The sequence below is a fragment of the Callithrix jacchus genome, chromosome 2 (genome assembly GCF_049354715.1).
Source record: "Callithrix jacchus isolate 240 chromosome 2, calJac240_pri, whole genome shotgun sequence".
Lineage (NCBI taxonomy): Eukaryota > Metazoa > Chordata > Mammalia > Primates > Cebidae > Callithrix > Callithrix jacchus.
Genome location: NC_133503.1, coordinates 139266512 through 139410690, shown reverse-complemented (window position 1 = coordinate 139410690; position 144179 = coordinate 139266512). Strand labels below are relative to the sequence as shown.

Below are 144179 nucleotides of genomic sequence, written 5' to 3'. Positions count from 1 at the left end.
CAGATTTCATGTATGCTTTCTTTGTGTAAAGTATTTTGAGAAAGTAGGTGTATTTCAGGATGTGAATTTGGGTAGAGGACTATCCTCAGGTAATGCTGGGTGCACCGGTGGGAGTGGGGCCAAGCACCAGCTACTGCAGATAAATGTGCCGGCTCTGATCTCTGGTACCTCTGTTGAGTGACAGGCTCCTGCAGAAACAAAGGAAGTGGCGGTATAGCAGGGACAGTCCCTTGTGGGGACTGTAAATGGCTGAGACTGCTGCCATCTGCTCCTCTTGATTCAAATATTTAACAGAAGGTTGAAAACACAGAAGCTCCCATGAAATTACCAGTTTTTCCCCCGAACTTAATTTCTGTCAAGGAGAGGGAGGGGTCCCTTGTGTGAAACGTCTGCTTTTCAGTTTTCGAGACTGCCAGGAGATGGCGCCAGGGCTTGGTTCTTAATGGGAACCTTGGAGTATCAAAGAAAAGAAACGCTAGCGTGGGGGTGGAGGCCTCCGTCTAGGCATTTCGATGAAACTCTTGTTTCTCAGGAAATCTGAACAGAAACCCTGGTCTTGGCATTCCTTGGGTTAAATGGGCTTCTCATTTCATCTGGCCGGGAATTGAGTTTCTGGTCAGGGCGCCCTACATTTTCAGTCATCCATTCGACTCAGAGGATCGTACTACTGATGTCTCTGGACATATGCTGACAGGAAACCAGAGAGAGCTTGGGGAGGCAGTTTGAATGCGTTAGATTAGAACTTCCCAGTGTGCTGCATAAAATAGAAAGTAGAGATCGTGTTATTTGGGAAATAGTAGACGTTTTGGATCATACCTTTTTTCTTTTTCTTTTCAAACCCTTTTCACTGATCTGTTGCTCTCAGCCCAGAAAACAGTACAGCTGATGCCAGAGATTAAAGCACGTTCTGCTGGGAAGTGTTTACACTTCAGGGCTGAACTCCTAGCACTATTAATAAACATCACCACCACAGCATAAGAACTAATGAGCACGTGGTACTTATCAGCTCATTTAACCCTCACAGTAATCTGGGATATGTCCTTTATGATGTACTTTTATTCTGGAAAGAAAACTGAAGCTTAGGTTCAATAATTTGCCTAAAGACATTCAACGTGTGAGCAGAAGAGTAGGGATTGAAACTCACACTATTTGATTCCAGGCCCACAAGGTTGCCCATGGCACCCCACTAGAACAGCAATTTGGGGGGTAATGGGGCACCCTGGAGACAGTGCTCAGTGGTTCCATGTAGCTTGGTGAGCAAAGAGGCACCCAGGTAGAGATGTGGGAGTCGTTTAGTGTTCACTGGGGACTCAGGGCTGTGGCTTCTTCCAACTCAGTGTGCAGAATCCAAACTTCCAGAGACCAGCAAGATCTGAGCTCTGTTCTCCTCTCCTCTCCTGCCTGATCACCCGCCAGGCATCTTTCTCTTTCCGGAACTTGCGAAGCCCATTTCTGCCTCAGGATCTTTGCACCTGCTGACCCTCTGAGTGGAGCTCTCTTCCCTCAACTCCTCACTGGCTGGCTCTGTTTCCTCGGGACTCAGCACAGGCAGCCCTTTCCCACCACATGATGTAAGGAGGCTCCCTCTGCCTCAGGGCCTCCTGACTCCCTCGTTCTGTTTGATTTCCTTTATCATACTTGTAATGATTTCTAATTATCTTTTCAGTTGGTTAGTTGGTTTGTTTCCCTGGCTATTGTCTGTTTTCTCTCATTGGGATATAAACTCCATAAGGAGGGGGTTGGACAGTCTGGTTCATTGTTGTATTCCTGGAACCTAGAACATGGCCGAAATATAAGAGGTGCTTAATAAACATTTATTGAATAAATATGAGAGGGGATGTGATAAAAGCAGCAGGAGTCGTGCTCCCACCTGTTAGGAGGCTCACAGTACAATGGAAGAGGCCAGGCTGGCAAGAAACGACCGAAGATCAATCATGGCAAGGGTGGTGGTGGCCCAGAATAGTGGTTACCGAAAAGGATTCTGGGGCTTACCCACGTTGGGAGGCTGAGGCAGGAAATAGCTTAAGCCCAGGAGTTCGAGAATAACCTGGGCAACAAAGTGAGACCCTGTCTCTACAAAAAATAAAAATTTATTCTGGTGTGGTGGTGTGCCCCTATAGTCCCAGCTACTGGAGAGGCAGAGGTAGAAGGATTGGTTGATCCCAGGAGTCCAACTTGCTGTGAGCTATGACTGTACCACTGCACTTGAGCCTACATGAGAGTGAGATCTTGTCTCTAAAATAAAATAAAATAAAAATAAATAAATCCCGACTCCAGTACTCACTAGCTGTGTGACCTTGGCCAAGTTATTTAGTTCTTTCATGCCTCAGTTTCCTCCTCAGTAAGTTGAAAATAATAATAATATTAGTAATATTAATACCCACTCATGGAATTGTTTAAGGATTAAATAAGGTATATATAAGTGCTTGGAATGCTGCCTGGTGCATAGTGCTCTATAAGTATTTTTAAAAAATAAATACAGATATAATGAAGCAGAAACTTGTGGCTTTAGAAATTCAAAAAATGAAAATGCCAGTGTCGGGGAAAGCACTGTTTCTTGGAGGTGGTTGGATTTAGATCGAAGGAGATGGGGAGTCTGAGGGGATATTTGCACTTGCTCTGGTCCCTCACTTCTATGTAGGTATCTATTCAGGAAAGATTTGTTATTGATTTATTTTTCACTCAACAAATATTTATTGAGCATTTATTATGTGTCAGTGCCTAGGATGTAGCAATAAAATGGTAAACAGTACAAAATAAATTTCACTGATTCTTTTTTTTTAATTACATTTTACGTTTTGCGGTACATGTGAAGAACATGTAAGATTGTTGCATAGGTACACACGTGGCAGTGTGGTTTGCTGCCTTCCTCCCCATCACCTATATCTGGCATTTCTCCCCATGTTATCCCTCCCCAACTCCCCACCCCCTGCTGTCCCTCCCCTGTTTCCCCCCACAGACCCCAGTGTGTGATGCTCCCCTCCCTGTGTCCATGCATTCTCATTGTTCAACACCTGCCTATGAGTGAGAACATGTGGTATTTGATTTTCTGTTCTTGTGTCAGTTTGCTGAGGATGATGGTTTCCAGGTTCATCCTTGTCCCTACAAAGGACACAAACTCATCGTTTTTATGGCTGCATAATATTCCATGGTGTATATGTGCCACATTTTCCCAATCCAGTCTATCATCAATGGGCATTTGGATTGGTTCCAAGTCTTTGCTATTGTAAACAGTGCTGCAATGAACATTCGTGTGCATGTGTCCTTATAGTAGAACAATTTATAGTCCTTTGTGATATATATCCAGTAATGGGATTGCTGGGTCAAATGGAATTTCTATTTCTAAGGCCTTGAGGAATCGCCACACTGTCTTCCACAATGGTTGAACTAATTTACACTCCCACCAACAGTGTAAAAGTGTTCCTATTTCTCCACATCCTCTCCAGCATCTGTTGTCTCCAGATTTTTTAATGATCGCCATTCTAACTGGTGTGAGAAGGTATCTCAATGTAGTTTTGATCTGCATTTCTCTAACAAACAGTGATGATGAGCATTTTTTCAGTTGTTCGTTGGCCTCATATATGTCTTCTTTTGTAAAGTGTCTGTTCATATCCTTTGCCCACTTCTGAATGAGCTTGTTTGTTTTTTTTCTTGTAAATCTGTTTTAGTTCTTTGTAGATTCTGGATATCAGCCCTTTGTCAGATGGGTAGATTGCAAAAATTTTTTCCCATTCTGTTGGTTGCAGATTCACTCTAATGACTGTTTCTTTTGCTGTGCAGAAGCTGTGGAATTTGATTAGGTCCCGTTTGTCTATTTTGGTTTTTGTTGTCAATGCTTTTGGTGTTTTAGTCATGAAGTCCTTGCCTATGCCTGTGTCCTGAATGGTTTTGACTAGGTTTTCTTCTAGGGTTTTTATGGTGTTAGGTCTTATGTTTAAGTCTTTAATCCATCTGGAGTTAATTTTAGTGTAAGGTGTCAGGCAGGGGTCCAGTTTCTGCTTTCTACACATGGCTAGCCAGTTTTTCCAACACCATTTATTAAACAGGGAATCCTTTCCCCACTGCTTGTTTTTGTCAGATTTGTCAAAGATCAGATGGTTGTAGATGTGTGGTGTTGCCTCTGAGGCCTCTGTTCTGTTCCATTGGTCTATATCTCTGTTTTGGTACCAGTACCATGTTGTTTTGATTACTGTAGCCTTGTAGTATAGTTTGAAATCCGGTAGTGTGATGCCTCCAGCTTTGTTCTTTTGCTTAGAATTGACTTGGCTATACAGGCTCTCTTTTGGTTCCATATGAAGTTTAAGGTGGTTTTTTCCAGTTCTGTGAAAGAGGTCATTGGTAGCTTGATGGGGATGGTGTTGAATCTGTAAATTACTTTGGGCAGTATGGCCATTGTCATGATATTGAATTCTTCCTAACCATGAGCATGAGATGTTTCTCCATCTGTTTGTGTCCTCTCTTATTTCGTTGAGCAGTGGTTAGTAGAATTTTTTTTTTTAAGAAAGATGCTCTTTCTCATTTCTTGAATTGGATTCTTGACTCATTTACTTCCAGGAACTATTTATTAAGTATGAGCAAAAGATGGTTAGTAAATCATCCCGCCCAGCCTCACCCTCAAAGTATGCTCTAAGAATTTATTATATATAATGGAAATTTTTTGAAAACATTGATATTGTTTGGACTTAACATACAGAATGATGCTCTAAAAACAATAACCTCTCTTCTTCCTTCAGCCACCGTCTTTCCTGTCTCAGTTAGGGTACAGGTTTTGAGAATCTCAACTGGCTCTAGGGTAACTCTGCTTGAAAGAAGTTCAAATTCCTCACTCTCTCCTCTTAGTTCAATTCAACTAATAGGCATTGAGAGCTAACTTTATGCAAGGCAGACATGGGGTGTAGAGAGGGTAATAAAAATGACATCCTTGATAACACAAGCATCTAAAAGAAGTTTAAAATGAATAGTGGCCCAGGGCCTGCAGTGCAGCATATGGAGCAGAGGGGAACCATGATGGGAGTCAGAGAGGAGCAGACAGAAGGTGCAGGCCCAAGACAGGACTTCATGCCATAGAGTGAAACTGGCTCTCAGTCCTCAGGTGGAGGTGGCTCTGAGAGATGACAGTGCCTAAAAACAGCAACAACATTGAAAACACAATGAAATGCTCATTTTGATGTCAAGGGAGGGTGAGTTTTAGAGAAGGGCTTTGTGCATTTTCAACAAGATGGGAGATAAATGGAAAGAAGCCTTCTCTTGCCTGTAAAGACAACATCAAAGCTTCTCTATTGATCCAAGGGAAATAATTACAGTGATATCCTGAGAAGAGTCAATAGACTCCCAACATAGAATTCTATGTCTGATTTATGCAGTCTCACCCATTCCCAACACATGGCCTTAGGACACAGCAGCAAATAATAACATTTAATTAAAACACATAAAACAGAAGCATCAATGACAGCCGCGTCAAAATCAATATAATGCTAATTTCTAAAGATTGTGCTTGCATGAGGTCCAGGGGGTCAGCAGCAAGGGATTTCTCGACAAAGAGCCTTTGTGAAAGGGAGCAAACTTCCATTTCCTGTGGCTGGAGTTACAGACCTCAGATATCCTGTAGCTAAAATCCCTCACTGTACAGAAGATAAACGGAGGTCCAGAGAACTGAGAATTTCATAATAGAGTCCGTAGTAGCATAATAAGCTGACTTTAAGGCTTGTGTTCTTTGTTCCTGTGTCACTGTCCCTTTGAGTCTCAGGGTTGTTAGTAGGAATGCCCTCTGTCACTTCAGATAGAGTGCCCAAGTCAGTGGAAGAAAGCCACCTATCAGTGGCACAGGTGTCTCTAAATCTCGCAACACATGACATCCTCCATGCCTGACTGCACAGGTGTCTCTAAATCTCGCAACACATGACATCCTCCATGCCTGACTGCATCTCAACAAATGTTTTTAATCGGCAGCCCACAGTGTGACATTTCTAAGTAGAATTGCTTCTTTGTGCCTGCAGGTCCCCTTCCTGTCACTTGGATTTGGGCAGTATGCTCACAACCTCAGCTGTACAATCTGCTTTCTCAGAGGACAAGGAGGCCCTCATGGCCTAGATGAAAAGACAAATGAAACAAATTCTCCTTGAATTCATTTAGAATATAATATAATTCTGCAACAAATAGAATGTTCTTTTCATCCAAATGAGGTCACTTGGGTGATAAATGTTAGAAACTGAGTAAGTTGCGTGGGGTTAAGATGCCATGGGGTGTTCATCAGTTCCCAGCTCTTGGTCTGAAATTTGGGCACAGAGTTCTGGAAACTCTGACTTTTTAAAGAAGTTGCTTGGCATTGTTCTTTTTGACTGAAATGGAGAATGGGAGATGCTTCAAGTCTTAATTGCATATGCAGTCTTTGATTGGTAGCTCTTACCAAATTGCAATTGTGAATGTCTGGGATTGAGGTGGTGGAAGTGTAGACTTCAGGATGGCTGATTTCTACTTGATAGCAGACCCTATCTAAAAACGCTAACTTTCCCCTTGCTCACAGACTGGAGAGCAGGCAACATGGCCTTTGCTCTTTCGGTTGCTTGGTTCTCTACTGACTGCCCCTTGTGTGAGGGTGTTGGGTAGATGGTATCGCTGTGCTGGCGGTCTCACAGCAGGAGCAAATAGATGTCTTCTTTTAAGAGCCATTGGATTGGTGACAGTAGACAACTGGAAGCACTTGGTAAATCTTGTATAATCAGGGATTCTCCCAAACTTTCTAAATGAAGGGGCTGAGGGTACAAATCTGGTTCAAAGGCGGGCAGCTAGGGAACTTATTCTGAAGCAGAGTTTGCATAATAATTTCAACTACCATTTATTGAAAACATTTTTCAGTGAGCATGCTTCATTTAATCCTCAAAACAACCCTATGATGGATGTTTTATGACTAACCTTACTGTGCTGATTTCCAGTTGAGGCATTGTGAGTAGCTTGCCCAAAGTCAAACATGGGTGGTGAAGAAAGGACTCAAGCCAATGAAGTCTCACTCCAGAATCTGTACACTTGACAACCCTGCCTTCTAGTTGTGAGTGTGCTACCTATTCCTGCGATGTGATGCTTATTTGGGGTGGCTGATGGAGATGATGGGGGTGGTAAACTTCCTCCACCCAAGCCACTTGTCTGAAGGTTTTTAGCTGCATGTATTTACTCTGGAGAGCTTACTTTGTAACTGAAAACAGGATGAATCCAAGCAGGTCTCCTGGGGAATCAAGAACCTGTTGGAGCTATCAGTGATGAAATTAGGGAGAAGAGCTAGGTGCCAATATCCTATTGTCAGAGTTTAGCTAATAGCACTGGCGCTGTCTACCAAAGAGGTAAAAGCTAGCCAGCAGAGTGGTAGAGAGAGTTCCTGGCATGTAAATAATTATTTTTCTCTGCCTTTGTCACAGAGTAAGACATACAAAGTATTTCAAGGGAACCTTGTTCAAGAACCTTAGAAGAGCCAGTTGAGGCTGTTCCTCTCCTTGTTTTAATAGTTGAAGCAGACTGAAGAGAACATTTGTGGCTTGTGCTGCAGAGAAATCACCAATGGCTGAAAAAAAATCAGCTGAACAGCTTTTGGTATCAGGGTAGCTGTTGGACCTGGAGCTGTGGATAAACTTTAAGGGTGATAATGTCAAATTAGGAGATTCATAGATTTAATTCTATTGAAGGAGAGAACCCTTACAGGATTAACCAGTCTTTGAAAAAAGGTGACAAAAATACCTAATTGTAGACTTGCAAAAATATTTTATTTATTAAAATGATACATGCTAGTGAGATATTGATAATATTTACAAAGAAGAAATTCCTTAATTTACTCTACAAATAATTAAAAAGTATCTACTATGTGCCAGACATGGTTTAGGCACTTGGGACTCTGCAGCGAACAAAACAAACAGAGGTAGCTGCCCTTGGGGAGCTGATCCCCTAGCATAGGAGCAGATAGAAAAGGTAATAATTAGGTAAAGTACAGAACTAGTATATGGGAATATGATAAGTGCCATTACAAAAAAAAAAAAAAAAAAAAAGAAACAGTAAGGGGGAAAGGGAATTGAGGCAGAGAAAGGGGCAAATTTCTAATTTGAAAGGATGGCTGAGATAGGCCTCTTTGAAAAGGTGTCCACTGAGCGGAGACTTGAATGAGGTGAGAGTGAGGCTTGGGATATTGATGGGTAGGATGTTATGGTTAGAGGCAATGGCAAGTGCACCAGCCCTAAAGTAAGAAAAGTCCCCTGTGCCTGAGGAGATTGTGTCAGGGAAAGAGTAGGCAGTGGTGAGGTCAGAGGCAATGAAGACCAGGGCATGAGTGAAATGGGGGCCCCTGAGAGGGTTTCCCATTTTATCTCAGAGGTGTGAGATAACCTGACTTTGTATTTTAAAAGCTTTATTCTAGCAGCCGTGGTGGGGGAGCAGGGTACAAGCAGGGAGACCAGTCAGGAGGCTCTCATCCATATAGTCATCCAAAGGAGAGAAGAGGGTGGCTGGGACCAGGGTGGTAGCAATGGAGATAATAAAATAGGCCAGAATTCTGGATAATCTTGAAGTTACAGCCCATGTAATTTCTGAGGGACTAGATGTGGCAGATATAAGAAAGGGAAGAGTGAAAAAATGACACCATCCGGGTGTGGTGGCTCTTGCCTGGTATCCCAACACTTTGGGAGGCTAAGGTGCATGGATCACTTGAGGCCAGGAGTTCCAGACCAGCATGGCCAACATGGCAAAACCCTGTCTCTAATAAAAATACAAAAATTAGCAAGGTATACTGGTTCATGCCTATAATCCCAGCTACATGAGAGGCTGAGGCATGAGAATTGCTTGAACCCAGGAGGCAGAGGTTGCAGTGAGCTGAGATTGTGCCACTGCTTGAAGGGGGGGAAAAAAGAAAGATTACTCTGGATTCCCGAGCAAGATAGTTGAATAGAAACAGCTCTGGTCTGCAGCTCCCAGTGAGACCAACTCAGAAGGTAGGTGAATTCTGCATTTCCAACTGAGGTACCCAGTTTATCTCACTGGGAATGATTAGACAGTGGGTGCAGCCCATGGAGGGTGTGCAGAAGCAGGATGTGGTGTCCCTCACCTGGGAAGTGCAAGGGGTTGGGGGACTCCCTCCCTTGGCCAAGGGAAGCCTTGAGGGATAGTGCTATCCAGCCCAGATACTATGCTTTTCCCACTGTCTTTGCAACCTGGAGACCAGGAGATTCCCTCAGGCGCCTACACCACCGGGGCCCTCGGTTTCAAGCACAAAACTAGGTGGCCATTTGGGCAGACACCAAGCTAGATGAAGGAGGGTTTTTTTGTACTCCAGTGGCACACGGAATGCCAGTGAGACAGAACCATAGAGTGGGGACAATATTCAACATTCTTAAAGAAAATAATTTTCAACCCAGAATTTCATATCCAGCCAAACTAAGCTTCATAAGTGAAGGAGAAATAAAATCCTTTACAGACAAGCAAATGCTGAGAGATTTTGTCACTACCAGGCCTGACTTACAAGAGGTCCTGAAGGAAGCACTAAATATGGAAAGGAGAAACTGGTAACAGACACTGCAAAAACATACCAAATTGTAAAGACCATTGACACTATAAAGAAACTGCATCAACTAACAGGCAAAATAACCAGCTAGCATCATAATGACAAGATCAAATTCACACATAACAATATTAACCTTAAATGTAACCAGGCTAAGGGCCCCAATTAAAAGACACAGACTAGCAAATTGGATAAAGAGTCAAGACCCATCAGTGTGCTGTATTCAGGAGACCCATCTCAAGTGAAAAGACACACATAGGCTCAAAATAAAGGGATGGAGGAATATTTACCAAGCAAATGCAGAGAGAGAGAAAAAAAAGCAGGGTTGCAATCCTAGTCTCTGATAAAACAGACTTTAAACCAAAAAATATAAAAAAAGACAAAGAAGGGCATTACATAATAGTAAAGGGATCAATGCAACCAGAAGAGCTAACTATCCTAAAAATGTATGTACTCAATATAGGAGCACCCAGATTCATAAAGCAAGTTCTTAGAGACCTACAAAGAAACTCAGACTCCCATACAATAATACTGGGAGACTTTAGCACTCCACTATCAATATTAGACAGATCAACAAGACAGAAAATTAACAAGGATATTCAGGACTTAAACTCAGCTCTGGACCAAGGAGACCTAATAGACATCTACAGAACTCTCCACCCCAAATCAACAGAATATACATTCTTCTCAGTGCCACATGGCACTTATTTTAGAATTGACCACATGATTGGAAGTAAACACTCTGCAGCACAGGCAAAAGAATGGAAATCATAAAAAACAGTCTCTCAGATCACAGTGCAATTATACTTGAACTCAGATTTAAGAAACTCAGTCAAAATTGCCCAACTACATGGAAACTGAACAATCTGCTCCTGAATGACTATTGGGTAAATAACGAAATAAGGGCAGAAATAAATAAATTCTTTGAAACCAATGAGAACAAAGATGCAACATACCAGAATCTCTGGGACACAGCTAAAGCAGTGTTTAGAGGGAAATTTTATTTTTCTTTGAGACTGAGTTTCGCTCTTGTTACCCAGGCTGGAATGCAGTGGCACAATCTTGGCTCACTGCAATCTCCGTAGAGGGAAATTTATAGCACTAAATGCCCACATGAGAAAGCGGGAGAGATCTACAATTGACACCCTAACATCACAATTAAAAGAAGTAGAGAAGCAAGAGCAAACAAATTCAAAAGCAAGCAGAAGACAGGAAATAACCAATATCAGAACAGAACCGAAGGAGGTAGAGACACAAAAAACCCTTCAAAAAATTAAGGAATGCAGGAGCCGGTTTTTTGAAAACATTAACAAAATAGACTGCTAGCCAGAATAATAAAGAAAAAAAAAGAGAGAAGAATCAAATAGACACAATAAAAATGATAAAGGGGATATCACCACTAATCCCACAGAAATACAAACTACCATCAGAGAATACTGTAAATACCTCTACACAAATAAACTAGAAAATCTAGAAGAAATGAATAAATTCCTGGACACATACACCCTCCCAAGTCTAAAGCAGGAAGAAGTTGAATCCCTGAATAGACCAATAACAAGGTCTGAAATTTAGGCAGTAATAAATAGCCTACCAATCAAAAAGGGCCCAGGACCAGACAGATTCACAGATGAATTCTACCAGAGGTACAAAAAGGAACTGATACCCTTCCTTCTGAAACTTTTCCAAACGTTGGAAAAAGAGGGACTCCTCCCTAACTCATTTTATGAGGCCAGCATCATCCTGGTACCAAAACCTGGTAGAGACAACAAAAAAAGAAAATGTTAGGCCAATATCACTGATGAACATCAATAAGAAAATTCTCAATAAAATACTGGCAAACCGAATCCAGCAGCACATCAAAAAGCTTATCCACCACAGACAAGTCGGCTTCATCCCTGGGATGCAAGGCTGGTTCAACATATGCAAATCAATAAACATAATCCATCACATAAACAGAACCAATGACAAAAATCACATGATTATCTCAATAGATGTAGAAAAGACCTTCAATAAAATTCAACATCTCTTCATGCTAAAAACACTCAACAAACTAGGTATTGATGGAAAAACAATAAAAGCTATTTATGACAAACCCACAGCCAATATCATACTGAATGGGCAAAAGCTGGAAGCATTTCTTTTGAAAACAGGTACAAGACAAGGATGCCCTCTCTCACCACTCCTATTCGACATAGTATTGCAAGTTCTGGCCAGGGCAATCAGGCAAGAGAAAGAAATAAATGGTATTTAAATAGGAAGAGAGGAAGTCAAATTATCTTTGTTTGCAGATGACATGATTATATATTTAGAAAACCTGGTCAGGTGTGGTGGCTCATGCCTGTAATCCCAGCACTTTGAAAGGCTGAGGCAGGCAGATCAACTGAGATGAGGAATTTGAGATCAGCCTGACCAATGTGATGAAACCTGTCTCTGATAAAAATAAAAAGTTAGCCAGGTGTGGTAGCATGCACCTGTAATTTCAGCTACTCAGGAGGCTGAGACAGGAGAATTGCTTAAGCCTGGGAGCTAGGAGTTGCAGTGAGCCAAGATTGTGCCATTTCACTTCAGCCTGGGCAACAAGAGCAAAACTCTGTCTCAAAAAAAAAGAAAAAGAAAAAAAGAAAAAGCCATCATTTCAAACCCAGAACTCCTTAAGTTGATAAGCAACATCAGCAAAGTCTCAGGATACAAACTCAATGTGAAAAAATCACAAGCATTTCTATATTATGAAAATTGCCTACTGCACAAAGTAATTGATAGACTTAATGCTATTCCCATCAAGCTACCATGAACTTTCTTGACAGAATTAGAAAAACCACTTTAAATTTCATATGGAATTAAAGAAGAGCTTGTATAGCCAAGAGAATCCTAAGCAAAAAGAACAAAGCTGGAGGCATCATGCCACCTAACTTCAAACTATACTACAAGGCTACAGTGACCAAACAGCATGATAGTGGTACCAAAACAGATATATAGACCAATGGAACAGAACAGAGGCCTCAGAAATAACACCATACAGCTACAACCATGTGATCTTTGACAAACAGGGCAAAAACAAGTAATAGAGAAAGGTTTCCCTATTTAATAAATGGTGTTGGGAAAACTGGCTAGCCATATGCAGAAAGCTGAAACTGGACCCCTTGCTTACACCTATTGAAAAATTAATCCAAGATGGATTACAAACTTAAATGTAAGACCTAAAATAATATAAAATCCCTAGAAGAAAACCTAGGCAGTATCATTCAGGACATAGGCATGGGCAAAGACTTCATGACTAAAACACCAAAAGCAATGGCAACAAAAGCTAAAATAGACAAATCAGATCTAATTAAACTAAAGAGCTTCTGCACAGTGAAAGAAACTATCATCAGAGTGAACAGGCAACCTACAGAATGGGAGAAAATTTTTGCAATCTGTCCATCTGACAAAGGGCTAATATCCAGAATCCATAAAGAACTTAAACAAATTTACAAGAAAAAAACCAACCTCATCAAAAAGTGGGTGAAGGATATGAACAGACACTTCTCAGAAGACATTTATGCAGCCAACAAACATATGAAAAAAAGCCCATAATCACTAGTCATTAGAGAAATGCAAATCAAAACCACAATGAGATTATCTACGCCAATTAGAATGACAATCATTAAAAAGTCAGGAAATGACAGATGCTGGAGAGGATGTGGAGAAATAGGAATGCTTTTACAGTGTTGGTGGGAGTGTAAATTAGTTTAACCATTGTGGAAGACAGTGTGGCAATTCTTCAAGGATCTAGAACTAGAATTATGATTTGACCCAGCAATCCCATTACTGGGTATATACCCAAAGAATTATAAGTCACTCTGCTACAAAGACACATGCACATGTATGTTTATTGCAGCACTATTCACAATAGCAAAGACTTGGAACCAACCCAAATGCCCATCAATGATAGACTAGATAGAGAAAATGTGGCACATATACACCATGGAATACTGTGCAGCCATAAAAAGGATGAGTTCATGTCCTTTGCAGGGACGTGGATGAAGCTGGAAACCATTATTCTCAGCAAACTGACACAGAAACAGAAAACCAAACACCACGTGTTCTCACTCATAAGTGGGAGTTGAACAATGAGAACACATGGACACAGGGAGGGGAACAGCACACATTGGGGCCTGTCAGGGGTGGGGTGCTAGGGGAGGAATAGCATTAGGAGAAATATCTAATGTAGACAATGTGTTGATGAGTGCAGCAAACCACCATGGCACTTGTGTGACTATTTAACAAACCTGCACATTATGCACATGTATCCCAGAACTTAAAGTATAATAGAAAAAAAGAAAGGAAAAAAGATTACTCCACGTTTTTTGGCTTGAACAATTGAATGGTTTTACCTTCAACTGTGATGGAGAAGACTGTGAGCAGAGCAGATTTTTGAGGGGAATATTAGTAGTTCAGTTTTGGACATATTAAGATTGAGACATTCACATGATACTGAGTAGGCAATTGGATGGATGAATCTGGGGTTCAGAAATGAGGCTGTGCTGAGTTATTAGCTTTTAGATAAAGTAACGAGCTAGGCATGGTGGAGCATGCCTAGAATTCCAGCTACTTGGGAGTCTGAGGCAGAAGGATTATTTGAGTTTAGGAGTTTGAGCAGCATAGCAGGATGACTCTCAATATGTATATTTTAGGCAAGGTGTGATGGCACATGCCTGTAATCCTAGCACTTTGGGAGGCCAAGGTGAGGGGATCCCTTGAGTCCAGGAGTTCGAGACCAGCCTGGGCAACATGGCAAAACCCTCTCTTTACAAAAAATACAAAAAATTAGCCAGGGCTGGTGGTGTGGGCTGCCTGTAGTCCCAGCTACCCAGTAGGCTGATGTGGGAGGATCACCTGAGCCCAGGGATGTCGAGGCTGCTATGAGCTGTCATTGTAGCCCTGCACTCCAGCCTGGGTGACAGCAAGGCCCCAAGGGGGAAAATTATATATATATATAATAAGACTAGATGAGATTAGTAAAAGAGTAATGATCAGTACTAAATCCTGTCATCTAGAAATAGGCAAGGTTAATATGACAGCAATTTCTTCTCCAGATTTCTCTCTGTAGTATGTAATTAAATAATACAATGTATGCTTTTGTTACAGTCAAAATAATGCTTCATAATGTACCAACTAACATTCAGTGGGTTACAACACAGATTTATTTTTATTTCTCATGGTCTATCATTTGACTTGAGTGCCTTTTTTTAGACTGTGGGTTAATTTGGCTTGATTCAGGATTTGGGTTGGTTTCATTCTGTTTCACTTGTTTTTACATTCCTCTTAAATCAGCAGTTTCCCAGGACATATTTTTCTTGCAGCAATAGCAGATATAAAAGTATGTGAGCAGAACCATGTAATGCCTCTTAAGGGCTTGGCTTAGAACTGACACATTGTCACTTTTGCCTACATTCCCTTGGCCAAAACAAATCAAATGGTCAAGCCAAAGATTAATGGTGATGGGAAATGCAGTCTTTCCACTCCAGTGCACCGCAAGGTCACATGGCAAAGGAGAAGTGAAGGATTGAAATAACAATCAAACCCAACACAATATATAATACAGAATTTCATATCATATGTTGTTTTACATGAATGAGATGACAACATATACACCAGTTTGTACACCTTTTCAGTACACAGACACCCCCTGGGATAATGTGAGTTTATTGCAATAAAATGACTATTGTAATACAGCAAGTCACATGAAGTTTTTGGTTTCCCAGTGCACATAAAAATGATGTTTATACCATACTGTACTCTAGTGTGCAATAGCATTATGTCTAAAAACAATGTACGTACCTTAATTAAAAATACTTTATTGCTAAAAATGCTAATGATCATCTGAGCCATCAGTGACTTGGCACCTTTGCTGGCGGATGGTCTTGCCTCAGGTTGATGTTTGCTGATTGATCAGGGTGGTGGTTGCTGAAGGCTGAAGTGGCTGTGGCAATTTTTAAAAAGAAGACAACAATAAAGTTTGCTGCATCGATGGACTCTTTCTTTCACGAAAGATTTCTCTGTACCATGTGATGATGTTTGATTGCATTTTACCCACAGTAGAACTTTCAAAATTGGAGTCAATCCTCTCAAACCCTGATGCTTCTTCATCAACTAAGTTTATGAAATATTCCAAGTCCTTAGCTGTCATTTCAACAATGTTTATAGCATCTTCTCCAGGAGTAGATTCCATCTCAAGAAATCACTTTCTTTTCTCATCCATAAGAATCTTTGTTGGTGAGTTTGACCATGAGATGTCAGCAATTTGGTCACATCTTCAGGATCCACTTTGAATGCTCATCATCATCTTGCTATTCTATGACATCTGCAGTCACCTCCTCCACTGAGGTCTTGAACCTCACAGTCATCCACGAGGGCAGGAATCAACTTCTTCCAAACTCCTGTTAATTTTTCTTTTAGAGACAGAATCTTACAGTGTTGCCCAGGCTGGAGTATAGTGGCTCTTCACAGGCATCATCATAGCCCACAACAGTCTTGTGGGCAATCCTACCTCAGCCTCCATGTAGCTGGGATTACAGGTATAGACCACTGTAATTGGCTTATTAATGTTGATTTTTGACCTTCCTCCACAAATCACAAGTGTTATTAGTGACATCTAGATAATGCTTTACAGATGGTTTTAAATTTACTTTGCCCAGGTCCATCAGGGGAATCACTATCTATGGGAGCTATAGGCTTATGAAATGTATTTCTTCAATAATAAGACTTCAAAGCCAAAATCACTCCTTGAGCCAAAGAATGGATATTTTGTTAGCAGGTAAGAAAACCACATTAATCTACTTGTACATCTCTGCCAGAGCTCTTAGGTGACCAGGTGCTTTGTCAGTCAGCAGTACTATTTTGAAAGAAATCTTTTTTCTCAGTAGATTTCAAAATTGGGCTTAAAACCTTCAGTAAACCATACTATAAACAGATGCGCTGTCATCCAGGCTTTGTTATTCCATGTATAGAGCACAGGCAGTGTAGATTTAGCGGAATTCTTAAGTGACCTAGGATTTTCAGAATAGTAAAGGAGCATTGGCTTCAACTTAAAGTCACGGGCTGTGTTAGCTTCTGACCAGAGTGTCAGCCTGTCCTTTGAAACTTTGAAGCCAGGTGTTGACATCTCTCTAGCTATGAAAGTCCTGGATTTCACCTTCTTCCACCATAAGGCTGTTTCATCTGCATTGAAAATCTGTTGTTCAGCATAGCCACCTTCATCAGTGTTCGTAGCCAGATCTTCTGGATAACTTGCTGCGGCTTCTACATCAGCACTTGCTGCTTTACCTTGCATTTTTATGTTATGGAGATGGCCTCTTTCTTTAAACCTCATGAACCAACCTCTGCTAGCTTCCAATTTTTCTTCTGCAGCTTCTTCACTTTAGGTTTTGGCTTAAGGGAATGCCGTGGCTGGTCCGATCTTTTATCCAGACCACTTAAACTTTCTCCGCATCAGCAATCAGGCTCTTTGCTTTCCTATAATTTGTGTGTTCACTGGAGTGACACTTTTAATTTCCTTCAAGAACTTTTTCTTTGCATTCACAATGTGACTAACTGCCACAAGAAACCTGACTTTCAGCCTGTCTTGGCTTTCAACATACCTTCCTCACAAAGCTTAATCATTTGTAGCTTTCAATCTGAAGTGAGAGACACATGACTCTTCCTTTCACTTGAACACTTAGAGGCTATTGTAAGGTTATTAATTGGCCTAATTTCAGTATTGGTGTGTCTTTGAGAATAGGAAGCCCAAGGAGAAGGAGAGTAGGGGAATGGCTGGTTGATGGAGCTGTCAGAACACACCCATTTATTAATTAGTTTTGCTGTCTTATATGAGCGTGGTTCTTGGCATCCTAAAACAACTACAATAGTAACATCAAAGATCACTGGTCACAGATAACCATACCAGATATAAGAGTAATGAAGAAGTTTGAAAGATTGTGAGAATTATGAAAGTGTGACATGAAGTGAGCACATGCTATGAGCTAAATGGCACCAGTAGATTTGCTTGATCCAGGGTTGTCTGGGTCCAGGAGTTCGAGACCAGCCTGGGCAACATAGCAAAACTTCAGTTTGTAAAAATTGCAATTCTGCCAAGTACAATAAAGCAAAGCCCAATAAAAAGGAGATATACCTGCATTTGTTTTCATGTCAATGATATTTTTAGTGCCAGTATGTATTCTATTATACAGATGTACAATAACTTACTTAGTGAATCTCCTATTTATAAACATTTAGGTGGTTCATAATTTTTCACTACTACAAATAATATTAAACAAATAATTCTATATGTATTTCTTTACACAATTTTTGGAATTGCAACTTTGGGTAAATTCATAAAAGTAGAATATGTAAATTAAGGTGTAAACCTGATGATAATTTGGAACCATTTGGAAAAATTATCATTCAGAGATGTTATATGAATTTATACTCCCATCCATAGTATAGTATGCAAAACTGCCCATTTTCCAACATGTTTCTCAAGATAAAGTATTATCAAGCTTTTTCTTTTTTTGTTAATCTGAAAAGTGAAAAAATTTGTTCTTTATATGTTTGATTATTAAGAAACTTGAATTTTTTTACCTGTATGTTGGCCGATTGTTATTTTTTCTTTTGTATATTGCCTGTTAGTTTCTCCTGTATTTCTATTAATATCAAAGTGTTTTTCTAATTGATTTTTAAAAACTATTTACATATTAGGGCTATAACGTATTGTCATTTTGTTAAAATATTCGTTGTTATTTTTGAAATACAGAATGTGTTAGTTTCCTATTGTTACTATAATGAAGTATCACATGCTTGTGGCTTTAAGTAATATGATTTTATTCTCTTAACTTTCTGGAGGCCAAAAGTCCAGTTTTACTGGGCTAAAGTCAAGGTGTTGTCAGGGCTGGTCCCCCTGGAGACTCTGGAAGAGTGTTTTCCTGTCTTTTCTAGCTTCTAAAGGTTGCCCGGTGTTTTTGTCCTGTACCCTTCTTTGCCACACTTCATGCTTCTGTCTTCACATATCCTACTGAGTCCTTTGACCTTCTTGCCTCCCTCTTATAAAGACCCTTGTGATTACATTTAGGGCCCACCTGGGCAATTCAGGTACTCTCCCCACCTGAAGATTCTTAACTTAAAGGACATAGAAAATCCTTTTTCTGTATAAGGTAATATTCATATTCATGGATATCTTTGGGAGGCAGTTATTCAGGCTACCACACAATATTTAATTTGTAGGTTGTGCAGTCAATCATATAATAAAATATAATCAAGATTGTTTTGTTTTACTTTGGTTTTTTTGAGCTAGGGTTTTACTCTTGTTGCCCAGCCTGGAGTGCAATGGCACGATCTTGGCTCACTGCAACCTCCACCTTCTGAGTTCAAGCAATTCTCTTGCCTCAACCTCCAGAGTAGCTGGGATTACAGGCATGCACCACTATGCATGGCTAATTTTATATTTTTAATAGAGATGGGGTTTCTCCAAGTTGGTCAGGCTGATCTTGAACTCCCGACCTCAGGTGATCCACCCACCTCGGCCTCCCAAAGAAGATTTTTTTTATAGTCTTCTGCTTTTGTGCCTTTCTTATAAAAACTTCCTTCATTCCAATTTATATATATATATGTGTGTGTGTGTGTGTGTGTGTATAGCAGCTAACTTTTATTTGAGGATTGCTATGATTTTATAGTTTTAATTTTTTGTAAATAGTTTTATTTTTTTCATCTAAGTCTGTGATTCATCTAGAATTTATTTTGACATAAGAAGGAGTTAGGGACTCATGCATATTTTTCAAATTTCTAGTCTGTCTCCAACACATTATTGAATAGTCTATATTTTTCTTACTGATTTGTAAATACCATCTTTATCATGTGATAATTCAATTTTTGAGTCAATTTCTGGAATCTTTATACTTTTATGTTCCATTTTTCTTTCTCTCTTCCTGTATCATTATCACAATATTTTAAAGGTATATATCACATCTAGTAAGTCAAGTTGCTTCTCATTATTTTTCTTTTTAGCATTTTTGACTACATTTATATTCTTAAAAGTTATGAATATACATACACACATATTATGTAGTATATAGATGGCATAAATGATATTAATAAAGCTAACACCCATGTTTCCACCACCCAACTTAAAAAAATAAAACATTACCAGTGCCTTTGAAGCTCCTGGCTTGCTCACCACACTTCCCATCAAGAGGACACCACTGCTGTGAAGGTTGAATTCAGCATTCCTTTACTTTTCGTTGTAGTTCTAACACATGTGAACTCACTTAAAATTATCCTTCTTTTTTAAATCACTCTCCTATCTGGCTCCTGCCAAGTCTCTTGACTATCCAAAGGAACCATTAAGCACTTGCTGTGATTCAGTGTAGATTTTTGCCTAAGGTCATCTCTATTTCTGAGAAATGTAAACAGGAGATGCAATATTTAAAGTTTGGTATGCAGGCCATTTTGAAGAGTTTTAAAAAATTATTATACTTTAAGTTCTGGGGTAAATGGGCAGGTCAAGCAGGATTGTTACATAGGTATACACATTCCATGGTGGTTTGCTGAATCCATCCCCCCGTCACCTATATTATGTATTTCTCCTAATGTTAGCCTCCCCAATCCCCCTACCCCTGCTATCCCTCCCCTAGCCCCCCACCCCACAACAAGCCCGAGTATGTGATGTTCCCCTCCCTGTGTCCATGTGTTCTCGTTGTTCAACCCCCACTTATGAGCGAGAACGTGCAGTGTTCAGTTTTCTGTTCTTGTGTCAGTTTGCTGAGAATGATGGTTTACAGCTTTTTGAGATGGAGCCTCACACTGTCGCCCAGGCTGTAGTGCAGTGGTGCGATCTCGGCTCACTGCAATCTCCACCTCCTGGTTTCAAGCAATTCTGCCTCAGCCTCCCGAGTAGCTGGGACTACAGGCATGCACCATTTTTAAGGGTTTTAATTCTGGGCGACCAAAACCCAATAAATGTCTACAACCTTTAAGAAGGGTTGGTAGCAGTTGAAAGTTAACCAACATTTTTTCCAACACTGACCAATGCTGTTAAAATGGGTTTCCTTTCTGGCATCAACATTGATATGGTTGTTTTGATGCAATGATCTTGACACAGGAATGTTTTGATGCCCACTAAAAGCAAATCGTTAAGACTGTAGCTTAAAAAAGGACAGAGCAATTCCACTTCTGTGAATTTCATCCTTCAGATATACTTGCATAGGTATAGAATGTATTTATATGTCCTTATTCATTGTAGCATCATTTGAAATAATAAAAGATCGGAAGCAACACAAAAGCTTATAATAGAGACTGACTAATCATAGTATATTTACACAACAAAATATTTTTACCACCATGAAAAAGAATGTGCAGGACAGTATACATGATATGCTGCTTTTTATTTAAAAAGGTGGTGGAGGGATAATGCATATTCTTGACATATGTATAAAGAAACTAAGAATTTATAGGAAAATAAGAATAGTAGTTACCTGAATAGAAAAGCAATTGGATAGAAGCAGAAGTGAGAAGACTTTTCACTGGAGACATTTTTGGTTTTTGAAAAATATGTTTGAATCATCAGAATCATTGCCTATTTCATGCCTAACCGTGCTCCAGCCCACATACCTTCTCTGACCTGCCCCGTGTCCTGGAGGGATATTTGTTTTGCATACTATTTTGGTAATTAAAACATGATGCAGTTGTTATGAACATCTAATTCAAAATCTCACCCCGTTTGCTGGGACCAGTTCAACAGAGATGTGAAAAATGAAACAAAATTTCTCCCCACATGAATAAAGCTCCGAGTGTTTGGTGTAAGATTTTATCCATGCATATTTTCACTTAATCAATGAGTAGACATTTACTCAGACATTCTAATGTGCTGGTCCCTTTGCTGGGTGTTTGGCTTTGTGTTTAGATGGATTGTGCTAGTCATTACTGAGCACTGATGGGGGAGTTCTTAGATTGGTGGCAGGGTACCAGCTAGGAGGTTGCTGCAGATGTGGGTCCAGACTGGGAGCTGACAGTGAGGAGGAGGTAGGGTGAGGGGCTCTCTTGAAGCCCCTTTCACTGAGACATTTAAGACTAACTGTCCAGCCACCTGGCTGGGATAGATTACGTCTTTGGGATACATTACGTCTCAAAACTGATGCCTGATATTGTCTAATTTTATGTGAACCCTGTTCTCTGTTGTCTGAAATGGACTTCACCTTCAAAGATGTCAGAAGTAGATTAAGAACCACACCAAGGCAAAGTAACAGCCACGACTTCTGATTTTTCAAAGAGCAAAATGTTGATTGCTAATTCTAGTTGGATACTGAATTATTGGCTAAAGTTGCTTTGCTGTGTTGTATCTTTTCAGCTCAGAGGTATATTAAGATGGTAAAAATACAAAGCCCCACTTTGCTGTTGAATAGATTGAGCTGATTAATACTGGCATTAATGGAGAGAGTTGCTGAGGACACAGGCATGATTTTTGTTGCTATTTTGGTAGGTCTTCTCAGGTATCTACAGCTGTAAAAAGAGTCTTGGGAATTGCAGAAACAAAACAATGAGGTAATCCCAGCCACTTGGGTTATTTGTTATGCCAGAAAGAATTTTCTCTGGGATAAATGGATGAAATTGTCTTATGTGTAGGAAGATTAGGTCACAGTTTGCTCTAATTTTGGGATACATTATGTCTCAAAACTGATGCCTGATATTTCACCATTAGCAAAATCACTCTTTGGGGGTGATATAGCTTCTAATTAAAATACACACGGACATTGATGTAGAGAGCAAGGCTTTGTTAGTGGCTGGTGGCGCGGGACTCAGTGGGAGGGTGAATGGAGTGGGCAGGGGATTTGGAACCATGTGGGTAGGGGGTTGAGCACTGAGTTGGGCGAGGAACAGAATATACAGAGAATCTGCAAAGGTAAGGGGGTGGGAACAGTTGCTGAAAGAGGTAAGAGAGGACCTAAGACAATTTCATTTGCTTTCCAATATTGAATTTGGCATCGGAAAGTCTGCATCAAAGAAAGGGTGAGGCAGAAGCTTAATACTGCTTTCCCCATGGCTCCTGTATTGCAAATTCTTCATAGGAATGTTCTTCAGAGACCTTGTTTACTTGCCTGTCGTGTATTGTTATTAGAGATCTTTGGATGTTGAAGTAATTGAAAACTGCAATGTGAGGGCACACTCAATATTTTTGAGGCACAATGCAATCTTGGAGATGCTTTCTTATTTGAAAAGCCACCTAGGGGATTCTGGCACATCTTGGTTTAGCTCAGATGCTCTGTGAGTAAAGATTATGAGTGTAGATATCACTGAAGAGCTGGAAACTTAGCCAATTAATTTTTATGGCTTGATATCAACAGTGCTATTAGATGTGTATAAACATCATGTGCAAATGTTGGGAGAAAGAGTGATCTTTTCCCATTAACAAAGGATTCTTTCACGGCGGTGGTGACAAGGTGGCAAGCAGTAAGCAGGCGTGGATGAGAGAGGCAACACTGGCTTTTATCTTTGAAATCATTATTTTCACTTCTGCATCAAGGTCAGAAAACCGTGCATAACTTTTTGGTTAGTACTACAATAGCCTTTAAATATGTAGGTCTGCCATGCAAAATTGTATGCTGTGCAGAAAACAAATCCATTCACTCATTCAACGCATACTCAGTGTAAGCCTATTATGAACCAGGTGCTGTGCTGGACATTTGAGATGCAGTGATGGAAAAGAACTGATCCAGTCCCAGCCCTGGTAGAGTTTATAGTCAGTCGGGGAGATGGATGTTCATTGAATAAACAAAAATAAACATATTGTTTCAAATTATGGTAAGTGCTATAAAAAATAGGTACACAGCTATATGAAGCATATAATAAGGAAAGGGTTGTTTACATTGAGAACTGAAGAATGAATGAGTTAACCAGGTAAAAAGGTGCTTGGGGATAGGAGGTGGGGAGGGAGGGTGCAAAGAACATTCCAGACATAGAGGAGTTTGAGAAACTAAGAGACTAGTGTTTCCAGAGAGCAATTCTTTGTAGGTAACTTTGGCCATGTCTTTGAACTTGATTGTGTTTTCGGTTTCTTATTTGAAAAACGAAGGTTTTGATACTGGCTCCCTATCATGATAAATAGCAACAGTCCCATAATTAATGAAAAGTTGAGTCACCTTGTTGAATTCTAAAATGAAAGGTGCTGTAATGGCATGAGCCCTGCCAAAAGCTACATCCAAAGACAAAACACTGAGCTCAACTCTATGCATGCAAATAGATAATAAGAGTTCTTTAATTAGATTTTGCTTTGTGATGAAATCACAATTGAACTGTTCTGTAAATCAGAACTTGATTCCTATAAAGTAAAATTGTGAGCTTCATTCTCTGGTCTTCTATCTGCCTGGCCTGGATGAGTGAATCATCAGGCCCACACTGGTTAAGTCCATTATATTCTAGCATACAGATAAAAATTTTGCTCTTTAAAAGATAATTACTCAGAAAACCAAAATAATTCACCCCATTAGCTTGTTCAAAAAGAAATAGCTTTATTTTTAGACCGTGATGTATCCGCATAGATGTTTCTAGCCTTATGTATTGCATATGCTGAGCTAATTTGATTTTGCTGAGACTCCCTTTGTGAATTTCCTGTGAACTGCTGATTATTACACACAGCTTAGGGCCTGGTTCATTTTAAACAAGGTGAGTATGTGGCAAAAATGAGCCCCTGTACAAATGTTCATTTTAGTGTAGAAGCAGGTTCTCACTTCACCAAGATAATGGCCTCCACAGTGAAAAAGAGGCTGAATTCAGTCCTCAAACCCCCTGCCTTACTGTTTGTCACAGAGGCACACCTCGGTGGCCAAGGGTGCCGTTGATCTCCCTGCTGCTGCCATGTGAGTGATTGGGCAGTGTGGCAGCTCCCTCCCTCCACCGGACACTGCCATTCCCCACCTGGCCTTTATGACCTTTGTGGAAAAAAAGCCCTGAGCTGGACCTACCTGCCCACTGGAGGCACTGATCCTAAGACTGTGTGCTTGCCCCAGCAGAAGAGCTGTCGGCGACAGCTGCTTCAGTCTCTGGCATCTCAGCCTCCCAGCCAATTAACTCTGGGAGCTGCTGGCCAAGTAAATCAAAGGGCAGGAAACAGCTAAAATTAGATGTGGAAGGGAGATGAAACCATAGCTCTTTTGAACTCAGAAGCATCCTTTAAGCCAACAGCATAAGGTATATATTTTTTGTTTCTTTTTTCTAACAATACTTTGCTTCACAGTTTGTGTCAGGTAATAGTTCAGTTGATTATAAAGATTTGGGACTTTAAAAATAGTTTTCCTTGACTGCTAGGTTGGGAAATGAGAAGCCACGCTCCTGTGGGTTACTGTGGCTCAGGCTGATTTGTGAGCGATCTGGGTGCTGGATTACATTTATGTTAAAAAATAAGCCCAGAGGATACATCAGTAATTGCTCCTCTGTGGGCTCCCAGTCACATATTTGTGGGCATCTCTTCGTGACTTATGGAGCTGGAAGAACTGACTTCAGCCTTGTACTTGGAGAAAGCTGTGTAAGAATATCTTAAGGAAGAAATCCTTCCTTTCATCCACTCATGGCAGAGTGGCAGGGAGTATGAGCTCCAGAGTTAGACTGGAGTGGGGCCAAATCTTAGCTTCACCCCCACTGATTGTATGATTTCAGATACGTTTCTTCTTTCACTCCCAGTTTCCTTATCTGTAAAGTGGGGATCATAGCACTCATCTTGTTTTGAGAAATAATATAATAAATATATTTTTATGGGGCCTGGCATTTAATAGGCACTCAATGAAGGCTGCATTGTTATCATTTAATCAATATATGTTAAATGCTTGTCATGTATTATGCATTATAAAAGATACCAAGAACTATTAACTATAGAGAGTTGGAGAGAGGAAATATTGGAATATGAAAAACAAATATGAATAGAAGCTATGAATACCAATTAGGTCATAAGTAAAGTGGAACTAAGTGAACAGGACAGGTGTCAATTAGGAGTTCAAAGTTCACTGAACTCTAGATTAGTTGGAGAAGGCTTCAACTAATGGGTGGGATTTAGGGTTGGGATTCTATTCTTGCCACCACTCCCAGACTCATGAATATACAGTTGGCACAGTGGATAAGAGACACACCTCTTATCCACTGCGTGAGGTAGGGTCACAAGAAGGTGCCATTCCCACGTTGTTTTAACTATAGGCCCCACTGTCAGCTACACGGACGGCAATTCTGTGAGAAAATATTCCATGTGCCTGCAGATGACACAGCCTTCATTCTGTAGCAATCTACTTTGCAGAGAGAGAAATAATTCCCTTTCCTTGGTCTTACGTTTATTCAGATTATGTTCACTGATGACCTAATATACATCCATATGCTAAGTGCTAGCTAGAGGCAGAGATGGAAAGACCTGAAAACCAGTCTCTTCTGCTTCCCTTGGACACCCCAGTGTTCAGCCCTTGGTTGCTGATGGAGTCAGTGCCAGAGGCCTCCAGATGATCAGCCTCCCACTACCCAGGCTGCTGCCATGATGGCAAAGGTGAGTGATGTCACATGGCCGTGGCAATGAGTACTGGAGCCCTGTTGAGGTTTGAATAGAAGAAACTTGTCATAATCAAGGGAATCACAAGCTGACATTTAAAAAAATCACCCTCTTTCGTTAGAAGGAAAATCTTCCATTCTCTCTTCGTCCTTCCCGGTTGCTTGCATATTGACCTTAGCCCATAGAGGAATGGACTTTTGTCTCCTCTCTTTCCTCAAGGGAGTGTTGGAGAGAATGCTTCTGAGATCAGTCTTTCTTTCTCCTTTTCTTTCTCTCTCTTTCTCCCTTCTCTCCTTCCTTCCTTCCTTCCTTTGGTTCGTTCCCTCCCTTCCTTTGGTTCTTTCTCTCTTTCTCCCTCTCTCTCTCCCTCCTTCCCTCCCTCCCTTCCTTCCTTCTTTCCTTCCTTGACAGGGTCTCACTCTGTCACTCAGACCTGATCATAGCTCACTGCAACCTTAATCTACTGAGCTCAAGTGATTCTCCTGCCTCAGCCTCCCAAGCACCTGGGACTACAGGTGGTGCCACCATATCTGGCTAATTTTTTAATTTGCAGAGACAGGGTCTCACTGTGTTGGGCAGGCTGGTCTCAAACTCCTGACCTCAAGTAATCTTTCCACATCCGCCTCTCAAAGTGCTGGGATTACAAGTGTGAGCCACTACACCCAGCCCAGTCTTCCTTTAGATGAGCCTCCTTAGCTGTCAATCTGATCGGTCAGTCACCAGGCCGTATTTATCTTAAGGCGTGGTTCAGACCCCACACTGTTTCCTCTGTGCTGAGGTGCAGAAAGCTCTACTCCACTCCCACTCATGTGGACTTAACCCTCTCCCCTTCTTGGAGAGCCTGGCTATTCTCCCAGTTCTTTCTGTTGGGACTTTATTCAGGGGGCGAGACAGGTCTTCTCTCATTGTCCACACTGCTAGTTGGGTTGGGTCACTCTATCTCTCCCAAGATTGATGTTCAGGAAGGAAAGGTCAGGAAGAATGCATTTGTATTGTTTTTGTGCTCTCCTGCTCACACCTGGGGCTTGGTCCCTCTCAGGTAGTTCATTCCAGGGAGTGGGGCCCTTGGTTTCCTCCTCTAATCCCAGCCTGTAGGCTGCCTCAGGCTCTGCAGCTCCGGCAGCTCTGCACAGGCTAGGGAGCAGTTCCCTCTGTTGACATGTTACTCTCAGTGTTTACTTTTGTAAATTTGCTTTTGTAAATTCTCAAACTTCCTTTTCATGGGTTAGTTCTCAGCTATTTGCAGGTGCCTCTATCATGTACTCAGAACTCCTTATGAAGTAAGCAATATTGGCCCCATCTTGAAGGAGAAGGAGAAGGGAGGCCACGGCACAGAAAACTTAAATGTATGATTCAATGTGGCGCAGCAGGCAACAGCAGATCCAGGCATGGAACTCGGGGCTATCCCAGTTCAGTCGTCATCCCCACCGTCTACTTGTTTTTCTCTCCAAAATTCACTCTGTAGGTTGTAATTTTGGTACATTTTCCGCCTCCAATTACATCTTCACTTGTAAAGCTAAGTGAGACCTGAGACATGTAGACACCCAGGAAGCTAGTGGAATCTGACGCTTTCAGCTTAGACTTCTGACATGTGTGTTCATTCCAGATCTGCCATAATTCACGTAATATTCTGCTCTTTCTTCTTTTTCCCAATTCAATTCAAATATATCCGAGTCAAATTCCAGTGTAACTCCAACCTCCTGCTATAAAGCCTTCTCCAGACACTGCAACCTGCATGGATCTCTTTCTTCTTAACATCGGGAGCCAATTCAGCATTTCAGTGTTCTTTCCGGATTTCATGGGGATGATGTAATCTTTTCTACTTTCTTGAGGACAGGAACAGTATCTTCCTCTGCTTTTGACTTTCCGGTAATAACTAGAACAGTGCTAGGCAAATTAGGTGCTCAATGAGTTAGTTGGCCTTTTTAGTCCTTGGGATAATTTTTACATTGAAAGCAGTTTGGATATAAAAGGGCCAGTTGAAAAATGTGATCAAAGCTTCAACAGCCATAGGCATATGGGCTGGATTAACCTGTCTCATTCATCTCAGATGCTCCATTTGCATTTCTGTGACCTTTATATAATGTTATATTAAATCATGATGAAGCTTTAGGTCTTATCACAGTTCTCAGTTTCAACTTTTAGACATTGGAACTTTTCAAAATTGTTATGTTTCTTTATCATTCACCAAATAAGACTATATATAAATCAGTGCATTCTATAGTAGGGATACCAGACATAAACACGAGTCCATTATTCTGAGTCTAAAGTGCCTTCCACTTCACCACTCCGAATATCCAACTGCCTGGAAAAATTCTACAGTCAAAATCTGGCTTGTGTGGGAAGAGGATGTGTATGTGGTGGGGAGATGAAGAGAAGTTGGTTCAGAGGTACAAACGTACAGATAGATAGATAGAGAGATAGAAGGAACACGTTCAAATGTTCAATAGCAGAGTAGGGTGACCATAGTTAACAACAATGCATTATATATTTCAAAATAGCTAGAAAAGAAGACTCAAAATGTTCCCAACACATATAAATAACTAATAGTGTGGTAATGGATACCTTAAATACCCTGACTTGATCATTGCAATTCTATGCATGTAACAAAATTTCACATGTATCCCATAAACATGCATAAGTCTTATGTATCAATTTAAAAAATCTGGCTTTTATATATATATATGTATATATAAACTTTTATTCTAAGTTCAGGGGTACAAGCACAGGTTTGTTACATAGGTAAACGTGTCATGGAGGTCTGTTGTACCGATTATTTCATCACCCAGTTATTAAGCCTAGTGCCCATTAGTTACTTTTCCTGATCCTCTCACTGAAACTTTTAAAGCCAGAATTCAGGATAAACTTGGTCCATATTTATTTAAAATGCAGATTCTTAGGTCTGACCCCGACCATCAGAACAAGAATCTCAGGCTGGGCTTGAGATTCCCTCTCTATCTAATCTTAATGCTCACTAAAGTCAAATAAACACTGTTTTATGGGATTTTTGTTACTGAATAAGAAGATGTGATTTCAAGTGTATCCCTAGAGAGTATTAAATGGAGGATTCAGGGAAATCAGGTATCTGGGTGACTAAAATATTTTATATTAAAATGTGTAATGCATCTTATTTGCTAGCCATGGCTCATACGGTCTCATGATCCTCACTTCCTAGCACGTTTTAGGTACAGCACGCTGACTATGTGCCTGAATCTTTAAACCAACATCATCAGCCCCAGAGTAAGTATTGGGAGTCACAGTGGGAGACTTTGGAAGTGTTAAAATAAGATTTCAATTTGAGTGAGAAGCTCCTTGGATTTTCAAAAGTGCACTTTTTTCCCCTTCCAGTTTAGATTAACTTTCTCTCAATTTTTATAATAGAAAGATCACAAAGAACTGACTGTTGCCTACAGCTGTTAAAGATAGCTCATTAGGATAGGTGTGAACTGGGAGCTCATTAGCCCCTTCCGGTTTCCCAGCTGCAAAGGTCAGGGCAGACTAGCTACTATCACAGGGTCGGAGTGTGAATGGCAGCTGGTCAGGAAAGATAAATAAGACAAGATGGGGAGCAAAGCAAGGTTACTATTACAAGAGGTGTCATCCGGGTAATAATGGAACTTAACCAATGAAAAATCACTCAAATCATGACCAAGCCCAAAAGGAAAATAACCCCTGTGCTTCCAGAATTTATTGCAGCATTGTAATTGTTTGGCCATTAAAATGTCACTTGCAGAATGAAATAGTTGGGAATGCTGACTATAAAATGAAATTGTTTCTTAATTCTTCTCAAAGTATTCCAAGCATTATTGAATGACCAGTTTATTAGGTCTCTAGGGAAATAATTATGACTTGCATCCTCTTTGAAATGTAGCCCTACCATTCTCTTTTTCTTCTCTCTCTCTCTGTGTGCTCATTCTATTTTTATCTCTTTTTCTATGTCTCTCCAAGCTCATGAATTGTTTTCTTAGGAATCATTGAGGAACCATGCTAATGAGGACTTGAATTTTCAGTGCTTTACACAATGTAGCTTATTCTTGTTGACAGTACATCTCTACTGTGGCTCTATTTGGAAATAATGCCTTATTCTAGGAGGAAGGTCTTCATGAACCTTTGGAACTCCATCTTTCATCTTATCATTTCACCACTTCATGAGATAGAATACTGCAGTGTTCAGATTAAAATATCATATGACCAGCATCCTCCACCATGCAATCTCATTCATTAAATATCTTTCATTAAAATAGCTACAATAGCACAGAAAATGAAGACAGAGAAAATATGGAAATGATGCCTTTAAAAGAATAAAAATGGATGACACATGCCAGATTTTTGGAGGAATCTCTGTTCATCATATGAGACAAATGGAGTAGATTTAAGAAATGCAGCCAGGTTTTAGGTCACATGAGAGTGACACGTGAAAAATGTAGAGTTTAGACCTTCTCTGTTCTCCCTTAGGCAGAGACTCAAGGCTTTTGTCCATCAGAATATAGCATAGCTGCCTTATCTTGCAGGTGTTGACCCATTAAGTGGCCAAAGTACTCACTTCCCATAACTTCTGCAGCCCATTACTTTACTTTTCTGCATGTATAAGAGGGAGTGATCCCAGACAACAGTGGGGAGGAATTAGGAGTGTGTTGTTGATTAGAGATTTTTTATATTTTGGGCCTGGCTCGGAGGCTTACACCTGTAATCCCAGCACTTTGGGAGGCCAAGGTTGATGGATCCCTTGAGCCCAGGAGTTTGAGACCAGCCTGGGCAAGGTTAAGGTCTCCCAGCATGGGAGACCCCATCTCTACTAAAATACAAAAAATTAGCTGGGTGTGGTGGTGCATGCCTGTAGTCCCAGCTACTTGGGGGCTGAGGTGGGAGAATCACCTAAGCCTGGGTTGCAGTGAGCTGAGATCACATCACTGGACTCCAGTCTGGATGATGGGAGTGAGACTTGGGAGAGAGAAAGAGAGAGAGACTGTCTGTATTTTTATAGGAGTAGTGTCTTACCTTGGTTTGGGTTTTCCCAGCAGCAGACATTGAGGCAGTAAAGCCAATCCCTATTTTTGGGGGGTGGAAAATGGAGGAAGGATCCCAAAAGGTGTGGTAGGGAAGAAACGACCAGCGGGAGAGGGTAGCAAATAAAGGTTCTTACGAAAAGAGTTACTACTACGGTAACAGAGTTTAATTTCTCTGAGGAACATTGAGTGGTCGTCTAAAACATGGGCCTTGGAGTTATCTCACCTAAGAATTGAGGGACCTGGGATATTTATATGCTAGTTCCCATCAGTTATTAATCAAAGGCTGCTCCTGAGGCCATGGTATAATTTCCCAGCCACATCTGGCCTGCTGTGCACAGGATCAGAGTTGCTCTGTAGGTCAGAGGAAACCCCCAGGCAAATGAACCTAGGTGCTGACAAGTAGAAGGTTGCTGTGCTCTGAAGTGTTAAGGGTGAGGGAATCTGGGCAGGGCACCGACAGTGTCAACAGCAGTTAAGACCTTGTGCCACTCAGATCCACCTGTGCCCTGTGTTAGGTTTACTCTATCCCATCACTGCTTTTTCAAGGTCACAAATACAACTTTTTTTTGGCATTAGTGGGCCAGGATCTCACTGTCTACTGCCACAGTCTTTCCCATGATGTTCATTGATCAGCTCTCTCTTCTATTCTACCTTTTGTAGACCCTCCTCTCCCTTGGCCAGCATTTCCGCTGGTTTAGATTGCTCACCTTATGGAATAACTCAGACCTTTGTCTCTGAGAGGTCTAAGTGCCAGATTAGGATGAATATTTCTTTTTCTGTGCAATCCGATGTCCTGGCGGGTCTGATATTATCCATGTCATAAAAGGCAGTGCTGTTTGTACAGTCAGTTGATGTCCCATGCTCAGGTACTCAGTTACTTCATGGCCACAGCGGCACCTGGGAGCTGCTTTCTGAATGAAGAGCTGTCTCTGTGGGTGGCATGGACTTGATCTAGACCTCTGGGGCTCTGCATTGTGGTTCTCCCGTTGAGGCTTGTCAAAGGTCCTAGAGAGCCTAGCAGCATGGAATCTTCTGGGTTGCAGAGCCTAAACACTAGAGTTGCTTGTGCCACAACCTGGACCAGTTCCAGCGCCCTCACTTGCTCCGCGGCTACTGTATTAGTTTTCTTTGGCTGCCGTAACAAAATACAACACATTGGGTGGCTTGAACAACAAAATCTTGTACAGTTCTGAAGGCTAGAAGTCTGAGATCCAGGTGTCGGCAGGTCTGGTCTCTTTGGAGGCTTCTCCCTGGCTTGCAGATGGCTGGGCCTTTTCTCTTGCAGGGCCTTTTCTCTGTCTCTGAGAGGTCTAAGTCTCAGATTAGGATGGATTTTTTTTTTTTCTGTGCAATTGTATGTGAGCTTCTTGGCACTTCCTTATGTGTCCACATTTCCTCTTCTTGTGAGAACATTAGTCAGATTGGATTGAACCCATTCTAACTTCCTTATTTTAACTAATTAATCTCTTAAAGGGCCTATCTCCAAATATAGTCACATTCTGAGGTACCGGAAGTTAGGGTTTTGACAGCTACATTTTGGAGGGATGCATTTGGCCCATAACACCCACTCAAACAAAACTAGAAGCCTTTGACTGACTACCAGAAGAGTTGGAGCAGTATTCACAAGTGCGGTGGGTGTGGTCTCCAAAATTTGAAGAGGTCCCCTGGGCATCATACCACTTTCTTAGTGGTAGGAGGTACAAAGTGCACCGATTTGTTTTCCTCTTGGAGCACTGACCTGGCTTTTCCCAAACGACGGGGCCCCTGAAAGCTTTACTGACCACAGCAAAGCCCTTGCGTGTGTGTAAACTTCCTCTTCCACTCTCTGATCCCGATGTATATGACCAGAATACTTACCACTTCCTGTCCCCCAGGCCCGATTAAATGATGTTGCCAGCACAGTGAAACCTTGAGATTGCCTGCAGAATATCCTGATGATCTTGATCCTGTTAACCTTTGTTGTAACCTAGCCATGAGGGCATGGCAGTGAATGTATGTATTTGTCTATTCTAAGTGACAGCAAATTGCTTTTGATGCTCCTTTCTAGTAGGGGTTGAAGAGCATGCATTTTCCAATTCAGTAGTCTTATACCAAGTACAAGAGACCGTGTTGATCTGTTGTAGTAAAAATACTGAATCTGGAACGGCAGTTGTGGTTGGGGTTAATACTTGGTCATGATAGTCCACCGTAAAATGCATGACCCAACTGGCTTTTTCTAGAACACACACTGGTGCGCTAAATGGGGATACGATGGGACCACCATCCTACCCTCCTTTACGTCTTTGAGGATAGCCCCAATCTCTGCCATTCTTCCTGTGTTGAAGCATTGCTTCTCATTTTCTTGTTAGGGCAGAGGGGGGCAATTTCGAGGTTTTCACCAGGCTTTACCTATAATATCTCAGTCAAGAGATATCACACATGCTATTTTAACAGACAAACTTAATGTAAAGAATTATTAAGTAGTTATTAAAAAACTGGAGAGAACACTAAGATATCTCAGCCACAGCTCAGGGAACAAGGGGAGAAGTTGAAATTACTGATATGTAAAGCTTGCAGTAGGAGCTGAATCTCAGACCTCTGGCGGGGCCACTACTCAGCTTATGTTGACGACCCTGAGCTCAAAGGCGGCATTCCCTGGGGCTGTGACCCAGAACTCTGAGGAAGAGGTCCTGGTCTGTTGTGCCCGTGTTTCAGAGGACCACGGTGAGATTTGTCCTGCCGGTGCTGGAAATCCTGCAAACTGAATGCACACTGTGACTGCAGCACACTGCGAATGCCGAGGGGAGCAATGAGCCTGAGGTGCCGCGACAGGAACACGAAGCACACGCCTTCTTATTCCTCAAGTTTCCCATATTGGAAGAGCTGAATGGAGAGCCAGCTGGCAAAGCAGAAATGTGGCTTGCAGAGCCCCAGCCCTGGCATCACAAAGCAGAACATAAAAGTGTGTGTGTGGGAGGTGGAAGAGGTAGGGGTGGGTTGAAGCTGAGAGACAATAGCTTAAAAACTATCACAGGGCTCTTATTCCAGAGATCAGGCAACCAATACAAGATTCCACCTGCCCATATTGCTCCAGATTATGCACTCAAGAACTAGAGAAATGATCGCAGGTGTGTCTGCAAATACATCGAGTCTATAATAAGACAGACGTGCGCCTAGACTCCATTTATCACCTGACCTTCAATGTTCCCTCTGTAATAGGTATGCCCTGATGGTGTTTTGGGTCCCCAAGTCAGTGTCAACTTAGATCCTGTATCAAAGAGCCATTGAAAAATCATGCGGATATTCTTCTTTTTCCAGTGTGTCATTACTCAGGTAAATGGCTCTGTTGTTTTGGGAAGGACTGGTAGAATCATGACTGAGAGCACTTGCTGTGACATTGCAGAGTTCTCCACAAGGGGACTCAGCCACTCCTTCAATTGGTTGGTTCTAGGTCTGAGAATTGGCTCAGGTCTGGAAACTGGGTGAACCATCATAACTTCCCACTGGGGAGTGCATGTCAACTTTCTGCTCATCCACTTTTAACCTCTTGTGATCCTATGTCTTAAGCAGTACACCTGTTGGTTGACCATCTATTTTGTCTCTGGGAACACTATGGCTGCCCCAGCTTTCATTGTGACCTTGCTGCCCATTACGGTAGTTATGCCCCACCCTTGTCCCTGGCAGTTAAGTGTTGTTACCTGGCTTGAGCTCTTTTGGAATCTCATCATCTCACTGACACTGGGGAGCCTGATGGTGGCTGTTCTCTGCAGGCTGGCATTAGCAGTATAAGGCTACATGTACGGCTAAGGATTCAATCCATGGCTGGAGAGAGTTATCAGGCCATCATCACCAACCTATTCATCAGAATGCCTTGACTGAAATCTTGACTCTGTCAGTTACTTACAGGATGACCTTGGGCAAGTTAGTCAGCATCTGTGTGTCTCAGTTTCTCTTTCTGTAAAATGGGAATATTAATAGTACCTACCCCAGAGAGCTGTTGGGTGGATTCAATAGGTGAATCGCTAAGTTGCTCAGACCACTGCCTCACATATCGTAAACCCTATTATCAGGCCAGGGGCAGTGGCTTATGCCCGTAATCCCAGCACTTTGGGAGGCCAAGGCAGGAGGATCACTTGAGGTCAGGAGTTTGAGACCAGCCTGGCCAACACAGTGAAACCCCATCTCACCTTAAAAAAAATAGCTATTATTATTCCTATGAAAATTAAAAAAACTAGCAAGAAAGCTAACCATTATTCTTCAATGTCATTCTGGAAATTATAAAAAACAATTAGACATGAAAAAAATACGTGAGGTCAAATACTGGAAAAAGACACAAAATTATCATTATTTATGGATTATGTAGTTGGCCATCTAGAAAAATTCCAAAAATATCAATGAAAAACCATATACAATTAAAGAGAATCAGTAATATGGCCAAATCAAGAGTTTCCTTACCCATTGCAATAGCCTCTAGAATGTAAAATAAATAGGGGGAGAAAACCTTACAAGAGCCAAAGTATTTTTATAAAGGAAACTGCAGACATTTAAGAGAAGCTAAGACAAATGGGGTACTGTTTCTGGATGGTGATTATCACTATTGGAGAGATAGCAATTCTCCCACAATTAATTAAAAAATTTATTACACAGTTCCAATCAAAATTCAAACATTATTTTTGTAACTTAAAAATGATCCCCCAGTTTATCTTGGAAAACAAACAATGAGAACAGTAATAACAAATATTAAAATAAGAATCATGGGGTATATATTACCACCAGATGTCAGAACACATTTATAACGTCAACATGGTTTAAATATTTTTACTGGTGGATAGATAAAAAGAGAAAAAGTAGGAAAACCTTAAAAGTCTATAAATAGATCTTACATATATACTTAAAAGTATGTAACAAAATTTCCATTTCCAATTAGAGAGGAAAAGGTAGATAGACTTTTCAGTGACTGACTAATTGCCAGGGAAACAATTAAGTTTGTTTTCCTACCCCATGACTTACTCCAAAATAAATTCTTAACTGCTTAAGAATTAAGCGTATAAATATGAAACGATAAGAAAAGGTAAAATTATATAAATATCATACAATCTTAGGGTGAGGAAGAGAAAAGACTATGTAATGTAGAAAACAAAGAACAAAAACAGTAGATTTAAACATAAAAATTAGAAATGTATGGTGTCATAAAACATGAACAAAACAGAAATTGGGAAACATATTTATAAAATAAATGACAGACAAAACACTCATATTTGTTTAGAAGATTTTTTATTTTTTAATTGACATGTAATAGCCGTTCACATTTATGGAGTACCTAGTGATATTTCAATACATATAATGTATAGTTATCAGATTAGGGTAATTAGCATATCCACAGTCACAAACATTTATCATTTCTTTGTGTTGGGAACATTCCTCCTTCTAGCTATTTGAAAGTATATAATATATTATGATTAATTACGTCATTCTGCAGTGGTGTAGAACTTTAGAATTTATTCCGCTGTCTAGATGTAAATTTTGTATCTTTTAGAAAAAACTCACCCTATCCCTTCTCCCCTTCCCCTTCCCAGCCTCTGATAGCCTCTGTTCTACTTTTTACTTCTATGAGATCAACGTTTTTAGCTTTCACATGAGTGAGGACATGTGAATGTTTAACTTACTGTTCCTAGCTTATTTCACTTAATGTCCTCCAGCTCTATCCATGTTGCTGTAAATGACAGGATTTCACTCTTTTTTGTGGTGGAATAGTATTCCATATGTATATATATATACCACATTTTCTGTATCATCTGCTGTTGGCACCTAGGTTGATTACATAGTTGGCTACTGTGAATAGTGCTGCAGTAAACATAGGGGCGCAGACCTCTCCTCGATATCCTGATTTCCCTTCCTTTGGCTAAATGCCCAATAGTGGGATTGTTAGATTATGTGGTAGTTCTATTTGTAGTTGTTTTTTTTTTTTTTTAAATTTAAAGGGCCGTCTATACTCTCCTCTCTATGGCTGTACTAATTTACATTCCCACCAACAGAGTATAAAAGTTCTCCTTTCCTTGTATCCTTACCAGCACTTGTTATTTTTTGTCTTTTTGATTATAGCCATCTTAACTGGGGTGAGATCATACCTCATTGTGGTTTTCATTTGACGTTGAGCATTTATATATATATCTTTGTTGGCCACCTGTATGTCTTCTTTTGAGAAATGTCTACTCCGATCATTTGACCATTTTAAAATCCGATTTTTGTTGCTGTTGTTGAGTTGTTTGAGCTCCTTGATATTCTGGATATTAATCATCCATTGGATGAATAGTTTGCAAATGATTTCTCTCATTCTTTAGGTTGTCTTTTCATTCTGTTGATTGTTCCTGCTGTTCTACAGAAGCTTTTTAGTTTGGTATAATCCCATTTGTTTATTTTTGCTTTTATTGACTATGCTTTTGACGTCTTATTCATAAAATCTCTTCCCAGGCCAATGTCCTGAAGTGTTTTCTCCAAGTAGTTTTATAGTTTTGGGATGCACATTTACATCTTTGATTCATTTCTAAAAAATTTTAATTTTGTGGGTACATAGTAGGTGTATATATTTATGGGGCATATGAGATATTTTGATACAGGCATGCAATGTGAAATAAACACATCATGGAGAATGGGGTATCCATCCTCTTAAGCATTTATCCTTTGAGTTACAAACAGTACAATTACTCTTTAAGTTATTTTAAAATGTAAAATTAAGTTATTCTTGACTTTAATCACCCTGTTATGCTATCAAATAGTAGGTCTCATTCTTTCTAACTAAATTTTGGTACCAATTAATCATCTGCAACTATCCCCCAGCCTCCACTACCCTTCTCAGCCTCTGGTAACCATCCTTCTACTCTGTATCTCCATGAGTTCAATTGTTTTAATTTATAAATCCCACAAATAAGTGAGAACATGTGATGTTTGTCTTTCTGTGCCTGGCTTATTTCACTTAACGCAATGATCTCCATCCATGTTGTTGCAAATGACTGGATCTCATCCTTTTTATGGCTGAATAATACTCCATTGTGTAGATATACTACATTTTCTTTATCCATTCATCTGTTGATGGACACTTAGGTTGCTTCCAAATCTTAGCTATTGTAAACAATGCCGCAACAAATGTAGGAGTGCAGATATCACTTTGATATACTGATTTTCTTTCTTTGGGATATATACCCAGCCCTGGGATTGCTGGATCATATGATAGATCAATTTTCAGTCTTTTGAGGAACCCCCAAACTGTTCTCCATGGTGTTTGTACTAATTTACATTCCCATCTACAGTGTACAAGAGTTCCCTTTTCTCTGCATCCTCACCAGCATTTGTTACTGCCTGTCTATTGGATAAAAGTCATTTTAACCGGGGAGAGATAATATCTCATTATTGTTTCGATTTGCATTTCTCTGATGATCAATGAAGTTGAGCACCTTTTTATATACCTTTTACCACTTGTATGTCTTTTTTTGAGAAATGTCTATTCAGATATTTTGACCATTTTTAATTGGGTTATTAGATTTTTTTGCCGTAGAATTGTTTGAGCTCTTTTTATATTCTGAATATTAATCCTTTGTCAGATGGCTAGTTTGCACATATTCTCTCCCATTCTGTGGGTTGTCTGTTTACTTTGTTGATTGTATCCTTGGCTCTGCAGGTTTTTAACTTGATATGATCCCATTTGTCCATGTTTGCTTTGGCTGCCTGTGCTTGTGGAATAGTACTCAACAAATTTTTGCCCAGATTAATGTCCTAGAGATTTTCCCCAATGTTTTCCTGCAGTAGTTTCAAAGTTTTAGGTCTTAGATTTAAGTCTCCAATCCATTTTGATTTTATTTTTGTATATGGCAAGAGGTAGGGATCCAGTTTCTATTCTTTTGCATATGAATATCTAGTTTTCTCAGCACTATTTATTGAAGAGACTGTCTTTTGTTCTGTGTGTTCTTGGCACCTTTGTCAAAAATGAGTTTACTGTAGGTGTGTGGATTATTTTTGAGTTCTCCATCCTATTCCATTGGTCTATGTGTCTGTTTTTACGCCAGTACTATGCTGTCTTGGTTACTCTAACTCTGTAGTATAATTTGAAGTCAGGTAAATATGATTCTTCCAGTTTTATTCTTTTAGCTTAGGATAGCTTTGGGTATTCTGGGTCTTTTGTGATTCCATATAAATTTTAGGATTGTTTTTTCTATTTCTGTGAAGAGTGTCATTGTTATGATAGGGATTGCATTGAATCTGTAGATTGCTTTGGGTAGTATAGACATTTTAACAATATTGATTCCTCTCATCCATGAACATGGAATATTTTTCCATTTTTTGGTATACTCTTTAATTTCTTTCATCAGCGTTTTAGAGTTTTCATTACAGAAATCTTTTACTTCTTTGGTTAAGTTGATTCATACGTATTTTATTTTATTTGTAGCTATTATAAATGGGATTACTTTTTCAGATTGTTAGCTGCTGGCATATAGAAATGTTACTGATTTTTGTATGTTTCTTTTGTACCCTGCAACTTTACTGAGTTTGTCTATGAATTCTAAGAGTTTTTTGGTAGAGGCTTTAGGTTTAAGATCTTGTCATCTGCAAACAGGGACAGTTTAACTTTCCCTTTTCCAATCTGGATGCCCTATATTTCTTTCTGTTGCCTGTTTGCTCTGGCTAAGACTTCCAGTACTATGTTGAATAAGAGTAGAGAGAGTAGGCATCTTTGTCTTGTTCTAGTTGTAAGAGGAAAAGCTTTCAGCTTTTCCCCATTCAGTGTGATGTTGTCTGTGGGTTTGTCATCTATCACCTTTGTTATATTGAGGTACTTTCCTTCTATACCTAATTTATTGAGAGTTTTTTTTATCATGAAGCACTATTAAATTTTATCAAATGCTTTTCCTGTATTTATTTTGCTGATCTTTAAAATTTTTTTTAATTCTCAATTTTATTTAGTTCCGCTTTAATTATTATTGTTTCCTTCTAATTTTGAGTTTGGTTTGTTCTTGCTTTTCTAGTCCTTAGATGCATTGTTAAGTTGTTGTTTGAAATCTTTCAGTTTTTTCTTTTCATTTTTTTCTTTGAGACAGGTTCTCACTCTGTTTCCTGGGCTATAGTGCTGGAATGGCATGATCTTGGCTCTCTGCAGCCTCAACCTCCTGGGCTCAAGTGATCCTCCCACCTCAGCTTCCCAAGTAGCTGGGACTACATGCACAGATGAACACAACCAGCTAATTTGTGTATTTTTTTTTTTTTTTTTTTTTTTTTTTTTGTAGAGACAAGGTCTTACTATGTTACCCAGCCTGGATTAAACTCCCAAGCTCAAATAATCTGATTGCCTTGGCCTCCCAAAATTCTGTTATTACTGAGACCAGGTTGTGGGACATGGGGGAGGCTCAGCTCCTCGATAGGATGTGTTCTTCCAGGCCCTTGGTCCCTCACTCACTCAAGAATGGGGGAAAAGATCCCAATAGGCATAACGACTGCATTTAAATAAATATCAGACCCCAAAGAGTTTTTCAGAGAGAGAGAAATGGGAGAAAGAGAGAGAGAGAGAGAGAGAGAGAGAGAGAGAGCGAGAGAGCGAGAGAGAGCGCAAGCTCCGATGCTGTTGTGAGAGGGGAATCCAGAAATGGAGTTGTGGGAGATGAGGGAGAAGAGGACTTTTAACCTGGGAATTCTTCCTGCCCTATTCAGAATAGTTTTCTGTCCAATGAAAGAGTTCTTCTAAACTTCCACTGGAGTGATTGATCTTTGATTTCTGACATCTGATTTGTTGTTTGGCCCACAGTCCTCCCATAGTTTCTCATGGGCTTTTCTAAACAAAGGAAGCTCACCTGGGCAGTCTGTGTCCCACATGTGCAAAAGTTAAACAAAGACCTCTAAGCTCCTGGATGGAGATGTGAAAGAAGGCAGGTCAGGCATGTCGCTGGGAAGTTCTTGCCTTTGAAACCACGCCCCCTTGTGGACCTGAGAAGAGAATGCATTCCCTCATTACAATCATGTGCCACCATGCCTGCCCCTTTCTAGTTTTTTGATGTAGACTATACGTAAAAATGATTATTATTATAATCTTGCCTTTTAATACTGCCTTTGCTTTATCCCACAGGTTTTGGTATGTTGTGTTTCTATTTTCATTGGTTTTAGGAATTTTAAAATTTTATTCTTAATTTTTTTCTTCTCCCATTCGTTATTCAGGAGCATGTTGTTTAATTTCCATATGTTTGTGTCGTTTTAAATGTTCTTAATATTATTGATTTCTACTTTGATTGCACTGTGGTAAGATAAGGTACGTGATATGATTTGCATTAACAATTTTTTTTAAGACTTGTTTTGTGTCCTAACATATGATCAATCCTGGAGAATATTCCATGTGCTCATGAAAAGAATGTGTATTTTGCAGCTGTTGGGTGAAATGTTCTGTGAATGTCTGGTAGGTCCATTTGCTCTATGGTGTAGTTTAAATCCCGCATTTCTTTGTTTATTTTGCTTGATTTTCTAGGTCATCTGTTCAATGTTAACAGAGGCATGTTGAGGTCCCCAGCTATTATTGTATTAAGAACAATCTCTCCCTTTAGATCTAATATTTGCTTTATATATCTAGGGACTTCAGTGTATAATGGTTATATTCTTTTGCCAAATTGATCTCTTTATTATTATATAATCTCATTCTTTGTCTCTTTCCAGCTTTTGACTTGAAATATGTTTTGTCTTATATAAGCATAACTATTTCAGCTCACTTTTGGTTTCTGTTTGCATAGGATATCCCTTACCATCCTGTCACTTTCAGTCTATGTGTGTCTTTATGGGTAAGGTAAGCTTCTTATAGACAGAACATAATTGCATCTTTTAAAAAAATCTATTTAGCTGCTCTACATCTTTTAAATGGGAAATTTAGTCTCTTCTAATTCAAGATTATTATTTGATAGGTGAGGGTATACTCCTTTCATTTTATTGAATGTTTTCTGTTTGTTTTGTATATTGTTTATTCCTTACTTCCTCTTCTATTGGATTTCTTTGTGTCTGCAGTTTTCCATAATGATAAGGATTGGTTCCTTCCATTTCTTCCTTTGCGTGTCAGCTCTACCAGTGAGTTTTATAGTTCTGTTTTTTTAATGATGGTGGTTATTATCTTTTCATGTCCAGATGTGAAAATGCCTTGAGCATTTCTTGTAAGGTCAGTCTAATGGTGATACATTCCCCTACTTTTTGCTTGTCTGTGAAGAATTTTCTCTTTCGTTTTTGAAGAATGGTTTTGCTGGGTATAATATTCTTGACTATCAGGTTTTTTTTCTTTTTTTTTTTTCTGTCAGTACTTTGAATATATCTCATTCTCTCTTGACCTATAAAGTTTCTGCTGAGAAATCCACTGTTAGTCTAATGGAGATTCCCTTATATGTGGCTTGATGTTTTTCTCTGGCTGTTTTTAGGATTCTTTTTGTCTTTAACTTTTGGAAATTTGACTATAATGTTCCTTGAAAAGGATCTGCTTGGGTTAAATCCATTTGGGGTTCGTTGAGCTTCCGGCATCTAGATATCCATACTCCTCTCAAGACTTGGAAAGTTTATAGCTATTATTTAATTAAATATGTTTTCTATATCTATTCCCTTCTCTTTTCCCTCTGGAATACTGATAATGTGAGTATTTGTTTACTTAGTCAAGCCCCATATATCCCATAGGCTTCCTTTATTATTTTTTATTCATTATTCTTTTTTGTGTCATTTCAAAAGATCTGTCTTCAAGTGCAGAAATTCTTTCTTCTGCTTGGTCTAGTCTGTGATTTAAGCTCTCATTTGTACTTTATAATTTCATTGATTGAATTCTGCAGCTTTAGGATTTCTGTTTGTTTGTTTTTTTTTAAATATATCTATCTGTTTGTTGCATTTCTCAGTCAAATAATAAATTGTTTTTCTGATTTCATTGAATTGTGTGTATTCTCTTGTATCTCACATAATTCCTCAAGATTATTATTTTGAATTCCTTTTCTGGCATTTTGTATATTTTCTTATGATTGGGTCTGCTACAGAAGAATTATTGTGTTCCTTTGGAAGCCTAATATTTCTTTGCTTTTTCATGTTTGATGTGTTTTTAGTTGATTTCTATACATCTGATAGAATTGTCGCCTCTTCCAGTTTTATAAAGTAGGTTTCATAGGAAAAGACTAATTCATATATATGGGTCCTGGGTATTGTTTGGAGTGCATTGGCTTTGGTTCTAGGTGGACACAGTAGTATAGCCTCTGTGTAGTTTCTTCAGCTGCAAGCCACACTAGCAATGTTTGTGAGTGTCTCAGTAGCCTAGGCTGAGAGAGTTGTGATGGAGGTGATGCAGCTTTGTTAGGGGTGGGTTCACCGGGTCACTGAACTGTTGCTTAGGTTAGGGGCACATGTGTGCACACACTGGGTCAGTCAACTTGGAGTCTGGCTTGCTGGGGTTGAGACCATGGGGCTATTACACTGGCTGGGGGCATGGGCATATGGTTGCTAGGTCAGCCTAAGAGTGTATATGCCAGAGTAAGCCTGTAGAACTGTTTCCCAGGCCCAGGACATGGCTGCATAGCTTCTTAGCTAGCTTGGGTGCATGTCTGGTGAGGCTGACCCATAGGGTGTTTCTCAGGCCTAGGATAAGAGTGCACAGCTTCTCAGTCAGCCTTGGGATATGCCTGTGAGGCACAGCCCATGGGGCTGTTTCTCTGTCCTGGGCCACAAGTGCACAGCTGCTCAGCTGGCCTGGAAACATGTCTTCTGGGCATGTCCTGTGTGGATGTTTCTCAGGCCTGAGACATGGGCATGAGGCCTTTGGGCAGGCCAGGGATGTCGAAGGGGGGCAAGTGGATGCCACTGGGCTGTTTTTCAGGCCCCGGGCACAAGCATGAAGCTACACCACTGGCTTTGGGGGCATATCAGCTTCTTGACAACTCAGGGACTTCTCCTGCTCAGGGGAGGACACACAGTGGTTTGGCTAGCTCAAGGGTGAGTTTGCCCTGGGTGGGACTGGCAGACTATTCCTCTAGCTGAAAGTGTATGTGTATGGGTTTGTTTCCTGCTGTGTAGAACCAGAGTCTCAGCTGGCGATCAGCTCAGGCTGGGGCTGTGGCATTCAGTCACCTATGTGGGCTTGGTGTAATGAAGATGGAGCCCCAGCATTGGACAGGTACAGTAGCTACTGGCCCCCAGGGAGAGACACTCCAGAGGTGGCTCTGGTCTCAACATGGCACCATATTGCTATAGCTTGGCTCACAGGGGCTGGATGGGGTGCAAAGAGAGCATACCTTGTGCTCCTAATACAGAACAAAGTAGCTGTGTGAATTCCTGGCAGCTCTCCAAACTGGGTTCAGGGCTTGTGAGGACTGTGGGGTTCTCCTGTTGTAAGAACTGTAAGTGTCTGCAGTGGCAGTGGGGGCTGGTGGAGTTCTTCTTACCCTTTCCCTGCAAGGAGAGCTACCTCCTATCTCTGGGCAAACTTGATCTGGGTGAAATAGATGGGACTGCATGGAGGTGCCTCCACACCCACTGCACTCCAGTGCTGTCCCTTCTACACTCCAGTCATATCTTAGCTGTTTATTCATTGCCTTGGTCCTTTTCCTTGGCAGAGCTGAGTGCCAGCTGTCTCTATTCAGCCATCTTGCTCATGTCATTCTGATTTTTTAAATGAAGAGCTCCTGCAAATCTGTGAAAAATATATAAACAGATCAGTATAAAAATGGCATATGGCACAAATGAACAAGTCACAAAAGAAAAAATATTAATAAATTGTATGTACAATAAAGTCTGTTTAAGAAACAAAATGTGAAAATGAAAGCAATGAGATATTATTTCCATTTTTTTCTTTTTGGTATCAAACTGACAAGTTATCATTCAAAAATTACAATATCCAGCCATGATGGGGGTGTTGGACAAACAAGCACTTTAATACACAGTTGAGGGAGTGTTAGTGCTACATCATTTCCGGATGATACTATGACTAAAGCTTTAAAAGTATGCCTTATGGAATTCATCTTAAAGAAATTTGTGGAGTTATGGCCAAATATATATGCAAAAGGATATTCAGCATAAAGTTTTTATAATAGTGACACCACCTAACATATAGATATAGTGGCTTTGTTAAGTAAGTTATGGTCTACCCATGTGATAGACTACTGTATAGCCATGAAAAATCAAATGTACCACCTTAAAAAAAGTTTATAAAATAATTTACTAGGTGACAAAGTTATATCTAAAAAAATATCGAGTATGTCATCAGTTTTGTAAAAAAATGAACATATATGTATAAAGGTATATCTGCATATATAGGCAAAGAAAAGAGCCTAGAAGGACATACAATGTTAATGTATTAGTCTGTTCTCACATTACTATAAGGAAATACCTGGGACTGGTAATTTATAAAGAAAAGAGGTTTAATTGGCTTGTGGTTCTACAGGCTGTACAGGAAGTGTAGTGGCTTCTGCTTCTGGGGAGGCCTCAGCAAGCTTCCAAACATGGCAGAAGGCAAAAGGGGAATAAAGCACTTCATATGGCTGGAGAAGGAGGAAGAGAGACTGGGGGAGGTGTAACGGACTTTTAAACAACCAGATCTCACAAGAACTCACTATCACAAGAATAGCACCAAGGGGATGGTGCTAAACCATTCGTGAGAAAACCACTCCATGATCAAATCACCTCCCACCAGGCTCACTTCCAGCAATAAAGATTACATTTCAACATGAGATTTGGGTGGGGACATAATCCAAATCGTATCAGTTAATAATAGTTACCTCTGAGTGTGGATTATAGTGTTTTCCAAATTTTCTGCATGACATATATCAGTTCTGTAATTTGAAAAGAAAAACAAATATGGAAAGAAAAAAATATGAGAAATATATGAAGGAAATCTTAGGGCTCCATGACTTGGTTGACTTCTACTGTCAGATTTCAAGTTTACATATAAATTTAGAAAAACAGAATAGCCAGTATGTAGTGTGGCCTGATATTGTGGCAATACCTTATACTATAGCAAGTAAGTGTTTAAAGCCTGTGAGGTTCTAGGCCACTCTTTTGAAAAATTGTTTTTCAGTATGATACATTCTTACTCCCAAGGAATTCATTTTGGTGTTACTTGGGTCACCCACCAAAACTGATATTACTGTAGATTTTTATGTCACGTAGCCAGAAGGAAAACACTGAGAATAAATGTTACTCTTTCCCTACTCAATTCATCCTTGTGCAAGATAAGCCCCCCCAAAAGAGGATTTAAGGGTCTCTTATCCTTAGTTCCATGAGGTTTCTATCTCCATTACCTTCTTCACTTTGGTGACAATTTAAGGCTAGCCTAGGAAGCCCACACTTTCTCACCAAATAAAGACACACTCCTTATCAGGGGGTGGGTCTGGCAGCTGGAGCTGTTTTTATCAATAGTCTATTTGAGTGTCTGAAAAAACAATTTAAGCTGGCTGCAATATTTCATCAAAACTGTTCAATATCAGTGACTGGGGGCCTCAGCGGATGGTATATCCATAATTCATAACGCCATCTAAATTGGGGAGAGGAGACACTGTAATCTCAGAATTCTTATTAAGGGAGAGGAGAAATCTTAGAACATTTTTAAAACAAGCACAGTTGAAGCCATTGTTACAGATGGATTTTTATCTTTCCAGGAGATGGAAAAGGCTAAGTCAGTGACAACGAAGCTAAATATTTCTCTCATAATACAAAGGAGAACAATGCATGTTTACTACTGACTAATTTATTTTACTCAGTGGAATAAACCAGAATGACTAACATTGTTTTAATCTATGCATTCAGTGAGACCTAGAATATTGATATGTAAAAGCACTTAAACACACACTGTTATGAGCCAGGGCTGTCAAGAGCTGTTTTGAATCAGAAAGAGCTGGAAATATCCATGCAGAAAGAGAGCGACCCAACAGCCCAGCTCTATAAATAGCCCTGAGTGAGCCTGGCTTGTGGCTCGGGTTGGCTTGAGCCCTAAACTCCTCCCTGGGGTCTAAACCCATAAAGAATGAGACAGAAACGAAACCTGGGCATTTGTCTTGATGCTTTCCTGGTCACTATCGATTTCTCAAGAAAAGCCTATTTGCTGTCTGTAAATATTTCCTCTCCCCTCCACTTCTCAGCCTTCCTAAAAACAAAGCAAAACAAAACACATGAATAAAATTCCAAAACACAAACATAAATAAAACAAAGCTTTCCCAGTTTTGTCATTAGTTACTAAGGACTGGAAATTTACAGCCTATTTATTGGTAATCTTTAAATTCATGTTGCAGGAATCCCTGAAAAATGATTTGTGTGAAAGAATGCAGTAGATCCTATGTTTCTTAGTTTTCTTTCAGCTGGTGCTATTTTATTTAACCCTCACAGTGCTCTGTAGAAGGTATTATTAGTTTGGTTGTGGTTTTTGACATGAAAAGTAACGGCAAAAACCGCAATTACTTTTGCATGAACCTAATAGGATGCCTATGTGATATATGAGGGAAGTAAGGCTCAGAGAAGTGCAATGCCTATCGAAGATGCACCATTCGGTCATCCCACTCTGTCAAGTGGTCCTCCCACTATACCAGTGATGGGTCAGTTTTAGGCAGCCGCAGACCTCCCTTAACTCCTACTACCCATAGCCTCTGCTCATGCAATGTACATACCAGAAAGTTAACTGAAAAGTTGTGCCAAGTTCCTCTGTATCACTGTAGTTTTCAAACCTTTTTCCTTCATTATGACCTGCTTCACATACTGGTGAACAGATGACCCAGTGGGTCAGTGTGAGGTGCTTATGAGGTTTAGGTCATTGGTTTCACCATCAACACACATTAGTTAGTCTTTATGTTGAAGGAGATCAGGATATACCACCTCAAAATATGCCTCTTTAGCTTAAAGATTATTTTGAGCTGAAGTCAGTCAAAGATCAACATATACAGGAAGTGGTCTCTGCTCTCCCTTTATCTGCCTAAAAGCAGGACATGAATTTCCCTTGGTGAAGGTGGTGTAAGTTTCCCTTTCCTGAACCAGGATGAGGAACATGATCATTATCACTGGAGATGGAAAGCCGGCATGGAGTTTGCATAAACAAACCTTACTAAAATAACCCTTATTTTCCATCAGTTCTCTCATATATTTCCTAGTTATTTTCACTGAATTTATTGTCCTTGAAACCCAATTCTTCTTTCCTTTGTTAAGAAGGATATATAAACTCCCTAGTCCAACCACTTCTTTCAGTGTCACTTCTTTTCTGTGAACTCCCAGAAATGTAAAATTTAAAGAAATTGATACATTTGTATTTCTTTTCTGCTATTAATCTGTCTTGTGTCAGTTAAATTCACAAGCCCCTACTAACTAAACCCAAGAGAGTAGAGGAAAAGTTTCTCCTCTTCAACATGTAGTTTTATATACTTACAACTTAATCTCAACAGCTGGGTCACAATGAGGAGAGAGAACAATACAGTCGTGCTTTGCATAACAAAATTTTGGTCAACCTTAGACCACATATAGAATGGTGGTCCCATAAGACTATAATACCACATGTTTATTGTTCTTTTTTTATGTTTAGATCTGTATAGATACACAAATACTCACCATTGTCTTACAATTGCCTAGTATAGTGCAATAATGTGCTGTACAGGTTTGCAGCCTAGGAGCAGAAGGCTGTGCCACATAGCCTAGGTGTGTAGTAGATTATACCTCCTAGGTTTGTGTAAGCTCACTCTATGATGTTTGCACAATGACAAAATCACCAAATAATGCATTTCTCAGGAGATATCCCCATTGTTAAGAGGCTCATGACTGCACTAGGATTCAGCACTGTGTTAAGCACTTAAAGCTCTTTTAATACTTTTAACATCCCTAGGATGTAGCTACTATAGTATTAGGTTGGTGCAAAAGTGACTGTGGTTTGGCCATTACTTTTAATACCTCTGTTTTAGAAATGAGAAAATTGGGGCCTAGAGAGGTTACATAACTTTCCCAATGTCCCACAGCTTATAAGAGGCAGAGGCAGGATTCCCAGCCAGGCAGTCTGACGCCAGAGGGTATGCTCTCCACTATTGCACTACAGTGCCTCCATCCACGTGGATGGACTCATTCCCTACCGTTGCCTGCTCCTAGGTTGAGCTGTTGCTAAACAGAGTAGTGACCTGGGCCAGTGTTGGCTTTCTGCCCTTCACTTTCAGCTCCCTTTTTCTCTCACCTGCCCACCCCCTCCGCTCTTGTTTTTCTGGTTCTTCCCTGTTCCTTGCAACAACATTGCTCATCTCTGTGCCTGCCTTGGCCTAGGCTTCAATTCTGTTTAGGGACGGTACAGTCTAGAGCACCATTGACCCAATGGTTCCCAGGCATGGTTGATCATCACATTTTTAGAGGAACTTCAAAAACATGCAAACTCCTAGTGCATTGTCAGCTGTCTAGATAATGGCGTTCACTTAGTTTGGGAACAAATACCATAATACACAATGGTCAGAGTTCTGACTGTGACGGTAGTGAAAAAGCCTTTAAGAACCTGGCTGAACACAATATAGTTTATCTGGTTGCCTAAAGATAAAATTCTCCTATAGCCCCGGTCTCTTGTCTATAGAGAATAGCTGTGTTTCTGCTTCCATGTGTTTCGAAGGGCCAGCATTAGTGCTTTGACACCTGAAAAACATCCTACTGTCTTATATTTGAGTGGCTGAAATGTGAAACACTCTTGGGCAGTGAAGTCTTCTGTGATATGTTAGTCCTTTGGAGGAGAATTGGAACTGGTAATGGTACTTAGTGGAGAGCTACTGCTAATGATGTAGAGCTGTTAGATATTGTAAACATTTAATTAGCTAGTCCTCCAGAGTCCTCTCTAGAAATAGGTAATTAAATAAGCAATTTAAATGAATTTTAAAGATAGAGTCATTTCAGGTTGAATACATTCTGAAAATCTATTGTACAGCATGGTGATTATAGTTTATATAACATTATTTAAAAATTGCTAAATTTTAATAATAATGCATTATATATTTGAATTCTTTTTGCACCACAAAAAGTAAGTATGTGACATGATTGCTATGTTAATGAGCTCAATTTAATAATTTCACAATATATGCATATATAAAAAATCACATTGTTCACTGTAAATATATATGATTTTTATATGTCAGTTTAAAGAATCAGATGATTTAAAGGCAATGTTTTCCTCTTTCAAATGTCTTTAAGGAAGTAGATAAATGCATCTTGTGTTTTGAAATAATGCATCTGCCATCAAAACCAGATTAGCTGCTACTTCTGATAAAGTTAATTCTGCTGATTTCTGGAAGACTTTTTTAGAGACAAATGATTTCTTTGAGGTTTCTTTAAGTTCTCGTTACTCAAAGCTTGGATGTTACATTAAATTTTTCCACCTCAATTCATCTGGGCCATGGATTGCAGATCGCAAGGAACAGAAACTGTTTATTCATAAGACAAGTGTGTCCTTGGTGCTTTATGAATCTCAAAAGAGGATTAGCCGGGGTGATGGCGGTAGTATAAATGTCGTGTGTAAGACCTCCATTTTAACTGTGGCACTCAACAACACAAACGAAACAATCCCAATATGTAAAGAAGCTGGAGATTTTCTGCCAAGGGCAGGTCTCTTTCAAATTACTGATGGAAAAATCATCTTCCTCTTTGTGATTAGGAATACTGCACACACACACACACATGCACACACATGCACACACACACACACATGCATGTGCACACATGGTCAGCAATCCTCAATCATATAAAAAAATTGGAAGCATTTGTTATGATTTCCCTTATGACAAAATAAGGGAAATTGGGCTTGCATTGCAATGGAGGCATTAAAATTAAACTTGAAGAAAAACTTCTTCATAAGAAGGGTTAGGAAACACCAAGGATTCTACAAAGATAGTTTATAGAATCAACTGATTTAAAGAATGATGAAAAGAATGTGCAGCTTTTAGACACTCAAAATACTTGCTAAATTGTATTGAAATAAAGATGGCGTGGATTCACGTGAAAAGAACAAACACAACAAAAATAAGAACACACTTCTGTTACTTACAAGGACCCTCTGGGATAGCAGTGATACCTGTATTTGAACCTTGCCGCTGCCACTGCTTTGGATGAGTTTTTGGAACTTCTCTTAACCACTTCTATGAATTGGGAATAATAGCAATACCTCATAGAGTAGTTATTATGTAAGTAAAGTACTTAATGCAGTATGAGGCACATTTCTGTTAGTTTTATATAGTATTCATATTTACACGTTTATGTATATATATGTAATCTCTGAAGTCATGCATATGGATTAGATGTGACTGCTATCCCAAATGGCTTCCATGCTCTTCTGTCTAGAATTGGGGAGAATGAATTGACTAATATCTAGGCATCCCTCTGAGCCCCATGATTCTGCAGTTCTGTGAAGATGCTTTCATGATTATTCAATTTTTTGCAAGATAAAGCCAGGTTGTCTCCTAGATTGTCCAGAAGGGGGCTGAGATAGGAGACATTGCATACAACTACCTAATCATATTAGATTCCTTGACATTTTTGGATGAGCAATAAGTTGATAAATGAGAAGGGCTGGTCACTGTCACGGTTATTAATGAAGAAACCTACCATCTTGATGGTGATGAATCTTGATGAGGGAAAAGAAATCACCCCGGGCAAAACCTACAAACTTGCAGTTACTGCCTGATTACCGCCTCTGCATTTTCCTAAGCTGGTGTTAAAGAGGAAACTTGGAGATTTAAACCTGGATAAATGTCATGCAAACATGAGTCCTGAAGCCATCGTATCTGAGAGTTTGGCTTAAGGCAGAACAAGGCAGTGCCATAGAGCTCATTGTTGGGCTGCCTTTTTCTCCCAGCTCTCCAGAGACAGGTCAGAATGGAAAAAACCAAGCATATGTTTAGCCTTGCAAGGTTTTAGTAGGAAATTCTGCAACTAAAAGCCCCATCCCTGACAGTGTTTTGACATGAAGTTTCATGTAATTGGAAAAGGCATTGCAATTTTCTTCCCATGAAATACTTCTGAATATAACTAGCCATGTGACTTAGGAGGTGGTCTTAGCAAGTGTGCAAGCTTCTCTGTTGCCAAAGACAAAGAAGAAACCCCTGGTATTACTCAGTGCACATCACAGGTGGAAAGGAATCCTGGGGGTCAGTAGGTTGAGTCTCCCGTCTCAAAGTCAAGTCTGCTTTTCAGACTAGGCCAAAGACACAATGTTCAATTCTATTTTTTGGTCACTTTCCCTAATAGCTAATAAAATGGGTGCTCAGTCCAGACTACTCAAGACTAGAATGGTGGTTGCTCCTTATCTGTATTTTGTAATTCCTAAGTTTCCCTCTATTGGAGAAATACTGCCCAGGGAGATGCAGAGAATAGTTTCTTTGACACCAGACCGTGAAAATGTGTTTTTTTAGAGTTAGGGATGAAAACCTCACAGTATTTGTAGACTTGGGGCATCATTTTATTTGTTACCTCTACCCACACGTCACAGCCAAACAGCCCTCTCTTCCTTTTGCCAACTTGCCCACTCCCCAGCCTTTTCTGTTTAATTATGGGAAACCTGGCAAAGAAAAGGATGACCCTTGAAGCAAATGATAGGCTGAAATGTTCTGGGTAGGAGCTATCTGAGGAGTGGGCCGGAAGAACTCATGGATCTATGGCTAGAGGGAAAGATGGGAAAATAGAGGCAGGTTCCTGTCTTCTCTCCAACCCATTTTGATCCAAGAACATTATGAACTTGGTAACTAGTTCACTTTCAGAAGACAGCCCTTCTATTTTAGAAATGGATTTTCTAGTTGCTTTAAAATCAGCACAGCTGTACACCAAGTAAATCAATGAAAAGTACTTTGTGTGTCAATTTGTGCTGGAGATATATAGCTCGTTCGGCAACTACCAAGGCTAAGGAGATCACCTGCTTTCCACATCTGATGAAACCAAGATTACCTTTCAGGTATGCATGTGGGCTGTGGCCTGAGAGGAGGCTTCTTATCCTATACTTCCATGTTGATACAATGGCGCCTTTCTTCTAAGTATTGGGGAAGCCCACTCAATACAGTAGTCCATCTCCCAATCTTTCCCTCCCCCACCTGTCTTCCTAAATAGGTTTCTTTTTTTTTTTTTTGAGACGGAGTTTCGCTCTTGTTACTCAGGCTGGAGTGCAATGGCGTGATCTCGGCTCACCACAACCTCCGCTTCCTGGGTTCAGGCAATTCTCCTGCCTCAGCCTCCTGAGCAGCTGGGATTACAGGCACGCGCCACCATGCCCAGCTAATTTTTTGTATTTTTAGTAGAGACGGGGTTTCACCATGTTGACCAGGATGGTCTCGATCTCTTGACCTTGTGATCCACCCGCCTCGGCCTCCCAAAGTGCTGGGATTACAGGCGTGAGCCTCCGCGCCCGGCCCCAAACATGTTTCTATGTATAATAGTGGCTCACTAGGGAAGTAGAGTCTATATTTTGTGTATGTGTGTGTTGGCATATTAGTTTCCTAGGACTACTGTAAAAAATCAATATACCCTGGTAGCTTAAAAGAATACACATTCATTGTCTCACAGTTCTGGAAGCTAGAAGTCTGAAATCAAGGTCAGGGCCATGCTCCCTCTGAAGGCTCTAGGGGAGGATCCCTCCTTGCCTTTTCTAGCTCCTGGTGCTTGCTGGCAATATTTGGTATTCCTTGGCTTGTAGATGCATCATTTCAATCTCTGTGTCTGTGTCTGCACTTGAAATTCTCCTGTGTCTGTGTCTAAATTTCCATTTTCTTATGACACCAATGATTGGATCAGGGCCCACCCTAATTCAGTATGACTTCACTTTAACCTGATTACATCTTCAAAAACCTTACTTTCAAATGAGGTCACATTTACAGATACTAGGGGTTAGGATTTGAACATATCATTTGAAGGGACATAATTCAACCCACAGCTATCAGCAGCAGCTATCCTCCAGGACAAGGAATGACCTGCGTGTCCCCTCCCTGGCACATGAGATAGGCATTTGGGAGATAAAACTGCTCTGGAGGCAGGCTCTGACTCTGCCCGTCTCCTCCATCTCCTCCATGCCTCCTGTTTTCTCTGCTACTGCCACTCTAGCTGTCTTTGGAAACCTGCTATGTGTTTTCCCATAGAGTTCTAGACAGACAGCAGTACCCAAAGCCCCTTTCCAAAAGCCATCCCAGACCACCACCCCAACCTCATGGGTTTTGTTTCCAGAGGTGTTCATGTGTCTAATCCTTGCCTTTGCCTTCCTCTTTTCCTTTCCCCACTCCTCAGAGGCGGCAGGTGGAGTGGACTTTTCTTTCCTTCGATCCTGGCAGAGACCTCCCTTATGCTACATTCTCCTAACTTCCTGCACCGGTATTCACCTTCACCTTCCTGGGGTCATAATGTCCGATTCGACACATGGAGAGAAACAACAAAGGGAAGAGCTCAAACTCTTATCCCTACCACACAGGCATGAGTGTAGTGCGTGGTCTAGGCATAGAGAGCTGAGGGTGACAACTGCAGCTTTTCTTCTATCAACCTTATATGCTGTGGCTTTTTCTTCCCCCCACCCCACATCCCCTCCTCTTGTAGACAACCCTCTGGTTTTCTTTTATTACTTATTTATAAAAGAGCAGAACGCTAAATGTAAAAGGATGAAAGTAAGGCTGCTCTAGTTGTAATGGAGGTGGAAGCCAGAACCCCACCCCTATCTCACAGCTTTGGAGTATTTCCCCCACACTCTCCTCTTCTTAGAACACAGCTCGAAAATCACAGCAATAAGATGCACTGCTTCTCATCTCCCATACCTTGAACTTGTTACTATAAATAAAACAGGGATGTTACCATGACAACCTGGCTGTCTGTTTAAATTGCTCCTTATAGAACAAATTAGCCAGGATTAATAGTGCTTCCTGAATGCAGAATTACTTTCCTTTTGCAACAAAAGTTTGAACAAATTATAGAATAAGCCACTTGGGGAAACAAGGCCTCAGTCAATGCAATGAAATTGCTCTTTGCAGCTCTTCTTCAGCACCCATCCCAGGGTGTTCCTTAGTGCGGCATGGTCTCCAGGCTTGTGCTCTGCTGTTAGTCAGTGCTCACTTCCATGGCCTCTTCCCTGGCAGGCTCTTCCTGCTGCTCTGCATGTGTCATTAGAAAGGACACTTCTGTCTGTAACATCCTGCTCCCCCAGGCTCAGCTGTCATGTGACAAGATGCTGTCCTTGGAGATGGACAGATTTTAAATGACATTTCCTAAGCAGGCTTGCAAAAGCAGACCTCAGAGCAGATGCAGACCCAGGCCTCACCCCAGCGAGGAGCTTGTTTTGGGGCATGAGTTGACCCTGAAGCCAGTGATGGTCAGCCCATTGTCTCCCAGGACACAAGAACCAAGGATTCCTTCCCTGAGCAAAACCTGAGGAGAAGTTCAAGGAGGATGGCAATGCTGAGCTTGGTTGCATTTTTGCGTAGGAAGAGTGGAATATGGCCTCCTCCCATGATCTGAGAGTCTAGACAGAGTCCTATATTATTTTCTAATTGACCTCGTGCCTGCAATTCTGTGTCTTTTATTTAAAATGCAGATACTACTGGGAAGGGCAGCAATTTAAACTGATTCCCACTATGGTGTCAGGCTGGAGTCTTGCTGGGCAGTATGGGGAGAAGGGGGACACCTAAAATGTCCTATGCATTTTACCAACATCTTTATTTAGTCCTCACAACAGTTTTATGAGGTCTAATCTGTGGCTTTGGGATCTTCTCATTACATCCTCTTTATTATAACCCGATAGTTCATACCTCTGCCTTGCTCTAGAGGTGACCCAATGTTTTGGGTTTGGGCAAAGACAAGCTGGGGTTCCAATTCCAGTTCTGTTACCATCTATGAGTTATGAGACTTTGGACAAGTTCTTTGCTCTTTTTGATTCTGTTATTTGACATTTGTCATTTGATCAAATCAGTCATTTGATGACCTTTATAGACATCTCATTAGAAAAATTTATAATATGTATTATTTTGCATAAGATTTCAAGGGTTCAGGAAGCCACTCTAGTTAGAAACTCCTGGTATGTGGCAGATCTTGGGATCAGAGTGAAGGAATAAATGAGTGTGGGTCGGGGAGAAGCAGAGCAGACGGCATCAAAGAATTAAGTGGTGTTCATATCTGGTGTGAGTATCTTTATAAAATAGCCAAAATTAGTCTTTAAGTTATATTTCCTAGTTGGTAAGAGTAACGACAGATTCATTTCAAGTACTATTTAATATTTAAAAAATAATTTTTAAAGTTCTAATTGTGGTTAACAAATGTAACGCAAAACTAACCACCGTCACCATTTTTAAGTGTACAAGTCAGTAGTGATAGGTATAGTCACATTGTTGTGCCCCAGATCTCCAGACTTTCTTCGTCTGTATCTATGAAACAACAACTTTGCATTCCCCCTCCCCCCAGCTCCTGGCAACCATCATTCTACCTTCTGTTTCCACGAATTTGACTACTTTAGATATGTCATACAAGTGAAGTCCAATAGTATCTGTCTTTTTCCACTGTCTTATTTCATTTAGCATAACCTCCTCAAGGCTCATTTATGTTGTAGCATGTGTCAGATTTTCCTTTCTTTTTAAGGTTGAATAATGTTCTATCATCTGTATGTACTATATGTCGTTTATCTGTTCATCTGTCAGTGAATATTTGGGTTGCTTCCTCCTGTTGGCTATTGTTGGCAAAGGAACAGCAAAGACTGCCAGCAACCAACCAGAAGCTACGTGAGAGGCATGGGGCAGACTCTTCTTCACAGCCCTTAGAAGGAACCAACCCTGCTGACACTTTGATCTTGGACTTCCAGCCTACAAAACTATGAGCCAATACACTTCTGTGGTTTAGGCCACCCAGTTTGTGGTACTTTGTTATGACAATGCTAGCAAATTAATACAAAAGACAATGCAAGGAACTGATAATCTTCTTAGCCCCTGACAAGAGGTTTGTGGTCCCCACCTCGGACGGAGCTCCAGAACAAACAAAGCTTGGGTCTTTTCTCTTCCTCTGCTTCTCCAGGTATATCATTTTGTCTCTCTATGTGTCGTTTCCACCCATATTTCCAGTTTGAATTCCTCAGAAAGAGAAGCCGATGGGCAGATGTTGGCTGTCTTTAGGGCAAGTGTCTGTCCTTGATTGGGTCCAGGGTGACCAGGCTCTTGTGATAGCAGGATGGGGATATATGCACAGAAGGAAACACCTTTAAAAGAATTTTAGCATGAAAAGCATTCGGAGGCTTGGCCTGCCCGTTACAATACAATGGTATTGCATCATGGGCTTTGCTTGATTTGTATAACCTCATCCTACTTGCTGCCAATGCTTTAGGAAAAATTAAATAGCCAGTTTAATGCTAGGTTATATTGTGGTAACATATTAAGTCTGAAATATCAGTAATTAACACAGCAAATGTTTATTTCTCACTCACAGTACACATGCACTGAGGGTCATGGAGGTTTCTGCCCTACACAGTTGCTTGGCAGATCAGGCTAACAGAGGCTTTACTCACTTGTACTTGCATTGCTGGTAACATAGGGCCTCCTTGGCTATCCATAAGAGAGGAGAGAGACTGGAGAATCTGATTTCATTTCCACAGGCCGGAGGTGACATACATCTCGTCCACCCTCATTTCATTGGTAAGGCCTAGTCATGTGACCCACTTAATTACAAGGAGGCTGAATAATGTTTTCTTCCTACGTGCCAGGGACTAGGAAGAGGAGAACTAGATATTAGTGATCACTAGCAATGTTTGCTTCTACTGTGTAGTTCTGTTGTGTAGTTCCTATGTGTGCATGTGTGTGTGTGTGTGTGTGTGTGTGTGTGTGTGTGTTTCATGGAAAGAAGTTTATAGTGATTTGATTAATAGTACATTCATACTGGAGTGCTTTCTGGGCTGTGATAGACCTAAGATTGACTAAAGATTATGTGAAATTTTTCTAAGCATCAGTTATAACTCTTTTTCTCTCATTCAAGAGAGGATGTTACAATCTAAGGGGGTACAATTACAGGGATAACTCACTAAATTGACTTAGCAGCATTCTTGTTTTTCTTTCCTTTCCTTCTTTTTCCTCAGTGTTCTGTATCTCTTATCTTTGACATCCACTCATTTACATTGAGATGACCAGAGGCTAGATAAATAAGCTAAATAAAAAAACAAGCTAATATTCCCCCAAAAAGTATAAGAAGCATTCACACTTAAAATGATGACTACAGACTTTTTCCCCCTCTCACCATTGCGTATCAGCAAATTGCAGCTATCCTTCAAATCTTCCTGGAGTGGTCTACAGCACTCAGCTTATGGAGAGGGTGTGGCACCGCGTTATGTCATGCTCGATGTTCAAGTGCTTATCTTCCCTCCTTAGTTATAATCACAACAGCTGGAATCTTTTCTTTCAGCTGTCAGTGTGTAATCACAGAGCTTGGATAGTGTTTGGCACGTGGCTAGCCACACTGCAAATGATCATTATTGAATATGACTCAGAAAATAGCAATTTTCCATCCAAAGGATTGAATCTATGTGCCTGTTTTGGGATTCATGGCTGCCTCATCAACTAATTTGAGGTACCAAGAAAGCACAAAACAAAGGCACTTGCTGATCCTGGTACAATTTATGAATTTTAAGAAACTCAAAATGAAAGTTAGCTTACATTGTCAAAGTGCTGCCCAAAGACCCAAAGTCCTTAAAATCTTTTTTTAAGGTAAAAACTAAAAATTATTTTTTAAGGGTAGTTCAGATAGTTTTAACTTCTCCCAAAGAAAAGATCTGCTTCATTTTAAATTAAATTTAGTTAGACAAAGACTCCAGAATTTTCCTTTCAGTGACTTGGGCCCCCCTTTGGAGAGGTTAACCCAAAGAATCCTTTTTGCAAACATAAATACTGCATTGGGGTATGGTAGAGGGGTTCTCAATCAGGAGTGAAGCTATTTATGTATGTATCTAAACTCTGCCCCCATGAGTTCAGTACCTGTCCAAGTTGTTGAAGGTCCCCAGCCTTCAAGTTCCACAGCCATAATATGAAAGAAATTGACTTGATTTGACAAGTTACCTTCTAGCTATAATATGAGAGAACAGTTTAAAATTTGAGTTTTTGGGTTGCTATTTTCCAGATAGCACCTTAATTTCTAGGTTCTCAGGTTTTGGTGTTTTCTTACTTTTCAGTCTGTCGAGATGTTGAAGTATCATAATTATAGACATTTCTCTTCAGTGTCTCATGATATGAAGTAGATGTAAGTGGATGTTATTTTAAGAATATGATTTGCATTACACAGACAGATAGATGATAAAGCTATCATAATAGGGAACAAATAGCAATGAGGATGTAGTACCCACAGAGAAAGGAAACAAGCCATGGAGGAAACAGTTGCTTTGTTGGAATGGCTTCTTGCTTCGCTTAACATGACAATAGATGAAAAAGCTGATAAGAGCATGAAAGAGTCTCTTACTACTGATAATACTGGTGGCAATAGAAAGGAAAGGCCATTACTCTTGAGCAAAAAGTAGATTTATTCAGACACTGGATTTGCTAGGGATATTAGGTGTTGTAGCCATATATTTATAGCAGACATCCTCCCTCTATCAGTGAAAATTTTACAGGAAAATGTATTTGGTGAGTCTGAAGTTCTCTAGTTTACAGCCACTTATTTCCAATGAAGAAACTATTTTTATAGTACTTTTTGTTATTATGTGTGATTTCTTAAGAATAATAATTATTGCAGTTATTGCATTGTGGCAGAATAGACTTCATCTCTCAAGGCCAGCTACATAATTTGTGGGGTCTAGTGGGAAAAAATGGCAGGGCCTTTTGTCTGTTCTTAAAAAATAGAAAATAAGTGGTGTTAAAAGTATACACTAAAATGTAAAGCTTTTTCCTTTCTTCCATGGCCTCTCCCTTGACTTGGCATGGTGGTATTTTTTAAAAATCGCTATTTAATGTCAGTCTAAGTAAAGAAAGATTAAAATTTTAAATTGTTAGCATGAATTTTACAGTTCATCTTTATATGGTGCAATGCTAGTTTTAAATGCAAATATATGAGCATTTAACTGTCACGCAGAGTCCCCAAAATTACACAAATTGTATTTCATAGCTCATACATGAATATGTATGTTTTTCTTACCAGAACAATGGAAATGCTACACAAAACTGAATGAACTGTTTTTATTTCACTTATTGATATGCACACATTCTACCAACACTCTCTACCTTTGGCTTAGTGGTAAGAAAGGTCCGAAAGAAAAGGAAACTATGTATTGCCCTATCTTTCTTTTCTTTATATGAAATCGTTTTCAGAGTAAGTGGTTGACTAATACAGGCAAGTAACCTGGGTCAGGAAAAATAGGATTGGGTTCCTTGGTGATTTGTGTTCCTTAGAATGCCATTGCCTTCTTTCAGCATCTGAAGCAAGATCTGATTTGACATGAAAGCATGGTCTCTTGGGGCTGTTGGCACCTTCACTCATTCAGTCTTAGATGTAACACATTCATCTTATATTCCCTTTGAGTCTCACTGAACCCTCACACATTGTAGGTCTACCAGAGGTCTGTGCTGAAAGGGCATCAACAATATATGTGAAAGTGATGGTGAGGAATGGTAGCAGACATGCATATTGCAAGTGTGTCCTCTGCTCATGAGACTCCTCCATCATCCCTTTGGATTTTACTTATGAAATACAATTTTAAAGAGAAAATTATTATTATTAACAAAATGGTAACAGAAAAGCATAAGATGAAAGAGTGGGCCCTTGCTTTCTTTAATTTTTTTTTATTTCCATAGGTTTTTGGATAACAGGTGGTATTTGGTGATATGAATAAGTTATTTGTGAGATTTTGGTGCACCCATCACTTGAGCAATATACACTGAACCCAATTTGTAGTCTTTTATTACACACCCCCTCCCACCCTGAGTCCCCAAAGTTCACTGTGTTATTCTTATACCTTTGCACCCTCATTGCTTAGCTCTCACTTATGAGTGAGAAAATACAGTGTTTGGTTTTCCATTCCTGAGTCACTTCACTTAGAGTAATAGTCTTCAATCCCATCCAGGTTGTGTGAATGCCATTAATTCATTCCTTTTTATGGTTGATTAGTATTCAGCCATAAATAAATAAATAAATATATATATATATATATACACGCACACACACTGTGGTTTTATATATAAACATATATAAACTGTGATATAATATATACATATTTATAAAATAAATATATAATATATATTATATATTTATTTTATAATATATATTATATATATTATATATGGTACATATAATATATTCATATGTATATGATACTACATATATATATCACAGTTTTGTTATATATTTAATATACTCATTATATTTATATATAATTTATAAATATAATATACTCACATTTATATTTATATTATATATTTGGTATATACATTATACTCATGTATATATGATACTACATATATATACCACAGTGTGCAATATATATAATATACTCATATATGATGCTACATAGATATGTGTGCATGTGTATATATATATATATATATATATATATGCATATACACACACACACACACACACACACACATATATATATACCACAGTTTATCCACTTGTTTGATGGGTGTTTGGGTTGGTTTCACAATTCACAATTGGGTTGGTTTGCAATTGTGAATTGTGCTGCTGTAAACATGAGTGTGCCAAGTGTCTTTTTCGTATAATGACTTCTTTTCCTCTAGATAGATACTTAGTAGTGAGATTGCTGAATCGAATGGTAGTTCTACTTTTAGTTCTTTAAGGAATCTCCATACTGTTCCATAGTGGTTGTACTAGTTTATATTCCCACCAGCAGTGTAGAAGTGTTCCCTTTTCACTGCATCCCTGACAATATCTATTTATTTTTATTTTTATTTTTTGATTATGGCCATTCTTACAGGAGTAAGGTGATACTGCATTGTGGTTTTTATTTGCATTTCCCTGATCATTAGTCATGCTGAGCACGTTTCCATGTGTTCGTTGACCATTTGTGTATCTTCTTTTGAGAATTGTCTATTCATGTCCTCAGCCCACTTTTTGATGGGACTTTTTTTTCTTGCTAATTTGTTTGAGTTTGTTGTAGATTCTGGATATTAGTCCTTTATCATATGTATAAATTGTGAAGATTTTCTCCCACTCTCTGGGTTGTCTGGTTACTCTGTGGACTGTTCCTTTCACCATACAAAAGCTCTTTAGTTTAATTAAGTCCCAACTATTTACCTTTGTTTTTATTGCATTTGCTTTTGGGTTCTTGATCATGAAATCCTTGCCTAAGCTAATGTTTAGAAGGGTTTTTCTGATGTTATCTTCTAGAATTTTTATAGTTTCAGGTCTTAGATTTAAGTCCTTGATCTATCTCGAGTTGATTTTTGCATAAGGTAAAAGATGAGGATACAATTTCTTTCTTCTACATGTGGCTTACCAATTATCCCAGAACCATTGTTGAAAAGGGTATCCCTTCCCCACTTTATTTTTTTGTTTGCTTTGTCAAAAATTGGGCTGGCTGTAAGTATTTGAGTTTATTTTTGGATTCTTTAACCAGTTTCATTGGTCTATGTGCCTATATTTGTACTAATACCATGCTGTTTTGCTGACTATGGTCTTACAGCAGAGTTTGAAATTAGGTAGTGTGATGCCTCCAGATTTGTTCTTTTTGCTTAGTCTTGTTTTGGCTATGCAGGCTTATTTTTGGTTCCATATGAATTTTAGGATTGGTTTTTCTAGTTTTGTGAATGATGATAGTATTTTGATGGAGATTGCACTGAATGTGTAGCTTGCTTTTGGCAGTATGATCATTTTCACAATGTTAATTCTACCTATCCATGAGCATAGGATGTGTTTCCACTTGTTTGTGTCACCAATGATTTTTTTCAGCAGTGTTTTGTGGTTTTCCTTGCAGAGATCTTTCACCTTCTTGGTTAGGGATATTCCTAAGTATTTTACTTTTTTGCAGCTATTTGTAAAAGAGATCGAGTTCTTGATTTGATTCTCGTTTGGTTGCTGTTGGTGTAAAGCAGAGCTACTGATTTGTGTGCATTAATCTTGTATCTGAAAACTTTGCTGAATTTATGCATCAGTTCTAGGAACTTTTTGGAGGAGTCTTTAGGGTTTTCTAGGTATACAATTATATCATCAGCAAACAGTGACAGTATGACTTCCTCTTTACAGATTTGGATGCTCTTTATTTCTTTCTCTTGTCTGATTGCTCTGGCTAGGACTTTCAGTACTACGTTGAATAGAAGTGGTGAGAGTAGACATCCTTATCTTGTGTCAGTTCTCAGAGAGAATGCTTTCAACTTTTCCCTATTTAGTATTAGGTTGGCTGTGGGTTTGTCATAAATGGCTTTTATTACATTGAGGTATGTCAGGACTAGGTCCTTTCTGATCGACTGTACAACTCATGTGCCCATAAAGCTTGTCCTGACTTCTCTTAAATTGCAATTATAATAGTGCTAATACTAAATGTAATGACAACATTTATTGAAGAGTTGTAAATACTAGGTTCTGTGCCAAACATTTTTACATATTTACCTCTTTTGATGTATACACTGTCTGTTTTACATAGGGAATGAGGCAACTTTTCCAGAACAAGAAAATGATACATCCAGGATTTGAAACTGGCTACTCTGAATACACTACAGTCTGAAGCTTGCTGGTCAAAGAAGGGAGCTGAGAAATGAAAAGAAAGAAAGAGAGAGAGAGAGAGAAAGAAAGTAAGAAAGAGAGAGAAAGAAAGAGAAAGAGAAAGAAAGAATTCTAATTTGAGTGGTACAATTGGAATATTAATGGGGGTCCTAGAGGAAAGTTATATCAGCCTTATTTTTCTGAAATTTTTCAGTTGTTCATTCTCTTGCTTACTCTTTAAAAAAATTGTTCAGAGACAGGGCCTTGCTTTGTTGCACAGCCTGAAGAGCAGTAGCACAATTCCAGCTCACTCCTGGGCTTAAGTGATTTTCCCACTTCAGCCTCCTGAGTAGCTGGGGCTAAAGGTGTGTACCACTGCACCTACTTAATGTGTATATATATATATATGTGTGTGTGTATATGTGTGTGTATATATATATATATGAAATACATGTACAAACATTATATATACGTATATATGTGTAGATACACGCATGCACACAAACATACACACACACATTTGGTGGGTGCAGAGAATTTGGAGAAGAAAAAGCCACAGAAGTTTTAGTATATATGTGGTCTCACTTTGTGGCTCAGGCTGGTCTTGAACTCCTGGCTTCAAGTAATTCTCCCCTTTGCCTCCCAAAGTCTTGGAATTACAGGTGTGAACCAACATGCTTGGCACTTCTTATTATTTTTTGAGTGCATGCTATAAACCCAAGCAGTATAAATTGTTGGCATACTGTTATCTGACATCTATTATTATCTCAGGATCCATTGCAAAGATCACTCCAGAACTTAGTGGTTCAAAGCAATAACCTTATACATCTACAATTTGAGCAAGGATTGGTGGGAATAGCCTATTTGTGCTCTATTTGATATGAGCTGAGGCAAATAAAAAGTAAGAAATTGGTCTTTCTCTCTCACATGTACAACAGATCACACTGGCTGTTGGCTGGGGCCTCAGGTGGGACTGCTTAGAACATCTACATTTAGTCTTTGAGAAAGAGTCACTTTTCTTCTCCAACTTGACTCAGCCCTAACAAGAAGTTCCCCTCTCGTTCTGGGTTTTAAATGACCCCTTAATATGGTAACATTGATCAAAAATTACTTCAAAAGTATTTGAGCATTAGACTCTACATGGAACTGTCTGCTCCAGATAATTTTGAGGATGATATAGTCATTCCAGTTTTCTTTTGATTTTGAGCATAGTATATCTATTACATCCCTTTACTTATAATTTATTTGTTTTCCTAGTTAATGTGGGTGTATTAGTGTGTTCTCCCACTACTAATAAAGACACACCCAAGACTGAGTAATCTGTAAAGGAAAGAGATTCAATTAACTCACAGTTCTGTAGTGCTGGGGAGGCCTCAGGAAACTTATAATCATGGTGGAAGGGGAAGCAAATATATCATTGTTCACATGGCAGGAGGAAGGAGAAGAATGAGAGAAATGCAGAGCAAAGGAGGGAAAAACTTACCAAAAAACCATCAGATCTCATGAGAACTCACTCACAATCATGAGAACAGCATGGGGAAACTGTCCCATGATTCAGTCACCTCCCATGAGGTCCTTCCCCCAACATGAATTACAATTCAGGTTATAATTCAAGATGAGATTTGGGTGGGGGCACAGAGCCAGACCATATAATTCTGCCCCTCCCCCTCCCAAATCTCATATCCTCACATTTCAAAACACAATCATGCCTTTCCAGTAGTCCCACAAAGTCTTAACTTATTCCAGTATTAACCCAAAATTTTAAGTTGAAAGTCTCATCTGAGACAAGGCAAGTCCCTTCCACCTATGAGCCTGTAAAATAAAAAGCAAGTTAGTCACTTCCTAGATACAATGGGGGTGCAGGCATTGGGTAAATATACCCATTCCAAGTGGGAGAAATTGGCCAAAACAAAGGGCTGCATGTCCCATGCAAGTCTAAAATCCACTGGGGCAGTTGTTAAACCTTAAGGTTCCTAAATGATCTCCTTTGACTTCATGTCTCACATCCAGGTTACACTGATGCAAGAGGTGGGCTACCATGGCCTTGGATAGCTCCAACCTTGTGGTTTTGCAGTGTACAGCTCCCATACCCCAGCTACTTTCACGGATGGCATTGAGTGTCTATGGCTTTTCCAGGCACATGGTGCAAGCTGTCAGTGAATCTAGCATTCTGGGATCTGGAGAGTGGTAGCCCTCTTCTCACAGCTCCACCAGGCAGTGCCCTGAGGGAACTCTGTGTGGGGGGCTCCAATCCCACATTTCCCTTCCACACTGCCCCAGTAGAGGTTTGCCATGAGGACTCCACATCTGCAGCAGACTTCTGTCTGGATGCAGGTCTTTCCATACATCCTCTGAAATCTAGGCAGAGGTTCCCAAACCTTAATTTTTGTTTTCTGTGTACCCACAGGACAAACATCATGTAGAAGCTGGGGGCTGGCACCCTCTGAAGCAACATTGTGAGCTATACCCTGGCCCTTTTTAGCCATGACTGGAGTGACTGAAATGCAGTCCTGAGGCTGCATACAGCAAAGGGGCATTGGACCTGGCCTGGAAAACAATTTGTTTCTCCTAGGCCTCCAAGCCTGTGATGGGAGGGACTGCTATGGAGATCCCTGACATGCCCTGGAGATATTTCCCCAATTTTCTTAGTGATCAACAGCTGGTTCCTTGTTACTTATGCAAATTTCTATAGCCAGCTTGAATTTCTCCACAGAAAATGGGGTTTTCTTCTCTGTCACATCATCAGGCTGCAAATTTTCTAAACTTTTATTCTCTGCTTTCCTTTGAAACATAAGTTTCAATTTCAAACCATATCTTTGTAAATACATAAAACTGAATGCTTTTAATAGCACCCAAGGCACTTCTTGAACACACTGCTGCTTAGAAATTTCTTTCACCAGATACCCTAAATCATCCTTCTCAAATTCAAAGTTTTAGGACAGAGTCAAAATGCTGCTATTCTCTTTGCCAAAACACAGCAAGAGTCACGTTTGTTCTAGTGACTGGTTTCCAAAAATTTCCCCATCTCCATCTGAGACCACCTAACCCTAGACTTCATTGTCCATAACACTATTAGCATTTTGATCAAAGTCAATCAACAAGTCTTTAGGAAGTTCCAAACTTTCCCGCATTTTCCTGTCTTCTTCTGAATCCTCCAAACTGTTCCACCCTCTGCCTGTTATCCAGTTCTGAAGTCACTTCTATGTTTTCAGATGTCTTTATAGCAGCACTCCACTTTATACAGTACCAATTTACTGTATTAGTCTGTTCTCATGCTGCTAATAATGACATACATGAGACTGGGTTATTTACAAAGGAAAGAGGTTTAATTGACTTACAGTTCAGCATGGCTTAGGAGGCCTCAGGAAACTTGCAATCATGGTCGAAAAAGGAAGCAAATGTGTTCTTCTTACAGGGTGGCAGGAAGGAGAAGAATGAGAGAAGCACAGACCTAAGTGAGGAAAGCTCCTCACAAAACCATCAGATCTCATGTGAACTCACTCACTGTCATAAAAAATAGCCTGTAGGAATTGCCCACATGATTCAGTCACCACCCATGACATCCCTTCCCCAACATGTGGGGATTGCAATTTGGATTACAATTCAAGATGAGATTTGGGTGAGGAAACAGAGCCAGACCATATCAGTGAGTTTTTATATTTAGTTGGGTCTTGATTGTTTTTTTTTTTTTTTGGGTCCAGTTTGGCAATCTCTGCCTTTAATTAGGGTGTTTAGATTATGCATATTTAATGGAATTATTGATATAGTTGGGTTTAAATCTACCATCTTACTTTTTGTACTTTGTCTCCTCTGCTCTTTGTCTTTATTTTTCTGCCTTATTTCGATTTAATTTTAAAAAATAATTTCATTCTTTCTCCTTTGTTGGCTTATTAGTGAAAACTATTGTGTGTGTGTGTGTGTGTGTGTGTGTTTTAGTATTTATAGTATACTTTTTAATAAGTCAGAGAGTTATCTTCAAATAATATCATGCCACTTCATGTATAAGACCTTCATGCTATTGTGACACATTTATAAATACCATAGTGCCTTGCTTTTATTTTTATCATTAGTCAATTATCTTTTTAAATGATTTATAAAATAAGTAAAATATCTTATATTCATCCACAAAGTTGCCATTTCTGGTGCTCTTTATTCCATTACATAGATCCAGATTTCCATTTTGCCTGAAGAATTTCCTTTAACAATTCTTATAGTGCAGGTCTGCTGGTGATATTTTTTTCAGCTTTTGTATGCTTGAAAAGTCTTTATTTAAAATAATTGTTTTAAAATAAAGACTTTTCAAGCCTATAAAAGCTGAAAAAATTATTTTTAAAATAAATTTTTAAAAAAATTTAATTTTTTTATTTAAATAAAATAAATTTTATTTAAAAAATTCTATTTTTAACACTTATAATTAGGTATAATTCATATACCATATAATTCACCTATTTAAAGTGTACAATTCAGTACTTTTAAGATATTTACAGAGTTGCATAACCATTACCACAGTCAGCTTTGGAACATTTTTATTACCTCCAGAAGAAAGCCTATACCCATTATCAGTCACTACCTTATTCCCTGCAGACTTTCCCAGCTCTAGGAAATGACTAATCTATATTCTGCCTCTATAGGTCTGCTTATTCTGGAAATTTCATATAAATGGAATCATAAATAAAGCCAGTCTTTTGTAACTGGCTTTCACTTAGCATTCTGTTTTAAAGATTCATCCATGTTTTAGCATGCATCAGTATTTCATTTCTTTTTATGGCATATGGCTATGTCACATTTTGCTCATTCGTTATTTAGTTGATGGGCAGTTGGGGTGTTTTTATTTTTTATTTGTTGTGAATAATACTGCAATAAACATTTGCATAGAAATTTTTGAATAAATGTATATTTTTTATGTCTCTTGGGTATATATCTAAAAGTAGAATTGCTAGATCATATCATAACTGTTTTTTCATCTTTATTTTGAAAGGTATTTTTGCTGGACATACAATTCTAGGTTGACAGTTTTCTTTTTCTTTTGGTACTTTAAATATGTTGCTTCACTGTCTCCTTGCTTGAATTTTCTTTTTCCTGACTTAAAAACTGCCATTATTCTTATCTTTGTTCCCCTGCCTTCTTTTTTCTCTGGACACTTTAAAAAATTTTTTCTTTTCAATGGTTTTAAGTAATTTAATTTCAGGTTTCTTAAGGTATCATTCTACATGTTTCTTGAATATATGGCCTTTTTAAAATCATAATTTGAAAATTTTTGGTTATAATATTTTCAAGTTTTTTTCTTCCCTTCCCTCTCTCCTTTGGGGGATTCCAATTACTCATATTTTAGATTAATTGAAGTTTTTCCACAGCTTACTGAGTCTAATTTTACTTTTAGCCTTGTTCTATTACTTTGTCTTCAAGTTTACCAATCTTTTCTTCTGTAATGTCTAATTTACTGTTAATCTAGTATATTTTACACAGATTGTAGTTTTTATCTATAAAAGTCCAATTATTTATTCTTTGTATCTTTCTGGCCAATTTTTTCTCTAGTTTCTTGAATATATTGAATACAGTTATAATTGTTTTAATGTCTTTGTGTACTAATTCTCTGTGTTGGTTATGGGTTAGTTTCTATTGATTGATTTTTTGTCCTCTTGTGAGCTGCATTTTTTGTTTCTTCTTGTGTCTAGTAATCCGGCAATTTTTTGTTTAAATGTGAAATATTGTGTGCTAGTTTTTGCTTTGTTCTTTTAAGATACAATGTCTTATTATGTCACCCAGGTAGCATGATTATAGAGCTTACTGTAGTCTTGAACTCCTGGCTCAAGTGATCCTCCTGCCTCAGACTCCCAAGTATTTAGGATTATAGGACTATTTTTTTTTTTTTTAAGATGGAGGTCTCATTTTGTTGCCCAGGCTGGTTTCAAATTCCTGACTTCAAGTAATCCTCCTGTATTAGTCTCCCAAAGTGTTGAGATTACAGGTATGAGCCACCTTGCCTGTCATTTGTGTGTGTGTGTGTGTGTGTGTGTGTGTGTGTGTGTGTGTGTGTTTCTACAAAGATTCTTGAGCCTTGTTCTGAGGTGTGGTTTAGTTATTTGGAAATAGTTTGATTATTTCAGATCCTGGTTTCAAGCTTTGTCAGGTAGGACCAGAACAATGTTTAGCTAGGGTTAATTTTGCCCCACTACAGAAACAAATCCCTTTTGAGTACTCTACTTGATATTGTTTGAATTATAAGATTGTTATAGTGTTATAGCTCTGGTTTTTGGGAACAAGAATTATTTCCAGTCCTCTTTGAGCCCTCTTTTCTTCTAGGAGGCTTTTATTATGTTTCAATTATTTTCCCCACACACATGCACTGATCAAGATTCAGCTAGGCCAAGCATAGTGGCTCATGCCTGTAATCCCAGCACTTTGGAAGGCTGAGGTGGGCAGAGCACTTGAGGTCAGGACTTCAAGACCAGCCTGGACAACATCACAAAACCCATCTCAACCAAAAAATACAAAACTTATGCAGGTGTGGTGGCACATGCCTGTAAGCTCAGCTACTCTGGAGGCTGAGGTGGGAGACTTGTTCGAACCCAGGAGGTGGAGGTTGCAGTGAAGTGAGATTGTGTCACTGCACTGTAGCCCGGGTGACAGAGCGAGACTCCATCTCAAAAAAAAAAAAATAAGACTTAGCTAAAAATTCAAGGAGAGCTCTTCATAGTTTTCTCCCTCTCTGTGTCTCCCTTTCCTTCTTTTCTTGAGCTCTGTCTTCTCTAGTACTTGTACCTGAAAACTCCAACCATCTTGGCTTCTTTAGATTCCCAAGTTCATCTCTTGAACTTGGGAGACCCCTCAGCTTTGCCTAATTTCCCTGTCCCTGCTCCACATCCTAGAAAATTTCTTCACACAATAAGCTGGTGAAACCACAGGCTGTCTTATTTACTTCTCAACTCTCAAAGATTAGTGTGCTTCATTGCCTCATACCCAGTGTCTTGTTTCACATGTTGTGTCTGGTTCTTCTGTTGTCCAAAGCAGTAGGGTAAGGCCAGTCCCTATTATTCCATCTTCCCAGAAATGGAAGTGTCATGCAATTTAAAGATAATAATTCCTATTGCATCTAATCCATAGACAACTTGTGGATATTTACATAAGAAACAATTAATAGTGAGTTATTCTTGAAAATGGCAATGGTGACTGGGAAAAGGGCCTTTACTTTTCACTTAATAGCTTATTGTTTTTTTTCTTTCTTAAAATCCATGATATGTGTTGCTATTACTGTATTAAATAAAACTTGTTCATGAAATGAATTTGTCTTGAAAGGATCTACTGAACCATGCAGTGCTGTTGGTACACTATTGATTCACTTTGCCCTCAGTGTCTTGGCTGATGGACAACTAGTTGCACTCATCTTTCATCCTCTTGCTTGGGTCAGAGGTGATACAAAGTAATAACATTTGCTTTTTGATCCAATTATCCTGGAAGCATGGTGTTTCTGGACTCTTGCTTATTATCTAAGTTTGTTGAGGGTCTGCATAAGTCTATTAGGGCAACACTTAAAATCAGTTCACTGGCTATATCTGTTGGTGGGATCTAAATCCACACAGCTTTCCAGGAGTCATTTTGGCAATAGGTATAAAGAAACTAAAAATGGCCAGGTGCAGTTGTTCATGCCTATAATCCCAATAGTTTGGGAGGCTGAGGCGGGCGGATTGCCTGAGCTCAAGAGTTTGAGACCAGCCTCGGCAACATGGTGAAATACTGTCCCTACTAAAATACAAAAAATTAGCCAGTTGTGGTGGTGTGCACCTGTAGTCCCAGCTACTTGGGAGGCTGAGGCAGAAGACTTGCTTGAACCCAGGAAGTGGAGGTTGCCATGAGCCACTGCACTGAAGCCTGGGCGACAGAGCGAGACTCTGTCTCAAAAAACCAAACCAAAACAAAAGAAAACAAAACTAAACTAAAAATGTGTTTACTCTTTGGCCTCCAAATTCTACTTCTATGAAATTATCTTAAAGAAATGATAAGGATAAGTGTGCAAAGATATACAGTCAAAAATCCTATTGTACCATTTTTTGTAACTGAAAAGTTGGAAGGTAAAAATATGTAATAATGAATTTTAAAATTAAGTTTAGCACATAATGAGAATGGAATATGCTGTGATCACTAAAAATTGAAAATGACATATATTTATTTACATACTTTACTAGATTAAAAGAGCTTGTTTACATAAAAGGATGTATACTGTAATTCCAATTTTAATTCCCTTTCTACCTCACAGCTACACTGCCACTTTGCAAAAAGTGTAGCTCTGATTTTGTAAAACCACAGTTAGGATCTTGAGTCTCTGAGACATACCCACACCCCTATTTCATCCTAATGGACTTTATGTGTTACTGACTTTTCTTCAACCCTCTTCTGGTTTTGAGATGTGATCACTGAGAAAGTACGCTGGGGAGAAAATCCAATACAAAGGCCATACAAGTAGTGAGGTAGATTGATTGGATATTATTCCCAATTCTTTGCTCCCTTCAGGTTACGGAGCTGCATAACTATGCCCTTTGCTTTGTGCCTCCGTGGTCTCTGTGAGGACTATATTTCCTGCTCCACTGACGCTGGACCTGGTCACATGACTTTAGTGAAAGAAAGGTTAGTAGAGGGGATCTGAGAAGTTTTGCCTGTGCTTTCATTGTTTGGCATAACTCCGTGGGCTTCTGGCATCTGCCATGTGAACACATTATAGAAGCTTCTCAAGTGGAAGCCAGTACAGTTGCATTCAGAGACATGTGGAGCAGACCAAGTACAACCTCCAGCTTGGAGTTAAGTCTAGCTGACCCACAGACCCAGAAGGGAAGAACACAAAAGTTGATTGTGAGATTTTGAAGTTGTTAGGTGCATTTATGCTATTAGTTATATAGCAGTCAGTTATGGATTTAAAAGTAATACAGGTAGCAATAATGGCACTCCTTTAATTGATGAGGTCACAGCAATATGGGTTTCAATGAGATGAAAGCTCTTCAATTAGATATAAGTTTGTCATCAGCACCCTCACATCTCTTTTAACTCTTTTGCCCTCCTATATGTGGCATTTAGTAGAATGCTGAAATATAAACAATGATTAAAATGGTAAAAAAAAAAAAGGTAAAATGGCCATCATCCTTTCCCCTCTTTATGTTGTCCCAAATGTTATTCAAAGCCAAACCTTCATTTCTCTTATCTGCATACATATGCTGCTGGAACATGGTGCGGTCAGGGTGGTCATTTGTACATACCGTAGCAGAGCTGAGGAGGGAAGAGGATGTAGGACGAAGGAGAGACACAGCATGCCTACCTCCCAGAAGCAGATCATGTGGGTGTCCCTGCTCCTCAGCCACATAACAAAGAGGGGCTCTCAAGGGTGGGAGGTCAACCTGTCTTCTCTCTGCCCTCCAGATTTTTTTGAGACAGGTTCTTGCTATGTTGCCCATGCAGGAGTACAGTGGCACAATCATCGCTCACTCTAGCCTTGAAATCCTGCTCAAGCAGTCCTCCCACCTCATCCTCCTGAGTAGCTGCAACTATAGGCACCTGCCACAATGCCAGGTTAATTTTTAAAATTTTTATTTCTGTGGAGATTGCCCAGGCTGGTCTCAAACTCCTGGCTTCAAGTGATCTGCCCTCCTCTGCTTCCCAAAACAGAGGATTATAGACATGAGCCACTGTGCCCTGCTCTGTCCTCTACCTTTATTTCCCAAAGTGTACTCAAAAATATTCTATTTCCTCTGGGCTAGTCTGTTCCCTAGAGCATAAGGTAATGAAGTAAGAAGAGGCTTGTGTCTGTGCCCACACAGCCTTGATAACTCTGATCCGGGAATGCAATAACGGAAGGAATGTGTGTATAAGAGTGTGTTTGTGTGTGTGTGCACATAGGTGTATGTGAAAGTGTATTGCAGAGGACACACATTTCTTTTCTCTTATGAACAATGTGCTATTGGTATGCATTATTTCCTCATTGCCTTTGAAGGCGTTGAGCCATTTCTTGGGTAAATCACCAGGAGGCTTGAAAGCACAGTGGTTGAGGCTTAAGACAATGCACTCTGGAGCCATGCTCTGTGGATATGAATCCCAGATTTGCCACTTAGTAACCCTATGACCTTGGGTAAGTCAGTTAACTTCCCCAAAAGAGTTCAAAGAGATATGAGGGTGCTGATGACATACTTATGTCTAATTGAAGAGCTTGTGTTGCATTGAAACCCATATTGCTGTGACATCAGTGTCCTAAACTGTGAGATGGGGATAATAATAGAATCCACCCCATAGTTTTTTTGTGAGGAGTAATTGAATTAATTCATGTAAACTACTTGGCACATGATCATGGCTCTGTTCATTTCTATTGTTTTCACAGAGCAGTGACTCAAATACTAAAAATCTCTTTTTGAAGATTTATTCTTACATATCGTGAGGTTTGGAAGAAAGAGAGAAAAAGAAATTAATACCACCACAGCTTGTGTTTCAGCAGAGTAATAGTATTCAACAGATGGCATTGGAGAAAGAAAAAAAAATGATCAAATCAGGGGTAAATGCTCTCCCAAATGGTAGGACAGATTTCGCCCTGAGTCTCATGAGTAAAGTCACATTACGGTAGACAGCTGGGCTTCTGGGTTCAGTGGGGCTGGGCAGCAGCAGCTCTGTGGGTGGGGGAGGGCTTGATTGATCTTGAAGGTACACTAAGGCTGAGAGGTTTCCTTCCTGGAGATGGGGCTGGCTGGCAGGACCCACTTTGATCTCCTGATTTCTTCTCTTTCTCATAGCTCTGTTTCCACCCTGGTACCAGTGTCTTTTGCAAGTTGACTTGTATGAGAATGATTCTCCTTCAGACTGGGATATATCTTAAGTGGCATTCCGAAAGATACTGGAATTGGTGCTGAGATAAGGTTTGGGCTTGGAGGAGTAATGCAAGAGGCTCATGCATGTGTATGTGCACATATGCATGTGTGTGTGTGTGTGTGTGCGCATATGTGTGTGCGTGCACATACAATGTGCATATGGGGCTTTGGGGTGATTGGATAGACAAATGGATGAAGTGGTATTTATCCAGATAGGGAAGCATCTAGGGAAATGAACCTCCTTTAGCTTCCCAATCCTTATTACATTACTCCTTCCTGTATGTGAAGTTCATGAACATCTACTGAAATTTCTGAAAACACAGGCCTAGGTCATGGATTATTATTCCCAATCTTTGCATTGTAACCTTTAAAATGGAGTACAGGTCCTGCTCAGTGCTTGGGCTGTTTGGAGAATGAGATCAGTTTTTATAATTATTTTACCAGATGGGAAGAACTCTTGGACTTTCTCTCATACCATGTCTTTCCCCATGGTGGATTATCTGGCGTCACCCCTGTTCTGCTTCCCCAGCTGTCTGCTTCCCTGGAGCCTGGGCTGGCAAGAGGTGCTTACTGGAAGAGGGTCAGAGGTGTGGGATGAGCGTGAGTGACGTTGCATGACTCTGTGTAGGCAGGGAGAACTTTCCAGAGCTAGAGGAAGATGACTTTTGGATGTACTCTTAAATTTTGTTTTCTTTTCTCTTCCTGTCTATGAAAAATAAAATTTAATGGTATAATCTCATTGCGTAAAGTTGAGAGCTAGAACGAGCAAGGTTAATTTTCAGTTTTGACCTTGGAACTTCAAAGGGAAGAAAGAGATGAGGGAGAGAGAGAGCGTGAGGGGAAAGTGAGAGAGAGAGAGAGAGAGAGAGAGAGAGAGAGAGAGAGAGAAACAGACCATCCCCTTTATCTATCCTTTACACATCCTTTACCCATCCTGGGTTTAGAACCCTTGGGCACAACTTGAGTGTTCTGCTAGTTTGGCTCTACGGGATGGAGAGTGAAGAATGGAGCTCAGCGCTGACTCCTGTGCCAGTGGAGCCTCCCAGGTGACACTTGGCAGCCAGTCTGAGTCATTTGCATTTTCACAGCCAAAGGTCTGCTCCCAAGATGTTCTGTGCAGATATTTAAGTTGCTGAATTCCAAAGAATCCTCAGGGCATTCCTGGCCCCTCCTCTTCCATATGGCCATGGAGCCAACTTTACATTTCCTCATTTATGAAGATGGCATTGTTGGGGGTTAGATGCCTTTGGGAGTTATAGTAATAACAACATCAGGGCCAGTTCTTTTCCTTCCTTCCTTCCTTCCTTCCTTCCTTCCTTCCTTCCTTCCTTCCTTCCTTCCTTCCTTCCTTCTTCCCTTCCTTCCTCCTTCCCTCCCTCCCTCCTTCCCTCCCTCCCTTTTTCCCTCCCTTCTGTTCCTTTCTCTCCTGGTTCCTTTCCTCCTTCCATCCTTCCTTCTTTTCTTCCCTCTCTCCCTCCTTTACTCCCTCCCTTCTTCCTTTCTTCCTTCTTCCTCCTTCCTTCCCCCCTCTCTCTCCCCTTTCCTCCTTCCCTCTGTTGTTTCTCCTTCTGTCAAGCTTTTGAAATATGTCAATTTCTGGGAGCAAGACAGAGCTCAGTGGCCAGGAATAGCACAGCTCCTGGGCCAGCCTTTGCTGTTCCACTATCAGATGCAGAAGGAGGTGTTCTGGAATGACAAACTTTTCATGTTAAAGTAATGCAATTGTCAGGAACATCAGTAGGTTAGTTTTCTATTGTGGCTATAATAAATCACCACAAATTTAGTGGCTTAAAACAACACCCATTTATTGTCACATAGTTGTGTAGGTCAGAAGCTAGGGTACAGCAGGGCTCAACTGGGTCCTCTGCCTAGAGTCTCCCTGGTGTTGTCAGGGCTGAGTTTCTTCCTGGAAGCTCTGGCAATGACTCTGTTTCCAAGCTCATTCAGGTTGTTGGCTGAGTTCAGTTCCTTGTGGTTGTAGGACTGAGGTCCCCATTTCCTTGGTGGCTGTTGGCTGGGGGCTGGTCATTCTATGGAAGCTCATGCTTTCCACGTGACCTCCTCCAGCAATGGGGAGCCAAGTCTGTCTCATACTTTGACTCTCTCAGGCTTTTCCTTTTTGTCTTCATTTCCTTTCCATCTTCAATGAGAAACTTCATTGCTTGTAGGGGCTCATGGTTATATTGGCCTAACATGGGTAATCCAGGATCACCTCCCTATTTTCAGGACACTGGTTAACAACCTTAATTCCACCTTCAAAGTCCCTTTTGTGATTAAGGTGACATATTTATAGGTTCCAGGAATTAGGATGTGGGCATTTTTAGGGGGAGTATAATTTGGCCGACCATACTCTATAAATAATGTATTGATTATTGGCCACCTGAGGGTAAGTAACTGCTGTGACTTTTGTCAGGGGATCTGCCTAACATTTCCACTAGATTTTGGACAGGGCCAAAGAGAGAAAGTGAGGAAACCTGAAGCTAGAGGCAGGGGTTGGGCATAAGTGACTTTCATCCTCCAGAGGGAAGCACGGGCCTCTTCTGAAGCTCAGAACTTCTAATCTGGACTAGGTTTGTGGGGATCAGAATCCATCTCCTCACTCAGGATGGGGCCATGAAAGCCTGGAGGGGTGATGGGATTTGGCCAAGGTCAATGACCACACCAGAGCTGAAGACTACTGGGGAAGTTTCAGAGCTGAAAGCAGCCACTCTAAAGCCTTTCAGGGTTTTTCAGAACATGGACACATCTCTCAAATCTTTGGCCTTTTTAGCACTTAACCTCTGTGTTAGTTCATTCTCACACCAATAATAAAGACATATCTGAGCCTGGGTAATTAGGAAACAGATTTAATCGACTCACAATTCCACATGGTTGGGAGGCCTCACAGTCATGGCGGAAGGCAGATAAGGAGCAAAGTCACGTCTTACATGCGGCAGGCAAGACAGAGTGTGCAGGAGAACTCCCCTTTATAAAGCCGTCAGGTCCCAGGAGACTTATTCACTAACATGAGAACAGCACAGGAAAAACCCACCCCACGATTCAGTTACCTCTCACTGGATCCCTCCCATGACATATGGAAATTATGGGAGCTACAATTCAAGATGAGATTTGGGTGAGGACACAGCCAAACCATATCAACCTCCAAAGCCAGGTGGATCAACCAGACTGCACAGCCTTGAAAAAATAAATGACTATGGCTTTCTTGGCTTTAGGAAATACAAATTAGCTAACATTATAAGTTGGGACACATATGAACATGACGATGTCTTTCTGTAGCCTGAGGAAAGTTGGTCTTGATGGCCAGCAAGACATATCCTTCTAATACAGTTCTTACAATTTCTTCTTAGGAGTTCCTGGTGTCCTGGTGGCCAGATCTTCTAGTGTCTCCTTGGCATAGCCACGGGCCTCCACGTTGATGGACAGACATGGAGCACATGGGATCAACTGTTCTGACACCTCTGGGAGAGGAAACTTGGAGAAGAATCCCTCCCTTGTGCTCACTCCTCTCTGAGAAAAGGCAGGTGTCCTCCGGGCTAGTGGCTCTATTTTAAATCTGCAGGCAGCAAGCATGTTCCATAGGAGATTGGCTCCTTGTTCAGGGGTTTCATTCTCTTGCCAACTCTGCTCATTCTGGTCTCCTCTTTGTCATAGCCTAGAGGCATCCATCTCCTGGTTGTTTACATAAGACAGAGCAAAGTGCTCTCCAGGCTAAGAATATATCCACCCCCTTCCTTGGGCAATGTGCCTGGGAGGTGAAGAAATTGACTCACTGCATCTCTGACTCTATGAAAAGACAAATATATGAAAAAAAAAACCTACTAGATTAATGAGAGGGGGAGAAAAACCTGAGTATTTTTAGCACATGAGGGCAGAGTTAGCTGCTATGAAGTCCTAGAGGATGGAAGTTTTAATTTAAAATAAGAGCTCTTTATCTTGAATGTTTTAATTAGCAGTAGGGGGCTTTCAAGTGGCAAGTGTGGCACAGAGAGGGTGGGGGACTCTGAAATAAGAAAATGTCCAGTGATAATCTGATCAGTAGCAGTGCAGACTGGTTGGGGGATCTGTCTGTGAAATCCAGGCATGGCTGGTTTTCTTACAAACCAAAAACTTCATGTGATTCCCAGGGTGTGCCTCTGCCAATGCATGTGAAATGCTGGGTCAATAGTCCTGCACTACTTCTGCCTGGATAGACAAAAGCACTGAAACTTGGGCTGCAATTGAACTATGGATATGTGGTAGCCTATGAGAGCTCCTGAATCTTCCATGGGGATCCGAGGCTCCTGCTGCCATTTTTCCCCTGGGAGGAAGCACATCTGCTCCCTGGAGTTCATCACAATGTCCCCTGTTAGGCATGGTGACTACGGATTTGGAGATTTCTGTAGGTGGAGCTGCTGCTGCTGTTGCTTTTAGAAAGATCCCAGCCATTGCCCAAGGTGTTTTCCTGGCTGATAACTAGAGACACAGGTCTAGAGAGAATATGGGGAGATGTTCATGAATGGCCAGTATCACACACTGATGGGGTGGTATGTGCCAGTCAAGGGCTGTAATTTGGGCAATCTGTTTCTGGGAAAAATATTGCTGGTTGCATATCCAATAGCCACTTTTCTTCCCTCTTCCTTGCTGATAGAATCAACCTTTTGCTATAGATATTCAAAATTTGTTTTCAGGTAATATACGTAATAGGGATCACAGGGATCACTGATTTTTGAGCCAGTATTGCCAAAGCGTGAGTCTCAGCTCCATCACTTTAAAACTAAGTGACCTTCGGCAAGTTATTTAACGTCTTAGTGCCTCAGTTTCTTTGTCTGTAAAATGAATGTAATAAAACTACTTCTCTAACTGGTAGCTTTGAAATGAAAACAAGTTAATGCATATACAGTGCTTATGTAGTATCTGGAGCATATAAAGTGCTCAATAAATATTAGTGACTATTCTTTTTTTTTTTTTTTTTTTGAGACAGAGTCTTGCCTGCTGCCTAGGCGAGAGGCAGTGGCGTGATCTCGGCTCACCGCAACCTCTGCCTCCTGAGTTCAAGCAACTCTCCTGCCTCAGCCTCCTGAGTAGCTGAGATTACAAGCATGTGCTAATTTTTGTATTTTTAGTAGAGACAGGGTTTTGCCACGTTGGCCAGGCTGTTCTCGAACTCCTGACCCTAGGTGATCTGCCCGCCTCGGCCTCCCAAAGTGCTAGGATTATAGACATGAGCCACTGCACCCAGCTTAGTGATTATTCTTATTGCTACTACACCCCAGTCTCTGTTGCAGCTTGGGTATGAACACGTTACACATTACTGGCCAACTGGACCTGAGAGGAAGGCTATTGGGAAACTTCTGGGCCACATACAAGAGGACATGGACAGTACTTATTTTGGCTGTTCATGGTCAGGTCTCTATGTGATGCTTGAAACTGCAGAAGCAATTCCAGCCCTGGGATAGTTGACTTTGATATTTTGTTAATTGAGATAATACATTGTCCTCCTACCATTTACAGTCAAAACCATCCTAACTGATGTACCTAGTAATGGCACAGAGGCCTTGCTAGTTATGTTGCATTCCAGCCATGTGTGGCAGTAAATTTATTTGATGGCATTGTTAGGATGGTTCTTTGCGTTAAAATATTTTGAAATGTTTTGGAAGTGTAATATGTTTACATAGTAAAACATCAAAAGAATAAAAAGTCTTACAGTGAAAAATCTCCTTTTCACATTGGACATTCATGTTGCCTTTTTCCAGGCCCCAATAGCCAGTTAACCACTGCTTTTAGTCTTTTACTTACCCTTTGAGAAATTTGGAAAATAAATACGGCTGGGTGTGGGGACTCATGCCTGATATTTCAGAACCTTGGGAGGCCAAGGTGGGCAGATTGCTTAAGCCCAGGAGTTTGAGACCAGCCTGGGCAATGTGGGGAAAACCTCATCTCTACAAAAAATACAGAAATTAGTTGGATGTGGTGCTGTGCACCTGTAGTCCCAGTCACTGGGGAGGCTGAGCTGGGAGGATCACTTGAGCCTGGGAGGTCAAGGCTGCAGTAAGCTGTGATTGTACCACTGCACTCAGCCTGGGTGACAGCGTGAGATCTTATCTTAAAAAAAAATCTATCTATCTATATTTATAATACATATAATACATATTTATAATACAAATATTTATTTTTCCCTCTTTTCTAATGTAAATATTAGCATGCTCTACGCATGATTCTATACCTTACTTTTTTCACTTAACATATCTTAGAGAGCTTTCCATATCAATATGTAAAGTGCTTTCTTAGTTATTTTTACTGTTACACAATACTCCACTGAATTTATTTAACCAGTCCTTTCCTGACAAGTATCCAGGTTCCTTCTGATCTTTCGCTGTTGACTGCAATGCTGCAATCAATAGATGGTATACATGCCGTTTTGTAGATATGTAAATATATCTGTAGGGTAAATTCCCCCAAAGTGTAGTTGCTGAATCCAAGAGCACATACATTTGTAATTTTGATAGCTCTTGCTAAGTGCAACCCTCTGTATGGGTTGTATAAATTTATGCTCCCACCAGCAAGGTATGAAAGTCCCTATGTCGCACAGACTTGACAACAGAACATGCTATCGAATTTTGGATTTTTGCCAAATTTACAGTGAAATATAATACCTTAGGTAGTTTTAATTTTCATGCTTCTTATTATGGGTAAAGTACCATTAAATATATTTAAGAATAATTTGCGTATTCTTTGAATTGTCTTGTTTACAATATTTGTCCATTTTTCTGGTGGGTTATTGGTCTTTTTCTATCCATTTCTAGACCTTTCTATATATTAGAAAAATTATTCTGTCTATGATTAGTTATAATTGTGTTTCCCAGTTTGACTTTATTATTATTATTATTATTATTATTATTGTGAAGTTTACTTTTGTCATGCAAAGGTTTAAACAAATTTTTTATGTAGTTGAATTTATCTTTTTTGTAGTTTTGGATTTGGGGTTAGATAAAAAGTCCTCCACATTCTGAGATTATGAAAAATTATCCCATCTATTTATTTACTACATTTGTTGATTTTTTTAATATTAAAGATTTGGTTCATTTGGTATACATCATGGAACACAGAGTGATAAATGAGTCCAACATTAATATTTCCCAGGTAGCTACCTTGTTGCCCCACCACTATTAAATAGTTGTTTGCACTACTCATTTGCCATTTCTTTTTTTTTTTTTTTTTAATTTTTTATTGCATTTTAGGTTTTGGGGTACATCTGCAGAACATGCAAGACAGTTGCATAGGTACACACATGGCAGTGTGTTTTGCTTCCTTTCTCCCCTTCACCCACATTTGGCATTTCTCCCCAGGCTATCGCTCCCCAGCTCCCCCCCCGCTGGCCCTCCCCTTTTCTCCCCAATAGACCCCAGTGTTTAGTACTCCCCTCCCTGTGTCCATGTGTTCTCATTTTTCATCACCCGCCTATGAGTGAGAATATGCGGTATTTCATTTTCTGTTCTTGGGTCAGTTTGCTGAGAATGATGTTCTCCAGATTCATCCATGTCCCTACAAACAACACGAACTCATCATTTCTGATTGCTGCATAATATTCCATGGTGTATATGTGCCACATTTTCCCAATCCAGTCTATCATCAATGGGCATTTGGGTTGGTTCCAGGTCTTTGCTATTGTAAACAGTGCTGCAATGAACATTCGTGTGCATGTGTCCTTATAGTAGAACGATTTATAGTCCTTTGGATATATACCCAGTAATGGGATTGCTGGGTCAAATGGAATTTCTATTTCTAAGGCCTTGAGGAATTGCCACACTGTCTTCCACAATGGTTGGATTAATTTACACTCCCACCAACAGTGTAAAAGTGTTCCTTTTTCTCCACATCCTCTGCAGCATCTGTTGTCTCCAGATTTTTTTAATGATCGCCATTCTAACTGGCATGAGATGGTATCTCAATGTGGTTTTGATTTGCATCTCTCTGATGACCAGTGACGATGAGCATTTTTTCATATGATTGTTGGTCTCATATATGTCTTCTTTCATAAAGTGTCTGTTCATATCCTTTGCCCATTTTTGAATGGGCTTGTTTGTTTTTTTCTTGTAAATCTATTTGAGTTCTTTGTAAATTCTGGATATCAGCCCTTTGTCAGATGGGGAAACTGCAAAATTTTTTTCCCATTCTGTTGGTTGCCTATTCACTCTAGTGACTGTTTCTTTTGCTGTGCAGAAGCTGTGGAGTTTCATTAGGTCCCATTTGTCTATTTTGGCTTTTGTTGCCAATGCTTTTGGTGTTTTGTTCATGAAGTCCTTGCCTACTCCTATGTCCTGGATGGTTTTGCCTAGATTTTCTTCTAGGGTTTTTATGGTGCCAGGTCTTATGTTTAAGTCTTTAATCCATCTGGAGTTAATTTTAGTGTAAGGTGTCAGGAAGGGGTCCAGTTTCTGCTTTCTGCACATGGGTAGCCAGTTTTCCCAACACCATTTGTTAAACAGGGAATCCTTTCCCTATTGCTTGTTTTTGTCAGGTTTATCAAAGATTGTATGGTTGTAGATATGTTGTGTTGCCTCCAATGCCTCTGTTTTGTTCCATTGGTCTATATCTCTGTTTTTGTACCAGTACCATGCTGTTTTGATTACTGTAGCCTTGTAGTATAGTTTGAAATCCGGTAGTGTGATGCCCCCCACTGTGTTCTTTTTGCTTAGAATTGACTTGGCTATGCGGACTCTCTTTTGGTTCCATATGAAGTTCATGGTGGTTTTTTCCAGTTCTGTGAAGAAAGTCAATGGTAGCTTGATGGGGATAGTGTTGATTCTGTAAATTACTTTGGGCAGTATAGCCATTTTTATGATATTAATTTTTTCTAACCATGAACATGGAATGTTTCTCCATCTGTTTGTGTCTTCTCTTATTTCGTTGAGCAGCGGTTTGTAGTTTTCCTTGAAGAGGTCCCTTACGTTCCTTGTGAGTTGTATTCCTAGGTATTTTATTCTTTTTGTAGCAATTGTGAATGGCAGTTCATTCTTGATTTGGCTTTCTTTAAGTCTGTTATTTGTGTAGAGGAATGCTTGTGATTTTTGCACATTGATTTTATATCCTGAGACTTTGCTGAAGTTGCTTATCAGTTTCAGGAGTTTTTGGGCCGAGGCGATGGGGTCTTCTAGGTATACTATCATGTCGTCTGCAAATAGAGACAATTTGGCTTCTGCATTTCCTATTTGAATACTCTTTATTTCTTTTTCTTGCCTGATTGCTCTGGCTAGAACTTCCAGTACTATTTTAAATAGGAGTGGTGAAAGAGGGCATCCTTGTCTAGTGCCGGATTTCAAAGGGAATGCTTCCAGTTTTTGCCCATTCAGTATGATATTGGCTGTTGGTTTGTTGTAAATAGCTTTTATTACTTTGAGATACGTTCCATCGATACCGAGTTTATTGAGGGTTTTTAGCATAAAGGGCTGTTGAATTTTGTCGAATGTCTTCTCTGCATCAATTGAGATAATCATGTGGTTTTTGTTTTTGGTTCTGTTTATGTGGTGAATCATGTTTATAGACTTATGTATGTTGAACCAGCCTTGCATCCCTTGGATGAATCCTACTTGATCATGGTGGATAAGTTTTTTGATTTGCTGTTGCAATCAGCTTGCCAATATTTTATTGAAGATTTTTGCATCTATGTTCATCATGGATATTGGCCTGAAGTTTTCTTTTCTTGTTGGGTCTCTGCCGAGTTTTGGTATCAGAATGATATTGGTCTCATAAAATGATTTGGGAAGGATTCCCTCTTTTTGGATTATTTGGAATAGTTTCAGAAGGAATGGTACCAGCTCCTCTTTGTGTGTCTGGTAGAATTCGGCTGTGAACCCATCTGGACCTGGGCTTTTTTTGTGTGGTAGGCTCTTAATTGCTGCCTCAACTTCTGACCTTGTTATTGGTCTATTCATAGTTTCAGCTTCCTCCTGGTTTAGGCTTGGGAGGACACAGGAGTCCAGGATTTATCCATTTCTTCCAGGTTTACTAGTTTTTGTGCATAGAGTTGTTCGTAATATTCTCTGATGATGGTTTGAATTTCTGTGGAATCTGTGGTGATTTCCCCTTATCATTTTTTATTGCATCTATTTGGTTGTTCTCTCTTTTCTTTTTAATCAATCTGGCTAGTGGTCTGTCTATTTTGTTGATCTTTTCAAAAAACCAGCTCTTGGATTTATTGATTTTTGAAGGGTTTTTCGTGTCTCTATCTCCTTCAGTTCAGCTCTGATCTTAGTAATTTCTTGTCTTCTGCTGGGTTTTGAGTTTTTTTGATCTTGCTCCTCTAGCTCTTTCAATTTTGACGATAGGGTGTCAATTTCGGATCTCTCCATTCTCCTCATATGGGCATTTATTGCTATATATTTTCCTCTAGAGACTGCTTTGAATGTGTCCCAGAGATTCTGGCATGTTGTGTCTTCGTTATCATTGGTTTCAAAGAACTTCTTTATTTCTGCCTTCATTTCATTGTTTATCCAGTCAACATTCAAGAGCCAGTTGTTCAGTTTCCACGAAGCTGTGCGGTTCTGGGTTGGTTTCTGAATTCTGAGTTCTAACTTGATTGCACCATGGTCTGAGAGACTATTTGTTATGATTTCAGTTGTTTTGCATTTGCTGAGGAGTGCTTTACTTCCAATTATGTGGTCAATTTTAGAGTAGGTGTGACCTGGTGCTGAGAAGAATGTATATTCTGTGGATTTGGGGTGGAGAGTTCTGTAAATGTCTATCAGGTTTGCTTGCTCCAGGTCTGAGTTCAAGCCCTGGATATCCTTGTTGATTTTCTGTCTGGTTGATCTGTCTAGTATTGACAGTGGAGTGTTGAAGTCTCCCACTATTATTGTGTGGGAGTCTAAGTTTCTTTGTAAGTCCTTAAGAACTTGCCTAATGTATCTGGGTGCTCCTGTATTGGGTCCATATATGTTTAGGATCGTTAGCTCTTCTTGTTGTATCGATCCTTTTACCATTATGTAATGGCCTTCTTTGTCTCTTTTGATCTTTGTTGCTTTAAAGTCTATTTTATCAGAGATGAGAATTGTAACTCCTGCTTTTTTTTTGCTCTCCATTTGCTTGGTAAATCTTCCTCCATCCCTTTATTTTGAGCCTTTGTGTATCCTTGCATGTGAGATGAGTTTCCTGGATACAGCACACCGATGGGTTTTGGATTTTTATCCAATTTGTCAGTCTGTGTGTTTTGATTGGTGCATTTAGTCCACTTACATTTAGGGTTAATATTGTTATGTGTGAATTTGATACTGCCATTTTGATGCTAGCTGGCTATTTTGCCCGTTAGTTGTTGTAGATTCTTCATTATGTTGATGCTCTTTAGCATTTAGTGTGATTTTAGAATGGCTGGTACTGGTTATTCCTTTCTATGTGCAGTGCCTCTTTCAGGAACTCTTGTAAAGCAGGCCTGGTGGCGACAAACTCTCTGAGTACTTGCTTGTTCGCAAAGGATTTTATTCTTCCTTCACTTCTGAAGCTCAGTTTGGCTGGATATGAAATTCTGGGTTGAAAGTTTTTTTCTTTAAGGATGTTGAATATTGGCCCCCACTCTCTTCTGGCTTGTAGTGTTTCTGCCGAGAGATCTGCTGTGAGTCTGATGGGCTTCCCTTTGTGGGTGACCTGACCTTTCTCTCTGGCTGCCCTTAGTATTTTCTCCTTTATTTCAACCTTATTGAATCTGACGATCATGTGCCTTGGGGTTGCTCTTCTTGCGGAATATCTTTGTGGTGTTCTCTGTATTTCCTGCATTTGAGTGTTGGGCTGTCTTGCTTGGTGGGGGAAATTTTCCTGGATAATGTCCTGAAGAGTATTTTCCAGCTTGGATTCATTCTCTTCGTCCCCTTCTGGTACACCTATCAAACGTAGGTTAGGTCTCTTCACATAGTCCCACATTTCTTGGAGACTTTGTTCATTCCTTTTTGTGCTTTTTTCTCTGATCTTGGTTTCTCGTTTTATTTCATTGAGTTGATCTTTGACTTCTGATATTCTTTCTTCTGCTTGGTCAATTCGGCTGTTGAAACTTGTGCAAGCTTCGCAAAGCTCTCGTATTGTGTTTTTCAGCTCCTTTAATTCATTCATATTCCTCTCTAACTTATCCATTCTTGTTATCATTTCCTCGAATCTTTTTTCAAGGTTCTTAGTTTCTTTGCATTGATTTAAAACATGTTCTTTTAGCTCACAAAAGTTTCTCATTATCCACCTTCTGAAGTCTAATTCCATCATTTCGTCACAGTCATTCTCCGTCCAGCTTTGTTTCCTTGCTGGTGAGGAGTTTTGGTCCTTTGTAGGAGGTGAGGTGTTCTGGTTTTGGGTGTTTTCCTCCTTTTTGCGCTGGTTTCTTCCCATCTTTGTGGATTTATCTGCCTGTCATCTGTGTAGTTGCTGACTTTTCGATTGGGTCTCTGAGTGGACGCCCACATTGTTGATGATGAAGTATTTCTGTTACTTGGTTTTCTTTCTACCAGTCTAGCCCCTCCACTGTACGACTGCTGAGGTCCACTCTAGGCCCTTCTTGTCTGGGGTGCACCTAAAGCAGCTGCAGAACAGTGAGGGATGCTACCAGTTTCTTTTTCTGCTATCTTTGTCCCAGAAGGATGCCTGCCAAATGTTAGTCTTTTGGATATAGAGGGGTCAGGGAGCTGCTTGAGGAGATAGTCTGTACTTTATAGGAGCTCAAGTGCTGAGCTGTGAGCTCTGTTGTTCATTCAGGGCTGTTAGGCTGCTACGTTTAATTCTGCTGCAGCAGAACTCATAAAAAAACCCTTTTTTTCTCAGATGCTCTGTCTTGGGGGGGGTTGGGGCTTTCTTTGTGAGCGTCTGTTGTGCTGTCCTGCCCAGCTAGGAGGCAGTCTAGTCACTATTTGCCTGCTGAGGCTCCGCCCTGCTGGTGTGAGGTTGGCCCTTTTGCTGCAGGCTCTGCCCTGCTGCTGTGGTCTCCGCCCTGCTGCCACGGGCTACTCCCTGCGGCAGAGTGTCTCTGTTGTAGCGGGTTGCCTCGGCAACAGCAGGCTGTGTCAGCAATGGGCATGTACCTCAGTAGGGGCGGATTGCCTCGGTAATGGCGGATGCCCCTCCCCCACGGAGCTGCACCATCCTGGGTTCAGCCGTGCCCTCAAGGAGCCTCTCCACCCGGAGCATTTGGAATCGCCGTTTTGTTTGTCCCACTGCGCTACCCCAAACGCTGTTTCCCTGGAATCTCCTGGCCTGGCTCACTGTCCAAGTCCTGTTCAGTCTCAAGTTCAGCCCTCTCAAGTCTCAGATTGCCAGTTCAACAGGGCACCCGGACCAGTGCGCTTTGTGCGGAGCACAGTGTAGTGCCGCTGTGCTACAGCGCCTGCCGCTGGCTGCACCAGCTGCCAGCTGCACCAGCCAAAACCTCTGCCTGGCGTCCCATGTCTCTTTTATACCTGGGAATTTCCCCGTTCTGTGGGCAACAAAGATCCGTCTGGAAATGCGGCCCGGACTCACCCTCTTTGCGCATTCACTGAGAGCTTCAATCCTGGGTTGTTCTCACTGCGTCATCTTGAGTCCCCGTCCTCTCATTTGCCATTTCAATCCTTTTTCTGTACTTTCTTATTCCATTGCTTCATCTATTCATGAACTGCTACTACCTTGTTTTAATTACTGAGTCCTTGTAGAATATTTTTATGTCTGATAATCCCCTTTCATTGATTTTTTAAAAAAATTAAAGCTTCCTTTGAAAATTTTCTTTGCTTATTTTCAATATGAACCTTGGGATTTTTTTTCTACCTTAAAAAAAGAGAACTATTTATTAGGTTTATTTTAAGGTAGAAACCTTAAAAAAACCTACCATAATTTTTTAAGGTAGAAATTATGATAAATTTAAAAATCAAATTAGGAAGATCAGCAACTCTTGATACAAGAATGCAAACAGCATTGAGTCATCTTGTCAAAATACATGGTATGCTTTCCCAGTAGTTTATGTCTTCTGTTGTGTGTCCTGGAATATTTGAAATAGTTTTTTTAGGTCCATGTCTTACTCATTTATTGTTAAAATTATTCCTAAGAAATAATATCTTTTTTTGTTTGTTGTAGTTTTGGCTAATGTAAATGGACTCTTTTTCTCCATTATAGTGTTTTTGCTTATAACTATTGACTTCTTTATATATTTTCTACCCCACAACATTACTGCATTTTCTTATTGTTTTCAGTAGTCTTTTTAAAAAAGTTGATTTCCTTGGGTTTTCTAGGTAAACAATAATAGCATCAGCAAATAGGGATAGTTTTATCTCTGCCTCCCCATTTTTATACCTTAAAGTTCTTCTCTCATGTGCATTTTATTGGCTAGAGCACCAGTAAAAATTGACAAAAAAAATAGGAAGACTGAATAAATCTACAACCATAGTGAGCAATTTTAACACATATTTCTCAGTAATAGAACAGAGCAAGCAAACAAAAAATTAGCAAGTAACATGATTAGCAAAGTGGATCTAATTGAATTGTATAGAACCCAGCACTCACAACTCCAGAGTGCACATTATTTTCGAGTGCACATAAAACATGCACCAAAAGTGATTATATGTTGGGCAATAAGTCAAGTCTCAATAAACTTCAAAGGACTGAAGTAATAGAGTATGTTCGCTGACACAATGATACTTAGGTAAAAATCAATAACAAAGGTAACTAGAAAGTTCCTAATTATTTGAAGTTTAAACAATGTACTTCTGAATAGCCCATGGGTCAAGGAAGAAATTAGCAATGGAAATAAAAAGCTTTTTTTACCTGGAATGGTAATTAAAATATGACATATTGAAACATGTAATGCAGCTAAAATTGTGCATAGGAAGATATTTGTAGCACTAAATGTGTATATTTGGAAAGAAGAAAGGCTGATAATCAGTCATTTCCATTCCTCTTAATAAGTAGAAAAATAATAGCAAATTAAGCCCAGGGAATGCAGAAGGAAGAATATACAAAAGTTAAGAGCAGAAACGAATGATATAGGAAAACATTGTATGAGAGAAAATCAAGAAAGCCAAAAGGTAGTTCCTTAAAAAGGCTGATAAAATTGATAAACTCTTGGTGAGACCAATCAATCACAAAGAAGGCACAATATAGCAATATCAGGAATGAAACAAAGGACAAAAAAATAAAATAAAATAAATAAAGATCTAAAAAAAAAAGAAACAAAGGACAAAGCAAATATCACAGACATTCAGAAACAATAAACAGATATAATGAACTACTTTATGCCGATACATTTGACAACTTGCTTGAAATTGATAAATTCCTAGAAAAAAATGTTAGAATTTCTATATTTTGGTAACGAGCTCTTTGTTTTGGAGATGTTTGCAGTACATACAGCAAAGAGCTCATTACCAAAATATAGAAAGATGCCTCATATCAATAAGGAAAAGACAGATAATTCAATAAAGACAGTGGAACCAGGACATGAAAAAGAACTTCACAAATGAGAATATTTGATGTCTACTAAACATGAAGAGCTAATCAAGTCATTTTAGCGGTCAGAGATATTTAATTAGAACCACAATGAAATATCCCTGCACATCTGCCCGAAAGACTAACATTAAAAAGACTGACAATACCAAGTGCAGTTGGGTATGTGAAACCACTGGAACTCTCATATGCTCCTAGTGGGAATGCAAATTGACACCATTACTTTGGAATAGTTTGGCAATTTCTAATGAAGTTAAATACACACATGCCTTGGGATCTAGCAACTCACTCCTGGATATATATCTTATAGAAATGCACATATAATACATCAAAAGACATACAAGAAAATGCTCATGGCTGTGTTGTTTGTAAAAGCTCAAAGCTGGAAACAACCCAAATGCCTTTCAACAGAAGAAAAGGCATATGTGTGTATCATGACATATGCATGCAATTGAATACAGGGGTAAAGAATAAACTACAACTATGTGCTTTAACATAAATAATTTCACAAACAAACATACTTTACAATTCCATTTAAATAAAATTCAAAAACAGGCACATCTAAATGATGATGTTAGAATAAGCATGTATTGTCTCTCTTGTGTGATGTGCCATGGAATAAACTATGTTTTTAGAAATCAGAATAGTGTTTACCTTTGGGGAGAAAAAAGGGGCTTTAGGAAGGTTTGTGGGTTGCTGACAGCGTTCTATTCCTTCATCTGAACTGTGGCTACTGGCATATCTTTACTTGAGATAATTTATGGAGCTTATTAATTGTGTACTTTTCTGCACATAACTGAAGCAGCAAACACTTGTTAAGCACCTAACATGTATATGTAAGAGCGTGTGGGCACCGTGGTCCCTCTTCTTTTCACACCCTTGTTAACATCACTGGTGCTGGAGGGAGCTCATTATTACTAATTGGCCCAGGCGACAGCACAGTAAATGAGTGCAGCAAGGCTCTGCGAGTCTATGCTGAGAATGGAAGTCGGGCCCAGTTGGGCTAAGGCCAGATGTTTTTTTACTTTGATTGGCAGAGTCCAGTTTAGTACTTCCCAGTTCCTGACAGCTTTTCTCTGCCACATTTAAATTTCTAAAGATAATTGTGCTGCTAATGGCCAGGAGGCCCCTGCTCCAAAGCTTGAGTGACTCTCCTTGATTCAGGTATCTGACTGCCATCTGGACATGGCAGTTGGTAGAGAGCTAGAGGAAGAGCTTGCTGAGATCCCAGCTTGCTCGAGGGGGTAGGAGGTAGGGTCAAGTCTGAACTCGTGCAGAATTGTGCTCTGGCTGCACAGTAACTAAAGTACTTATTTTCCTAACTATAAATCTTGAAAATGACCACACACCTGTGTGTATTTGAGTAGGAATTACTTGCATAATTAAATTGTTCGTGACCATCATGTGTGTGTGACAGTCTTGCCTATATCCAGATGGAAGTGTCTGTTATAAAGTAAGAGAAATAAAAACATGTTGATTTGTAGAGGTGGTGAAATTGTGAGCAAATTTTTCTTTTAATATTGTTCCAATATTTTTGTGTATGTAACCAGTAATAACAACACAAACAAAAGAATGATTTTCATTGCCTGGATACTCAGACGTTAGGAAAAACACTCTACTCAACCAGTATTTTACACAAATTATTATACATATAGACACTTCTTAACTAATTTGGAAATTTAACCAGGGAACGTGGTCAAATTTGAACGTGCCATTTGTGTATTTTCAGTGTCAGTAACAGAAAAATAACCTTCCATTTATAAATATGAAACTGAATTTAGATCAGGTTTCAGAACTCATCATTCTGACAGCCTTAGATGTGTCTTAGATGTGTGACAGTCTGAGGTCTGTCTCTTAGCCTTACTGGCATTCACTGCTGAAAATATTTCTTCAAGTTTATTTAACATATGGCCTCCAGCTATTGAGAAGATCTTGTTGTTGCTATATCAAAGGTGGCTTCTGAGTTGATGAATGAATGTTTTAATCACAGTCTGGTCTCAGCTTGGCCATTACACATACCAGAATGAATTTGGTTAGCTTCTTTGTGAAGGAATATAATTACATAGAAGAACTTCAATGCATATATTTCTTTCTAAGAAAATAATGTTTAATGAGATTTAGTATGGGCACTGCATGCTGGAGTCTATAGGAGATTGCTGGCTAAGCAAATAGTGGCTTGGAATTAGGAACTTATTTTCTTACAAAAGTAATGCTATACACAGTGGTACATTCTTAGAACAATCCAGAATAGGAAACAACTCAGTATGTGGAGCTGTACTGCTTCGAATCCTAAGCTGATTCCTTGTATCTGGGAGCAGAAAGCCCTTAGTGGAGGCCAGTAGGGTAAGTAGAGGCAGAGAAGAGAAAGAAAAGGAGCAGATTAAAAAGAGGAGAAAAGACAAAGGAGAAGACAGAGGAGGCAGAGGAGAGGGAAAAAAGGAAAGTTGAAGAGGAAAAAGAAAAATAACAGGGAAGTAAAGGAGGAAAAAGTGTTCCTATCTTTCTTTTCTACTATAGGTCTGTGCTCAGTGGCATTTTCCTACTTCTGCCTTCTCCACTTTCTGATGTCCCTGTTACATCTTCCCAGGCCTCCAAGAGCTCCTGGGCTACTCTAAGCTCCCCATGGAGGTGCCACATTCAGATTTGTTCACCTTCTGAAGATGTCTCACGCCCCTGTGTTATTATCTTCCTTTTTTATTGGTGAAAGATTTTGAGGTCACTGTTGATCTAAATTAAGTGTTAAAAGCAAAGCTATGTGATCAAACAATCTCTAAGATGTGATTGATGGGTAATCTTTTATCTTTGAATGTTTGAATTTTTAAATGAAAAACAGAGATTCTCTAATTGGTAGAACTATGAGTACCAGTAAAAAAAAAATCTTGAAGTGGGACATTCTGACCTTTTGAAATTGGAGGTTAAGATTTTTGGTCCAGGTACAACCTGCCAGTGTCACTGGCTTGTGACACTGCCTAGAATCTGCTAGTGCACCTCCTCTAACTTGTTTCTGCTCTTCAAGTTCTCCTCTATTTTCATTTTGGAACCCATAGATTCTCTAAAAGCTTTGTGGCAGAAGTTGGCACCTGCATACATTTGTCTTCATAAGTTGGCTGTTGGTGAGTTAGTAGGAACCTGTATACGTGCTCTACATTCTTGGCTCTAATTTACAGATGAGGAAATGAGGCATGCTGTGGCCTGAAAGTATGTGTTTTATATTCATATGTTAACAGTTAACCCTCATTGTGTAGAAGTAGGGCTTTTGGGAGGAGGGCTCTGTCCTTATAAATGGAATTAATATCCTCAGATAAGAGGCATGAAGGAGCTTGTTTGCTCCTTCTGAAGACACAGCTACAAGGTGCCATTTATGAAGAGTGGGCCCTTGTCATATGTCAAATCTCCTGGCACCTTGATCTTGGACTTCCCAGCCTCCAGAACTGTGAGCAATAATTTTTTATTGTTTATAGATTACCCAGTCTAAGGTATTTTTGTTATAGCAGCCCAAATGGACTAAGACAAGGCAGTTAGCAACTAAAGCCATATCCTTTTTAGCACAAGGAATACATACATGTGATTTTTTTTTTGAGACGCAGTCTGGTTCTGTTGCTCAGGCTGGAGCGCAGTGGCTTGATCTCTAGGCTATTGGCATGTGCTTAAACTTAACCAATCGGATATTCCCATCTGGGACTTTGAATCTGGAGTGAGTGGTGCAGACATTTATTTTACTAGGGAGGGAAGTATTTAGAGTTCAATGGTGGTGGAGTGGTGGTGATCTTGGAAGTGGTATGCACACCCCAGCAATAGCACCAGCTCCACGGTCACCAGGCTCTTCCTGTGGTATCATCTTGACTCTATTCTTGTTTCTTTGCCTCCTTTTGTTTCTGTCTGGTTTTTGAGCATTTTTTTCTACAGCTCTAACTCTTCAATCCATAGATTTTTTTTTTTCAACCAAAAACCTCTTATCTCTGGATGCATTTATGATTTCAGTTTGTCCTTCATGTTCTAAAATGTCACAAAGAAGTGATTAAACAGAGGGCACTTAAAAATGGATGGTTTTGAACCATAAGGGAGACCTTCCAACCCAAGCACTTGTATCCTTCTTCAGCTCTGGAAATCGTCTTGTTATTTCACTCGTTATCTCCCTGCTTTCAAGTCCTCTATCCATCTTTCTGGGAATCCCATTAGTTGAATTGCTCCCATGGACGTCTTCTCTTTTCTCTTATTTTTTTTTCTGTCTTAATGTTCTGTATTCTGACATATTTTCAAGAATGTAATCTTTCAACTCTTATTAACTTTTAATAAATATTAGCAGTCATGGCTGGGAGTGGTGGCTCATGCCTGTAATTCCAGTGCTTTGGGAGGCTGAGGAAGGTAGATTGCTTGAGGTCAGTAGTTTGACACCAGTTTGGGCAACATGACAAAAACCTGTATCTGCTAAAAATACAAAAAATTAGCCAGGTGTGATGGTGCATGCTTCTAATTCCAGCTATTCGGGAGACCGAGGCATGAGAATTGCTTGAACCAGGGAGGTAGAGGTTGCAGTGAGTCGAGATTGTGCCACTGCACTCCAGTCAGGCAGCCTGGGTGACAGAGTGAGACTCTATCTCAAAAAAACAATAAGCAAAAACAAAACTAAAAACAAACCCAAAACAACAACAACAAAAGCCCCCCAAAATTTTAGCTGTCATAATCTTACTTTCCAAATTCTTTTCTTTTTGCCGTATGGCCTGTTTTCTCCACTTAGATTTTGTGGATACAGCATCTTTTCGTAACTCTCTGGAAGTCTAATTAGAGTTTTTTCACTTACTTCTTTTCTGTTTTTTATTTTTTCTTTCAAGGCCATTTATTTTATTTTTTTCTCTTGGTGTTTTCATTTCATGTTGGACTTAACAGTTTGGCGATCTTGGATATTTAAGAATGAGATGATAGGGTGGCAAGGAGCCCTGTGTTGGGGGCGGGGGAGGACCGGTTAAAGTGAGGGAAGGCAGACACTCATTATTTTGGAGGGTCTTTAAATGTCAGATTGAGAAGGATTTACTGCGTCAAACAGTAACCCCATGCTATAGGCCCTAGTTCTTCTCAGAAAGTCCATTTATGTTTCTTGTAGTGACAGAATTTCAGCTTTATTTTAGGCTTTTTCCTGCCCTGGACTGGGATCTAAATACCTGGCTACCAACGGTTTTATAAGCAGGGATGTTAGAGACATCAAGGGGATTGTTCTGTACACAGACTTTCAATTACTGACCCTGTCTCCACTCTCATATCCCACGCCCACCCTCCATTGCCTTTACCTTCTCAGCAGGCTCTTCTGCTCAGGTCCTGGTTAATACTCCTCCATCTGCTTTGTGTCTTACAGAAGGATTATGAAATCTTAAGTCTCCTGATGGGGTTCTCTTGGATTATTTGCAGAGACAGGAGAAGCCCAAGGACTGAGCCTGTTGCTTTGAACTAGAAGCCCTAGGGCCTCTGGGTTTTACATGGCTCTTTAATATGCTCAAAGTTTAGAGTCAGTGTGATAACCCATGACAATGATACCTAGACTGGTGCAATGTCCTGTGATTTATAGTGATGTTTTCAGTTGGTCCTTACAACCCTGGAGTTGCAGGGGAGTTTGGAATGAATGAAGCTGGAGAAGATATCTGACAGTCTTCACTGCATAGGAAACACTTGATCACAAGGGCAACAAGAGCCTCTACTATTTGTCAGAAAGCTAATGGAGAGGTAGTCCAGGCTGGGATAAGGCTCAGGTTAGGGCTTGGAGGAGGAAACAGGTGAGAGGCTACAGGAACAGCAATGTCTGCTAAGCTGTTGATCACAGCCAGAGTTGGTAGTAGGGGGAGATGAGAAATGAGCTATGTGGGCAGCCAGTGATGAGTTTGAAGAGTCTATAAGGTGATGTAAGCTATCAGTTCCGGAAGAAATTTGTGGTAAAGTCCTGCTGATGAGGATAAGTTTGAAGCCAGAAAATAACATTGTCAGCAGTGTCACCGGCACATACAAAGGACAGTGATAGATTGCACAGCTCCGCTCTCACATTTCTGGGCTAATGGAAGCCACAGCTTGCCCGTTAGTTTTAACTTCCTTCCCCAAAGACTTTCCACTAGAACTTGCAAAATGTACATTTCACCTCTTTGCCCTTCCCTCTCCAGCCTGCTAGCAGAGATGAATAGGGCTGAAGAGGCAAGTCCCTGGAGAGAAAGGAAGAGATGAGAGAGACCCCCAAGTTGTGTAATCGGCTTCATCCCACTGGAAACTGGGCCGTTTCACAAGGTGCCTCTCTTTTTTTTTCCAAGAGAAATCATTTATTGATTACACATGATAATGGATGATATACAAGTTTCATTCCCATCTGTAATTTTATCTGGTACCATTATTCAATTTAGATATATTGCATAGGATGTGCCAACAATCATTTTTATAACCTATAATTCCATGATTTTGCTTGGGTAATCCCTTTTAATGGTGAACTTCAGGTCACAACAGTTTGTAACTATTAGTTCAACTACACCAAGGTTTCTGAAGACAATGGCTTCTCCACCCAAGCAGGTTATATATAAATTCCAAATACAACCTGGCATCACCCTGAAGGAATTCTAACTTTACACTGTTGGGGAAATTTACCAAGATGGCTTCAGAGCTGCTACAAAGAAGATATATTTTAGACAAGTACTCGTGTATGGGCAAAAAACTCAAGGACTGTATTTGTGACTAATTGTATAACAAGTTATTTTAGTTTCTGTTCTGTGGAAAGTGTAAAGCATTCCAACAAAGGATTTTATTGTAGGATTTTTTTTGCACCCATGCTATTGAAGGTGCCACTGTTAATCTAGTTTTTAGATGGAGCATAGGTCAGGGGCAGGCATTAGGTTCACTGTTTGAGGGGTTTCCTTAAGACAGTGGCGTCTGTGCTTTCTCCATTGCCTCCCCTCCGGCACAGGGAAATCACACAGCAAAAGTATACCAGGCTCTGGGGAAGGGCCCCAGATCTCACTGGTCTACAGCCATGCTGAGCAGGTCTTTCCCATGGGCCTCTAAGGTGCACCTTGTGAAGGCAGAAGTAGGTTTTGCTCTGCTGAGCAGAGGTATTCTATTTGCTCCATGAGGTTTACACTGGTGTTTTTTTCTTTCTCTCTTCTGCTCCTCCCTGGAGAATTAGCTAGAACAAGTGCCTTTTTCTCCTTGCTGATTCCTTGCAGCAACCAACACCATTCAAAATCTCTCAGAATTTGCTAAGCGTATTTGTAATACCCTTAACTGTGGCTGAACTTTCAGCTTTACCTGTGCCTGGTCTCTGTCTCTGAGTCTCAGTTTGTCCCTGTCTGTGTCTGTCGCTCCGTTTCTGTCACTGTCCCTCTTTCTCCGTCTCTGCTTTTCTGTTTCTTCCTCTTTCTCTCTCTCTGTCTCTGCCTCTGTCTCCCTCTCTATCTCTGTCTCTGTTTCTGTCTCCTTCCTGCTCTCTCTTTCCCATACATCTGATCAGCGGCACCAGGGCTCTTGCCAGCCTCTGCCTTTAGGAAAGGAGCCTGAGTCCTATCATCCTGTGCTCAGCCACTGGACATGATGCTTACTCCCCCATGAAGCACAAAAAGCTTCCAAATCCACCTGGTCCCCTCAATAAAAATACCCCATGCATGCTTTCCTCTGGCCAGAGGGAGCCACGTCAGTGCAGAGGCCCCTTCCATCTTCCGGGCAAGCCCCTGAACAGGTGAACCATCACTCATTTATGAAAATGAAAGATTCATGAGGAACTCCTCTGGGTTGCCAGCAGAGTTTATGCAGGTTTTGATCTGACTTTAATTTAATTAAGCTGTGTTTATTTAATCAGCCTAGAGATATGTATCCTCAGGCAGGAATTTGATGACTGCTTCTGAATCGTGTTTTTGTCTGTGGGAGGAGGGCTCTGACCTACTTGGTATTTTTAAAGGATTGTGGACCCAAGAGGCAGGCTAGCATCAAGGCTCAGACTGGGCCCTGCAGGGACACTGCATTCAGCAGCTGTACATGTGATTGTGAGTGCCTGTGTGAGTGTGTGTGGGTATGTGTGATTGTGTGTACCTGTGTGAGTGTATGTGTGTGCCTGTGTGAGTGTGTGTGCCTGTTAGTGTATGTGTGTGCCTGTGTTAGTGTGTGTGTGTACATGTATGAATGTGTGTGCCTGTATGAGTGTGTGTGTACATGTATGAATGTGTATGCCTGTGTTAGTGTGTGTGTGTACATGTTTGAATGTGTGTGCCTGTGTGAATGTGGACACATAAATGTGCAGGTGCAAGTATGTGTGTGTGCATGTGTCCAGGTACCCAGGGGTGAGCGTGTATGGGCAGAGCTCCTTTTGCTCAGTGCCCCAGGACCTTGGGGCAGTACTACTGTCAGAGAAGCCAGACCTGCCAGTAGTCTGTGTTCTCAGCCACCACAGGAGAAAAGCATTAGAGAAACAAGGTCATACTGAGGCTTGAGGACAGTGTTGTTCAAATTGTGCTCCATAAATCTCCATGGGTGCTGGTTAAGCATGCTGATGCCCAGGTCCCACACCAAAGCTTGCTGAATCACACTGTAAATAACCTCAGGAGTGTTTGCATTTTAAGGGTGGAGATGGGGCAGGCAGAGGACAGTAACTGAGACCAATTTAGTGGGAATCATGATGCTGGTAGTGGCCATTGGTGTCTAAGCCCCACACCCATGTCTGGGCGGTGCTCAGCAGAGTCACTTATGGGTGGGGCTGAGCCAGGGTCCAGGCAAGAAAGTGGTGCATTATCAGCTTAATATTTTTCAGAGGGGCAGTGTAAGAGGGAAGGGGTTCCTTGTGGTCTGAGGAGCAAGGCCAATGATCTGCTGGGAAGAAAGCCGGCTAGGATCCTACAGGAGAAGCCCTGAAGAACAACCTCAGGCTGTTCCGAGAGTGGCCAGAGATGGCAGAATAGACCGACTGGCCAAGTAGCGCAATTCTGGAGCTAATTCACAGAGCACAGCTGGTCTGCTGTTACAGCCTGTATGTGACACAGGAGGGACTGTGATCCTCAGGGTCTAACCCAGGCTAGACTGTGGCAAGCAGAGGGAGAGAACAGATGTTAGAGATCCTTCAAAGGAAGAATGACAGGGTTTGGTGACTTTATAAAGAAAATAGGAAAGGAAAAAGAGGGAACTTCCAAGTTCAGGAAAATATAGTTATATTTGGTTCTAGCACTGTGGGAATCAGTTTTGGAAAGCTGGTGACATTTGGAAATACCTGGCCACCCCCTTTCTGAGCTCTCTGACTCCTCTGCTTTTTCAGCTTTGCTCCTGTCTCCTTAAGAGAGCACATCCATTAATACAGTTAGAAAAACAGAGACTATCCTGTTTATGCTGTTGATTTCAGTTCTTATCTTTCAGTAGGAGAGCAGTTCTATATGTCTCTAAATGTCTCTGGGTTAACTTCACCTTGATAGTTCTTCATAATCTCAAACCTAACATGATGCAAACCACATCACATCAAGTTTCTTGTAGCTTGGGAAAGCTCTGTGGTCAGGTCTTCTTCAGTATCTGAGGTCCATGAGCTGATGGGGTTCATGAAGGGCTGGGAATGAACAGGAACCCAAGGGACAACTGCAGCTAATTTTTAGGGTCCAGGGGAGGAACCTTGAAAAGATTCGACAGATCTAGGCCTCTTCTTATCACATAGATTATGTTCGATGTAAGTGATGATACAAATAAGCAATAATACTGTGATGTGTGTTAGAAACAAATAAGAAACTCTTTTCCAGAATTAATCATACTGAAAAAATAAATGAGCCCCCATTTTCAACGAGCATCAGTTGACAATTGTGGCAGACAGCTTCCAAGACGATCTGCAGAATCCTGGCCTCCTGGTACTGATACTCCTGTGGAGTTCCCTCCCACATTAAACGGGGCTGAAGATATTGCAGAAATGGTGGTATGTGACTTCTGAGCCTGGGTCGTAAAAGACACTGTGGCTTCTGCCTTGCTCTTTTAGATCACTCACTCTAGGAGAGATCTTGGGAGGAGAAGTCATAAGGACAGTCAATCAGGTCTTTGAAGAGGTCCACATGGTGGGAAACTGAGGCCTCGTGCCAACAACCATGTGAGTGAATCATCTTGGAGGTAGATCCTCCAGCCCCTGCAAAACCTTCAGATGGCCACAGGTCTGGCTGACATTTTGACTTCAGTGTTATGAAAAATCTTGAGGCAGAAGCACCCAGCTAAGCCAATCCTATATTCCTACAGAAACTATGAGGTACTAATACATGCTTCCTGTTTTAAGCTGCTAAGTTTTAGAGTAATTCATTATGCAAAAGTGGTTAACAAATAAAACAATATTAACGATAACCTGTTATACACCAATGAAATATGCTATCCAGAAAAAAGTCAGAAAGTGTTCATGTATGCACTGCATTGTTATGTTTCTTTATAGAACAAAACGAATCCTGTGTTTTTTGGATCCTTTTCTCAAGTCAGTGCCAGTGATGCAGGGCTGGTGAGTCCTAAAACTGGGGCTCAGCCTGGGAGGGTTCTTGGCTTCACCCAGGAAAGTATTCAAGGGTGGGCCAGTGGTGCCAGATAGCAACTTTTATTGAAAAGGCCACATACAGCAGCAGCAGAGGCCCTATTCCTTGTGGAGCAGGGATACCCCCTTGGCAGTGTGCCCAGAGTAGCAGTTCAGAGGCAGTTCTTCAGTCATATTTATACCTACTTTTAATTACATGCAAATTAAGGCATGAGTTATTCAGAAATTTCTAGAAAAAGGGTGGTAACTTCCAGGTCATTGCCATGAAAAGGGGCGGCAACTTCTGAGTATTGCCATGGCAATGGTAAACTGACATGGCACTGGTAAGCATGAATTATGGAGAGGTGCTTTTGCCTCTTTGCTATTTCAGTTAGTTTTCAATCTGGTCTGAGTTCAAGCCCTGCCTCTGGAGTCATGCCCCACCTTGTACCTCACCAGCACCTTCCCTCTCCTCCTGACTAGTGTGAGGACAGCTCATTTCAGAGTCAACACTGCTGGGAGGGCAGAGAAAATGTGCCAGATTTACTATTTATTGTTTTTTTAATACAAGGTAGCTAAATGCTTTCATTCTACCATGTCCCCCAGCCAAACTCCTCCTTAGATCTGAGAAGGAGTCAATTAGGATTCATCTATGGACCAAGAAGTTTAGTCCATTTTTTTTTTTTTTTGGCCTTCTTTTGCAGAATAACTCTGACATTAATGATTAATGGGGAGGAATAGCAGAAAGTGTGCTAGAACCTGTTAACACACTTTCTGCTAGCATATCTGTCATTTTAAATAAAAAACACATTGTTTTATACTTAACATTTTTACTTATATTAGTTCTATAATTCCTCCCCAAGACATTATGAAGCAGGTATAATTAATTCTATTTTTTTTTTTTTTGGATGAGGAAACTGAAGGTCATAGTGTCATGGGGATTAGCCTAGGACAGAACTTGAACACAGTTTAATTTAATATTTTTTCCTCTAAAACTACGCTGTGCAAAATGAGAGTCACTAGGCACATGTAGCTAGTAAGCATATGAACTTACAGCACACTTAAGCACTTGAACTTACATGTAGCTCATAAGCACTTGAATTTATATGTGGCTAGTAAGCACTGGAAATGTACTGAACTGAGATGTGCTATAAGTATAAAATCCACATGGGATTTCAAAGAGAGTATGAGAAAAATAATGTAAAATATTTTGTTAAGTTTTACACTGATTACACATTGAAATGATATTTCGAATGTATTTATAGTCTTAAAATTGATTTTATCAGTTTCTTTTTACTTAAATTTTTAAAAATTGTAAATTATTATGAATACACGACAGTTCTTTTTACTTTTTTTTTTTGAAATGGAGTCTTTCTCTGTCACCCAGGCTCGAGTGTAATGGCATGGTCTTGGCTCACTGCAAACTCCACCCCTGGGTTTCAATCGATTCTCTTGCCTCAGCCTCCCGAGTAGCTGTGATTACAGGCACCTGCCACCATGCCTGGCTAATGTGTTTTTGTATTTTTAGTTTCACCATGTTGGCCAAGCTGGCCTCAAACTCCTGTCCTCGTGATCTGCCTGCCTTGGTCTCCCAAAGTGCTGGGATTACAGGTGTGAGTCACTGTAGCTGGCTGGTTCTTTTTACTTTTAAATGTGATATGGTTACTATAAAATGTGAAGTCATATGTATGGCTTGCATTTGTGGCCCAGGTTATATTTCTACTGGACAGAATTGCTCTAACCAAGGCTGATATTTTCAGACTCACAGCCTCAAGTTACCCCCAAGACAGCCCTCATATCACTTCAGGGACCCTAGAAGGGAAGATAAAAATAAATTGCATAATTGATAACTCCCTGTTTTGGTATTTCAACATGACAGGGAAGAAATTGAGCACCCTGGTGGTGCTGGGGCCGAAGGATCAGATGCTCTCCAATATCCTGGTGATATTGGATCCTTTGAAGTATAATCTTGTGTCAAAAGGCCTTCCCAAACTTATTCAGGTGTACAAAGCACTAAAGAAAAGTTCAGATCCCTGAGCCAGAAAACTTCATTTTCCACATTAAGATCAAGGGAGTATGTGGGAAAGATGTGGCACCCCCAGTACTGGGCAGTCTGTTATAACAGGGTCAGAGAAAGGGCCAGAAAGGGGTGGGAAAAGCAAAAGACTGCCCAGAGAGTCAGTCAGTGAAAACAAGTGACTCGTGTATACTTTCTTTTTTTTTTTTTGAGACGGAATTTCGCTCTTGTTACCCAGGCTGGAGTGCAATGGCGTGATCTCGGCTCACCGCAACCTCTGCCTCCTGAGTGCAGGCAATTCTCCTGCCTCAGCCTCCTGAGTAGCTGGGATTACAGGCACGCACCACCATGCCCAGCTAATTTTTTGTATTTTTAGTAGAGACGGGGTTTCACCATGTTGACCAGAATGGTCTCGATCTCTTGACCTCGTGATCCACCCGCCTCGGCCTCCCAAAGTGCTGGGATTACAGGCTTGAGCCACCGTGCCCTGCTACTTTCATGTATTCATTCATCTAGCCACTTATTGTCTGTTACTTATTGCCTAATGTGTCCTTATTAACTAGAGGCACTCCTCCAAATTCTAGGGATACAGTGGTGATCAAGGAACAGGGTTTCTGCCCTCTTAGAATTTGTTTTTTAGAGGCCATAGAGAATAATATACAATGAATATAATGACACAGCAAGTAAATATGATAAGTTCAGATTCTACTAGTTAGATAATAGGTTGGCTGCTATAGCACAGAGACCCAAATAGCAATGGCTTAAGCAAGTGAGAACTTCATTTCTTTCTCATGTATAGTAACAGTCTGCGAGTGAGCAGTCTAGGGTGGGATTAGCACTTTTTGGTGTCAGAGACCCAGGTTCCTTCTATCTTGATGTACTTCCTTCCTTCTATCTTACAGTACTGGATCTGTGGTCACCTACAAGTTTTCAGATGGATCAACATCTCCTCAGGCAAGCAGGAAGGGAAAGAGAATGTGAAGGCCACTCCTCTTCTTTTAAAGGATATGACCTTGAAGTTATATTAAAGGATATAACCTTGAAGTTGACCTTGAATTGGTTATTTTGCCCATTAGTTGATACAGTTTCTTCATAGTGTTGATGGTCTTCACAATTTGTTATGTTTTTGCAATGGCTGGTACATCACAATGATGGGATCACATTCACACATAACAGTATTAACCTTAAATTTAGATGGGCTAAATGACCCAGTTAAAAGACACAGACTGGCAAATTGGATAAAGAGTCAGGACCTGTTGGTGTGCTATATTCAGGAGTCCCACATAGGCTCAAAATAAAGAGATGGAGGAATATTTACAAAGCCAAAAAAAAAAGCTGGGGTTGCGTTTCTAGTCTCTGATAAAACAGACTTTAAACCAACAAAGATCAAAAAAGACAAAGAAAGGCATTACATAATGGTAAAGGGATCAGTGCAATAAGAAGAGCTAACTATCCTAAACATATATGCACCCAATACAGGAGCATCCAGATTCATAACGCAAGTTCTTGGGGACCCACAAAGAGACTTAGACTCTCACAGAATAATAGTGGGAGACTTCAACACCCCACCGTTAATATTAGATCAATGAGACAGAAAATTAACAAGGTTGTTTAGTACTTGAACTCAGCTCTGGACCAAGTGGACCCAATAGACATCTACAGAACTCTCCACCCCAAGTCAAAAGAATACACCTTTTTTTCAGCACCACATTGCACTTATTCTAAAATTGACCACATAATTGGAAGTAAAACACTCCTCAGCAAATGCAAAAAGTGGAAATCATCACAGTCTCTCAGACCACAGGGCAATCAAATTCGAATTTAGGATTAAGAAACTCACTCAAATCCCTACAGCTACATGGAGACTGAATTTAGGATAAAAAAACTCACTCAAAACTCACACAGCTACATGGAAACTGAACAACCTGCTCCTGAATGACTACTGGGTAAATAAAAAAAATTAAGGCAGAAATAAATAAGTTATTTGAAATCAATGAGAAGAAATACACAATGTACCAGAATCTCTAAGACACAGCTAAAGCAGTGTTTACAGGAAAATTTATAGCACTAAATTCTCACAGGAGAAAGCAGGAAGATCTAAAATTGACAACAAAAGAACTAGAGAAGCAAGAGCAAACAAATTCAACAACTAGCAGAAGACAAGAAATAACTAAGAGCAGAAGTGAAAGAGACAGAGACATGAAAAACCCTTCAAAAAATCAATAAATCCAGGAGCTGGCTTTTTAAAAAGATCAACAAAATAGATAGACTGCAAGCCAGACTAATAAAGAAGAAAAGAGAAGAATCAAATAGACACAATAAAAAATGATAAAGGGGATATCACCAATAATCCCACAGAAATACAAACTACCATCAGAGAATACTATAAATACCTCTACACAAATAAACTAGAAAATCTAGAAGAAGTGGATAAATTCCTGGACACATACACCCTCCCAAGGCTAAAGCAGGAAGAAGTCAAATCCCTGAATAGAACAATAACAAGTTCTGAAGTTAAGGCAGTAATTAATAGCCTACCAAAAAAAAGCCCAGGACCAGATTGATTCACAGCCTAATCCTACCGGAGGTACAAAGAGGAGATGGTACCCTTCCTTCTGAAACTATTCCTAACAATAGAAAAAGAGGAACTCTTCCCTAACTCATTTTATGAGGCCAGCATCATCCTGATACCAAATCTGTCAGAGACACAATATGAAAAAGAAAATTTCAGGCCAATATCCCTGATGAACATCAATGCAAACATCCTCAATAAAATACTGGCAAGCGGAATCCAGCAGCACACATAAAAGCTTATCTACCACAATCAAGTCAGCTTCATCCCTGGGATGCAAGGCTGGTTCAACATACACAAATCTATAAAAGTAATCCATCACATAAACAGAACCAACGACAAAAACCGCATGATTATCTCGATAGATGCAGAAATGGCCTTTGATAAAATTCAACATCCCTTCATGCTAAAAACACGTAATAAACTAGGAATTAATGGAATGTATCTCAAAATAATAAAAGCTAATTATGACAAACCCACAGCCAATGTCATACCGAATGGGCAAAAGTTGGAAGCATTCCCTTTGAAAACCAGCACAAGACAAGGATGCCCTCTCTTACCACTCCTATTCAACATAGTATTTGAAGTTCTGGCCAGGGCAATCAGGCAAGAGAAAGGGAAAAAAAACATATTTAAATAGGAATAGAGAAAGTAAAATTATCTCTGTTTGCAGATGACATAATTGTGTATTTAGAAAACCCCATCGTCTTAGCCCAAAATCTCTTTAAGCTGATAATCAACTTCAGAGAAGTCTCAGGATACAAAATCAATGTGCAAAAATCACAAGCATTCTATACACCAATAACAGACAAACAGAGAGCCAAGTCATGAGTGAACTCCCATTCACAATTGCTACAAAGAGAATAAAATACCTAGGAATACAACTTACAAGGGATGTGAAGGACCTCTTCAAGGAGAACTATAAACCACTGCTCAAGGAAATAAGAGAGGACACAAACAGATGGAAAAACATTCCATGCTCATGTTTAGGAAGAATCAATATTGTGAAAATGGCCATGCTGCCCAAAGCAATTGATAGATTCAGTGCTATTTCCATCAAGCTACCATTGACTTTCTTTACAAAATTAGAAAAAACTATTTTAAATCTCATATGGAACCAAATAAGAGCCTGTATAGCCAAGACAATCCTATGCAAAAAGAACAAGGCTGGAGGCATCACACTCTGACTTCAAACTATACTACAAGGCTACAGCAACAAAAACAACATGGTATTGGTACCAAAACAGATAGAGACCAGAACAGAACAGGAGCCCCAGAAAGAATACCACACATCTACAACCATCTGATCTTTGACAAACCTGGCAAAAACAAGCAATGGGGAAAGGATTACCTATTTAATACACAGTGTTGGGAAAACTGGCTAGCCAAAACTGAAACTGGACCCCTTTCTTACACTTTGTACAAAAATGAACTCAAGATGGATTAAAGACTTAAATGTAAAACCTAAAACCATAAAAACTCTAGAAGAAAACCTAGGCAATACCATTCAGGACATAGGCATGGGCAAAGATTTCATGACTAAAACACCAAAAGCATTGGCAACAAAAGCCAAAATAGACAAGTGGGATCTAATTAAACTAAAGAGCTCTGCACAGCAGCAACAGCAACAATAACAGCAGCAACAACAACAAAACTATCATCAGAGTGAACAGGCAACCTATAAAATGGGAGAAAATGTTTGCAATCTATCTGCCTGACAAAGGGCTAATATCCAGAACCTACAAAGAAACTAAACATATTTACAAGAAAAAAAACACACAATTCCATCAAAAAGTGGTTGAAGGATATGAAAAGACACTTCCCAAAAGAAGACATTTATGCAGCCAACAGACATATGAAAAGAAGCTCATCATCACTGCTCATTAGATAAATGCTAATCAAAACCATACCATCTCATGCCAGTTAGGATGGTGGTCATTAAAAAGGAAAGAACAGATGCTGGAGAGGATGTGGAGAAATAGAACACTTTTACACCATTGGTGGGGTGTAAATTAGTTCAACCATTGTGGAAGACAGTGTGGTGATTCCCCAAGGATCTAGAACCAGAAATACCATTTGATCCAGCAATCCTATTACTGGGTATATACCCAAAGGATTATAAACCATTCTATAAAGACACATGCACACATATGTTTATTGCAGCACTGTTCACAATAGCAAAGGCTTGGAACCAACCCAAATGCCCATCAATGATAGACTGGATAAGGAAAATGTGGCACATATACACCATGGAATACTGTGCAGCCATAAAACAAGATGAGTGGATGAGTTCATGTTCTTTGCAGGGACATGGATGAAGCCATCATTCGCAGCAAACTAACAGTAAGAGAAAAACAAACACCACATGTTCTCACTCATAAGTGGGAGTTGAACAATGAGAAACCATGGAGACAGAGGGGGGAACTTCACACATTGGGGCCTGTCAGGGGGTGTCGGGATAGGGGAGGGATAGCATTAGGAGAAATATCTAATGTGGATGATGGGTTGATGGGTGTGACAAACCACCATGGCACATGTATGCCTATGTAACAAATGTACACATTCTGCACATGTATTCCAGAACTTAAGTATAATTAAAAAAAAAATTAAATTAGACCATCCTGGAAGCAAGGTAGTCTGGGAAATGTAGTCTTCATACTGAATGACATGTACTTAGCTTAAAAAATGTTTTCCTTTAAATGAAGGAAGAATAGAACAGATATTGAGGAACAACTAATAGTATCAGCACAGTGGTGAGTTGCACAACTGCTACATTCACAATGTCAATAGTAGGACTGCATTACTGGAAAGACCAGGCTCTTACAATCCTTAGATAAATCAAACAGGATTGACTTATGTAAGGACATCAGCACTGTCAGGACTCATGGCAGAGAGATCAGCATCTTTTTTTTTGTTGTTGAGATGGAGTCCTGCTCTGTTGCCAGGCTGGAGTGCAGTGGTGTGATCTCAGCTCACTGCAACCTCTGCCTCTTGGGTTCCAGTGATTCTCCTGCCTCAGCCGCTCAAGTAGCTGGGACTACAGCCAAGCCCTACCAAACCCAGCTAGTTTTTGTATTTTTGGTAGAGATGAGGTTTCACCATGTTGGCCAGGATGGTTTCAATCTCTTAACCTCATGATCTGCCTGCCTTGGCCTCCTAAAGTGCTGGGATGACAGATGTGAGCCACGATGCCCAGCCATCATCATTTTTTAGGACATAAAATGGTGAACACAAAATCCTTTCCAAGAGAAAATGCAGTTGCAGGTGAAAATATGTGAAAGCATAGAGGTCACATTAAATTTTCAGGAAGCCTAACTCATTCCCTCTGGACCCAGGGCATATCCTGTAGAGACAAAATAGGGTGATGGAATGAAAGAGAGTTGGGAGAGTTGGAGTGGGGGGTGTCAGGTAACTTATTAACAAGTATGTACAAGGATGGTGTCTAGGGAACTAACGTTTGAACAGAGACCTGAAGGGTTAGACAGAGTTCCTTAGAGAAAGCTTTACAGGAATAAATAACAGCAGTTGAAAAGACCTTGAAACTAAGATTGACCTTCGCAGGTACTAGAAACCAAGTATTCCAGAGTATCTGGAGTGTCGTAAGTGGGGCGGAAAGTGGAAATGAGAGCAGGGAGAAAACAGAGAGGATGAGGAAAGGAAGGCAGCTCTCAAGTTTAGCACTGGAGGGACATCTTTATCAGAGAAGATGGCAGAATCCACCTCCTTCGGCTATTCCCTAACGTTTGCCTTTGGCAACTTTCCATACAAATTTCCCCAAACCAGTGCTGAGAAAAGAACTTGGCGTCAGTTTTCCCTGAGCTCAAAGTCCTGTTCTTTCTTTTCACTCATTTTCCTTGTCTGTTTACCCAGGATGCGAATCCCTGCCCCTCCCTGCCCTTCTCCCAAGGTTGTCATGCGATCAGATGAAAAAGGAGGTGTGAGGGTGGCTGTCATGTGAAGCACTGAGTTCTAGGACAGGGAGGCACAGCCCCTGTCACCCAGTAGGACTCAGTAGTATTATTTCTATTATGATGGTGGCAGTCGGTTGGTTTCCTCAATTTCTAGGCTTTCAGTACAGATCTCAATTATGATTTTAAAATGCCTTTCTTTTTCCAACATACTAATTAACGATGGTTTGTTGCTTCTTGTCAAAGCAGGTGCTTGGATATTTTTAGAACATTCCCCTTTGTCAAACATCCCGTGGTTTGGTGTGGAGTGTTGTGAGTTGTGCCCAGTGGGACATTTAGGTCATTGGTTGCGTGAGGACTCTGCAGCTCTCTGGATCCTTGTGGAATATGCATGTGGATATGACTTTAAATAAAAGTCAGGATTTTCTGAATTTCTTTTTGTGCCAACCAGGACATGCCCCTTTTTAAAATTGTGGCTGGTTATTAAACTCTATTTGTTTTGTTTTTCCATCTGTGCTATGTGCTTTCCCCAGATAGCCTGCAGAACTTTGCTTACACAGGGCTTTGGAACCATTGTGCATGGTTCCACTTTCATTCCTGGAAGATGGGGAGTTGAGGGGGGAATTTGGGCAGAAGACATATTTAACTCCAATTTCATCTTGGTTTCAATTATCTACATACTCATTCATATCCACCCATCCATCTGTGCCTTCCCACTCCTCCTTCTACTGACCATCTTCTATATACCAAGTTTCACAGCAGTACGAGGGTTTGCAAGCACAGAGATGAAAAAGATAGCCTATGCCCATGAGAACCTAGAAGTCCTACAATTTGGTCTTATAGAGCAGCGTGTTAGATGCTATGAGAAAGGAATGCATGAGAAGAATGAGAGCCCAGAGGACAGTCCCTGTTCTAGGAGTGAAGGTTCATGGAACTCTTCCTATAGGAGGTGACATTGAACTGAATCCTGAAGGATAAAGGGGGTTAGGGAAGGCTTTCCAAGTAGAGTAAACAGCAAGTACAGAGATATATTGGGGTGAAGAGTTTGGCATGGTATGGGAACTGCAGTCTGTTTTCATACAGTCAGAGCATAGCATGCAGGATGGGGGTGGGGTGGGAAAAGGGTGAACGAAAATGATGCCAGAAAGGTGGGCAGGGGTGGGATTGTCAATAGTCCCAGGTGCTGCGGTAATGAGTTTGAGCCAAGGGGACATCCTCTAAGAAAATTTACAGCAGAAGAAAATTCTTCCAGCTTGAGGGTGGAGGCTGGACTGAAGGAGGTCAGACCCACTGAGGCAAATAGGATCTGTTGGTGGCTGTAGCAGTGATGGCGGGACACAATGGTGAGGCCCCAGCATCAGGTAGTGGTTGTGAAAGAGAGGAGGCAGTTCAAGACATGCCTTAGTGGAATGGATGGGGCTTGCTGCTAGACGGAATGTGGAGGTGAGGGAGAAGGAGGAGGCTTCAGTGTCTGAGTGATAAGGGTGTCGCTAATTTTTGCATGTAACATAGGAAAGAGGACAGCCTTGTGGGAGGGAGCCTTGAGTTCAGGCTCACCGTCTAAATGTTAAGTGATATAGAGATTTGAGAGAGTTGAGTGTGAGAGTGCTTGCCCAGGGAGAGAGTAAAGAGTTGAGGAGAGGAGAAAGCCTACACAGAAACCCCAGGAAACCCGTGTTTACTGAGAAGCAATGGAAGAGTAATTAACAAGGAACTAAGGAACAGCCAGAGATGTAGGAGGAAAGCTGGAGTCCTGGCAGCCTGGGCAGCAGAACTTCCAGGAGCCACATGTTGTGAAAGAATAAGGAGAATGAGTATGGAAAGGTGCCCACTGGATTTAATGACAAAGAAGCTCCTGGCTGTCCTGCAGAGAGCGTCTCTGGTGGGGTGAGGAGTGAATGGCATCCAAGGAAACTGACATGGAGGGTTGGGGGCAAGCCTAAACTTGTGGCTGTGAAGAGGGAGAGGTGGCTAGAGAGGAAGATGGGAAGGACAGGTGACTGGTCCAGGGGCTCACAGTGGGTTAGTATATTAAATTAATTCACCCACCTAATTATTAAGTGCCTGTTATGCAGCATGTTGTGCTAGGTACCAGGTATAAAGAAACTTACACGCCTTACAATGTGTAAAATTTAATGAGGAAAGCCCCAAAAATGCAGGATCAAGGGACCCATTTTCCTGTGTTTGCTAAAAAATGATGTGGGGTAGTAAAAATGACACAGATTTTGGGTAAAAATAGAACTGGGTTTGAATCTTGACTGTTTCTTTCTGGCTGTGTGATCTTGGGGAAATTATTTAAGCTTGCTAAGCCTCAGTTTTCTCATCTGTAAAATAGGAATAATAATATCCCCCATATAGATTCTTTGAGAAGTTCTGAGATAAGGTCTATTAACTCTGTAGGGGTAAGGGGTTTGTCTATCTTACTCAATATTGTATCCCCAGCACCAAGCACAGCACAAGCGGGACCTTTTAGTTGGCCCAGGCAGGGAGTCAATAGTAGATATTTGCAGAATGAATGGATGACAGAAGATATGTGAAGGTCCTGGCATAGAGGAAGTGCTCTGTAAAGGGTAGCCATTCTTCCTCACTGCTCTGGGACCTGTGAGGATCTGTTACTGGATGTGTGAGGTAATTTATGAATTACCAGGAGAAATGCTAAAGCCTCTGGTTGGCAATGAAATGTAGGGTGGGTATCCCCTTCTGCAGACTCAGCTCAGGATGGGTGTGAATGGATAAGGGAAGCAGCTCCTGTCTGGCCAGAGGTAGGCCATGGGCAGTCCTGTGCAGTACAGGGAGATTGAAGGGAAGGAATGTTAAGCATGTGGTGACCTCAGGTGAGAGGGACAGGCTGTCCCAGTCATCTCATCTAAGTGAGCAGCTTCTAGCTCCCAGGCCTGTGACTCTCAGTGACCTGTGACTCTCAGTGACCTGGGCCAGCTAAAAGGGTCCTGCCTGTCCACACATGCTGGCCTTTTCTGGCTACTCTTCCTTGTTCACAATTTAGATGCTCAAGACATCTAAAGATAACAGCAAGAAGCAGAGGCAATTTACCTCTTTGTTAATTCCTGCCTGAATGAAAACAAACAAAAAAAATATTATGTGTTTTCTCTCTGGAAAAGTCATACCTGCTCAATATTTTTAAAAATCCTAGGACAACAAAAAGAAAAAAAAAAATCACCAAATTGATGTGGTTTCAGGGTCGTGTTTTTCTTTGTTTCTCCCTGGTGTTTAATATACTCTCTGCCTAGTTTCTTTTGTTTTTGGATTTAGAAAAAGGCCAAACCTGCTTTTTCGGAAGAACCATGCTCCCTGACTGGCAAAACCTGTAAGAGAGACCCTTTGGCACATTAAGAAGCCAGAGGCTGGTTACTGTCTATTTACTACCTTGCAAATGCTCCAGAAGAACCTGAGACTGTCATCTCCTGGAATTGGGTTCCCCAGAGCTTCCTCGATTGGGATGTGCATAATGAATGCAGCAGGGTGGGCAGGGGAGGGCATCCCATGCTGGGCCTGTGGCCCCAGAGGCAGCCTCATCTTTCCCTGGCTCCCTCAAAAGCAAGGCATTCTGGGCAGGGAGGTATTTATGATCTCCTCTCCTCAGGTTCAGCGTGGATACTGTGGGAGGAAGGAGGCTGCTCTACACACACCATGCAGAGGATCCCTGGACACATCTCACATAGTCAGGGCTGGAGAAGGCCTCGTGATCACCTGATCAGCCTCTCAAGTCTGCAGAGGCAGAATCTGAGGCACAGGGGAAAAATGGGGCTAAATGAAGGCCCACTGTTAGTCCAGGCCAGAGCAGAGGAACATCCACTCATGCCTAATCCAATGCATTGTGCTGCTTCACCTCTCTCAGTGGTGAATTTTCCCACCTGGAAAACTAGGCTGATATTGCCTGCCTCTTCCTAGCTTACAAAAACATTCTCAACTGGAATATGAAAGAATACACAGTTGGGAGTCAGAAGACATTGGTCTTCTAATCCTGTGGGATCTCGGGCCAGGCCCTTTGCCTATTTGAGTCTCAGTTTCCCATCCATGGTACCCTTTCATGTCATACAACCAGACCTGAGAGATGCAACCTCAAAAAACACATTCAGGGACAGCTCACACAATTCTTACAAAGACTCTATGAGGGAGATACCATTAGCCAGCAGTGAGACCTTGGGCATGTTGATCAAACTCTGATCCTCAGTTTCTTCACCTATAAGATGAGGATAATAGTGGTACTCCCTCATAAAGTTGTTTTTATAAAACAGTAGCCAGGATAGAGGAAGCCCCTTTGATGCTGTCACATGTGAAGGCTCATGCCCACCTCCAGTCAGCTTTGCCAGGTCAGCTGTATCATGCCTTCAGTAAATGAAGTCACACTTAGGCCAGGTGAAAGGATGTGCCATTAGCATTCTAGCCAAGAGGGCTTGCTAGTTCTGAGCCCCCAGATGAGGAACACTGGTGTTGGCTGGAGGCAGGCCTAATCTAGGGAGGAGGCTGCTCTTGGAGCAGAAATGGAGACTGACTTCTTCCTCTAGTGTCAGGCAGAAAGATGGAGTTCAACCTGGCCACCCATTCTCCCCCCATTTACCAAGCAGAGAAGTTTCCATCTCCACATGTGCAGTGGGAGTACAAAGATGAAGAGAATTTAGAAGTGTCCCACTGAGGAGGTTTCCTCTATCCAGATACACAGCACAAGTAGGGAACCTCCACCCCCACCCTGCCACCATCTTGCATATGAAACCCTGGAGTTTTAGAACTAAAGGTACTTTAAAGATCATCTAGACCAACCCACTCATTTACAGAAGAGGAAATAGACTCAGAGAGGGAGAATGATTTGATGAAGAGGAAGAGCTGAGACTAGAACAGGGTCTCCTGGCTCCTGGACCATGTCTGTTTCATGTCTGGGGTGGAACTGGCAGGGCTTTTTCCAGGTCATGCTCTAGGGTCATGAACATCTCCAGCCAGGCCCATCCTTTTTAGCATTGCATGTAGGGGATGGCAGTCAGCCTTGCCACTCCTTTCTTTAGTTAAATGTTTCATGGATGAATGAGATGAGATATATCCGGGTGACATCTGTTCTGTTTAATTCTAGTATTATAACTGTTTATCAATACATAGCTTTACCTATGCATCTATCAAACAAATGTCTGTCCTTTAACATGTACTTGTCCTTGCGTTTCATGCATAATGGAACCAAATGGAAGAAACATTATCACCTACCTGCTGGATCTGCTGTCTTCCCTTCCCAATTCTGCCTTTATAACTTGGCCTTTGCCTTTGACAACACATCTAGGACAATGCCACTCCCAAATTGGCTCAGCTCACAGCAGTGCTACTCCCTGCCTCATTCTGGCCACGTGGGAGTCTTTCTAGTCATAATGTGTCAGAACTGGAAGGGCTCTTACAGATTATCTGGCCCAGTGGATTATAAGATTCTCATTTCCTTAGTGAAACTCTTATAAAACACAATCTTAAGTGTAAATCTAAAGGTGGAACTCTTGGGAGGCACCAGGGGATCCAGGGCCAGAGGCTCACCCACTTGATTTTCCTTTCACCTTGTTCTCTTCTATCTTCCAGCCCTCTAAGATAAGGTGTCTATTTTGCAGATGAGCAAAGTGAGTTCTAGAAAATTAGGTCACATAGTTAGTGAGCCTAGATTCTAGAGTTTGATGACAAGTTGCTTACAAAGCAACTTCATTTCACAAATGAATAAAGACGTGCCTTTATTCATTTGTGAAAATTCTGATATTTTTGGCATTAAATAAATGAGTAAAATGAGCCTTTACTTATGGATTAGTCATTTAATTAGTTTGCCAAACTTTTGTTAAGCAATGATCTTACCAGTTGCTTCAAAAATTCATGATCTGAATATAGATACAATAAAGATCAGCTTTAGGTGCTAATGAAAATCAGAGAGTGCCTATAAGTAAGATTAAATTCTATTGCAGGTAATAAATACTCCCAAGTAATTGTGGCTTAAACAAAACAGTACTGCATGTCTGTGATGGTTAATACTGAGTGTGATCTTGATTGGATTGAAGGATACAAAGCATGAATCCTGGGTGTGTCTGTGAGGGTGTTGCCAAAGGAGATTAATATTTGAGTTAGTGAGTCAGGGAAGGCGGACCCACCCTTAATCTGGTGGGCACAATCTAATCAGCTGCCAGCAAATATAAAGCAGGCAGAAAAACATGACAGCTGGGACTGGCCTAGCCTCCCAACCTCCATCTTTCTCCCATGCTGGATGCTTCCTGCCCTCAAATATTGAACTCCAGGATCTTCAGTTTTGGGACTCAGATTGGCTCTCCTTGCTCCTCAGCTTGCAGATAGCCTATTGTGGGACATTGTAATCATGTAAATTGATATTTAATAAACTCATATATATATATATATATCCTATTAGTTCTGTCCCTCTAGAGAACCCTGATGATTTTGGTACCAGGAGTGGTTCTAGAGGAACAGAATATTAAGGATGGAGTTCTTTTGTTGGATTTGGGGTTTCTGAAGTTCATTGTTTAATATGATTGTCCCCCAAATGCTAAGGACTCTGAACTGTTTAGAGAGTTATGTAAAATAAATGTATTTGATACTCCTGATTCAACACTTATGAAAGGCAAGGAGTTTAATGACTCTATATATAATACCTTTGACCATATATGGAGAACCAAGGAACATAATGAAGCTGGTTGGTTGCTCCTAATTCAGAGGATAAAGTGATGAAAGAAAATAATGAACTCAGGGATTCTGTCTCCAGGCCTCAGAGACAGATACTGGGCCTCAAATCTGCTAAGATTGCCCTGAGTGAGAGTCTTTTCTTCTGTAGAGAAAGAGCTGAAATTATGGCAAAACAAATACAAGCTCTTATCACGCAAGTGGCTGAACTGCAATGAAAGATACATGCACAGCTTCACCCCTGTTTGCTTCTAGACCTATAGCAAGACTAAAGTCCTGGTGATCCCTAGAGGTGAGGTGGAGAGGGTGACCCATGAGGAGGTGTGTTACACTTGAAAAGAATTGTTTGAATTCTCTAATTTATATAAACAGAAATCTGGAGACCAGGCCTGGGAATGGATATTAAGGATATGGGATAAAGGTGGAAGGAGCATAGAGTTGGATCAGGCTGAATTTATTGATTTAGATCCACTAAGTAGGAACTCTGCTTTTAATGTTGCAGCTTGGGGAGTTAAAAAAGTTTCTAACAGTTTATTTGCTTGGTTAGCCCAAATGTGGATTAAAAGATGGGTGACTGTGAGTGAGCTGGAAATCCCTGAACTCCCTTGGTTTCATATAGAGGAAGGGATCCAAAGGCTTAGAGAGGTTGGGATGGTGGAGTGGATTAGTCACTTTAGACCTACTCATTCTAGCTGGGAGGGTCCGGAAGACATAGCCTTGACCAATACCTTCAGAAATAGATTTGTGAGGGCAGCACCTTCATCTTTGAAGAGTCCTGTAATTGTTCTTCTCTATGTCAGATCTAATGATAGGAACCACAGTCACTCAACTACTAAACTTAAATATAATGGGAATAATTGGATCCCAAGGTGGCAGGGGCTAAGTGGCTGCACTCAACCCTCAAAGGCAAAGTGGGTGTAGCTACCATAATGGACACCAGAGGCAAAGTGTCAAGTGGAATAGTCTGACTTGTGTAGAGTTCTGGCACTGGCTAATTAATCACAGTGTTCCTAGAAGTGAAACTGATAGGAAGCCTACTGCATTCCTACTTAATTTATACAAGCAGAAAACTTTAGATCGAATGGACAAAACACTAATTTGAATTATAAAAGCAGAATCACGGCCCCCTCAATCAATTTACTTGAGCCAATTTACAGACCCTGAACCCCTTGAATGAAGGGGAGGCTGGGTCCCCTTGAGGAAGGACCCCACTGTATTACTGACAGTTTATGCAGTGAATCTTTCTCCCATCCTGCCACAAGGGGACCACCAGCCTTTTACCAGGTTTACCGTGCACTGGTGAAAGGGAAATGATCAGACATTTTGGGGATTACTGGACACTGGCTCTGAGCTGATGCTGATTCCGGGGGACTAAAAATGTCGTTGTAGTTCTCCAGTTAAAGTAGGGGCTTACAGAGGTCAGGTAAATAATGGAGTTTTAGCTCAGCTCTGACTTACAGTGGGTCCCAGACTCATCCTATCGTCATTTGCATAGTGCCAGAATGCATATTGGTATAGACATACCAGCTGGCAGAATCCTCACATTGGCTCCCTGACTGGTAGGGTGAGGATTATTATGGTGGGAAAGGCCAAATGGAAGCCATTAGAGCTGCCTCTACCTAGAAAATAGTAAATAAAAAACAATATCACATCCCTGGAGGGATTGTGGAGATTAGTGCCACTGTCAAGGACTTGAAAGGCACAGGGGTGGTGAATCCTACCACATCCCTGTTCAACTCTCCCATTTGGCCAGTGCAGAAGACAGAAGGATCTTGAAGAATGACAGTGGATTATCATAAGCTTAACCAAGTGGTGACTCCAACTGCAGCTTTTGTACCAGACGTGGTTTCATTGCTTGAGCAAATTAATGCAGCTCCTGTTATCTGGTATCCAGCCATTGACTTGGCAAATGCACTTCTCTCCATTCCTGTCCATAAGGCCCACCAGAAGCAATTTGCCTTCAGTTGGCTAGGCCAGCAATATACCTTTACTGTCCTACCTCAGGGGTATATCAGCTCTCCAGCTTTGTGTTATAATCTTATTTGGAGAGAACTTGACCACTTTTTGCTTCCACAAGATATCACACTGGTCCATTACATTGATGACGTTATGCTGATTGGATCCAGTGAGCAAGAAGTAGCAAACACACTGGAGTTATTGATGAGTCATTTGTGTGCCAGAGGATGGGAAATAAATCCGACTAAAATTCAAGAGCTTCCTCAGTGAAATTCCTAGGTGTCCAGTGGTGTGGGGCCTGTTGAGATATTCCTTCTAAGGTAAAGGATAAGGTGCTGCATTTGGCCCCTCCTACAACCAAGAAAGAGGCACAACACCTAGTGGGCATATTTGGATTTTGGAGGCAGCACATTCCTCATTTGGGTGTTACTCTGGCCCATTTATCAAGTGACCTGAAAGCCTGCCAGTTTTGAGTGGGGTCCAGAACAGGAGAGGGCTCTGCAACAGGTCCAGGCTGCTGTGCAAGCTGCTCTGCCACTTGGGCCATATGACCCAGCAGATCCAGTGATGCTTGAGGTGTCAGTGGCAGATAGGGATGCTGTTTGGAGCCTTTGGCAGGCCACTGTAGGTGAAGAACAGTGGAGGCCTCTAGGATTTTGGAGCAAGGCCCTGCCATCTTCTGAAGATAACAACTCTTTTTTTGAGAGACAGTTGTTGGCTTGTTACTGGGCTTAGGTGGAAACTGAACGTTTGACTAAGGGTCATGAAGTCACTGTGTGACCTGAACTGCCTATCATGAACTGGGTGCTTTCTGACCCATCTAGCTGTAAAGTAGGTCATGCACAGCAACATTCCATCATCAAATGGAAGTGGTATATATGTGATCAGGCTTGAGCAAGTCCTGAAGGCACAAGTAAGTTACCTGAGGAAGTGGCTCAAATACCCATGATCTCCACTCCTGCCCTTAAGCCTTCTCTTCCCCAGTCTGCATAGATGGCCTCATGAGAAGTTTCCTATGATCAGTTGATAGGAAAAGAGAATGCCAGGGAGGGCCTGGTTCACAGATGGTTCTGCACAATATGCAGGCACCACCTGAAAGTGGACAGCTGCAGTACTACAGCTATTGAGTGCCCAATTTGCCAGCAGCAGAAACCAACGCTTAGCCCTTGATATGGCACCTTTCCTTGGGGTGATCAGCCAGCTGCCTGGTAGCAGGTTGATTATGCTGGACCTCTTCCATCATGAAAAGGGCAGAGATTTGTCCTCACTGGATATGGGTTTTCCTATCTTGCATGCAATGCTTTTGCCAAGACTACTATTGGTGGACTCACAGAATGCCTTATCCACTGTCATGGTATTCCACACAGCATTATTTCTGACCAAGGCACTCACTTTATGGCTTAAAAAGTGTGGCAGTGGGCTCATGCTTATGAAATTCACTGGTCTTACCATGTTCCCCATCACTGAAGCACCTGGATTGATGGAACAGTGGAATGGCCTTGTCACATTTACAATGCCAACTAGGTGACAATACTTTGCAGGGCTGGGGCAAAGTTCTCCAGAAGGCTGTGTATGCTCTAAATCAGCATAAATCCAATATATGGTACTATTTTTCCATAGGTAGGATTCACAAGTCCAGAAATCAAGGGGTGGAAGTGGAAGTGGCACCACTTACCATCACCCCTAGTGATTCACTATCAAAATTTTTGCTTTCTGTTCCTGCAGCATTGTGTTCTGCTGGCCTAAAGGTAGTTCTAGAGGGAGGAATGCTGTCACCAGGAGACACAACAATTCCATTAAACTGGAGGTTCAGATTGCCACTTTGACACTTTGGGCTTCTCCTGCCTTTAAGTCAACAGGCTAAGAAGCTGCAGTGTTCATTAGGGTGCCTGACTCTGGACTATAAAGATGATGAAATCAGTCTACTACTCCATAATAAGGTAAGGAAGAGTATGCATGGACTACCAGAGATCCCTTGGGGTGTCTTTTAGTATTACCATGCCCTGTGATTAAGGTCATTGAAAAACTACAACAGCCCAGTTCCGGCAGGACTACAACTACAAATGGCCCAGGCCATTCAGGAATTAAGGTTTGGGTTACTCCACCAGGAAAAAAGCCACGACCTGAAGTACTTGCTGAAGGCAAATGGTATACAGAATGGGGAGAAGAAGGTAATCATCAATACCAGCTACAACCACATGATCAGCTGCAGAAACGAGGACTGTAACTGTCATGACTACTTCCTTCTTCTTTTGTTAAAAACATATTTGTGCATGTATACACTTTTACTAAGAAAATATCTTCACTTTTTTCCTTCTCCTTTATCATGTGACATAAGATTTATTGACTTCATATCAGCATTTAAGTATTGTTAACTTTATGTAACAGTATTTGGAGTGGGAACTGGTGCATTTCCAGTTGTACAAAGAATAGTTGTATTATGTTAGGTTAGTTGAATTATGACCTTATTATCATCTTTATTTGGAGATTATGTATGATCTCAGGAGATGTGTATGGGTTCAAGGTGACAAGGGGTAGACTTGTGATGGTTAGTACTGAGCATCAACTCGATTGGATGGAAGGATACAGAGTATTGATCCTGGGTGTGTCTGTGAGGATGTTGCTGAAGGAGATTAATATTTGAGTCAGTGGACTGGGGAAGACAGACACACCCTTAATCTGGGGGGGCACAATCTAATCAGCTGACATATATATATTTTCTGCCCCTCTAGAGAACCCTGACCAATACAGCGTCTCTTTCACATTAAAATACGGAAGGGGACAATCCAGGGCCAGTATGGTGGCTGTTTCCTAGAGTTCTCCACCATACCTAGGGTATGGCTCTCAATTTCTTTCACCAAGAGAGTGGCTGGAACTCTAGCATTCATATCTACCAGACAGCAGGATGGAAGAAAGGACAAACAAGAAAGGAGGTTAAGAGCCCAGGCCAGAAAGTGGTAATGGATTTTCCCAAACATTGCAAAAAGAAACTTCTGTTTATATCCTATTGGCCTGAATTAGTCATAGGTCATCCTGACTATAATGAAGGCTGGGACATACAGTCTATTCCAAGCAGCCATGGGAACTCCTAAAAATCAGCGTTCTGTTGTAAGGGGAAAAGGAATGAATGAAGACCAGGGAATGCTACAGAGTGAGTCCCTAATGTTTATGCCCCTATTCTAAGATTTTCATAAGCAAAGGTTGAGGGAGCCTAAAGTTATTCAGTGTGTAGGAGATGTGTAGGAGGGGAAGTAAGGTGGACTTAGGAGATGGCAGGGCTGTTAGTGGCTGATGGAGGCAGCCTGAGGTGTGTGTAGTTCAATGGTTTACATCAAGTACTCACCAAATTTTGTGCCCCCAAGGTTTCACATATCTCATGCCCTATGCCTGGTTTTCTAAGCAAATTGTATTATTATAATTGAACAATAACGTTGCTTAGTGCAATAGAACATTATCTGACCCTAGATCCTGTTTTGGGGATAGAGGGATTTGTGGCAAAAATATTAGGAAAATGAAACAAAATGGAAAAACCTACAGAAAGATTTGATACTAAACAGTCAAAACATGCCCAAGACCAAAACTACTTTGCACAAAATCACAGAAAGCTAATGTGGAAAAGAAGAAAGCCAATGTGAGGTGAGGGTGTGTAAAACTGCACATTTTTTCACTTTGGGACTAATGTGGGCAGCTGTGGACAGTCTGACTGCTTTAGATAATGAACAATGATTATTGAATTATATTATGAATAACGGCTGCATTTCTTTTTAAATTTAAGACCAGGTTATAAAGCACTAAGGTCTTATCTCCATGTACAATATATGAAGCACAGACAGTTTCCCAGCTGCTAGAGCGCATCCCTGGATCTGAGCTAGGAATGCATTTAATAGACTGAATCAATGCAGCTTTCTTTGGAAATTTCAATTTCACTGCAAGCAATTTACATAGAAAGTCTCGGCTTGAATTCATAGCTCATATCTTGGTTGCTTTGGAGATAGCTTCTCTGTTGGAAAGGCAATTACGATCTGCAGGAGAAGCCTGTCTGCCATTAGTCTCCAGTTTTAAACGTTGACAGGTGGAGATGGAGGTGGGGGTGGGGGTGATTAATAAAGGGCTTTGCCTTTCTAGTCCATGGAAGGAAAGGGATTTAAGTGTCACAATTTCCTGGTCTCCAAAGATACATTTTTTTTTCCCTGAACCTTTCAAGCTTTTCACCAAAGTGAGAATACGTCTTGTGCAATTGGGAAATTTGTTACACTGAATATACAGGGACCATGAAATGACAAAAGCAGTCTCTTGAAGTTTTACTAAGCCATAGAAAAGAAGTCTAGTGAGACTATAAAATTCATCTTTAGCCCCTGGATGTGGATAGCTTAAAAATCTATATAGAGATTTTTTGCTATACTCTCTGTTCTTCTTATGGAAAATGGAATAGGACTCTGGTTGTTGGTCCCTAGTGCCATTGTATCACAAAGCAGTCCTAATGTTCGTGAGATGACTTTTCCCCTTAACAGCTAATATGGTGAAATTGTTGTGTCTGCAATTAGATCATGGTTCAGCCAAACAAATGTGTATTTTGTGAGTGACTTATTCTCTGTGAGGCCCTGACATAGCCCAGAGGTTTATGCATTCAAATCAGAAGCCTGAGTTGAGACCGGCCAGCATTTTCATCTAATTGACTTGGGCACAGGGACCCTTGATTCCTCTCCTTTAATCATCACCTTATATTCAAGGCTAAAAGCTGTAATTATTTGAAGTAGCTGAAATTTGAGTGACCCAGATAATTATCTCAGCAAGATGGGCTTAAAGTTTATTGACACAAATGCCAGTTTCATTAAAGGCTTGGTACAAAAGGCAAGTCCGTGAGACAGCTGGTTGACTGAGGTGAATTGATAATGAACAGCACCAAAGACCCAAGAATCACCAGGGACTTTGAAGTAATTACCATCATTTCCATAATACAGTTAGCAGAGGATTATGGGAAGCCAGAAAAACCTTTATAGTGATATTTTGCTTTGACCAAATTGAAGCTAAGCTACTAAGAATCAGAGGTCTTCCTTCTTCCCTCATCATTTCTCAGTGACCATGACTCAGACTCCTTTTAGGCTACAGGTAGTCAAAAGAAAGCTTGATGAGTCAAAATGAATCAAAACTAACCTGCCCTAGATTGTGAGTAGCAAAAGAAAACCCTATGACAATAGTAAAATTTGCACAAATATTTTTTCAATCTTACCTTATATATCTATTTCTTTTGTGTGTTTAATAGATGACTAAAGATGGCACAATACCTGCCTGCTATAAAGTTAATTTTTTTTAAACAACTAACATCTGAATTTAAACACATGCAATTAAGGCCTCAATACTATATTTTAGAGTTTAAGGCCTCAATACTATATTTATTAGTTATCATTAAGTAGTAATAATTCCACATATAGATTAATCACAGATCAGCTTGGAAATTAAACATTTTTGTACCATTCATTAAATGGTACTTCCTACTGTTGGCTAACTTGTAGTAGGTGTGTCATGTTTCCCTAAAGAGATTGTAAGCTATTAGAGGCAGTTGCTTCTAATAACAATATCACCACCAACTCAGTGTCTCAAACAATGCACATTTATTATTATTCCACCATTTCTGTAGGTCAAGAACTCAGGCATGATCTAATTGGGGGCTACACATCAAGGTCTCTTATGAGGCTACAATTAATGTTTCAATCAGGACTGAGGTCTTATCTGAAAGCTTGAATGGGGAAGGATCCACTTCCAAGCTCATAAGTCTTATGGGTTTTTGTATCTTCCAGCACCTGGCATTATGCTTTACATGTGTAAGAGGCACTCATTAAGAACAAATGGGCATTTTGACTTCCAGATACAGAAATATTGGATGAGTAACTAAATATGAGTGAAGTCACTACCCAGGGATTGATCTCTACACTGATGGAAAGGATGGGGATCAGAGATAATAATTTTATAATCTGGGTGAACTATACCTCAGTTTGTGATAGTGTGTCTGGACAGATTACACCTCTGGGTGAAAAAGTCTAAGTAGCAATAATAATAGCTTCTATTTGTTAAGCAACTAACATGTGTCAGATACTGTTCTGAGCAGATGAGAATGCAGAGGCCTAGAGTGGTTAAGCAACTTGCCTGAGAGTCATAAAGCTAGTAAATGGCAGAGCTGGGAAACCTTATTCTATCAATGTCAACGTGCATGTTCCCAACCACTATGCTTTATGCCCTGTGATAGATGGCCCTTTGGGTAGGACACAGAGCAATTTAGCTCTGTTGGGAGTGAGGCATAGTGCTGCCTTAATCTCATAGGTTTTTGTCCAAGAGAAGGGTAAAGAAAGGATAAAAACTCTCACAGCAAGGTACTATTTAAATTGTTTTCCATTTTATGTAGGCTAGTTTTAACAGCAAACAAGCCATAAATCAATGCCTAACCACTGGCACAATTTAGCAGTTAGGATTGGGGAGAGGAGATAATTATCACTCACAGTCAGCAGCAGTGTCTGGAGATGGGCAGTGAGGCTGGTCTTATAGAGTGGGCGGTCAGCAGAGCATGATGCCACAGAGCAGAGCAGGAAGACAGTGGCACACATGCAAGCCCAGGCTGTGTTTCTTATCAGCTGTCCCTTTGGCTTCCAGCCAGGTCAGGATTTTCTCCCCCAAGTTAGGTTATTATGGCCTTGTGGTTTGGGGGCTTCAAGGTCCCAAACCATTAACATCATAATCATATCACTCTCAGCAGATTTCTGTCCAGCGTCTTCCATGACTTATTATGAACACAAATAAGAAATACACTTATAAGTTAGGACAAGCCAGCTACCAGCCATTCTAACTAGGAAAAATAAGGAAACAATTTGATATTTCTATATACTGCACCCAGATATGCACAAACATATGCCCTTAAATACCGGCACTAAGGAAATGACAATCATGATGCAGTAAATTATCAAGGGAAGGAGAAAGGCCATTGTTCCTCCAGAATTTTTCAGACCCAGCATTTACTGTATGTCCTTCTGATGGTTGCTCTTCCTCTGTTACTTGTTATACTCTAGAATATTTGATGGTTTCTTGAAACTTCTTAAACTGTGTTAGGATGTGTTCCTCATGGGCCAAAAGTGCTCCATCTCATCCCAGATTTTCAACTCCTCTTTCTCTCCTGACAGACGCTGCCATCCTGCACCTCTCCAGCTGAGTATTACTGTGTGGAGGGGCAGGAGCCACAGAGACTTACTATTCCTTTTCTGAGTGTCACTGTCTATAGACACCCTACAAAGATCTGGGCTTGTCAATACTAAATGACTAGAACAAAGTACTGAAGTTTGGGTATGCATAAGGGAAGGAAGGGCTGTGCATGCCCAGGCAGGCCAAAGAGCCAGTATTGAGGCAAAGTGATTTATAGAAGAGAATCTGAGAATATAAAAAAAGTGACAGTTGAAAAAGAAGAAAAACATGAAAAACTGTCTTTATGGTGCTTCTTAAACTTTGCTGCACGTTAGAATCATCTGTCATTTTGAAATATTCTAATATCTAGGCCATAGCTCCAACTAATCAAGTCAGAAGCCTGGCAAAAATATTCTTTAACTCCTCAAGTCTCCTACACTAATGACCTAATCGAAGAGGAGTCTCACCCATATTTATATGTAAAAAACATATTGTGTTATCTGTCACTGCATAACGATGTTATCACAAACTCAGTGGTTTAAACAACACATTTATTATGTCACAATTTCTGTGGGTCAGGGATCCAGGCAGGGCTTAATTGGCAGCTGTGCTTCAAGTTCTCTCATGAGGCTGCAGTAAATGGGTCAACTGGGGCTGAGGTTCTCATCTGAAAGGTCAATGGTAAGGATTCATGTCTAAGCTCACATGATTGTTGGCAGGATTCAGTTTCCTATGCCTGTTGGACTGTGGCCCCATTTTTTAAAAATTGTACTTTAAGTTATGGGATACATGTGCAGATCGTTCAGGTTTGTTGCACAGGTATACACATGCCATGGTGGTTTTCTGCCTCCATCACCCCGTCACCTACATTAGGTATTTCTCCTAATGTTATCCCTCCCCAACCCCTGCTATTCCTCCCCTAGCACCCCACCCTCCAACAGATCCCAGTGTGTGATGTTCCCCTCCCTGTGTCCATGTGTTCTCATTGTTCAACATCCACTTATGAGTGAGAACATGTGGTGTTTGGTTTTCTGTTCTTGTGTCAGTTTGCTGAGAATGATGGTTTCCAGATTCATTCATGATCCTGCAAAGAACATGAACTCATCCTTCTTTATGGCTGCATAGTATTCCATGGTGTATGTATGCCACATTTGCTTTATCCAGTCTATCTTTGATGGGCATTTGGGTTGGTTCCAAGTTTTGCTACACATACATATGCATGTGTCTTTATAATACATCAATTTAGAATCCTTTGGGTATATACCCAGTAATGGGATTGCTGGGTCAAATGGTAATTCTATTTCCAGATCCTCAAGGAATAGCCACACAATGGTTGAACTCATTTACGCTCCCACCAACAGTGTAAAAGTGTTCCTTTTTCTCCACATCCTCTCCAGCATCTGTTGTCTCCAGATTTTTTAATGATCACCATTCTAACTGGTATGCGATGGTATCTCAATGTGATTTTGATTTGCATTTCTCTAATGACCAGTGATGATGAGCATTTTTCATGTTTGTTGGCTGCATAAACGTCTTCTTTTGAAAAGTGTCTGTTCATGTCTTTTGCCCACTTTTTGTATGTTTTTATTTTTTTGTATATTTCTTTTAGTTCTTTGTAGATTCTGGATGTTAGCCCTTTGTCAGATGGATAGATTGCAAAAATTCTTTCCCATTCTGGTGGTTGCTGGTACATTCTAATGATTGTTTCTCTTGCTGTACAGAAGCTCTTAAGTTTAATTAGATCCCATTTGTCTATTTTGGCTTTTGTTGCCATTGCTTTCGGTGTTTTAGTCATGAAGTCCTTGCCCATGACTATGTCCTGAATGGTATTGCCTATGTTTTCTTCTAGGGTTTTTATGGTGTTAGGTCTTATGTTTAAATCTTTAATCCATCTGAAGTTAATTTTTGTATAAGGTGTAAGGAAGGGGTCCAGTTTCTGCTTTCTGCACATGGCTAGTCAGTTTTCCCAACATTGTTTATTAAACAGGGAATCCTTTCCCCATTGCTTGTTTTGTGAGGTTGTAGATGTGTGGCGTTACTTCTGAGGCCTCTGTTCTGTTCTATTGGTCTATATCTCTGTTTTGGTACCAGTACCACGCTGTAGCCATGTAGTATAGTTTGAAGTCAGGTAGCATGATGCTTCCAGCTTTGTTCTTTTTGTTTAGGATTGCCTTGGTTATGCGGGCTCTCTTTTGGTTCCATATGAAGTTTAAAGTGTTTTTTTCCAGTTCTGTGAAGAAGGTCACTGGTAGTTTGATGGGGATAAAACTGAATCTATAAATTACTTTGGGCAGTATGGCCATTTTCACGATATTGATTCCTCCTAACCATGAGCATGGAATGTTTTTCGATCTGTTTGTGTCCTCTCTTATTTCCTTGAGGAGTGGTTTGTAGTTCTTCTTGAAAAGGTCCTTCACACCCTTTGTTAGTTGTATTCCTAGGTATTTTATTCTCTTTGTAGCAATTGTGAATGGGAGTTCGCTCTTGATTTGGCTCTCTGTTTTTGTTGTGTAGGAATGCTTGTGATTTCTGCATATTGATTTTGTATCCTGAGACTTTGCTGAAGTTGCTTGTCATCTTAAGGAGATTTTTGGCTGAGACCTTGTTGTTGGTCTATTCGGGGATTCAACTTCTTCCTGGTTTAGTGTTGGGAGCGTTTAAGTGTCCAGGATTTTACCCGTTTCTTCTAGATTTACTGGGTTATGTGCATTGAAGTGTTTGTAAGGATCTCTGATAGTGGTTTGTATTGCTGTGGAATCAGTGATGATATCCCCTTTATCATTTTTTATTGCATGTATTAGATTCTTCTCTCTTTTCTTTTTTATTAGTCTGGGTAGTGGTCTACCTATTTTGTTGATCTTTTCAAAAAACCAGCTCCTGGATTTATTGATTTTTTTGAAGGGTTTTCTGTATCTCGTTCTCCTTCAGTTCTGCTTTGATCTTAATTATTTCTTGTCTTCTGCTAGCTTTTGAATTTGTTTGATATTGCTCTTCTAGCTCTTTTAATTTTGATGATAAGGTGTCAATTTTAGATCTTTCCTCACTGCTCATATGGGCATTTAGTGCTATAAATTTTCCTCTAGACACTGCTTTAAATGTGTCCCAGAGATTCTGGTATGTTGTGTCTTCTTTCTCATTAGTTTCAAAGAACATCTATATTTCTGCCTTCATTTCATTATTTACCCAGTAGTCATTCAGGAGCAGGTTGTTCAGTTTCCAAGCTGATTATTCTAGTTAGCATTTCGTCTAACCTTATTTCAAGGTTCTTAGTTTCTTTGCATTGGGTTAAAACATGTTCCTTTAGCTCAGAGAAGTTTGTTATTACCCACCTTCTGAAGCCTGCTTCTGTCAATTTGTCAAACTCATTCTCCATTCAGTTTTGTTCCCTTGCTGGTGAGGAGTTGTAATCCCTCGGAGGAGAGGTGTACTGGTTTTTGGCAATTTCATTTTTTTTCCTGCTGGTTTCTTCCCATCTTTGTGGATTTATCTACCTTTGGTCTTTGAATTTGGTGACTTTTGGATGGGGTCTCTGAGTGGACATCCTTTCTGTTGATGTTAAAGCACAATGTGCTTAGAATAGTAGAGACTGTGTTATATAGTATTTGTACTGGCACTCATTAAAAAAATCTCTAAGGTACACAAAAAGGCAAAGAAAGAAACAAATGATTGTCAATAGGTGAAGCAATTAACAGAATGAGTTTCAGAGATGATCCCAGTGTTGGTGCTAATAGAGAGAAACTTATTAGTAGACAGGCTTATTAGTAGAATCACCATAGTTATCATGACTCCATGAACTTGAAGATAGAGTAATAAGAACTATCCATAATGAAACACAAATAAGAAAGGAGTGAAGAATAAAAATAACATCCAAGATCTGTGGGGCAACATAAAATGGAAGCTCAGAGAACTCCAAGCAGGATAAACACCATACACACATGTGCATGCACACACATACACACACACATGGCTTCTTATATCCAAACTGCTAAAAATCAAAGGTATAAACTATTGAGGACAGCAAGAGAAGAAATGCACTTTACACATGAGGAGCAATGGTAAGAAATATAGCATAGGGGTTGGGTGCTGTAATCCTAGGTGGCTCAAGCCTGTAATCCCAGCACTTTGGGAGGCCAAGGCGGGTGGATCACAAGGTCAAGAGATTGAGACCATCCTGGTCAACATGGTGAAACCTCGTCTCTATTAAAAAAATACAAAAAATTAGCTGGGCATGGTGGTGCGTGCCTGTAATCCCAGCTACTCAGGAGGCTGAGGCAGGAGAATTGCCTGAACCCAGGAGGTGGAGGTTGTGGTGAGCCAAAATCGCGCCATTGCACTCCAGCCTGGGTAACAAGAGCGAAACTCCATCTTAAGGATTTTTTTTCTAAAGCTGTTAGCCCAGAATTTTATACCCAGAGAAAATACTTGTAATCGGTGAGGATGAAGTAAAAACTTTTTCAGAATGAAGAAAACAAAATAATTTATTGCCAGAATTGTATTACAAAGAAGTTCTGTAGGCATAGGAATATTAGACCATTCAGGAACTTAGAGTCATACAAAGAAATTAAGAACTCCAGAAATGGTAAAAATGAAGATAACTATAAAATACTTTTTTTTCTTGTTTTTCATTGCTATAAAATACTTCTTGCTCCCTAAAGCAAAATTTGCTACTTGTATTATGAAGTTTATAATACTTGAAAATAAAATTATAGCACAAAGTGTGGGAGGGAAGAATTGGTAGTATACTATCATAAGGTTTTTATGCTTTAGTGAAGTAGTATAAGATTATTTGAAAGTGAGGTTTGATAAAATTTTATACTATAAACCCTAGGAAAATCAATAAAAAAATTTTAAAGGAGGTACAAGTAAGATGCCTAGGATGGAAATAAAAGGAAACCATAGCAAATAGTCAATTGATTCAAAAGAAAACATAAGAAGAATGGAAACTAGAAACAGATGGAATGAATAAAAAACAACTAGAAAGACGGGAGATTTAGTGTAATAATAAAAACATACTTATCAACACTTGTCAGATGCAGCTAAAGAAGAAGCAAGAGGAAAACTTATTAAGTGCTTGTATTGAAAAAGAGAAAAAATATCAAATAAATAATTAAGCTTCCACCTTATGGAATCAGAAAAAGTAAAATAAACCTGAATCAAGGACAGAAAAGGAAATAATAAGAATAATATCAGAAATCAATAAAATTAAATGCAGAAGTCATAAAATTGAATGCAGAAATCAATCAAGAAAAATCAATGAAATGCAAAGTTTGTTCTTTCAAAAGATCAGTAAAATTGACAAGCCTCTACTCAAAATGACCAAGAAAAAACAATAATGATGTTGCAAATGACTTACATGTGGAGGAAAAGGGAAGCATCACTACAGATCACATCAGAATGATAAGAAAAGAATATTATGAACAAGTTTATGCCAACAAATGTGATAACCTAGACAAAATGGAAAAGTTTTGTAAAAGATGTAAATGACTAAAACCTCTCTGGAGAAGGACTAAATGAACCTGAAGAGTCTATATATATGAAGGAAATTGAAAGGAAAATTGCTGGTACAGATGGTATGGTAGGCAGTCTCCAGGATGGTCTCCAATTATCCCCATCTCCTGATATTTGCATCATTGTGTATTTTCCTGTTCTTGAGTGTCAAATAAATTTGTTAATTGACTTTCAAATAAAATATAGCAGAAGTGATGGAATGGGATAACACTTCTGAGGTTAGGTTATAAAAACAAAAAACAAACCTAAAATGGCCTTTATCTTGTGTCATCTCTCTCTCTCTCTCTCTCTCTCTCTCTCTCTCTCTTTTCTCTCATTATTTGCCTTGGGCAAAGCAAGCTGTCATGTTGTGAGCAACTCTAAGAATGAGTCCCACATGGTATTGTGAGAAAATGAGGCCCCCAGTGTAACAACCTACGAGGAACTGAACCCTGCCAACAGCCATGTGTGTGATCTTGGAAGCAGATCCTATAACTCTGGTTAAATCTCAAGATGACTGCTGTCCTTGCTTATCACAGGACTACAACCTCATGAGAAACCTTAAGCCGGAGCCACCCTGGCATAAGCCGCTCCCAAATTCCTGACTCACACAAGCTGGGAAATAAAAAATGTTTGTTGTTTTAAGATGCTAAATTTTGGGGTTGTTTTTTAATGTAGCAATTAATAGACACAGCTTCTCTGGTAAGTTCTACCAAACATTTAAGGCAGAAATAATAAAAGTTTTAACCAAACTGTTCCAGAAAATAGAAGAGGAGAGAATACTTCCCAATTCATTTTATAAGGCTAGCGTGACCTTGATACCAAAAGTATATATAGACATTGTATAAAAGATATTTAAAGACTAATAACCGACATAAATGTAGACACAAAAATTCTTAACAAAATATTTGCAAATTGAGTCTAGCAATATATAAAAAGGATTATATATCTTATCCAAATGGGGTTTATCCTGGGACTTTAAGATTTCAAAATTTTAAAATAAATCGATTTCACATTAACAGACTAGAAACAAAATATATTATTTCAATTGATGCAGAAAAATTATTTGAAATATAGCACAATATCTCTTTGTGTTAAATACTCTCAGTAAACTAGTTAAAAAAGATAACTTCCTTAAATTGATAAAGAACATTTACCAAAAACCTATAGCTAATATCATACTTAATGGTGAAAGACTAAAATAGTTTCATTGAGATTGGAAATAAAGCAAGGATGTCTCCTCCTACTATTCCTATACAGTATCATACTGGAGGTCCCAGCTAGCACAACAAGGCAAGAGAAAGAAATAAAAGTTGGGCCGGGTGCCATGGCTCACGCCTGTAATTCCAGTACTTTGGGAGGCCGAGGCGGGTGGATCACAAGGTCAAGAGATCGAGACCATCCTGGTCAACATGGTGAAACCCCATCTCTGCTAAAAATACAAAAAATTAGCTGGGCATGGTGGCATGTGCCTGTAGTCCCAGCTACTCAGGAGGCTGAGGGAGGAGAATTGCCTGAACCCAGGAGGCGGAGGTTGCGGTGAGCCGAGATTGTGCCATTGCACTCCAGCCTGGGTAACAAGAGCGAAACTCAGTCTCAAAAAAAAGAAATAAAAGTTGTATTGATTGGAAGGAAGGCAGTAAAATTTTCTTAATTCACAAACAATGTAATTGCACATGTATAAAATACCCCCAAAACCTGTAAAGATGTTTTTGGGTCTTATAAGTGAATTTAGCAAGATCTTAAGATACAAAGTCAATATATTTAAAGATAAGTGTTTTTCTATTTACTAGCAATAGACATTTGAAAATAGAAATCTAAAAATAAAACCATTGATATATATATAAGACATAAAATACTAGAGATAAATGTTACAAATACTGACTAAATTTGTATGCTGAAAACTACAAGACATTGATGAGAGATAGCAAAAAGAGCTAAATAAATGAAGAATTATACCGTTAATGGATTAGAAAACTCAACATCGTTAAGATATTAGTTCTCCCTAAGTTAGTCTATAGATTTAATACTCAATCAAAATCTGAGCTGGCAATTTTATGAAAATTGTCAATCTAATTCTAAAATGTATGTAGAAAAGCAAAGGCAATGGAATAGCCAAAGCAATTTTTTTAAAAGAGCAAAGTTGGAGGACTCAAACTACCTAATTTCTGTATTAATATAAAGCTACAATAATTGAGACAGTGTGGTAATGGTGAAAGGATATACATATACATCAACAATACCAAATAGAGTTTGTATGTGTGTTATGTGTGTTTGCATATATACACCTTCAGAAACCATATATCTGTAAAATTGATTTTTAACAAGAATGTAAAGACAATACAATGAAGAAAAAAATACATTTTTTCCAACAAATGATGCTGGAAAAACTAGGCACTCATTGTTGCGATATTGTGAAATATATATTTGATCTTTGTCCCTGGTTGTTGGCTCAAAGCTTCTAAAACTTTCAGAGTGACAGGGGTGATAGAAGCAGCTTTTATTATAATATTTGGCCTTAGTCCTGGCTCCTGACACAAGAGCTTCAGGACCCTTAGAATCTCTGGAGTGATAAGAGTGTCTTTTTGTATACTAATGAGATGACTGAGACTGTAGGCTCTTAGGTAGCTTCAGAATGAGGGCTGGTCACCAGAAAAACCAAGGTGTGATTAGAGATTTGGAACTTTCAGCCTCATCTCCTGACAGACATCAAGGGAGTAGAGAGGGATTGGAAATTGAATTAAATCACCAATTATTCAAAGGCTAATGATTTAATCAATCATGGCTATGTAACGGAAGCTCCATAAAAACCTTTAAGCATGGGGTTCAGAGACCTTCCAGGTGCTGAACACATTAGAGGTTCTGGGAGGGTGGTGTGCCCTATGCGTCTCTTCCATCTGGCTGTTCCTTAGTTGTATTCTTTATAATAAACTGGCAATAGTAAACAGTTTTCCTGAGTTCAATGAGTCATTCTAGCAAATTATTCAACCCAAGGATGGAGTCATGGAAATCTCTGATGCATTGCTGGTTGGTGAGAGGTACAGGAGACCTGGGACTTCTGAATGGCATGTGTAGTGAGAGGCAGTTTTGTAGAACTGACCCCTTAATCTGTGGGGTGTGGTGTTGACTTTGAGTTGTTAGTGCCAGGATTGAATTGAATCATTGAACATCAACTTGGTGTCCTGGAGAGTTGGAGAATTGTTGGTGTGGAAGAACTCCACACATTTGGTTTCAGAAGTGTTCCACAGGAAGAATGAATAATAATAATTGGAAAAAACAAAACTAAGCAAACAAATGAAAAGAATCTCTATCCATAACCTGCACCATGTAACTTGAAAGACTATACACTGAAATGTAAAACCCAACAATACTTTAAAAATCCTTGATAAAAACATAGGAAAAACTCTTTGTGAACTTGATTGAGGCCAAGATTTCTTAATGGAGACAAAAAGTACAAACCAGAGAAGACAAAGTTAAACAACAGCACATCAAAAACTTCAGCTTTTTGAAAGACTGCTAAGAACATTTGAAAAGCAATCTAGAGACTGGGGGAAAATGCTTAAAAGACAGAATCTGAGGAGAATCAGTATCTAGAATTGATAGAGAACTCTGAAAAACATAATAAGAAAACAAGGTTGGGTGTGGTGGCTTATGCCTGTAATCCCAGCACTTTGGGAGACCAAGGTGGGTGGATCACATGAGGTCAGGAATTTGAGACCAGCCTGAAAAACATGGTGAAACCCCGTTTCTACTAAAAATACAAAATTAGCTGGTGTGGTGACACACACCTGTAACCCCAGCTACTTGGGAGGCTGAGACAGGAGAATTGCTTGAACCTGGGAAGCAGAGGTTGCAGTGAGCCGAGATCATGCCATTGCACTCCAGTCTGGACAACAGGAGCAAAACTCCATCTCAAAAAAAAAAGAAGAATGAGAGAAAAAGAAAAAGAAAACATCAAACTAAAATTTTAAAAATAGGCTAAAGATTTGGATAGATCTTTGCCAAAGAAGAAATATGGATGGCAACTATTACTAAGTACAGGAAGAGATGCTCAGCATCATTAGTAATTAGGGAAATGAAATTAAAATTACAAGTGAATACTACCATATACACCATAAATACAAGAATGATGACATTTTTTTAAAATCTGAAAATACTAAGTGTTGACAAGGATGTGGAACAACTGGAACTTTCATACATTGCTGGTGGAAGAGCTATTTTGCCAGGTCCGGCAACTTTGGAAAACAGCTTGGCAGTTTCTTATAAAGTTAAATATACACTTACTGTACACCTCAGCAATCCCACTCCTAGTTATTTATCCAAAATAAATTTAGACATAGATCCACAAAAATGTTGTATATGAATATTTATAGCAGCTTTAGTCATAATTGTCCCAAACAAGAAACAACCCAAATGTCGGTAAACTGGTGACTGGATGAAAAAAAAAATGTTACATCCTTAAAATGGAATACCATTCAGTTGTAAAAAGCAATAAAGTATTGATTTAGACAAAATTACAGAGACAAAATGCATATTAATGATTGGCATGAGCTGGGGCTAGGGAAAACAGTGGATTGACTATAAAGGGACATGAGAAAAGTTTTTGGGCTGATGGAAATATCCTACATCTTAATTGTGGTTGTAGTTACCCAAAGATCTGTACATCTAGAAAGGATAAATTTTACCTGATAAAAATTATTTCTCCATACATGCGATTTTTAAAAAATTGTGAAGACATGGATGCTTAATTATGATATTGTTGCTTCTCAGCAATATTGTACTAGAGGTCCTGGTTTTTACGATGAGAGAGAAAGAGGAAATAAAAGCCTTCAAGATTGTCATTATTGGCTGGCATAATTTTCCACATAGAAAATGAACCAAAAGTGGTCAAAGAAAAACTATTAAATTAATAAGACAGTTTAGCAAGTTCACAAGTGATAAAATCTATATGCAAAAGTCAATTCCAATTCTATTTGTCAAAATTTGCACTTTAATAAAGATATTATTTATAATTCTACTGAAGAAGATAACCTGTGAATAAATCTAAGGAAAATTGAAGACAGGGAAAGAGAAATGCCTGCCCAGCTCAATAACAGAGGTGTTTTCCTATTAAAGGACCTATGAAATTATTAATAGGAAAACGATTATGCCATTGCTAGAACTATACTGGGGCAGACTGAGAGGTTGTGTTGAGAAACACAAGCTCACCTAAGACAATATGAGGAAGGTATAAAACAGTGTAAAGGAAAATAACTTTGGACGTGTATCCAGTAGCTGGGGCCATCAGCTCTTTGTACCCAACAGATAACTCCAATATTGCCTTTCATCTGGGTGTCCATGCAGTCCAGGATCCACTGGTGAGTAACTGAGTTGGAAATAAAAATAAAAAACTCAGTCTAACTTATTTTCTATTAATATTGGATTTATTATGAAATAATAAAAATCCACGAAATGTTTACCTAGAATAATACAATGATTACCCTTGTATCCACCACTCAGCTGCATGAAAATTTGCCATATGCTATTAATGTTTTCACTTCCCTCGACTTCTCTTCATGAGGAAACAATTGCATGGAAGAAAAGGCAGATGGGTAACAGGACAAGTTTGCTTTCACCTCTTTTTTCTCATGGTTATAATGGGAGGCAAAAATCCCATTCACAACTCCAGACATAGCATGATGCATGTTAACATGGGTAGCTAGAGAGGCAGTATCTGGAGGATTCAGAGAAAAGGCAAATGGTGATGGGTCTTTCAAATAGTCTTCATAGGTGAGCAAGGTGTGTCAGCAGGAGGGCAAATGGCCTCGGATTAGGACCACTGCCCATGATGATATGCTGAATGGAAACCCAAGGGTAGACCTGGCCCCAGTGTTGACAGGCATCACAAGCTGCTAACTGTGGACAGTGGTGAGCAGAATTTACTAACCCTGCTCACTTGGAATTTCTGGTGTGTATCTCTACTTCCACCTCCTCGTTTTAGCCTGAGTGACCACTGAGGGTGTTAAGTTCTATATGAATGGTTAATCAAGATCAAACCACAAAGATTATAGGAATATTTGCAGAGTTTAAGGATCTACATTGACACTGTTAGGGTTCCAGACAGTGCTGGGAAAGGGTGCTAAATAAATCACAGGGCCCTCACTGCCCAGACTCAGGGGCACAGACTCATGGAACAAGTAGGGTTTCTAAGGGGATTTCAACCTTGCAGGGGTCACAGGAAAGCCCAACTGGTGTTGGGAGGTATGGCATCTTACTGCTCAAATGTTGGGCTCTTATTTTAGATATTTTTGCCCCATGGTTTAGCTGCATTACTTCCTTACTCAGTTAAAAAATTCTCACTAGGTTCAAAAACTTCATAAGAATGTTTAAACCTACTTCACTGATCCAGGAAATGGTGCTTGGTAAGAACTAAAAATAAACCAGAAAGGCTTAGGCTGGGTTTCAATGGCAGACTCCAAGGAGTTCGAAGGATTTCTAAACTTGGCCAAAGGCTTTCCTGCTTTTCTATTTCAAGTTCATTCACTTGAGAATTTTCAAAATCTGAAGATCATTCCTTCCTTTTCCTGGAATTGAAAATAGAAGAACCCTGGCTTAACTTTGGAGCAGATTGCAATTTATATTTTGGTCCTCTGTGATGCAATTGTGATTGTATAATGAGGTAGTTAAGGGTATGGACATTGGAGTCAGACAACCTGGGTTCAAATCCCAGCTGTTTACTGACTGCGTATGAGGCCTTAACCTCTCTCAGTCTCAGTTTCCTTGTTTGCAAAGTTAGAGTTGATATGAGGATTACATACGATAATGTATGTGATTAACACAGGTACTAGAACACAGTGAGTATTCAGTAAATGGTAGCTCTTACCTTACTCTTATTATTTCAAATGTAATTATCTCTTAATTTTCTGTACTCATCTTGGAAATGAAGCAATAGTATTCCAGGTTGTGTGTGTTAGTGTGTGTATCTGTATGTGGGGCAGGGGCTGAGGGGTGGTCAATACATTTGTGCAACTTTTGTGTCAGAGATGCTACTGACTAAAATCTGTTTCCTCATATTCCTGGGCATTCAGCTAAGGCCACCTTTCACAGACTCCCTTGTAGTTAGGTGATGCCACGTGACTAAGTTCTAGCCAAAAGTGTGAACAGAAGTGATATGTGCCATTTGTTGTCTTGGCCCACAGATATTTCATGTAAGTCCTCTTCCATGCTCTTTCCCCAGGGATGGAGATGACTATAGTGATCTTAGGAACTGCAGATGAAGATGGCAGAGCCCCTGTCAGCCTGAGTCTTTGAATGACAGGTGGGGGTTGAAAGGAAGACAACCTCCACTGAGAAAGAACTACCTTGGGCTAAGATAAATAAACTTCTACTGTGTCTGAAACATTATGTATTTTGTTGTTTGTTATAATAAATAGTTCCAAATGCCTAGTGCCTTCTTGATCACCTTCTTCCTTAATTTATACTTCTTTTTAGCTTTCCACTTAAAAATCTTGACTTAAGTAAAAGTTAAAAGAAAGTTTCCTGAGAGGCCAGTTAACCAAAATCAATATCTGAGTGTCTATTGATTTTATGGAGCACTTCTGCTCTTTATTTCCTAGGACCCAAGCATCTTGGGAATTAAGCCTCACTAAAACAGAATTTTGAGGGTGGATGTGGGAAGGTTCAAACTACTGGATTTTTCTGTTCTTGACATCAGTGACTTAACTGTAACAAGTAGAGTTCACTTGGCCATGTGTCCCCCTTTGAACATACTTGAAAGTGTTCATGAAAATGAACAAAGTCTTAGTTGAGAATGACTAGAATCACTAATGGAAATTAAATACAATTTAAAATACACAGTTACTTGCAAGAAGTATAAAGAATATACAGCAGGTTTTCACATCAGTCTCCAGTTCCTGCCTACTTACAGAATAGTTAGTTACCCTTAACAAATGAGATTGAGGAAAGAGCCTCTTCTCCAAGTCTCTGTATCTTCTTTTGTGGGTTCCCTGTTGCTACTGTCCCCAGGCCACTTTGCACCAAAATCTTTCTTTCTTTAAGTACTTGGTTTATATACTAAGTCTTACTAATTGTCTCCAGACAACTCTGCTTTTTCCCCAATGTGCCTGGCAAAATGTTGGCTGCTTCCCTTATCTGTTAATAAAAATGGTTGCCTATTAGCACCTGCATGCACCACCAGGGTGCCTGAGGGAAGGTCTGCACAGCTTGGTGCTACTTCCCAACTCCCCAGTACCTGTGAAAACCATCCAGGGGCCTGGGGATTGCCCAGCCCAGTCCACCACAAGTGGCACCTGAGCACTCTTCCTGGGGTCTGAGGTTGGCCTCATTCAACCTGGTGCTACCATCAAAGCTGGCACTCACCTGTAGGTCTGAGGACTGGACCACCCAACTTGTTGCAATGACTGCCAACACCAGTGTGGACCACTTGGGTCCCAGAAGTTTGTTCCACTACTACTATTGTCATCAACCATGCCACACATCTGCTTCCCAATAGCTTGAGAACATGCTTACCCACCCAACTCACTACTGTCCTGTCCAGCACCCAAGCAAGCCACCTGGAGGCTCAAGAATTGGCCAGCTTGGACCTGCTAACACCAGAACTAGTGTATGCCACCCTGGGGCTCAAGGACAGGCACGCTTAGCCTACTGTTGCCATCACTGGGGCTTTAAGACTGGCCCAACTGATGTCGCAGTCCCCAGTAAAACTTTACCACAGCCCCCATTAACACATGCACCCTATGCCACCAAGGAAATCACAGACACCACTGATGTAATCATACAGAAACTACAGTACTGCATGCACCCAGAATCAAATCCAAAGTGCCCAATCAACACAATAGATATAACTTCAGGAAAAATTCCTCCCCTATGAAATCAAATTTAAAAAATTGGAAGAAGTGACTGTGCAGTTATCAATGTACAAACACAGGAAATATTAAAAAGCAAGGAAATATGACAACTTCAAAGGAATATAATCATTTCCACTAACAAATTCCAACCAAAAAGAAATTTATAAAATTCCAGAAAAGGAATTAATAATAAATTTCATTCAGGACATAAGCATAGGCAAGGACTTCATTACTAAAACACAAAAAGCAATGGCAACAAAAGCCAAAATAGACAAATGGGATCTAATTAAACTTAAGAGCTTCTGCACAGCAAAAGAAACTATCATTAGAGTGTCTCACCCCAAAATCTCCTGAAACTGATAAGCAACTTCAGCAAAGTCTCAGGATACAAAATCAATGTGCAGACATCACAAACATTCCCATACACCAATAACAGACTTAAATAGAGCCAAATCAGAATGCACTGCCACTCACAATTGCTACAAAGAGAATAAAATACCTAGGAGTACAACTTACAAAGGATGTAAATGACCTCTTCAAGGAGAACTACAAACCACCGCTCAATGAAATAAGGGAGGACACAAACAGACTGAGAAACATTCCATGCTCATGGTTATCAATATTGTGAAAATGGCTATGCTGCCCAAAGTAATTTACAGATTCAATGCTGTCCCCATCAAGCTACCTATGACCCTCTTTACAGAACTGGAAAAAAACAACCTTAAACTTCATATGGGACCAAAAGAGAGCCCGCACAGCAAAGTCAATTCTAAGCAAATAGAACAAAGCTGGAGGCATCATGCTACCTGACTTCAAAATATACTACAAGGCTACAGTAATCAAAACAGCATGGTACTGGTACCAAAACAGAGATATAGATCAATGCAACAGAACAGAAGTCTTGGAGGCAGCACCACACATCTACAACCATCTGATCTTTGACAAGCCTGACAAAAACAAGCATGGGGAAAGGATTCCCTGTTTAATAAATGGTGTTGGGAAACTGGCTAGCCATGTGCAGAAAGCAGAAACTGGACCCCTTCCTGACACCTTACACTAAAATGAACTCTAGATGGATTAAAGACTTAAAAATAAGACATAACAGCATAAAAATTCTAGAAGAAAACCTAGGCAAAACCATTCAGGACATAGGCATAGGCACGGACTTCATGACTAAAACACCAAAAGCATTGGCAACAAAAGCCAAAATAGACAAAGGGGACCTAATCAAACTCCACAGCTTCTGCACGGCAAAAGAAACAGTCATTAGAGTGAATCAGCAACCAACAGATTCGGAAAAAATGTTTGCAATCTACCCATCTGGCAAAGGACTAAGATCCAGAATCTAAAGCAGATATACAAGGAAAAAACAAACAAGCCCATTCAAAAGTGGGTGAAGGATATGAACAGACACTTTTCAAAAGAAGACATATATGAGGCCAATAAACATATGAAAAAATGCTCGTCATCACTGGTCATTAGAGAAATGCAGATCAAAACCACATTGAGGTACCATCTCACACCAGTTAGAATGGCGATCATTAAAAAATCTGGAGACAACAGATGCTGGAGAGGATGTGGAGAAATAGGAACACTTTTACACTGTTGGTGGGAGTGTAAACTAGATCAACCATTGTGGAAGACAGTGTGGCAATTAACATCACTTAGTTTGAACATCAAACAACATCACTTAGTTGCTTGAATTTCTGTGTGTGTGTGGATATATAGAAAAATAAATCAGTATATCAAAGACATACCCGTACTCACATGTTTGTTGCAGCACTGTTCACAATAGCAAATATATGGAATTAACCTAAGTGTCAATGGATGAATGGATGGAGAAAATGTGGTATATGTACACAATGGAATATTATTAAACCATTAAAAAGGAAGGAAACTGTCACTTTGAGCAACATGGATGGAACTGGAGTTCATTATGTTAAGTGAAGTAAGCTAGATGCAGAAAAATAATTTTTGTATGTTCTCTCTCATATGTGAAAGCTAAAAAAGTTGATCTTATGGAGACAGAGAGTAGAATGATAAATACCAGAGGCTGGAATGAGGTGTGGTGGGGAGGGGAGGATGATGAGAGGTTGTTTAATGGATACAAACATACAGTTAGATAGAAGGTGTATGTTTTTATGTTTGATAGCAGAATGGGATGACTATAGTTAGCAACAATGTGTTATACATTTCAAAATAGCTAGAAGAGAGAACTTGAAATATTCCCAACATACAGAAATGATAAATACTCAATGTAATGGATACCCCAAAACCCTGACTTGATCATTTCACATTCTATGCATGCAACAAAATATCATATGTACCCCCATAAATATGTAAAATATTATGTATTAATACAAAAATGGCCAGTTGTTGATGAAAATGACTAACTTACCAGAGCCCTCTAGCTGCCCTCTTTCTGCAATAGTGATAAGGAGGAAGTTCTGAGCTTTTTCACCCTTGTAAAACACCTTGATATTTCCTGTGTGAATCACACCATTACTATTCCTCCAGCAATGGAGGCTGAAAAAAATTACACCCCAGGCCTTGTTTCTCACACAGTAGGGCTTGGCAGCATGCTCCACCCTCAGATTCTATTCCTAGGGCTTACCATCCAAGGAGTCTGCGATGGACTGGATGTTTGTGTCTCCCTTTCCCCCTCCACCCTGGCCCAAATTCATATGATGAAACGTTCATCCCAATGTGATGGTATTTGGAGGAGAGGACTTTGGGAGATCCTTAGGTCTTTAAGGTGGAATCCTCATGAATGGGACTCAGGACATTATAAGAAGGGGCCAGAGAGCTAGCTATTTCTTGCTCTTCTATGTAAGATACAATGAAAAGTCAGCTATGTTCAAACCAGCAAGTAACCTCTCACTAGACACTGGATCTGCTGGTTCCTTGACCTTGGATGTGTCAGCCTCCATAACTGTAAGAAAGAAATGTTTGTTGATAAAATAAATGTTTGTTATCCTAGTCTATGATGATTTGTTATAGCAGTCCTAACTGACCAAAACAGTAAATATATTATGTATAAGACGTGAACACAAACCAAAACTCCTTACTGAGTCCACTAAAGCTTTCCATGAGGGTTCTGAGAACAGTTCTGGCAAAACAAATGTGGGAAGGAGTATGAAGGGGTTGCTGGAGCTTGGCGCTCCATCGATTCAAACTAGATGTTATGTAGCTCACTGGTAGGTGTAGGTAGACAGCCAGTGCCCTTGATTGTCAACAAGTAGCGATGTTAGTTGAAAAACAGACCTAGAATTAAGGGTAGTTCTGTAGTTAGGGATACAGATTATCAGGATACTCCACTATAATCCACACTGTAGTTGCAAAGATTAAAATATTATTCAAAAGAAAGAAAATTATATGAAAGAGAATTCCAAAATCCCATAGCCTTCATATTCCAAAAGCAGGTTTTCTTGAAGAGAACTCCGGGATACACTGTAAAACAGAGAAGTTCCTAACTTTCAGGTCCTTATTCATTCTGAAGTTATGACAAAGCAGCAGTTGATTTGAACAGGTAATGAGTAATTAATTGAAGTAAAGCCCCAAATTATAATTCCCCTTAAGACAAAATCAGTCCTTCTTGTCCTGAAGTTTGTGCCTGTTTTCAGTAGTTTCCTATTGAGCTAAATTGGATGTGAAGTTCTCCTTAAGAACTTCCAAGGAATGGGAATAATAGTTAATACTTGGGAGTACATTGTCCATAGGGAAGGAAAGAAAGGCATGTAGGTTGCACAACTAATATGCAGCAGGTGCTTTACAGATATCATTTATTCACTTGATTGTTGATCTTATTCAATTTGCTTAACTATATATGCAAAATAGAAATAATCACACTAACTTTGACTATTAAATAGAAGACATAGTACTCAAATGTGACCTGCTGGGCTTCAAAAGTTGTTTCCACTGTCAGATGCCCCGATATCTATTGCAGAATGTGAGTTATCTTCCTACTAAATGCAGATGGTTTAAGAAAACAATGCAAGAATGATTCTTCTGAGGTCAACAAAAAATTCTAGATCTACAACTGAACCCTAGAACTTTCTTCTGAATACTTCAACTGGAGTCCTGCTTCTTCTAATGCTCAACTACCTTCTGACCCAGGCTGAAGTGTTCCTTTGTAATTAGTAGAGTTTCTAGTAGTGATGTAGTAGTACAGAGAAATGAGTAGGCTTTGATTTTTCAATCCATTTCAGCCACAAAAACTCACTCTCCTCTCCTTTCTTTGGCCTCTAATGAAGTTGTTGTTGAACGTTAATATACATAAAAAACAGCTGATGGAATTATTTAAAAATGAATGCTTTGGCTTCTATCCCAGAGAGCCAAGAGGCCTGGGGTGAGGCCAAGAGTCTGCAATTTTTGCAAATATCTCAGGTGATCAGGGAAATTTGAGTTTGTAAGTGTCTTAATTTTCCTTATTACTCTCATTTTCCATTTACGTTTTTGTTTTAATCTCACATCCTGTTGGGATTGGAATTTCTTTTATAAGCCATGCTCTTTTGTTCTCTGCACCTTTAGAACTGCTCTGCTAGTGTGTGATCTGGGCTTATGAAGGCTCAGGACTCAAACCAGAAAAACAGAGGTAACATCTCACAGCCAGAGGCTCTAAGAGGGAAATTGCTTCAGTTAGGAAGTGTAGAAGAGGCTGCTATATAAAATGTTAGTAGTGTAATATTATTCTTCTGGAAAAATATGGGCATATAACCAAGACAAACACAAAAGGGTGACACAGACCTGCAGGAATCATGCCAAAAAGGTAAAATCCCGGAACAAGCTGAGGCTCGTGAAAAATGGTAAGGGTAAAAACCAAGGGCTTTTAGAAAGCTACACAGGGATTAAAAACAATGAAGAAATAAAGGCCAGGAGCAGATGATGTAATGTTGACAGACAGCAAGACAAGCAGCACTGCTCATTTCCTGTTTTTCTTCCCTGCTCCATCAGGGAGAAGGATCTTCAAGCTGAAAATTTACAGAATAAACATTTCTTAGGGAAGATGTAATCCAAAGATGAAGGTGGGGCTTGGGAAAGATCTAATTGTAAAAAGTGAGTGCAACTTTCAAGACCAGATGAATGACATCACAGAGCACTCCAAACTGGCATTGGAGTTAGAAGGGTTAATGGTTATCTTTAAGATAGAGGAGAAAGATGTGCCAAATGGCCAGAGGCAAGCAAATCTCTT

At 40.1% G+C, this 144179-nt stretch overlaps 1 long non-coding RNA gene across 1 annotated transcript; it reads left to right on the top strand.

The window, feature by feature from the left end:
• The first annotated feature begins 24655 nt into the window (after positions 1-24655).
• On the top strand, positions 24656-137520 carry LOC118148881 (uncharacterized). Its single transcript, XR_004735926.3, has 3 exons — positions 24656-24724; positions 77835-78004; positions 137359-137520. It is a non-coding gene; the product is annotated as an uncharacterized LOC118148881 (long non-coding RNA).
• Positions 137521-144179: the final 6659 nt, after the last annotated feature.